Source organism: Zalophus californianus, chromosome 4 (genome assembly GCF_009762305.2).
Source record: "Zalophus californianus isolate mZalCal1 chromosome 4, mZalCal1.pri.v2, whole genome shotgun sequence".
In the NCBI taxonomy this organism is placed as follows: domain Eukaryota; kingdom Metazoa; phylum Chordata; class Mammalia; order Carnivora; family Otariidae; genus Zalophus; species Zalophus californianus.
Window position 1 is genome coordinate 47,200,325 of NC_045598.1, and position 144,179 is coordinate 47,344,503.

Here is a 144,179-nt window from a genome sequence, read left to right on the forward strand (position 1 = left end):
ACTAGAAACACAATAGATCAGATCAATGAAACTAGAAGCAGGTTCTTTGAAAGAATTAATAAAATCGATAAACCACTGGTCAGACTTATCCAAAAGAAAAGAGAAAGGGCCCAAATTAATAAAATTATGCATGAAAGGGGAGAGATCACGACTAACACCAAGGAAATAGAAACAATTACTAGAAATTATTATCAACAACTATATGCCAATAAATTAAGCAACCTGGAAGAAATGGATGCCTTCCTGGAAACCTATAAACTACCAAGATTGAAACAGGAAGAAATTGACAACCTCAATAGACCAATAACCAGTTAACGAGATTGAAGCAATGATCAAAAACCTCCTAAAAAACAAGAGTCCAGGACCCAATGGATACCCTGGGGAATTCTACCAAACATTCAAAGAAGAAATAATACCTATTCTGAAGCTGTTTCAAAAAATAGAAACAGAAGGAAAGCTTCCAGACTCATTCTTTGAGGCCAGCATTACCTTAATCCCCAAACGAGGCAAAGACCCCATCAAAAAGGAGAATTTCAGACCAATATCCCTGATGAATATGGATTCCAAAATTCTCAACAAAATCCTAGCTAATAGGATCCAACAGTACATTAAAAGGATCATCCACCACGACCAAGTGGAATTTATCCCCGGGATGCAAGGGTGCTTTGACATTCGCAAATCAATCAATGTGATAGAACACATTAATAAGAGGAGAGAAGAACCATATGGTCCTCTCAATTGATGCAAAAAAAGCATTTGACAAAATACAGCATCCTTTCCTGTTTAAAACTCCTCAGAATATAGGGATAGAGTGAACATTCCTCAAATTCATAAAATCCACCTATGAAAAACCCACAGCAAATATCATCCTCAATGGGGAAAAGCTGAGAGCATTTCCCTTAAGATCAGGAACACAACAAGGATGCTCACTCTCACCACTATTATTCAACATAGTACTAGAAGTCCTAGCAACAGCAATCAGACAACAAAAAGAAATAAAAGGTATTCAAATTGGCAAAGAAGAAGTAAAACTCTCTCTTTTCGCAGACGACATGATACTTTATGTGGAAACCCAAAAGACTCCACCCCCAAATTACTAGAACTCATATAGCCATTCAGTAATGTGGCAGGATACAAAATCAATGCACAGAAATCAGCTGCTTTCTTATACACTAACAACGCAACTGTAGAAAGAGAAATTAGAGAATCAACTCCATTTACAGTAGCACCAGAAAACCATAAGATACTTCAGAATAAACCTAACCAAAGAGGTAAAGGATCTATACTCTAGGAACTACAGAACACTCCTGAAAGAAATTGAAGAAGACACAAAAAGATGGAAAAACATTCCATGCTCATGGATTGGAAGAATAAACATTGTTAAAATGTCTATGCTATCCAGAGCAATCTATACCTTCAATGCCATCCCGATCAAAGTTCCAATGACATTTTTTAAAGTGCTGGAACAAACAATCCTAAAATTTGTATGGAATCAGAAAAGACCCCCGAATCGCCAAGGAAATGTTGAAAAAAATAAAAAAACAAAGCTGGGGACACCACGTTGCCAGATTTCAAGCTATATTACAAAGCAATGATCACCAAGACAGCTTGGTACTGGCACAAAAACAGACACATAGACCAACGGAACAGAATAGAGAGCCCAGATATAGACCCTCAACTCTATGGTCAAATAATCTTTGACAAACCAGGAAAAAATATGGAATGGAAAAAAGACAGTCTCTTCAATAAATGGTGCTGGGAAAATTGGACAGCTATATACAGAAGAATGAAACTCGACCATTCTCTAACACCATACACAAAGATAAACTCAAAATGGATGAAAGACCTCAATGTGAGACAGGAATTCATCAAAATTCTAGAGGAGAACATAGGCAGTAACCTCTTTGACATTGGCCACAGCAACTTCTTTCAAGATACATCTCCAAAGGCTAGTGAAACAAAAGCCAAAATGAACTTTTGGGACTTCATCAAAATAAAAATCTTCTGCACAGCAAAGGAAAATAGTCAACAAAACAAAGAGGCAACCCACGGAATGGGAGAAGATTTTTGCAAATGACACTACAGACAAAGCACTGATTTCCAAGATGTATAAAGAACTTCTCAAACTCAACACCCACAAAACAAATAATCAAGCCAAAAAATGGGCAGAAGACATGAACAGACACTTCTCCAGAGAAGACATACAAATGGCAAACAGACACATGAAAAAAGTTTCATCATCATTAGCCATCAGGGAAATTTAAATCAAAACCACATTTAGATACCACCTTACACCAGTTAGAATGGCAGAAATTGACAAGGCAAGAAACAACAAGTGTTGGAGAGGTTGTGGAGAAAGGGGAACCCTCTTACACTGTTGGTGGGAATGCAAGTTGGTACAGCCACTTTGGAAAACAGTGTGGAGGTTCCTCAAGAAATTAAAAATAGTGCTATCCTATGACCCAGCAATTGCACTACTGGGTATTTACCCCAAAGACATGGATGAAGTGAAAAGAAGGGCCATATCACCCCAATGTTCATAGCAGCAATGTCCGCAATAGCCAAATTGTGGAAAGAGCCGAGATGCCCTTCAACAGATGAATGGATATAGAAGATGTGGTCCATATATACAATGGAATATTACTCAGCCATCAGAAAGGATGAATACTTTTACATCAACACAGATGGGACTGGAGGAGATTATGCCAAGTGAAATAAGTCAAGCAGAGAGTCGACTATCATATGGTTTCACTCATTTGTGGAACATAAGGAATAGCATGGAGGACATTAGGAGAAGGAAGGGAAAAATGAAGGGGGGGAAATTGGAGGGAGAGATGAACCATGAGAGACTATGGACTCTGAGAAACAAACTGAGGGTCTTAGAGGGAGGGTGGTGGGGGGATGGGTTAGCCCGGTGATGGGTATTAAGGAGGGCATGTACTGCATGGAGCACTGGGTTTTATATGAAAACAAGGAATTATGGATCACTACATCAAAAACTGATGATGTATTATATAGTGACTAACATAAAATAAAATGAAATAAAATAAGAAAAATTTTAAAAAAGGAAAAAAAATAGAAGTTCTAGTTATATAAAAAAAAAAGACACAAAATCTACATACATAAACATCACTTTACCATCCAGGAGCTTGAGTCAGGTCTAGGAGGGTAGCAAAAGGCCTGACCTTATCAGATGAAGAAATTAGCACCAGTGGGAAATACCAGCAGTACATGTTTATGTGGGGCAGGGTAGGAAGGGCACATCATCTGTATTGTAATAGGATATGAACTTATTGTGCAGGCCTTTCTCCTAATTAGGGCATTGTGTTCATGGAAGAACCACCAGAAAGACCAACACAGAAACACTTCCAAAATTATACTGTTTTATTTCTGGCCAGAATTATCTTCTCTGAATCCATCTCCTTTCTTTCACTTGGCCTCAGGTTGAGTAGCAGAGAACCGGAAGGAAGGAATCAATATTCATTGAACATTTACCATACCATTTTATTTATTTCTCATAATTATTCTATCAGATAGGTGTCAAGGGTACATTATTAAAATATGGTGCCCTCCCACTTGAGTATGTAGCTGTCCATAGTCCTGAATCTCATTCTCTAGCACAGTGGTCTCCAAAATGAGGTTGACCTACCCAGACAGCATGCACAATGATTCATGGAAGCTTTGGGGGAAAAAATATATTAGCCCTCTATTTATATATTTAAATATAAAATAAGTAAAATATTAAGGTTTACTAAGGTGTAACATACAGATGGACACCGCTGCTGTGATATCCTATTTGTTACCTATTCTCTGTGAGGGATCCTGAGGAAACTGTAAGTGTCTTACAATGAAGAAGGGCTACCTATGGAGTCCTCATTCAATTCTTGGTTTTCAGTATTTCATGGTTTATTTTAGTTGGCATATGCACAGTTAAGTGGATTTACAGATTATGTTATCTGAATTACTAGAGCTAGGTGAAGATAATGAAAATCTTCTATACCAAATAGAGGTTCACTAGTTATCCCAAAGCTAAGTGGTTGAGGGAGTTGTCTAAAGTAAAGATGAGATATGCAATTGTTTTTCAAAAAGTCAAGAGTTTGCAACATTTTTGCAAACATTTTCTGTGATGATACCAGCTATCGGTAGTCTTTTACAGCTTAGACAATGATTAAATTCAACCTCTGGTATAAATTAAACATTGGACTAGATCTTTGAATAACTATCTCAGAAAGTGTTAAACCAAGATTTTCAAAAACATAATATTTTAGTGTGAACAAACATTTTTGTCTCATTAATAATTTTTAAATTATTGTTTATTTTTATCTCATGCTTTTTTAAAAAAGCCCCATCTTAGAAATCTCCATTTGTATATGTCTCATGCATAAAGTACTAGTAGAGAAGTAACAATATAATTTGTGAACAAAGCGATATGCATCCACTGGTACTAGATGCTCAAAATTTCCAAGGCCAATAGAGGCTCGTGATCAAAAAAGATTAACCTAGAAACCAGTTGTTTCTCCTAAAGTGGTTGAGACTTGCACTCATTCTCATAAAAGAATTCTAAATAAGAAAAAGACAAGGTGGGTGAGAAAGGAGAGACCAAGGATGGAGATACATCACAGATGGAGGCTTTGGAAGGCCATAGCTCCTCAGGGATTGGCAAAGAGAAAGCAAGATTTGTTCTTAAGTTGTTTTCACATAAGCACAATAACTAAGGACAAAACCACAACCAACTCTTGTTAAACTACTAAGTAGCTAAAAGAGTCCGAAGATGTACCTCCAGTGACACAGAGGCAGGCAAGCATCAAGATGAGCAATGGTGGTCCTGTGAGAGCCCCAATAGAGTGCCCATGAAGAGAATGAAGTCTCTCTGCAGCTGAGTTATTCCAAAGAGCTCCTGGTTTTTCTCTGTTCTTATTTTCTATCCTGATGAGAAATGTGCTGATTTCCACCCTGTCTCAGGGCAAATAGAACTTTGACGTACAGTTCACAATTTACGTAACTGATATCATATACTTCTGCCGGCTGTATCGTGTTTCTGACAATTATAAATACTGCTTTCCTCACTCGGAGGTGTTGTGGGGGATCTGTGATCACTCTCCTGTGCCTTGATGCTCCAGTTACAGGTGCTATGGTTTCCATCGGACACTGCAGGGAAGCGAACCAAGACTCAGACAGGTATGTTACTTGCCCAAGGACACAAAAGGGGTAAATGGCAGAGGCAGGATTTGAACCCAGGTCAATCTTAGGAAGTACCTTAACTAAATTCTCTTCCATATCTTAGGTGTCTCCAGCCTGGATCCCCTCGATCCCAAGGCATCTCAATCAGTAGCAATGTTTGGGAGGTCCAGGGTACCCCAAATTATTTTCAAAACTTCAAAAGTCTCATAGAAATGGCATAAGGCAAGCTATTTCTTTAAAAAAATATATTTATTTATTTACTTATTTGAGGGGGGGAGAGGCAGAGGGAGAGAGAAGCTCAAGCAGACTCCATGCTGAGCACAGAGACTGACACGGGGCTCAATCCCATGACCCTGAGATCATGACCTGAGCCACAGCCAAGAGTCAGAGGCTTAACCTACTGAGCCACCCAGGTGCCCCAAGATAAGCTATTTCTTAATGACTATAATGAATAAAATCTTTTAAGGGTGGAGTCAGCAATGTATGAAAATCCTATATGTGGTCATTGGTGGTCAGAGCATGGGGAGTCATTGCTTTAGATTTTTACCCAAAAGACAAATACCCTGTGCCAAGTCCCTTTAACTGCATACAGCACCTGACACAGCCAGACTGCTTACCAGGTAGGTGACCTCAATCTGTTCACATGATCTTACTGTGCTTCAGTTTCCTCCCTGTAAAATAGGAATGACGACAGACCTACCTCTTAGTAATACCATAAGAATTTTTTAAAAATTGAAACATGCAAATTACTTAGAACAAGGGCCTGACACACAGTAGAAAGTCAGTGACAGCTATTTTTGCTGTTTTGGCCTCGCTGTCCTCGTCTGTAGAATGGACTTAACACCACCTTTCCCATAGGCTTATTGTAAAACTCAGATAAAACGGTACTCAAATGCCTTACAAGTAGAGCAGGCTCTGAAGATGGGAGCGTGTGCTGTAATTTTTACTCTTATGACTCACACATGAAACAAGTCTAAGAACAGCATATTCCAGCCGGGAAATTAAAAGCTTTGTTCCTTCGGAGTCAGAGCGTGCCCCTGTATAGATCAATGTTGCTGAAGCAAAGAGAGAGATTTAATTACCTCAAGCCTTAGTGCCTTCCCTGCTGAGAGCAAAGAGTGCCTGGTGAGAGGAGTGGCTGAATGTGGAGGTGACAGGCCAGCATGTGGCACCTGGGGAACCCCGGACCACAAGTCTGGCTCTGTTCCTAGGGCCAGACAACCTGGAAAAGGCAGAGCTGGCCCCAAGGAGAAGGTGGGAGCCTGTGTCTTCCATGCTGTGACGGAATCTTCCTTGGGAGGAGTAGGTTACAGCTCCCTTCCTTGCCCTTCCACACATGCGTGTGTCTCCACGTAAGTGCATGTGGAGCTGGGTTTGCACACACTGGTATCCACATGTGGAGGGGGATGTGCACCACAGACCCAGTCTCAGTGGCACATGGTCACGTGAACATTTGAGAGTCTTGTGCGTACCCGTACCTGTGCATCTGGGCATGCCTGTTGTGTATAAAAACATGAGTGGGTTTGCACGTGGGCCCTTTGCCCCCAAGGGCACAAGTGCGTGTCTCTGTCTCTGCTCTTGGCCCACTGGACCCATCTGTGTAAGTCCCCAGCTTCACAGGTATAAATGAGTCTGTACCTGCACTTGACGTGTGTCTCAGGAGTGCCCAAGAATCTGAGACAGGGCAGACTGTGGAGCTGCCCATGGGACATCTGTGGAGCGGGCTCTGGAAGATTCTGGGTGGATGCCCTAAAGCTAGGAAGAGGCAAGTTTAGAAGAGAGAAACTGAGCTCACAGCTGGAGGGGTCAAGGAAGTGTGGATAGTAAGTGAGAGGAGATGCAGAGCCTGGGCTGTGGGGAGGAGAGAACAGGGAAGAACACAATGCAGAAATAGGGAAGCAAAGCATCTGGCTAACAAATCCATAGCCACTGGTGGCAAAGACAGGAGAGCTGGTTTTTGTTTTTTTAAACAGAGTTGTCTCCTTAAAAATGGTGTCATCCCAGCTGCACCAGGCACATGTATAGAAGGTATCAGCTTGAGTGATGTCATACACGCATGGAGTCTGTATTTGCACAGGGCTTTTCTAGAGCTTGACATATGATGGGATTGCATCTCAAGAATGTTGGCACTTAGTACCTACTGTGTACATGAGGTGTTTGGGAGGAATTAGAATGAAGTGGAATCATGTTCTTATATTCTAAATGGAGGAATGAAACATGCAATGCAAAGAAAAACTATAAGCAACATAAAAAAGATGGGTAGGAATTCTAATTTCTAGATTTGTGTTCCAGTCTGAACTCTGCCTTTTACTAGCTGTGTGGTCTTGGGAAAGTTATTTAACTTCTCCGAGTTTCATTTCCCTCATCAATAAGATGAGATGGTAACACCAACATCACTAGGTTGTTGTGAGAATTACAGGAAGTAATGTATATAAAGTCAACTAATGAACTATAAAGTACAAAGCAAATGTGGTAGATGTGGGCTTGGTCAGGCAGGCTCCCTGGAGGAGGAAGGAGCAAGGCTCACCCCTTCCACAAGAGAGGATGTGAGCAATCCTAAATTCCCACACCTTAGTAGGCTCCAAATACCTGCTCTCGCAAAACCTTAAATGTCAGGTCAGAAGAGTTTCCTTAGAACACAAATAGAACCCCTCATGTTACACAGGCAGAAACAGACTCAGGAGGGTTTATCCAGAAGTTTCTAGGAGAGCTAATATGCTGTGAGGCACTGTGCCATACTCTTGCACACGTTCTGAGCCCTGCTGATTGCCAGAGCTTCTGTTTGCTGACACAGCACCTTTTACAAATAAGAAAAGAGCCCTTCTCTGGGTAGGTGCAGCTCAATGATGCCCAGCTTAGCAAGCTGTCAGCAACTCTGTGTGAATGCAAATTAGAACAGTGTGCCTCCTTCAGGCAGACACAGTGACCCTGAGCACACTGCATGGCATCCAGAGCATGAGCAAGATGGCAGCCTCACTCCCCTCTCAGGTAGACGCCCTGTGAGACCATGCAGGATAACCCTGTGTCTGAGCCTTGCGAGGGTTGGGATGAGGCAGCATGCCAAGCTCTGAAGATGCATCAGTGAACAGGACACTGCTCCCACCACACAGGAACTCTCAGTTTAGTGGAGGAAATGACAGCAATGAGGAAATTGCAACCAGTCATTGTGAAAAGTTCCATGGGAGAGGAGACTGCAGGATCAAAGGACCCCAAACCAAGCCTCAGGGTCAGGAGAAGCTTTGCAGAGACATGGACAAAGGGTCAAGGACAGAGTGAAGCTCCAGTGAGTCTGGCATTTGTAGGGGTACATAAAGGGTTTTTACATTTTGATGCAGCCTTGTCAATCCAATGCATTGAAACAGCCTCTGAATCAAAATGGCTCCATTAAAATAATAATGGATAATGCTTATTAAGCATTCACCATGTATTTTAATTCATTCACTCCTACAACAATCCTACGAGATAGGAAATGCTATCATCCACATTTTCAGATGAGGAAACCGGGGGGTCAGGTACCCAGCCGGTAAGTGGCAGAGCTGGGGGGATGGCTCCAAGCTACCCTCCTTACTACCTTACACCACCTCTGCTCAGATGTGTTTCCCCTGTTGCAACTCAGGAATAGGGACCAAAGGAGAGCTGGACTTTGGGATGAAAGACCTAGGGCGGCATGGTGGCCTCAAGAACGTGCCTCTTGGATGTCCAACTTCAGACAGTATAACTGACCAATGGTGCCACCAACTGCTCTTGGAAACTAGGCACCGCCTTTGCACCATGCTTGCCCCTCACCTCTCCCTGCCAGTGGCCGAGCCAGGGAGGGACACTCATGCAGGGCCACTCCTGGAAGACTCAGCTCTCTCACAGGCAACTTTATCTCAAGGACTCGCAGGCAGACTTGCCAAACCTAGCACTGTCTAAGACATTTCCTCCCAACCTTCCTTCACCCTCTCCCTCACTCGGGGTCAGATCAGCATCACAGACTACAGCTCACCCGGCCTTCCCTGGCCTCCCCCTCATTTTCTCTCACAGGTGGTTACCCTTCTGGATGTCTGCACATGTGATCCTGTCTCAGTTTCTGCTCTCTGCCTTCTCAGAGGACCTGGCCTCACACAGCTAGGGGTGAGTAGGTCTAAGTAGAAGCAAAGTGGGTGCCCAGGAAAGGTCCCTGAAGCCTAGGATCCTGAACCTGGAGGGCAGATGAGAGGGATACTCCGGGAGGATGCCCAAATGGTTGTCATGTAAAGCCCTGACACTTTACTTTCCCATCTTCAGACTTCAGAGAGGCTATTCTTTCTTAAAGGAACCATTTCCCTCCCCTGCCACACACCCTCTCTTGCCTTCACCTGGGTTTACCTGGGTCTCATCTGGAGATCATTTTTTCTAGAAAGACTTGACACCTTCTCTGGGTGATGCGCCACGTCTTCGTTCTGCCACTGCCCCCTGACCGTCCCCTATTATGCAACTCACCCCACAGCACTGGCAACCTGCTTATGGCAACCTGGACAACCTCTGTCTGCCCTGGTAGGTGGGGAGCTCTTTGAGGGCTGAGTATGTGCTGTTTATCACTGTATTCTGGTGTTTGTCGCAGCAGCACCTGCAAGGTAGGAGTGTTGGATGGAAGAGTGGCCTCCCAGCAGATAGACACATCCTGCCTCCTGCAAAACAGACACCTGACCTGGATGCAGAGCCCCACGGTGGACAACTGAGACCACCAAGACTTTTGTGTGAACCTGGCCCTGCTCACTGGCCGCTGGGTGGTTCTGGTGGCTCTCCACTTTGCCAAGCTTCCCAGTGTCTTTCTCTGTAGAAAGGGGTGATGATGCCCAACTCTCTGAGTGGGGAAGACTGAGAGTAAAACACATGACGCTGTTGATAAAGTGGCTGGTAGAGTAACAGGAAGTCAAGTATGTCAGCCCCTCCAGCCTGGCCCCGGAGGCACGTCACTGCAGATCCCACGCACACGTGCAGTGGGGCTCAGACCAGGGCTCAGTGCCTTCCTGGCCACGTGGAAGCCCTTGGTTATGTGTGCTCTGCCGTCTCCTCCACCTGCCTGCCTTCTCTCTTGACAATCCCGTTTTCTCATCTCCTGATTATTAAACACACAATAATATATATACTGCTCCCCTGCTACTGTCATAGCCAATGTGGATTCTGAAATAAGGAGTTGAGCATCTTCCTTCTTAAAGCTCATGGTCCAGCAAGGGCTGGGAGAGGGAGAGAGTAGAATCAAGCACAAAAATAAGTAATTGCTGCTCAGGGCAGGACCAGCCACGAGAGACGAAGCCCCAGCTGCTGGCAGGTGACAACGCGGATCCCCGATTTTCCATGAAAGCCAGTTCCAAATCATTTTAATATTTTTTTTTCAAAAGAGGCCCTGGGTTGGGTGTGATTTAATATGTATTAATTTTTTATGGAATGCTTCAGGCATATAAAAGGTGTAAGTACAATGCACAACCATGTACCCATGATCCAGCTTAAAACAGGAAACCTGATTGCCTTCTCCTTTCTTTATCCCCAGTGGTCACCTCTCTCCTGAATTTGGTGCTTATCATTTCCTGGTGTGTCTTTTATACTTTTATTGCATGTGTGCGTATCTACAAACAAGGTATCACCTTGTTTTACACATTCACTTTTTTGCCTTCCAGGTATTTATTTCCATCCTTTTGCCTTTTTTCAAATGAAGTTCTCCTACACATTTTTAAAACTGTATATAAACGTTACATACTGCATGTATGACTCTGCACCATTTTTTTGGGTTTTGCTCAACATTATATTTTTGAGATGTTTCGGTGTTGATACCTATATCTCTAAGACCTTCATTTTCATTGCTCTATAGTATTCCATTCCATGACAATATCGCCCCATTGATCTGTTTTCCCGGCAGAAGACAGTGGGTTGAGGAAACAGAATCACTAAGTCTGTCCTCCCTTAGAGCTCTCCAAGGAGCAGACACTGAGATGGGATCAGATGTGCAAGAGAGTCATTGGGGAAACATGTGAGTGATGAGGGGTGGGGTAGGTGGGAGTAGGAAGGGAGAGCCTTCAGACCACAGTGCAGGGGAGCAGGGAGGAAGGAGGATGGAATCAGAAGAGCTTCTGACTGTAGCACAGTTCTAAGAGGCTCAGCAAGGCCAACAGGAAGTCCCTGAGCAAAAGTCTCCCATTCCAGGTACCTCACGGGAGGCAGGAGTGGCCCAGCTCAGCCCTGGCACCCCTGCTGTGCTCAGTCACCTGCTGGGGCAGTCCAGGTTAAGCATCAGTGGTGGATCTGGAGTAGTGGCAGCGGGAGCGTTGGTCTCCCGTGTTCCCCAGAATGGGTTCTCTTAAGGAGGGGAGGGGTCTGAGTGGTGTCACACCTTTCATGACTGCCATACTGTAAACGAGCAGAGAGGAGGTAGATTCTTACTCTGTCTGGCAGACTTTCATTCATTCATTCATTCATTCACTCATCCACTACCTTTGGAAAAAAAGTGAGATGTTCAAGAAGGCCATCATAGAAGGGTCATTAATGATGGGTCCTGAGGGACTGTTTCAAACATCACTGCTGGAACCAGCAATCTCAGTAAGCACTTCCATTGATTTCTTGGTGATTACACAGAGCTCGGCTGCCAGGGATCTACAGTTAAGGTTACAAGAGGCTCTGTGCTAAGGTTCTAGAGTCAAGCAGACCTACATTTCATTCTCTTCTCTGTCACCTGGTCATTTATACAAGTCATTTCACTGCTATAGATCTCACTCATCTCATCTGTAAAATGAGGATAACCAGACCTATCTCATAGAATTGTTATGGGGACTAAAAGAGATGCTATAAGCACAGTGTTTTGTACACATAGTAGGTGATTTCAAAAGCCTTAGTTCATTCTCCTGTCCCTCTAGGTCATTGTTAGAGATCATTTTTGGATGCAATATATTTTCTCAAATTGAGAAATATTAAAAAACTTAGAACCCTAGCTCTGCAAACTCCAGATATCTATAGCAATCGGGGTGAATCAAAATGATGTCCACGGAACCTTCTTATTCATACCCATCAGTCTTTCTAAAGCAGCATTTGTGATTAATCTCACTCTAGGGCTAAATCGGTCCCAAGCGTTTCCAAGGCACTTGATAAAGAAGCTCTCTGATTTATAGCAAACACCATTATTGAGCGGTGGCAGAGAGAGGCCATTGGGGGATTTATCTTGCTGGAAACTCTGTCTATTGGAGCCATTTCTTCTATTTTCCTGGATAAGAGCTCAATTTATTTCAAAATAGATGAATGGGATCCTTTTTTTGCTCCCTTGGTGGGGTAGGAAGGAGAGAGAAGTTGCACAAATTTTAAAAATAAAGAATAATACTTAATATTTTAAATTTGGAATGCTCTTTACAGCTTACACAGACATCAGGATTCAAAAGAAGGCTAGGCACATAGTAGGTCCTCAATAAATGTTTGTGGAAGTGTATCATCATCTTCTTTAATCCACACAGTGGCCCTGTGAAGTACACCAAGTCCATTCTTCCCATCTGGCAAAGGAGGAAGCTGAAGTTCCCAGCTAAGGAACAGCCAGCTAGGACTCTGACACAGACCAAGACCTGAGCTTTACCAGCCACCACACCACGACCCCCAGCAGTCCAGGAGCAGAGTTATTATGCCCATTCTCTGAGCACAAATGCCTGAGTCACTTGCTCAGAGTGAAAATCTGGTCAGCTAAGGCTGCAACTTCTTTTTCACCTGGTCTTTGGGTTCATTTGGTTCTACTCCAGAACATATTTATGGAACATTTGCCTCTTAGAGTCCATCTTCCTTACTTTGTCTGCTCAGAGACTGACTCTCTTCCCCAACAACGCTTATAGATAGTCACCTTCGCTTGAACATTTCCAGTGACAGAGAGCTCCCTACCCAGTGGAACTGTCCACTATTGAGAGCTCTTCTCACTTGATTGGGCTAGTATATTGCCCTGGAATGTAATTCCCTGGACGTTAGTTGGACTTGGCTCCGGCAGAATAGTAGCAGTGAAAAGCTTAGGCTCAGGCAGACCTGGCTTAAAGCATAGCCATTCCACTTACTAACTCTGTGACATTGTTATTTAACTGTAAAATGTATTATTTAACTCATAAAATGGAAAATGGAAAATGGAACCAGTAATATTTTATCAGCAGGAATTCGTTTGGGTGCAAGTAAGAAAATAATTAATAGTGGCATAAACAATAAAGACATTTAATTATCTCACTTCACAAAAAGTTTCAAGGGAGGCAGTGCCGGTGTTGGCTCAGCAACAAGGTGATATTAGGGTTCTTGGTTGGTATCTTCATGAGTCTCAGGTTTGTGAGAAGGCCACAGCAGCAACAAACATCATATCTTAACACAGTACTTGCAAAGCAGAAATGGAAGACACCAGTTACAAAAAAAAAAAAAAAAAAAAAGATAGCCTTCATGTGGCCTCTCTCTTATCAGGGAGGGAAATATTTGCCATCTCCAGAAAATATTACATGTTCCTTTATTCCTCATTGACCAGATCTGGTCACATGCCTAACTCCTAGAGCAATCACTGTCTCTGGGGGATAATGTTGCCTTGATTGACTTAAATAATCATGATTTATCCCCTTGGGCAGGGCACAGCCACCAAAACAGAACAAAGTTTTGCTAGAAAGGTAGAGGAAGAACAGCTGTTGGCCGGGCAGCAACAGTATTGGAGTTGAGGGTAAAAGGGAAGAACATATGCCAAGTGTTTAGTATAGTCTCTCACACGTTTTACTGTGTTAACTATAATTGCCTACTATTGTTATAAACGTTAATAAAAGTATCCAATTTCTCTCTGACCATCTCCTCTCCCAGCTAGAACTTGAGTTCACTGTAAATTATGTTCTACCTTGATGGTCATGCTCCCTGACAGAAAGGATAAAGGGGTCATAATAGATAGAGCTGCCTTGTTGCACAACTATACTGGGTGTTATCTACATTGTTCTGTGGGTGGATGGCGCCCCCTGGAGGTGTGCGGTTTATACCTTGTGTGCCCATTCGATTCAGTACTAATAGGAGTAAAATAATTACTTCTGTGTCATTTGTCTTCACATACCATCTTCTCCCAGAAGTGGTCCCCCTGTCCCTGGTATATTTGATCCCAACATAACCTTTAGTTTTAGGGTTTTTTTTTTTTTTTTTTAGTTTTAATTTTTAGCTTTTTTAGTTGCTTTGTTTTATTTTTATCATAATTACTTTTTCTAAGTCTCACTTCGAAAATTAGCCTGATTCAACATCTTGTCAACATCTTGGATAAAAGAGGAAGTTCCCTTCAAGGGAGAAAGTCAATGATCAGTCATAGTCATTTAACTTGACCCTGGGAGCTCTATCTGCCCTTCATATGTCAGTGGGGCCTAGGGTGAGGAGGGCTCTCTGACTCTACTAGGACATTTGAAATAGTTCAAGGAGAGAGATCTCGCCAGCAGAGGGCCAAGAAACCACAGCGGGTAATGCCTCATTAATACCTACTGTTACCTTGAGTAGAAAACAAATGACTTTGTTGAAAAATACTCATATATTTGACTCTTGACATTCTCTGCCTTACAAAAGAATCTCTTAATTTGAGGCCTGGCCTCAAAGAAATGAACTTCCTCTCAGATTTTGGTCCCAAACTTTCCTTTGTTTTTTTTTGGTTTTTTGTTTGTTTGTTTGTTTGTTTGTGTTTTTTTAAAGATTTTATTTATTTATTTGAGAGAGAGAATGAGAGAAAGAGAGAGAGAGAGCACATGAGAGGGGGGAGGGGCAGAGGGAGAAGCAGACTCCCTGCCGAGCAGGAAGCCCGATGCGGGACTCGATCCCGGGACTGCAGGATCATGACCTGAGCTGAAGGCAGTCGTTTAACAAACTGAGCCACCCAGGCGCCCCTCAAACTTTCCTTTGTAAACCATCTTCAGAAGTAAGTGGACCATAAGCCACAAAGTTGAGAGGGAAAGAGAAATAGCAAGGAGGGATAAGTTACCAAGTGCCAAGCACCTACATGCACAAACCCACTGCCTTCTCACACGTGTTCTGGGAGGCAAATACTACCAAATATTTGGTAGGAGTAAAATTAGTCCTAGGAGAGTGAAATAATTAATCTAAGGACTATCTGGTTCAACAGACATTTCTCTATATCACACTGTTTTTTTGTGCACTGTATACCAACCATCCAGCCAAAGGGCCAACATACTACCACCTAACACCTCCAGATGGCACCAGTCTGGGGCCCAAAAGCTTGGAAGGGCTAGGTAGTCCAAACCGCGATGTCTACGTGAGGTCACTGAGGCTCTCTGGGCTTTGATTTCTTCATTCCTATATACAGTGGGACAATCATAGCCACCTCACAGAATTGTTGCAGGAATCAAATATGTCAAGTGCTTTCGGGGCCTGGTTTGTATGAGGCTTCAGCAATGAATGGTCATTCTTATTATTGCTCTGGTTACTGATCTTATTGTCTGTAACTTGATATTGGTAAGCCCTAATGACCATGCTCCAGAACAATCCAACCCCAATGCCCTCTGCAGAATAAGTTTGAGTGCTGCTAAGTAGGCCTCCCCAAGACTGGCTTGTCTTTGCAGCCTGCCTTTCCTTCACATTTTCACTCCTGACAGATTTCTGTGCTCTGGACGAGGCCGTTGAGTGGTAACTCTGCAATCTGTTCCGGCTGTTAAATAAACTTCTCCTGCTCCCGGACAAGCTGTCACATGTGTGTAAATACCACTTTATGCCTGAACTATGATTTCCAAGTCAAAACTCCCACTGTATGGGTGGCTATTAGGGTCACTCCAGATCCAGAGCCCATGAATCACAGATAATAGGTTCAAACTGAGAGGCTGCTCTGGGAATTGACTGTGTGGCCTGAAGGAGGGATGATTAGCTATTGTACTTACGCATGTTTATGGCTACTCTGGGCATCTGAGGATCACTGTCCACATCACCATCATTAGAAGAGGTAACACTATGAAGGGACAATATGCAACTCATGCCCACTACGGTCGTTTACAGGGCCCATTTATAGCTGATAGTTGACTTAAGACTTTCTCAAAACGGGGGCGCCTGGGTGGCTCAGTCGTTAAGCGTCTGCCATCAGCTCAGGTCATGATCCCGGAGTCCTGGGATCGAGCCCCGCATCGGGCTCCCTGCTCGGCGGGAAGCCTGCTTCTCCCTCTCCCACTCCCCCTGCTTGTGTTCCCTCTCTCGATGTGTCTCTGTCAAACAAATACAATCTTAAAAAAAAAAAAAACTTTCTCAAAACGATCCCCAGAGATAGGGATTATTAGAATCATTTGTGAAGCAAACATGGGCCAGTTACTTTACCTCTCTGAACTTCAGTTTCTTCACCTGTTAAGCGGGGTTGTTATGGGGAGTCAATAATAACAAGTTTGACAGTGAACTTCACAGTTTGGTTTCCCCTCAAAGCAGGCCCTGAAGCAGACACTAAAGTAGGGTAGGTGGGCACCAGGTCATTTGGCAGCCATCTCGGGGAAGCACATGCAAAGAAGTGGGTGAAGAGAGAGGGAAGGGAGAGAAGCCTATAGAGTCTGCGTTAATGGGTGGTTTAAAGTTCTGGGCAATGCGGGAGCCCAGTCCCACCCGCTGACAAACTAGACCACACCCTAGAATCATCCCAAAAGAATGAGATATTTACTCACTGATGCTGATCCCCTGGATGTGGGACACCCTGAAGGAGTTAAACCCCCTGTTCTTCTGGGGTACCCCTGCTGGTGACGGAACAAAATCATGTGGTGCCACAGAAACCCCTCAGCAGATAAGGAAGCAGCCAGGTGAGAACGACGCTGGAAACTACCCCACCCCCGGCAGGTGAGCTTGGGTGGGCCGAGGGGTTGGGGGTGGGGCCTCCCAGGTGGTCCTGACACGCACTCTTGATACACATACCTCCTACATGGTGGTAAATGGCTGAGCCTCGGGCATATATTTGGACCTCCCACCCATCCCCTGTGAAGCCCCAACTGTTACTACCTCCATTTTCCAGAGGAAGAAAATTGAGCCTTAGAGAGTAAAGTGACTTACTCAGAATGAGCCGGCCCCAAATCCAGCTGTCTCACTGCAGATGCTGAGCTCTTAAGGGCAAGCCTAAGAAGAACATTAGCCTGCTCGATAGACCAGTAGACCGGAAGACTCGCACCGTGAGGAGTTTGCCCGACAACTTTGAGAGGCGATGCTAGTCACTATTCTATTCTTATACTGATCGAAGAGACCCATCTGGAGCAGTGCTTTGGATCAAGAGTAAGAAAGATTACTGCCACAGAGCTCCGGCCCCGGGTCCTTCCCGGGCCGAGGGCAGGCTTGCCATGCAATGCGGCTGGCGCATTATTTGTCTCCACAGCATTCCAGGGGCTTGTTCCATCATGCAGCCAGTGAGGAAGGCGGGATCTGAAGCCCACTCTTCAGACCTCAAATGGGGTTTCCTAAACTAGTTCCCCTGACAAGGAAGAGTTGGGTCTTTGTGATCAGCTCCGGTCAAAGCTAGTGACCCAAATGACTTTAGGTAGTCCTAGAGTCAAATAAGTCCACGATTTCTGATGGGGATAAGGGCTATGAAGATAAATAAAGCAGAGAATAGGGTCAGTGAGTGAGTGAAGGGTAAAGAACTGGCAGGACTTTTCTGTACCTGCCATGGAGTGTTTGTGGGTGGCGCTCAGGTTTATGGGACCCTGGGAACTGGGAGGAGCTGATATAAACATACCCCCAGTACATGAGGGAGGCTTTCCCTTCAATAACTCCTATTGCTCACTTGTTTGTATTCATTCATATGTATTCATTCATTCATTCTTTCAGTCTTTGGACTTGAAGTCAGTGAGTACTTACTTTGTGCTGATTTGTGTTCCTGAGGACTGCTGCGCCCTTGTTATGGACTCCTTTCATTTAGCTGGTTGGCTCACTGCAGGTGTTGAGAGATGGTGTTGAGCGGGGGAGACCATGGAAAGTGTCAGGGATCATGGAGCAGGAGAAAAGGTTTGGGCCCTAAAACAAAGGAAGACCCCAAATAAATGTTTCCCGCATTGCCCTGACAGTTGCTCTCATTTGCTATGTGCCAGACAAGGCAAGTGAAAGTCAGTAAAAGCTTGAGTATCACAAACCTAGTTGAATTCCTAGGCTATCTGTGTGACCTTGGCCAAGTTACACAGTCCTGTGAGCCTCCATTTCCCTGTCAATCGGGAAAATAACCCGTGCCTTGAGGAGGTGCTGTGAGAATTAAACAGAGAGACAGAGAGAGGATGTGGTGTCTTGCCTTTATCAGGGCTCACCAAACATGAATTTCCATTCTCTCAGTCCATAATCTGGAGGATGGGCTGGCCGGGAAGAGGCTGATGTAAGCATCAGAAAGTAGAAATTGATGGAAACCAGATACATTCTCTAGACCAAGGTCATTATAGGATTAATAGAATAACTGGGATAAATACACACACACACACACACACACACACACACACACACACACACACTCATAAACCAGACTAAAACAAAACATGGTACAAATAGGCTTCCCTTCATCTCACACATCTTCAATTCTGTGTTGTACTAGATCAGGCAAATGGCCATCCTTTTGGAAATGACCTCTCCTAACTAATAATCTTACAGCCCAGATTAAGACAATGCTAGAATATAAGATCAGCAGGGGTATAGCAGTTTGGGTGCTGTACAAAGCTTACACACATTACTATATTCAAAACCCATAATAATCCTGGGAAGAAATCAGGGCAGATGTTACTATCCCATGCCGCCCCCCTCAAAAATAAGACTAGTCATATTGCCCTTGATTCTCTCAAGACTACTATAACATTAGAGGAATAGTTGTAGAAAAAGCCAAATTCAACTTGTTTGTTTCTGTACAAAAACAATAATTACTTTAAAGAAATATATCCTTAAATATAGAACAACAGAACCTTTAAGTGGATAATCCATCATCCCTAACCCACAAAAATATGGTTCTACTTTGATATATTGGTCAAAATTAATACACGCCAATTTTACTTTCTTTTATAGTCTGAAGAGAAAAACAATCTGACTTTAGACCCACGTTGCTCAGGATGAGGTCCCAGGCTCCTCGTGGTCCGCAAAGATGGTATTGGGCATCTGCCAGCTATGCTTAGTATTTGAAAGAGCCTAACTAAAAATTTTATATTTTCTCTCACATAATTAGACCACCCTGACTAATTAAAATCACAAATTTTTCTTTTGGCTGGAATTTTGATAATAGCAGAGATCACATGATGATCAGAGGTCCTGATTGGTCTTTGATGATATCACAGAAATTCTGAGACATGGAAGCAGGACCACACTGTGACTTCCACCCCATGCCCAACGAACTCAACTTCTAAACAGCTAGCACAGCAAGAAGCTCTGGTCATGAGCCTGGACCCTCCACCCCTTCAAGACAGAACTCTGCTGTCAAAGTCCATGCACACAGTCAAGCCAGGTAAAAGGAGTCCTTGATGACTAAAAGGCTGGGAGTCACTGGCCTACCTTTGGAGGCTATTGGTTTTCTGATAGAAATTCGGGGGTTAACTGTGAAGGGGTATACACTGATAGGGCTCTTTCCAGTAATGAAGTGAGAGATATTTCTCACCACAGATTAAGGAATTCTTGAGGCTCTAATAAAACACAATATAAGATGATTAACAGGAATTTTATCCCTCATGTATATGAATATACTTAAAATATTTTTACCACCTGTCATAGAGTATTAAAATGAATGCTATTAAGAGAAAGGAGGGTATTGGCCCTGCTGTTCAGAAGTGAGGGGTGAAGGGAGATGAGTTTTCATCGCCACTTCCTTTATGAGATCTGCCAACTAAAGTGGCAGTAACTGGATGAAGAGCACAGACTTTGGAGTCAGAAGATGAGGGTTGGATTCTCATTTCTGCCATAATGAGCTGAGTAGTGCTGGGCACACAGTTGCTTAATTATCTCTGAGCTTCGGTTTCCAGATGAAAAATGTAGGTAATACCTCCCTCTCCAAAGAATGTGGTATTGCTGAAGGAGCACTGGGTTACAACTCAGGATTGCCTTCCTTCTCATCCCAGTTCAACCATTTACTTGAAGTGCATCCTTGGATAACTTGCCTAATCCCTCCAAGGCTTAGTCTTCTCTCATAGGCTGGTTTTGAGGATAAGAGATACTTCAGGTTGTAAATGATAAAGCCAATATAATAATGCAAATTCACTACCATATCAACATAGAACTTACGCTACATTGTTTTTGCTCAGGTTAAATATCATTTGGGACCAAATCTACAAAGAATTATCTTGTCTCTTTGCCTCCTGAAAGAGGGTAAATGTAATAGGTTTTTATTCCAGCTACTTAGTAGAGCCTGTGGCTCTATGCTAGCCGCTCTGTTTGAATGGCGTGGACTATAACCATCCTCAGCTCCAGCCAGTGAGGATTATCCCATCCCCTGTGCTGGTTACCAGTGCAGTTAGCACTGAGGTTCTGTTTCAATAGTTGTGAGGTGAGCCACTCTTCCCAACTGGATGTGAATGAAGCATATAGCTCTGGCAGCTACTGGCAGCCATCTTGACACCAGTAGGGAAGAGTGAAGCCAGAGCTGATAAAAATCACGGTGAAAAAGAAACACTGCTCTGATGATATCATGATCCTCTGGACTAAATCATGTCCAAAGCTAGTGTATTTCTGGGCTTTTTTGTTAGGGGAGGCAATAAATTTTCTTGAGTTTCAGGTTTGTTTTTTTCTGTTCTTGCAAGTAAAATAATCTTAGAAAATATATCACGTAACACTGAGTAAATTTCATTAACCCTCTAAACATCAGTTTCCTGGTCTATAATTGGGGGTGGGGTGGGGTGGGTAATAGAATACCTATCACATATGGGGCTGCAGTGAGGTTCAACAGTGCTTGAAAAATGCTTAGCACAGTGCTTGGTACAAAGTAAGCATTCAATAAATTGTGGCTATTTTCATTATGTTTGGAGCTCTACGCATTTTGCTAAATGCTTTCAGTACGTCATTTGCCTTAATCATCATGTCAGCCTATGAGGTAAGATCTCTTATCCTCATTTTACAAATGAATAAATGAGGGTAAGAGAGCTGAAGTGACTTAATTATCTTTGTAGCCAGGGTCCTATGGCTACAAAGAGGCAGAGATTTCATAAAGTATCTTTCTTATTTTTCATTATCCTTTGACTAGATGATGTTGAGTGTATGGTATTAGTAAAATACTAACTGAATACTCATAATGTGCCAAAAATTATTAGGTACTAGAGACATAGCAGTAAATATACATATTCTCTTTGAGTTTAGTTTTAGAGGGTGGTCCTACAACTACCCAGATTACAGGAGAGATTAGATTGAATTTGTGCCTTGTATTTATTGGCATCATGCTCCTAACCACTGAGCAACTAGCCAATGACACCGAAATCCTCTGGTGAAAAACCCTGACACTATGGTATGCAATTAAATGCATAAGTTAGAGAGGTCTTCTCTATATACAACTTAGAGCATACGTATACATATTACATTCCAACTGCTATTTAATTTCTCTTAAAACCCTGAGCTGAAATGTAACATTTCTTTTACATTTATTGATCTCATGGTTTAAAAAATCTTTTTCATATGCGCTATAAAGGTATTCTCTCTATATTTTCTCTGCTCTAACATGTCAACTTGTATATGTTTCCTAGGAAGTCTGAACAGTACAATTAGATGTGATAATGGGATGGAAGGAAAAGGAGACTAAGGCCTCCACTACACTATTTTTTTAGGAAATTTACAGGGAAATCTAACGGTGTGCTTTACTATTTACCCCTAGATGACATTCTCCAAATGTCTTTACATGTTAAGGAGTGTCTTTGACAGTACTGCAATCGCTAGGAGTGTGAACGACTAGGAGAACAGTTCATTTGAACCTCCTCCTTATGAGTGTTGTCTTGTGTGCAGATCAAGAAATTCCTCACCAGCAATCTCCAGGAAGCCTGAAAAATTTAAAGAGCCCCTGAAATTCTCTTAACAACTAGGTAAATATTGTGTCTAAGGAAATGTGTCAGGACACATCCCAAATGAGAAGTCACCGGCTTTCAAAGGCAGGGGGAGAGGTTGTACTCTCCTAACCTGCCTCACCCAAGCTTTTCATGTAGTTTGCGAGAGAAGGGTCTGAGAGGAGGAAAGCCATCCTGCAGGTAAGTGATCCTGATTTTATTAGATTTTTACCTGTACTGAAGCCATACATGAGGAAACTAACATGCACCTGAGGATGGCGTTGGTTCCCTCTGATAGCTCAGCCTTAGATACCTTCGAGTTGTGGAGATGGACGGACATGCAGTCAGACCTAGGTTTGCTCTTTCTAGCTGAGTGGCACTGGGTGTACTACGTAACCTCTCCAATCCAGGTTCTCACTGGGAAAGGAGACTGCTGCAACCTACTTCATGGGGTCTGGGAATAACGGGCCCAACTCCGAGTAGACACTCAATAAATGATCGTTTCTTTCCCCTTTAATTCTTAAGAAACTATGTAATATAATGTGTTTCAAGAAAAATGTCCCTCAACATCACTAGACTTCACCAGTTTGGGAGTACAAATAATTTTATACAAATAATACATTTTAGAAATTTATTTCCAGACTAATATAATACAGTAACGTCTGAGTACCACCAGGGATGTGTCTTGTGCTCCCTGACCCATCTTCTTCCAGCCTTTTGCTCATGTCGGCTGCCCAAGGGGATCCAGTTGGGGGCGACACCTTCCCTTGCCCCTCCTGGTGGTTCCCTCAATAAGAACAGGGTAGTTGCCTTCTCTGAGAACTCCGGAGATTCCCAAAGCATAGTATTGTGAAGGAGCCAAGATGACACAACTTTCTGTCAGGACTTCAGAACATCAGCGGCACACTGGGTCTGCAAGGAAATGACCCTCTCTTACCATTTTGTTTCTCACTTTGTCGCCCGGACCACGACGAGCACTACTTTTGCCTCCTATGAAAACAGCTTCTTTAGCTTCTGCCTACGTATCCCTTTTTCCCTCAGGGTCCATAAGCGAGGAGCAGGAAACTCTCCATCCCACGGTCCCCTGTTCCACATAATCCTATCCCAGGGCAAATCAATTTCTGCAAACAGATGCTTTAGATTGTTAGCTTCCCAGTTCATCATAACCACCCAGACTCTGAACCCCAGTTTAGGCTCGGCTGGAACTCTCTCCACATTAAGAATTACTGCACATTCCGATTTCTCATCCACTAGAGGTCTGCCTTCCAAATGAAAAGCAAGTATGAGACAGAGTAAAATGTGTAATATAAATTTATTCTGTGACATTTTCCTCATTGAAGATACTTTAAAATAGATTAAAATACATCAATATTTCATGAAAATACCTAGAAGAATTTAGATAATACTTGTAATATACATGATTTGACCCTGAATATACATTTTTTTATTTCAAACATCATTTTTAAAAAAATAACATAAAAATGGTAACGAATGCTACATTCTTCATATATCCCATGTCTCATAAATTTTAATTCAACTGCCAGTTCTTTTCTCAACTATATATGTTAAGGGTATTTGCTTCTGTTGTTGAATGGTGAGAGTTTCCATTTTCTGTTTCTCAGCAGTGATTTTTAGGTCTTCTTTCTCCGATTCTTCCAGGAAATGCTTCATGCTGAGTTTGAATAGTAATCGAGGGTCTGGTCCAGAAAGTGGTGGGCAATTACAGATCTCTCTAATTTTAAGAGCCTATAAATAAAGAATACAATATATATATTTATATATTTATAAACAAAATATATATATATAAAATATATTTAATGTATTTATACATTTAAATTTATTAAAATTATTCCAGTAATTCCTAATATGCTCTTTGTAAAACAATGAAATATAAGAATATATTCTCTATTTTTGGAATAAAAGGTATCTTAATTATAATACATGAAAGAGAACCATACAGAAATTCATGGTACATAGTTACATTTTCATTATTTGTTCACATAGTAAGATATTTGAAACAAACAAATCTGCAGTGACTGCCCGATGTCCTATTGGGGATAAACAAGCCTTCTTAGAGGTGTCTCTATGATTTCAGTCAAATAAGGCCTGTGAGAATACCCATCCAGATTTAAAAAGATTAAGACTCAGAAACAAAAACAATAGCATACAGAAATGTGAACATACTGAAAAAAGACACACATAACTAGGGCAGTCTGAGGAAGCACGGGTGCTAATAACCCAGAAAGGTAAGCAAATCAAAACCATAATTTTTAATTCCAGGAAAAATAAAATGCTATAGGAAAAGTAATCACAGTCTACAACATGGGTCAGCTGTGACTGGTGTTTACAGTTTTAAAAGCACTGAATCTTGATCTACCCCAAATCACAACTCAATACTGGGAAGAGGGAGGGTTGGATCATGTGTGTGCACAGAGTGTGCCAGTGATAAGGGGAACCTTAGTTTTCATCCTCTACAGGGGAAAGTAAATTGGTAATGCCTAAAACTGAAAAGTTAGGAAGTAGCAATAGAAGTATGTTTGTTATGTAGATACAGTGGGAAATGCCAAAAGAATCATTTAAGAGAGGTGAAGATGGTTACCCTTAAAAAACTGAGGGCAGGGTAGGGGGACTGCTGCTTTAAATAAGTAGACTTGGAGACCTAGATGATTCTTTAAAGTGGCTACATAAATGACTTTTAAGACACAAAAACTAATAGAAAATTTTTAAGGAAAAAACATTTTATATCTAAGGAGGGGTTAAAAGAAAGATATTTAGGGGAGGGACCTCGTTTAATTTTTTATGACTTCCCTTGACATGCATCACTATAAAAAAGTTAGAAGTAAAAAGCAGGGAAGGAGACAGTGTTTGTGGGGATAGTAAAATTTTGGAAAGATTAGCCCAGCGAGGTCTCACTGATAAAATAATGATGGTGGTGGGGAGGGGGTGCTGCTTGGAGGGGGGCTCAGGGAGGAGGGAAGGAGGCGGGGAGAGCTGAAGGACATGAAGGAAGAGGTCACATGGATACCTGGAAGAAGAGCGTTCCAAGAAGCACCACAAGGACCTGAGATGGAAGCACGCCTGGACTGTTCTGGAACAGTGAGGAAGCTAGTGCAGCTGGAGCCAGGCAGGGGAGGGGCAGGAGCAGATTATGGAGGATCTCATGTGCCATGGTAAGGATTTTAGGTTTTACCATGAGTGGGCCTCCCCTGATATTTGTGGGGTCCATGGCAAGAATGTAATTGGAGGCTCAGATACCAAGTGTTTAAATATCTAAAAGCGGTTAAGTCAAGCTAATAAACTACTATAGTGGCTCAGTCGGTTAAGCATCTGCCTTCGGCTCAGGTCATGATCCTGGGGTCCTGGGATCAAGCCCCACATTGGGCTCCATGCTCAGCGGGGAGCCTGCTTCTCCCTCTGCCTCTCCCCCTGCTTGTGCTCTCTCTCTCAAATGAATAAATAAAATCTTTAAAAAAAAATAAACTACTATAAAAAAAATGTTCTATTCCCCTACTTTGAGGAATACACATTCAAAATGACCCTGAAGGCTGGGTCCAAAATTAGAATTCTTGAATTCTGCAACGTGTAAGGTTGCAGGGAGCCTGCCCACCTCCTGCCACTGACCTACGGTCCACTCCCTTCTCCTCCCATCCCTGGCTTAGTGGGCACTGTGAGGGGCCTTGTGTGCATGTATCCAAGGGAAGCAATCCACACAGGCCCCAGAAGCAGGCTCAAAGGTGTTTGGGCAAGGAATTCCATTATCCCAAATACCCAGAGTGCACTGATAGGGGCACAGGTTCTTAGGAATATTCCTTCAAGTTCCACAGGAGAGGAAGGCATGCAGCCAGAGGCAAACCAGAAAAAGGTCTTCTAAATGGATGAGAGGCCATGGAAGAAGCTTGGATCTAGGAACACTTCTGATTCTGAAGGAGGTTATGAGTTACCAAAATAACTAATGAGGAAAAAGCATTAAAGTGAAATTCTGTGGTGACAGGGCCCTATCTGATTTTCTTTGTACCTCACAATCATCCACTGAGCATTAAAAGAAATTTCATTAAACTGAAAAATCAAGAAAATGTTTCACAACTATAGCACTGAAGTAAACAGGAAGTCAGAGCCTCAGCTAAATGGCACCCTACTGTCTGAACCCAGCTACCTTTGAGAGTAGAAGCTATCAAGCTTTACACTGAGACATCAAGCACAGACTGAGACTGCCCTGGGAAAATGGGGACACACAGGCTACTCTTGCTTTAACTCCTTTACAGCCATGGTGACGTCCTTTTCCAAGGAGAAGCTGCTATGTGATGCCTACTTTATCCATGCCTAAGACGTTCACTGGGGTCAGTAAAGGGGCAAGTGTGGAGTCCAGCAGGTAACAGCAGGTACGTCTGAGTGTAGCAAAGAGAAATGCAAAGCAGCAAACAAAGGGAAAAGCAGAATGCTATCAAATCTTTTATATTCAGCAAAAGCTCTTCTCTCTCCCCTAAGTTCTTTTTCAGTATTTTTACATTCAGCCAATATTTATAGAACACCACACTGAGTGAGGTGCTAAGCACACATCAGTCTGAATAAATACTCTTGATCCCTGCCCTCACACAATTTACTTTGCATTTCCCCATTATGGGGCATTTGAATTGTTTCCATCGTTTTGTTTTATTTTATTTGGCTTTAATAAATTACCCTATAGGGGAGCCTGGGTGAATCAGTCTGTTAAACGTCTGCCTTCGGCTCAGGTCATGATCTCAGGATCCTGAGATCCAGCCCCGTGTCAGCTCCCTGCTCAACGGAAGCCTGCTTCTCCCTCTCCCTCTGCCCCTCCCCACCACTCCCCCTTCTTCCCTCTCAAATGAATTTTTTTAAAGATTTTATTTTATTTATTTGACAGAGAGAGACACAGTGAGAGAGGGAACACAAGCAGGGGTAGTGGGAGAGGGAGAAGCAGGCCTCCCGTGGAGCAGGGAGCCCAATGCGGGGCTTGATCCCAGGATGCCGGGATCACGACCTGAGCCGAAGGCAGACGCTTAACAACTGAGTCACCCAGGCGCCTTCAAATAAATTAAAATTTTTTTTAAAATTACCCTATGAAAATCTTTGCTTAAAGAATAAATGTTATAACTTCCATTTGGGTTTACTTGAAGTACACCCCCCAAAACAGAATGACCTGAACAGAGTATAATTTTAGTTTATATAGGACCAGACTGCTTTCTATCAGAAAGGCTTTACCAGTTTATAATGTCTTCAGCATACAGGCCTACCTAAGTTATTCATAATCAGTACAACATAAGATTTAATGATTTTTATCTAGATAACCATATCATTTCAAACCTCAGAATCCTTATAAATCATCAGCTACAGTTTACAGATTGAGCAAATTGAACCCCAAAAAGGTTGTGACTGGCAAGGAACAAAAAATTGCTTGGCAAACATTTTTTTTGCAGCTTTATTCACAACTGCCAAAACTTGGAGCAACCAAATGTCCTTCAGTAGGTGAATGGATAAATAATCTGTGTTACATCTAGACAGTGGAATATTGAGTGCTAAGAAGAAATGATCTATCAAGCTATGAAAACACATGAAGGAAACTTAAATGCATATTTTAAGCAAAAAAAAAAATCTGTCTAGAAAAGCTATATAGCGTATGATTCCTACTATAAACATAACATTTTGGAAAAGGCAAACTATGGAGATACTAAAAAGATCCATGGTTGTCGGGGCTAAGCAGGGAGAGAGGGACAAATAGGTAGAGTATTTTTAGGGCAATGAAACTACTCTGTATGACACTGTAATGGTGAATACAAGTCATTATATTTGTCAAAACCCACAGAATATACACCAAGAGTGAAGCCTAATATAAACTAGGGACTTTGGGTCATAAAGATGGGTCAGTGTAGGTTCATCTTTTATAATAAATGCACCACTCTGGTGCAGGACTTTGACAGTGGGGGAAACTGAGCAGAGGCAAGGGGTATATATTTCTCCTGTACCTTCCAAGAAATTTTGCTGTGAACCTAAAATTGCTCTTAAAAATAGTCTAATTAAAAAAAAGTTAAGGGGGCATAGAAGTAAAAAGACTTAGAAAAAAAGGGATTAGAACCCACTTCTGTTGTTTTTGTTTTTGATGCTTTTACATTACAGTGCTTTTGTATTCATTTTTTTTGCACCATATTTTAAGTAAATCTTTTACTTAAAAAAATGTGCTCTTGAGATGTCTAAGCTATGCTTCATTGCTAGAGAAACTGTATGTTCTTCATAAAGGTTTTCTCTTAATATTTTTACATGTGTGAATTGTTTCTCTCAAACTATCTGTCAAAACAAAATTCTAGGGGCACCTGGGTGGCTCAGTCATTAAGCGTCTGCCTTCAGCTCAGGTCATGGTCCCCATGATCCCAGGTCCTGGGATTGAGTCTTGCATCGGGCTCCCTGCTCAGCAGGGAATCTGCTTCTCCCTCTGCCTGCTGCTCTCCCTGCTTGTGCTCGTGCGCACGCGCTCTCTCTGACAAATAAATAAATAAAATATCTAAAAAAATAAAACTATTTCTTTAAAAAAAAATCTATTACAGACCATACACATTTCTATCAAATCTTCATCTACTCTGCATAGTAAGATTTTATCACATACGTTGGTAAATTTTTATTTTTTACTTTCCTTTCCACATTTATTTTATTACATTTCATGGTGTCAACATCTTTTATTTTTATAAATTCAAATCTATCTTATTAAATGCAATTATTAGTGTATTATGCTAAGTGAAATAAGTCAACCAGAGAAAGACAATCATCATAAGGTTTCACTCATATGTGGAATATAAGATATAGGGCAGAGGATCATAGGGGAAGGGAGGGAAAACTGAATGGGAAGAAATCAGAGAGGGAGACAAACCATGAGACACTCTTGACTCCAGGAAACAAACTGAGGGTTGCTGGAGGGGAGGTGGGTGGAAGGATGGGGTAAACGGGTGATGGGCATTAAGGAGGGCATTTGATGTGATGAGCCCTGGGTGTTATACACAACTAATGAACCACTGAACCCTACATCAAAAACTAATGATGATACACAACCTAACCCTACACCTAAAGGAGCTAGAGACAAAACAGCAAATAAAGCCTAAACCCAGCAGGAGAAGAGAAATAATAAAGATCAGAGCAGAAATCAATGAAATAGAAATCAGAAGAACAGTAGAACAGATCAACGAAACTAGGAGCTGGTTCTTTGAAAGAATTAACAAGATTGATAAACCCCTGGCCAGACTTATCAAAAAGAAAAGAGAAATGACCCAAATCAACAAAATCATGAATGAAAGAGGAGAGATCACAACCAACACCAAAGAAATACAAACAATTATAAGAACATACTATGAGCAACTCTATGCCAGCAAATTAGATAACCTGGAAGAAATGGATGCATTCCTAGAGATGTTATCAACTACCAAAATTGAACCAGGAAGACACAGAAAACCTGAACAGACCTATAACCACTAAGGAAATTGAAGCAGTCATCAAAAATCTCCCAACAAACAAAAGCTCAGGGCCAGATGGCTTCCCAGGGAAACTCTACCAAACATTTAAAGAAGAATTAATACCTATTCTCCTGAAGCTGTTCCAAAAAATAGAAATGGAAGGAAAACTTCCACACTCATTTTATGAGGCCAGCATTACCTTGATCCCAAAACCAAAGACCCCATCAAAAAGGAGAATTACAGACCAATATCCTTAATGTACATGGATGCAAAAATTCTCACCAAAATACTAGCCAATAGGATCCAACAGTACATTAAAAGGATTATTCACCATGACCAAGTGGGATTTATCCCTGGGCTGCAAGGTTGGTTCAATATCCGCAATTCAATCAACGTGACACAATATATTAACAAAAGAAAGAACAAGAATCATATGATCCTCCCAATAGATGCAGAGAAAGCATTTGACAAAGTACAGCATCCTTTCTTGATCAAAACTCTTCAAAGTATAGGGATAGAGGGTACCTACCTCAATATCATAAAAGTCATTTATGAGAAACCTACAACGAATATCATTCTCAATGGGGAAAAACTGAGAGCTTTCCCCCTAAGGTCAGGAATGCAGCAGGGATGTCCACTCTCACCACTGCTATTCAACATAGTATTAGAAGTCCTAGCCACAGCAATCAGACAACAAAAAGAAATCAAAGGCATCCAAATCGGCAAGGAGGAAGTCAAACTCTCACTCTTTGCAGATGATATAATACTTTATGTGGAAAATCCAAAAGACTCCACCCCAAAACTGCTAGAACTCATACAGGAATTCAGTAAAGTGGCAGGATATAAAATAAATGCACAGAAATCAGTGGCATTCCTAGACACCAACAACAAGACAGAAGAGAGAACAATTAAGGAGTCGATCCCATTTACAATTGCACCCAAAACCGTAAGACACCTAGGAATAAATCTAACCAAAGAGGCACAGGATCTGTACTCAGAAAACTATAAAATATTCATGAAAGAAATTGAGGAAGACACAAAGAAATGGAAAAACGTTCCATGCTCATGGATTGGAAGAACAAACATTGTGAAGATGTCAATGATACCTAGAGCAATCTACACATTCAATGCAATCCCCATCAAAATACCATCCACTTTTTTCAAAGAAATGGAACAAATAATCCTAAAATCTGCATGGAACCAGAAAAGACCCCGAATAGCCAGAGGAATGTTGAAAAAGAAAACCAAAGCTGGCGGCATCACAATTCCGGACTTCCAGCTCTATTACAAAGCTGTCATCATCAAGACAGTATGGTACTGGCACAAAAACAGACACATCGATTGATGGAACAGAATCGAGAGCCCAGAAATGGACCCTCAACTCGATGGTCAACTCATCTTTGACAAAGCAGGAAAGAATGTCCAATGGAAAAAAGACAGTCTCTTCAACAAATGGTGTTGGGAAAATTGGACAGCCACCTGCAGAAGAATGAAACTGGACCATTTCCTTACACCACACACAAAAATAGACTCCAAATGGTTGAAAGACCTAGATGTGCGACAGGAGTCCATCAAAATCCTAAAGGAAAACACAGGTAGCAACCTCTTCGACCTCAGCCGCAGCAAATTCTTCCTAGAAACATTGCCAAAGGCAAGGGAAGCAAGGGCAAAAATGAACTTTTGGGATTTCATCAAGATAAAAAGCTTTTGCAAAGCAAATGAAACAGTCCACAAAACCAAAAGACAACCGACAGAATGGGAGAAAATATTTGCAAATGACATATCAGATAAAGGGCTAGTATCCAAAATCTATAAAGAACTTATCAAACTCAACACCCAAAGAACAAATAATCCAATCAAGAAATGGGCAGAAGACATGAGCAGACATTTTTCCAAAGAAGACATCCAAATGGCCAACAGACACATGAAAAAGTGCTCCACATAGCTTGGCATCAGGGAAATCCAAATCAAAACCTCAATGAGATACCACCTCACACGAGTTAGAATGGCTAAAATTAAGTCAGGAAACAGATGTTGGCGGGGATGTGGAGAAAGGGGAACCCTCCTACACTCTTGGTGGGAATGCAAGCTGGTGCAACCACTCTGGAAAACAGTAATGGAGGTTCCTCAAACAGTTGAAAATAGAGCTACCATACGATCCAGCAATTGCACTACCGGGTATTTACCACAAAGATACAAATGTAGGGATCCGAAGGGGTACGTGCACCCCAATGTTTATAGCAGCAATGTCCACAATAGCCAAACTGTGGAAAGAGCCAAGATGTCCATCGACAGATGAATGGATAAAGAAGATGTGGTATATATACACAATGGAATATTATGCAGCCATCAAAAGGTATGAGATCTTGCCATTTGCAACGACATGGATGGAACTGGAGGGTGTTATGCTGAGTGAAATAAGTCAATCAGAGAAAGACATGTATCATATGACCTCACTGATATGAGGAATTCTTAATCTCAGGAAACAAACTGAGGGTTTCTAGAGTGGTGGGGGGTGGCAGGGAGGGGGTGGCTGGGTGATAGACATTGGGGAGGGTATGTGCTGTGGTGAGCGCTGTGAATTGTGCAAGACTGTTGAATCACAGATCTGTACCTGAAACAAATAATGCAATATATGTTAAGAAAAAAAAAAAGAAGATAGCAGAAGGGGAAGAATGAAGGGGGGGAAATCAGAGGGGGAGACGAACTATGAGAGATGATGGACTCTGAAAAACAAACTGAGGGTTCTATAGGGGAGGGGGCTGGGGGGATGGGTTAGCCTGGTGATGGGTATTAAAGAGGGCACATTCTGCTTGGAGCACTGGGTATCATGAAGAAACAATGAAGCATGGAACACTACATTAAAAACTAATGATGTAATATATGGTGATTAACATAACAATAAAAAATTTTAAAAAAACTAATGATGTACTACATGTTGGTTATTGAATTTAAATTAAAAAAAGATGCTAACAAATAAATGATACTTTTTAACCAGGTGAAAAAAAATAAACGAACTTATTAAATATCTCCTTAAAAGTGAGCAACATTTTCCCACTACACAACTAAAATATGCCTTTTCGTTGCCTTTACTTTGTTTTCTGCATTTAACTTTATGCACTACACATAACAGGTACTTAATAAATGCATGCTGAATTTTAAAGAAACACCTATAGAACACAAGCTATGAATAAATCATTATGATAAATGTCATAGGGAAAACACTGAGTTGAGAGTCTAGGAGAAAGCAAGAATGTACTCTAATAGCAAAACCATACAGTTCCCAAAAGAGAATCCCAAGGAAGACCAGAGTTAAATATGGAATTGGCCAGCCTACAGATTCCCACTAGAAGTAAAAGAAACGAATGTATACTGTTCACTTTCTATGTCCCTTCAACTGTGCCAGGTATTTTATTTATGTTATCTCTGTTGGTGTTATGGTAGGAAGCAGTACTGAAATTTTTAACCCAGTATTATTTTACTTCTCTTGCCTATTATGACCTATCATGCAAATCATGTAACGAATATTCATTAAGCAAACTGTCACAGGCACTAGGGAGACAGCAGTGAACAAGGGCCTTACATTCTGCAAGGAGGAGACAGACAATAAACAAGCAGTAAACAAGATCAATTTAGTTAAGTACATGAAGAAACAAAACCGTGAACTTTGTTAGAGAACAACTGCACAGAAGAAGGGCTATTTGAGACTGGGGGAATCAAGGAAAGTCTCCGAAGGCAGATGGTGTTTGGGTAACAAGAGCTGAAGGAAGAATATTTCAGGCAGAGAAGTCAGCAAGTAGAGGAGCGGTGAGTAGGAAACAAGCTCAGTGTGAGACAACTGGACTCAAGGAAAACCTGGGGAAGACGGACATGTGAAAAAGTTGGAGAAGGAAGCAGTGGCCAAATTACCTGACTTAAAGACAGCAGGGAGTTTGGATTTTTATTCTGAATTCGAGAGATGCCACCAAAAGGTCTTACACAGGGAAACGACATTTAAAAGATCATTCCGGCTACTGTACTGCAAACAGGCTGTTGTTAGGGGATGAGGTGAAAAACAACAGGAATATTAAAATATGAGATGACTGCAGTTAATCCAGGCGAGGGATGATGGTGGTGGAGAAGGGGCAGTAGACAAGATCTTCTTGTGGGTAGGATATAGAGAAGGAATCAAAAATGAGTCCTGAGTTCCTTCCTCTGTGTTAACAGCACTGCCTTTATTCCGCTACCCATGTATCTGAGGATAATTTACTTGCTCCGAGTAAATAATTATTGTTACCTAGTACTGTACTGTTTGCTGGTTAATGACCCCAGTCTATAAATTCTTTTAAAAGTGGTATTCTTATCAATTTGTCAAAACAAAGTGTTCATAAAATGAATCAGATAATTAACAATGTCCCTTTCTTTATTTTGAAGCTAGAGTTGATTATTCATTGAATAACTGTTCTTTAAACTTCTGAAAAATTCTCCATCAGGGCTAGGTGCTCTTTTCTTTGCTAATTTGTTATGACTCTGGGTTTCTGATACAGTTGTTTTTATTTATTTGATTTAATTATACCTTACCTCTTCAAAAATTAATTTGAGGAGGTACATTCTAGTTACAATTTCTACTTCTAGCTTTACCACTTTGGCAATTCTCTCTCACACACACAACACAAACACAGGCACGCACACACTTTAATTACTTCTGATTTTGACCTGAGCCATTAATTAATATCATCTACCTAAAAATAATATTCTCAAGTATTTTGGTTTTCCTGCATGTTAATTATCATAGCTCTTCTCCTGACCCTATTTACCTTTTATTCTTTGTCTAAATAAATGACTTAATAATTTTCACTTTGACAAAATTTCTGAAACAACCAACTATTATAATTTTGTTTATTTCTGCTTAATTTTATTTTCCCTGTCTGGGGCACATTATGTGTATCAATTTCATTTCTCTTTTTCTAATATAGACATTTAAATTGGTAAAGTATTTTTTTTACATATAGGTTTGACAGCAATCCATGAAAATACAACTACAACCACTACAAATTTTTTTTATTCTATTAAGCTCTTATTGTTATGGATTTCTTGTCTTATACATATAAGAATTTTATTTTAATTTCCATGTGGCTGCCCATATTTTAATTTTTGTTATATTAATTTTAATATATTATGTTCTGATAGTTTGAACCATAACATTTTTATATTAAGTATACATATTTTTGTTCAAGTTAATTTTCTGAAAGATGTATGTACATTTGGAAAAAAAATACATCTTTTTCCTAGCATTTAGTTTTTTGTGTCAGTTGAATCTTATTTATCACACTTTGAACTCAATTCTTTATTAGTTCCTTATCTGTGGTTTTCTAAAAATAGCAGGGTGCAAGCTAGAATCACAATCATATATAAACAGAATAAACTACAAATTCTATCTAATTCTTGATCATCTGGATTCTGTAAGGAGAACTCTAGCTACTAAGTACTTTACTGATATATTGTTCTATGTGTTCCATGTGTTAAGGGATCTTCTATCTTCAAAGAAAGAAAAGTGGGTTTGGCTAGATAGCATCCCAAAGTGTATTACTTCCAGTGGTTTTTTGTTTATTTCTTTTACCCTGAATTCTTACACTTCTCCAAAATATAAAAGGTAAGATCTAAAGTCATTCTTACTCATATGCATCTTTATATTTTCTCTTTACACTTGGCAGCTTATAAAATCCTATCTTTGCAATGAAGATTAAACACTTGGCAAATTTAAATATCTAGGCATTGTCATTTCAGGGCATCTCAGGCATGATGCTCATTTCAGGGCATCTCAGGCATGATGTTCTAAAAACCCATCTTGAGAAATGTTATCTAAATCAAACATGTTATAGAAACCACAAAGAAATTAAGACATAAATGAAAGTACTGGTGTTTTCTACTGTTCTATGTAGCTTGATTTCATGTTTTCTCAGTGTTCTTCCATTTTTCAGACTTTTTTTTAGCTTTGGGTGTTTTAATTTGGCTGTGCTATGTTCCTTTATCTCCAGCATCAATGAGTCTTTGCTCTGGGGCATCAATTCTGTTCTTCACAGCCTCCAATGAAAGTTTTACAGCTTGTCTGCTGTATTCACAAGTTTAGCAATTTTCTGGAACGGATGTATCTTACATTTGTAAAGTCATTCTTTCTTCTTCTGTCACTTTCAATGTAGTTAAATCAGCCTTCTCATGCCAGCTTCAGGGGGCACCTAGGCTGTCCTCTCCAATGTAGGAAAGCTTTTAAATTATACCTGAGTTTGTTTTTTTTTTTAGATTTTTTTACTCTTTGAAGCTTATCTAACTGGAAGAAAATGGGCATTTCAGAGGCTTTTTGTTGTTGTTATTGTTAGATTTAGTTTGGATGAAGGTTTTTGTGGTGTTATTAGTTAAGGACGCTCATACACAAAATGTCTATTAAATACAATTACCTATGATCATCTTTCAACTCTTATTAAAATCATTCTGATTTTTTTTAAAAATCTCTCCCATCTACCTCTTACATCTACTCTTGCATAGGAGAAAAATGTGGCTGCAACATCGTTTCTTCCATTAGATTTAATTTGGCTGGTCTGAGTTCCTTCTTCACTGTTCTATATAGATTCCTCCTGAAGATGCACACACAGGTTAGCCTTTTGAGACAGAGGACAATGATAGTTCCCCTCAATCAAAGAAACTTCTCAGGTTGCTGAAAAACTGGATATTTATGGAGTGCTAAATCATTACCCTACAACCACTTGCTGGCCAGACGAGGGAAAACCATATTGACAAAGGAAGGGGGCAGGCCATCACCATTCAAACCCCTGATCAAATGTGGCATCACTAAATGTGAGCAGCCAGATCAACAGAATCCTGATGTAAAACAATATGAAGCATAGCTGCACAGCCTATAAAATATTCTTGCCAAAATTTAACTTCTGTTTACAGGTATACAGAGAAACAACTATTAAAAAAAAAAAGAGAGAGAGAGAGAGAGAGAGAAACAACAGGCCCAAAATAGACTCAATTGTGGTAAGCCCCACATCAGCAAACCAAGACTTAACAGCTAACCTAACTGCAGTTTCAACCTCTTCCAAAATGGAATCTTAAACCAGTAAATCTGGAATTTCCCAGTCAGCATTTACTGAGGTAATCTGCCAGATAGACCCCTTCCATCCCACAAAGAAAGATGAGGTAACTCCTCTTTCCTTGTCCCTGCCCCTTACTGCTTACAAAAGTCTCTCATTTTATTCAATTTTTTGGAGCTCCTTTCTATTGCTAGAAGGATGCTGCCCAATTCACAAACTGCTGAATAAAACCAATTTGGTCTTTAAATTTACTCAGTTGAATTTTGTTTTTTAACACAAGTTAGATGATATCACAAAAAAGCAATCACATAAATCTAGAATGCGAGGCTACATTTATTCAACAAGTCAACAGCATGTTTAAAAACAAACAAAAACAAAGGGAGGGGGCACTGTTCTGAAGTCAAAGAGACAAGGGACAAAATAATCAAATGCAACACATGGATTTGATGGATCAGAATTTGAATAAACCAACAGTAAAACTATATTTTGAGACAGAAAAATCTGCATATAGACAGGATATTTATTTTTAATAAGGAATTACTATAAATTTTCTTAGGAATAATAGTCTAACTGTGGATGAAAATGGTACTACTTTCTAAAATACATATTGGAGGAACTGGGGAGAAAGCCCTCATGTCTGGCATTTACATTAAAATTCTAATGGGAAAAAATAAGAGGAGATTCAAATGAAGCAAGTTACAAAACGGTTGATACTAATGAATGTGAGTGGAAAATGAGGATTTGTTAAATTATTCAAATTATTCTCTATCTTTACATGTGTTTTTAAGATTTATAATAAAAAATTCTTTTAAAGATGTTTTTCCTCTCTATCCTCCATTTTCCTGTCATTTCTGCATTTCTGTGACTTCATTCTTGATTTTATATCTATACCTTTAGTTCAAAATAATTCATGAAAGGTTTAAATGTTTTTCCTTGAAGGGGTGCAGAAAAAGTCTCCCTAAAATGTGCCATTTTGGCACATGGACTATTTTGAGTTGAAGGCAATAAACCCCTGTGGGCTCAAGAGAAGATTTTGCTCCTCTCTTAACTACCTAGAAGAATATAAATTGGGGGGTCTTTCCCAGAATAAGAGTTATTACCAGAAATAAATTTTATCTGAGTGACCCATCTGTATGAAAGAGCAAACATCTCATTACCAAACATCTGCTCTTCTTCTTACTGCCCTGGTGAATTGCTCTCCTCCCCTTTGAAGCCCCAGGGCCTTACCCCATTCCTTAGCGCAGAATGGCATATATACTTCATTTTACCTGTCTTTGAACCTCTCATGTATGTGGTGTTCCCATATGTACAAAATTAAAGTTTTCTCCTGTTAATCTATCTCATGTCAATTTAATTTAGACCAGCCAGAAGAACCTTTGAAGGGTAGATAAAAATGTTTTCTTCCCAACATCCTGAAAAAATGAAACCAATCCCTTTATACCCGACTTGAAGCTCTCTCCCTTAATTTCTATAGGCAAGCATACACTCTAAAAAAAAAAAAAAAAAAAAGCCTAGGATTTTAACTAACCTCAATCAAAAACTCATTAGAAACAAATTTAACAGGAATGAATGAGAACAGTAGTTTGTTACTTTAAGAGAAAGAAAAGAAATACAATAAGGATAATGGCTACGTGGCTAATTACAAATAACAAAACAAAAACTTCTATTTATATATTAGCCTTACAGGATGATTTTAGTGTCTTTACTTGAAAGGCAAATGGATGACAACAGAAAATAAAAACAAGAAACTGTGAAAGACTTTGAAATGGGCAAAAAAGAACACTGGATATCCTATCAAGTGCATCCTTGAGTGTCACCTCTGCCTTTCAAGGCCTTAGAGCTGTTTTACAACTCCATAATCTGCAGAAAACTAATAACAATGCAAATAATACAAGTCTGCAGAAATGTAAGCGAACTGTCTGGTGGAATGCAAATTGATCACTGCCTCATGAATAGATCAGTTTTCCATCTGTCTGTAAAGTCGGTTCAGCATTCCTGATTGTCTATATACCTATGGTTCTGAAATTCTCCCGTGAGCTAGCTGTAACACATTACTGGCTCTCTCAGTAATAATAAGTTAAAGAAAATCTCAGATATTGTTCATCTTATACTTGTGTAAGTCACGATTTTACCTTTAAAAATGTTTTCCCTCTAATTCATTTCATTCCCTTTTATAAACTGCAATGGAAATTGGAATCTGACTAGTTTTTGAAGTGGTCTAAAAAAGTTAATTATTTAAATAACTAAAAATTTTAATAAACACAAAAAATTTAAAAATTAAGTCCATCTTGACACATGTCAATTTTCCTCTAGAATGATAAATAAGAAAAAGTTTTCAAATAAATTTTATAATCAACCACTCCTGACACAGGAGAACAATATATTATGAAATGGCTGTTTTTATTCCCAATAACAACCGAAGTATTTATGAAACTGCTGGTACACATCAGGATTCTTCTAGGCACTCCCTATCAAGTAAAATAGCAATTACTTATTCATAAAAAATAAAACCACAGTAATTCGGTTTAAAAAAAGAAAAAAAAAACAGGAGAAAAAAATTAATGGCCAGAGAAGCTTCATAATTAGATTAAAAGCTTCCTTTGAAAGTAGAAACCAAGTCATTTCAAGAGAAAAAAAAAAATCAACTCCATTTTTTAACACATTTTTCTAAAAATATCATACTTTTCTTTCCCCCTAAAAGCAATTTATTCTAATAGCCCATTCACTTCAGCCTCAAGTAGATACACATCACATGCACCATAATATTTTTTTAAGGTTTTAGACAATGTTACTGTCAGGCTTCCTGGCTTTATATGATTCAGAGGCCAATTCAATTACAGTAGCTGCTATGATATTTGCCTTTTCCTCAACACTCTCCATGTCAGACAAAATGAAATTCTGTAAGGTGAACAGTGTACGTTTGTGTACACTGGCCAACGACATTTCACTTCAATGTGAAATACTCATATTTTCTACTCATGAGATGTATAATATTAATGATTTATGCATTTACTTTGTCCAATTATAAATGCATAAGAATGATTTACAAGATCTCAACCCCCAGATTCCTGAAAGTTTAAAGAATTCAAGATAAAATGAGATTAAAATGAATGCATTTACAGCCTGCCAGTATCTATAAAAACTGAATGCAGTAAATTTGAACACCAAGATTTAAAAAACAGTTTACAAATAAGGCTGGCGTTGAAAGTTCTAAGAGTCATTTAAAAATAAATCCGATTCAAGATTATTATTATAACATAACCCTAAACAACAGTAAGGCCAAATTAAATATTTTTCCTATACATTCTATCTTTCCCCATTTCCTTCCCCCAACCAAGAAAAGGATGGCAGAGAGTAAGTCAGTGAGAGAAACAGAAAATAAAAAATTCAGTCTAAATGCTTCCAGTTGTAAAATAAATCTTTCAAGTAAATTTCTGTCCTGGGTTATCATACCATTTCCTTTATTCACATCAGTTCATCCATATTTTATAACAATCTTTGTAGAAAGAAAGTTAAATAAGGGATCTCTTTCAAGGACAACTTATGTTATAAATAAATTTAAAATCTGAACAGTGTTAAGTATAATTTTAAAACTGTCATACAATTAAACATCAACAGGTTGATTTAACATCTGCTCTTCAATTTTTCACCCAAGTCGTTATGGTAACCAGAATGCGTGGAATATTTGTTTCCTAAATTTAACTGATTATTTCAAGTAAATAAAATTATAGCATATCATCTTATTAACTACAAATATTATTAATACTATAACCCTATATTTATCATTTTTAAATGCTGGTGGATTGCAGGATTATATTTAACGAGGTATTCATGCATGCTTTATCTCAGAATACACATTAAAAAATAGCAAAGGTAGAGTTTTTTCTACCTTGGGGGCATTTTCTTGATTTTAAAAGCAAAACAAAACAAGGAACTAACTAGTTTATTTTCTGAACAACATACTATATTAAAATACTTCAAAATTAGATGATTTTAGTGCTTTTTAGAGGAGCTATAGATCACATCCTCTCCAAACATAAGTCAATCCTGTTACTCCTCTAGTGCTCTGCTCCAAACTTTCCACTGGTGTCCCATCTGTGACCAAAAGCCAAAGTCCTTACCCTGGCTTCAAAACCCACACTCTCCACTTTCCGTTGCTTACCTCATCCAGCTACATTGGTCTCCTTGCTGTCAAATACACCAGGCTCACTCCGACCTCAAGGCCTGGTACTTACTATTTCTTCTGCCTGGAAGGGTGTTCGCCTAGGAAGTCACATGGCTCATTCTTTCATTTATTTCATTCTTCCTTCAAATACCATCTTCTCAATGAAACCTTCTCTGACTAACGCCATTTCAAACAGCTGTTCCAGGACCTTGACCACCTCTGCTCACACATTACCTACCCACTATGGACTGGACTGTTCCCCCCTACCCCAGATTCTTAGGTTGAAGCCTTAACCTCCAATGTGATGACAGTATTTGGAGATGGGGTTTTGGGAGGTAATTTAGGTTTAGAAGAGGTTATGAGGGTGGAGCCCTCATGAAAAGATTAACATGCCCTTATAAGAAAAGGCCAAGTGTAGTATCTGTTCTTATCAGTTTAGTAAGAAAAGGAAGAGACACCAACACACTCACTCTCTCCACCAGGTGAGGACACAATGTTTTAGAAGACAGCCATCTGCAAGCCAGAAAGACCTCACCAGAAACTGAATCTGCCAGAAAATTACTAGACTTCTAGCATTCAGAATTATGAAAAAATTAATTGCTACTGCTTAAGCCAGAACCTTGACCTTGGACTTCTACCCTTCAGAGCTCTGAAAAAATAAATTTCTGTTGCTTAAGCCACCCAGTCTCTGGTATTTTGCTATAGCACCCCAAGCTAACACATTATTCTTCCTTTATTTTCCTCATTAACACTCATTACTGACTAGTATACAATATATTAGTGATCTATTCTATACATTACTAATTAATGCTATTTACTGTCTGTCTCCCTTTACTGCATAAGCTTCATGAGGACAGGGATTTTTGTGTATTTTGTTCACAACACTTGTAACACCTACGGTCTGGCATAACACATGATCAATAAATATTTGTTGAATGCACCAAGTATAGATGTAAAATACCTTAAATCTTGATATGCTATGGTACGAAATAATACATTTCTTTGATGATATTCAGGGAATCCAGTAAGAAATAAAAAATACACAATCTTCAATAAGTTTTTTAAAAAAATCAAAATTATCAAGATTTATCATAGAACCAAAGAATCTTACTTTCCTGATTTTCTTGATCTTTTCTCCTCCTATAAATCTGATTTACTACAGGCTCAATCTTCTTCCTACTGATTAAATATGTAAAGAACATTATACTGTTACCTCTGTCCAGGATCTTTTTCTCTGTTTACTTCCTAAGTGAACTCATCTACTCTGCTTCAACTATCACCTTTTTCAGGTGACTCTGAAATCCTCATCTCTTGCCTAGATTTCTCTGTGTTCTGGTGCTATATTCTCAACAACCTTTGAGATGTACATCAATTCAGGCATACTGTCAAGAGCTTTAGGTAGAATATAACACTGTATTCACGTAAGTGGAGGGAAAAAAAACCTTAAATAAAATTTAACTACAACAACCAAAAAAGTAGTCCTTAGTAGTAGTCTATAGACTCACATAATTCTATATATTGCCTGAGGAATCACTTTGTTTCATTATAGAAATTAGAATGGTAGGGAATTCCAATCCCCCTCATGCTTATCACTACTTGACATTCTAATTAACAGTATACTCTTGCACTATCAGCTTCACTTCAACCACTGAATTATTCCCAATATTGTAGTAGAGTTTTATTGCTTTCAAATTGAATTTAATCACTTGGGGGGAAAATGTAAGAAATTATACGAGGTTTTCAAATTAAGTTTCTGAACTAGGATAGTTTATTTTTAGAAGAAAAAAAAAAATCTCCCAGTGTTTTTCATCATTGGTTCCCAAATAACATATTTGTTTTTCCAACCACTTTTCCTCATACTCACTAATCAATTCATTATTATTTTAAAGACTTCTCTAAAGCACATTTTTTACAGAATTTAGGACAAGCTTCAGATGAAAGGTGACTAGAATTCATTATCCAGCTTAAGCAAGTCACATATTTTTAGAATTTCACTGAGCAAAAATGCAAAGAAAGGAAATTCTAGAAGAAAACCATGTGATTATTAGGACTTACGAGATAGGCTAAACTTGCCAGGGCAGTAGAAGGCCCCTGGGTCGTAGGTATCACTGAGAAGACTCTCAGAGCCAGTGAGCTTCCATACACATCAATTACTAACACAATGTAATCCCAGTCCCATGTTGCCCTTTTAAGACGAATGATTACTATAAATTATATCAAGTAAATTTCATGGTTATTTCTTTCTCAAATATTTTTTTCTTCAAATTAGAGGAGTATAAATGAAATATATTTAGGGAAGGTCTGAAGAACCCACGTCTAGCTATCCCCAATGCTCATGAAAGGTACAAAGTATGCCGAAGCTGTCGACAAATTCTGTTATCATTCCTTTCAAAATATATCCAAAATCTGACCACTTCTCTCACTCTCTTCTGTCTCCATAATGTTTTACTAGGATTTTTGCAAGAGCCTCCTAAATAGTCTCCCTGATTCCACCCTTGCCCCACTACAGTCCACTCTCCACAGAGGAGCCCCAGTGCTCACTATAAAACACATGAGTCCGGTCAATTCACTCCTCTGCTGTTCACACCAGACTGAGTGATGACGGAACTAGCTTCCCTCATCACTTGAAATAAAAGACCTTACAATGGTTTAGAAGACCCTTCATGGTCTGGTCCCTCTACATCTCAACCATTCTCCCCTCCTCCCTTACTCCATTCCACCTCCATGTCTTCCTGGCTATTCTCTGGACACATCAAACATACTCTCACTCTAGGTCCTGTGCACTTGCTACTTCCTCAGCCTAAAAGACTCCCTCCATATATTCACAGGATTTGCTCCAGGGCTTTTCCAGATTCTATTCAGTGAGGCTCTCCTTGACACATTAACACAGTCTAGTAAACCTTCTCGGCTGCCCAGCCCTCTCTACTACTTTTAACCTGCTCTATATTTCCCCCTCATGCTTATCACTACTTGACATACTACATATATGTTTGTTTGTTTATTATTTGAATTATCTCATTAAAATGTTAGCTCCAAAAAAGCAAAAACTGTTTTGTTTTGTCCTTGCTCACCCGGCCACATGATACAGAATAGTAGATTAGAAATGAGTATAAACAAATACTGATCACATAAACAAATGAAGGAATCTTGCGATTGTTTCTCATTCCAAACTAGATGCCGGCTATTATTCCTTCAAATTGCATACGACTACATTTTTACTTTTCTTATAAGTCATATTCCCTGTTGTATTAAGAATCAATCTGTACTTATCTTAGCATGAAATTATCAAGAACCATGTCTTATTTCTCTTTGTACCCCTGTACTTACTAGCATCATTTCTTTCTTATAATAGGAACCCAGTGTATCTTAAGCTGAATTTGAAGTCATACTGAAAGATAACTTTTATAATACACCTGGATCCCTTTTTATCCATTAGCAAACAGACCAATACCAAATCTTAAATTCCTAAAGAATATTCTGCTTTTATAACCAATCAACTAATTTAATTCAAGTGAAATAAAGAGAGATGTAGCCTGGCTTAGACATGCCTGACATCCATCTTGTACTGATGTGATAACTACAGAAAACATTTTGAATGAAGTCAAAAGATTTTCAGAACATAGTAAAAACTACTTGAGAGAAAGCTGCTTTTTAACTTGATCCATTAAATTCTACCAAAAAAGAAAGAATGCCACACAGCACATGCTTTATAAATAAATAACCAAAAAGCAAAATAATACAAAGAGATTTTTTTCTAAGAAAACAAATTCCAGCATCATTATCGAAATTAATAATTGACCCAAAAATTTTGCACAGTTCATTAACTGATATTTTTTAATAATTTTTATTTTAATCACCATACATTACATCATTGGTTTTTGATGTAGTGTTCCATGATTCATTGTTTGTGCATAACACCCAGTGCTCCACGCAGAATGTGCCCTCTGTAATACCCATCACCAGGCTAACCCATCTCCCCATCCCCCTCCCCTATAGAACCCTCAGTTTGTTTTTCAGAGTCCATCGTCTCTCATGGTTCATCTCCCCCTCTGACTTACTCCCCTTCATTCTTCGCCTCCTGTTATCTTTTTTTTTCTTAACATATATTGCATTATTTGTTTCAGAAGTACAGATCCGTGATTCATCAGTCTTGTACAATTCACAGTGCCCACCATAGCACATACCCTCCCCAATGTCTATCACCCAGCCACCCAATCCTTCCCACCCCCCACCACTCCAACAACTCTCAGTTTGTTTCCTGAGATTAAGAATTCCTCATATCAGTGAGGTCATATGATACATGTCTTTCTCTGATTGACTTATTTCACTCAGCATAACACCCTCCAGTTCCATCCACGTCATTGCAAATGGCAAGATCTCATTCCTTTTGATGGCTGCATAATATTCCATTGTGTATATATACCACATCTTCTTTATCCATTCATCTGTCCATGGACATCTTGGCTCTTTCCACAGTTTGGCTATTGTGGACATTGCTGCTATAAACATTGGGGTGCACGTACCCCTTCGGATCCCTACATTTGTACCTTTGTGGTAAATACCCAGTAGTGCAATTGCTGGATCGTATGGTAGCTCTATTTTCAACTGTTTGAGGAACCTCCATACTGTTTTCCAGAGTGGCTGCACCAGCTTGCATTCCCACCAACAGTGTAGGAGGGTTCCCCTTTCTCTACATCCCCACCAACATCTGTCGTTTCCTGACTTGTTAATTTTAGCCATTCCGACTGGTGTGAGGTGGTATCTCATTGAGGTTTTGATTTGGATTTCCCTGATGCCCAGCGATGTGGAGCACTTTTTCATGTGTCTCTTGGCCATTTGGATGTCTTCTTTGGAAAAATGTCTGCTCATGTCTTCTGCCCGTTTCTTAATTGGATTATTTGTTCTTTGGGTGTTGAGTTTGATAAGTTCTTTATAGATTTTGGATACTAGCCCTTTATCTGATACGTCATTTGCAAATATTTTCTCCCATTCTGTCGGTTGTCTTTTGGTTTTGTGGACTGTTTCTTTTGCCGTGCAAAAAATTTTTATCTTGATGAAATCCCAATAGTTCATTTTTGCCCTGGCTTCCCTTGCCTTTGGCAATGTTTCTAGGAAGAAGTTGCTGTGGCTGAGGTCGAAGAGGTTGCTGCCTGTGTTCTCCTTTAGGATTTTGATGGACTCCTGTCTCACGTTTAGATCTTTCAAACATTTGGAGTCTATTTTTGTGTGTGATGTAAGGAAATGGCCCAGTTTCATTCTTCTGCAGGTGGCTGTCCAATTTTCCCAACACCATTTGTTGAAGAGACTGTCTTTTTTCCATTGGACATTCTTTCCTGCTTTGTCAAAGATGAGTTGACCATCGAGTTGAGGGTCCATTTCTGGGCTCTCGATTCTGTTCCATCAATCGATGTGTCTGTTTTTGTGCCAGTACCATACTGTCTTGATGATGACAGCTTTGTAATAGAGCTGGAAGTCCGGAATTGTGATGCCGCCAGCTTTGGTTTTCTTTTTCAATATTCCTCTGGCTATTCGAGGTCTCTTCTGGTTCCATACAAATTTTAGGATTATTTGTTCCATTTCCTTGAAAAAGGTGGATGGTATTTTGATGGGGATTGCATTGAATGTGTAGATTGCTCTAGGTAGTACTGACATCTTCACAATGTTTGTTCTTCCAATCCATGAGCATGGAACGTTTTTCCATTTCTTTGTGTCTTCTTCAATTTCTTTCATGAGTATTTTATAGTTTTCTGAGTACAGATCCTTTGCCTTTTTGGTTAAATTTATTCCTAGGTATCTTATGGTTTTGGGTGCAACTGTAAATGGGATCGACTCCTTGATTTGTCTCTCTTCTGTCTTGTTGTTGGTGCATAGGAATGCCACTGATTTCTGTGCATTTGTTTTATATCCTGCTACTTTACTGAATTCCTGTATGAGTTCTAGCAGTTTGGGGGTGGAGTCTTTTGGGTTTTCCACATACAGTATCATATCATCTGCAAAGAGTGAGAGTTTGACTTCCTCCTTGCCGATTTGGATGCCTTTGATTTCTTTTTGTTGTCTGATTGCTGTGGCTAGGACTTCTAATACTATGTTGAATAGCAGTGGTGATAGTGGACATCCCTGCCGCGTTCCTGACCTTAGGGGAAAAGCTCTCAGCTTTTCCCCATTGAGAATGATATTGGCTGTAGGTTTTTCATAGATGGCTCTTATGATATTGAGGTATGTACCCTCTATCCCTATACTCTGAAGAGTTTTGATCAAGAAGGGATGCTGTACTTTGTCAAATGCTTTTTCTGCAACTATTGAGAGGATCATATGATTCTTGTTCTTTCTTTTGTTAATGTATTGTATCACGTTGATTGATTTGCGGATGTTGAACCATCCTTGCAGCCCAGAGATAAATCCCATTTGGTGGTGGTGAATAATCCTTTTAATGTACTGTTGGATCCTATTGGCTAGAATTTTGGTGAGAATTTTTGCATCCATGTTCATCAAGGATATTAGTCTGTAATTCTCCTTTTTGATGGGGTCTTTGTCTGGTTTTGGGATCAAGGTAATGCTGGCCTCATAAAATGAGTTTGGAAGTTTTCCTTCCATTTCTATTTTTTGGAACAGTTTCAGGAGAATAGGTATTAATTCTTCTTTAAATGTCTCATAGAATTCCCCTGGGAAGCCATCTGGCCCTGGGCCTTTTGTTTGTTGGGAGATTTTTGATGACTGCTTCAATTTCCTTAGTGGTTATAGGTCTGTTCAGGTTTTCTATTTCTTCCCGGCTCAATTTTGGTAGTTGATACATCTCTAGGAATGCACCCATTTCTTCCAGGTTATCTAATTTGCTGGCATAGAGTTGCTCATAATATGTTCTTAGAATTGTTTGTATTTCTTTGGTGTTGGTTGTGATCTCTCCTCCTTCATTCATGATTTTGTTGATTTGGGTCCTTTCTCTTTTCTTTTTGAAAAGTCTGGCCAAAGATTTATCAATCTTGTTAATTCTTTCAAAGAACCAGCTCCTAGTTTTGTTGATCTGTTCTACTGTTCTTTTGGTTTCTATTTCATTGATTTCTGCTCTGATCTTTAGTATTTCTCTTCTCCTGCTGGGTTTAGGCTTTATTTCCTGTTCTTTCTCCAGCTCCTTTAGGTGTAGGCTTAGGTTGTGTATTTGAGACCTTTCTTGTTTCTTGAGAAAGGCTTGGATTGCTATATACTTTCCTCTCAGGACTGCCTTTGCTGTATCCCAAAGATTTGGAACACTTGTGTTTTCATTTTCATTGGTTTCCATGAGTTTTTTTAATTCTTCTCTAATTTCCTGGTTGACCCATTCATTCTTTAGTAGGATGCTCTTTAGCCTCCATGTATTTGAGTTCTTTCCGACTTTCCTCTTGTGATTGAGTTCTAGTTTCAAAGCATTGTGGTCTGAAAATATGCAGGGAATAATCCCAATCTTTTGGTACCGGTTGAGACCTGATTTGTGACCTAGGATGTGATCAATTCTGGAGAATGTTCCATGGGCACTAGAGAAGAATGTGTATTCCGTCGCTTTGGGATGGAATGTTCTGAATATGTCTGTGAAGTCCATTTGGTCCAGTGTGTCATTTAAAGTCTTTATTTCCTTGTTGATCTATTGCTTAGATGATCTGTCCATTTCAATTAGGGGGGTGTTAAAGTCCCCCACTATTATTGTATTGCTGTCAATGTGTTTCTTCGCTTTTGTTATTAATTGCCTTATATAATTGGCTGCTCCCACGTTAGGGGCATAGATATTTACAATTGTTAGATCTTCTTGTTGGATAGACCCTTTAAGTAGGATATAGTGTCCTTCTTCATCTCTTATTATAGTCTTTGTTTTAAAATCTAATTTGTCTGATATAAGGATTGCCACCCCAGCTTTCTTTTGGTGTCCATGAGCATGGTAAATGGTTTTCCACCCCTTCACTTTCAATGTGGGGGTGTCTTTGGGTCTAAAATGAGTCTCTTGCAGACAGCATATCGATGGGTCTTGTTTTTTAATCCAATCTGATAGCCTGTGTCTTTTGATTGGGGCATTGAGCCCATTTACATTCAGGGTAACTACTGAAAGGTATGAATTTAGTGCCATTGTATTGCCTGTAAGGTGACTGTTACTGTATATTATCTGTGTTCCTTTCTGATCTATGGTGCTTTTAGGCTCCCTTTTTGCTTAGAGGACCCCTTTCAATATATCTTGTAGGGCTGGTTTTGTGTTTGTAAATTCCTTTAGTTTTTTTTTGTCCTGGAAGCTTTTTATCTCTCCTTCTATTTTCAATGAGAGCCTAGCTAGATAAAGTATTCTTGGCTGCATATTTTTCTCGTTTAGTGCTCTGAAGATATCATGCCAGTCCTTTCTGGCCTGCCAGGTCTCTGTGGATAGGTCTGTTGCCAATCTAATGTTTCTACCATTGTAGGTTACATATCTCTTCTCCCGAGCTGCTTTCAGGATTTTCTCTTTGTCTCTGAGACTCGTAAGTTTTACTATTAGATGTCGGGGTGTTGACCTATTTTTATTGATTTTGAGAGGGGTTCTCTGTGCCTCCTGGATTTGGATGCCTGTTTCCTTCCCCAAATTAGGGAAGTTCTCTGCTATTATTTGCTCCAATATACCTTCTGCCCCTCTCTCTCTTTCTTCTTCTTCTGGGATCCCAATTATTCTAATGTTGTTTCGTCTTATCGCATGCTTATCTCTCGAATTCTGCCCTCGTGATCCTGTAGTTGTTTCTCTCTCTTCTCAACCTCTTTATTTTCCATCATTTGGTCTTCTATATCGCTGATTCTTTCTTCTGCCTTATTAATCCTAGCAGTTAGTGCCCCCATTTTTGATTGCACCTCATTAATAGCCTTTTTGATTTCGACTTGGTTAGATTTTAGTTCTTTTATTTCTCTAGAAAGGGTTTCTCTAATAACTTCCACACTTTTTTCAAGCCCAGCTAGCATCTTTAAAGTCATGATTTTGAACTCTAGGTCCGACATCGTACTAATGTGAGTATTGAGTAGGTCCCTGGCAGACGGTACTACCTCTTGTTCTTTTTGCTGAGGTGATTTTTTTCCTCTTGTCATTGTGTCCAGAGGAGAATAGATGAATGAGAGAACAGAATGCTAACAGGTTAACAACGTCTCTAGCAAATATACTCTATACAAATCAGAAAAGACGTGAAACCAGGGGACAAGAAAGGGAAAGAAAGAAGGGAAAAAAAAAAGGAAAAAGAAAAAGATAAAAACAAATAAAAACAGAACAAAACAAAAAAAAACAGTATATGATCAAATATGATCAGGCTAGTGCATAGATCAGTGCCACACACTAGCTTTTGGGCATATTTTGGTCTGTTAGAAGAAAGTGCCTGCTAAAATTTTAAGGGAAGAAAGACTTATATGTGTACAAAATAAGGGTTGATACAATGAAGGGATTGAAGATGACTGTAAAGATGAAAATTATAAAAGATTTTATAAAAGGAATTGATAAGATAGAAGTTGTTTTTAAAAAGAAAGAAGATTTAAAAAGAAAAAGAAAAACGAAAAAAAAGAAAAAAAAGGGAGAGAATGTGATCAGGCAGGAGAATAGAACAAAGCCATACACTAGTGATTTAGGGTATATTTTGATCTGTTAGAAGAAATTGTATCTCAAAATTTTAAAGAGAGAACAACTTATATATATATGCCAAAAATAAGGGTAACTACTATGAAGGGATAAAAATATGACTCTAAAAATGAAAAATAAAAAGTTTTTTTTAAAAAGGGATTAATAAGATGTTTGAAAAAGGGAAAAAGAAAAATTCAAAAAAAACAGTTAAAAAATTAACTTTGAAAAACTAATGAATTATGGTAAAAAAGCCATGAATTCTATGTGCAGTATTCCCCTAGCACTGGAGTTCTCCTTGATCGGTAAACTTGGTCTTGGCTTGCTAGCTGTTCCTGCTGATCTTCTGGGGGAGGGGCCTGTTGCTGTGGTTTCCAAATGTCTTTGCCGGAGGCGCAATTGCCCCGCCCTTGTGAGTCCGTGCTAAGCAAGCTGCTCCGGTTTGCTCTCAGGAGCTTTTGTTCCCTGCAAGCTCTCGGTACAGCTTTGGAGGACCAGGGTGAAAATGGTGGCCTCCCAATCTCTGCCCGGAGGAGCTGAGAACTCGGGGCCCCACTCCTCAGTGCGCCCCCAGAGAAAAGCAGTCACTCCCGTCTCCCTGGTCTCCGGCCGCACTCCGTGCTCACCCGGTCTGTGATGGGGCGTTTCTATGTCTGGCACCCGACCCCGTGTGGAGTCTCCAAACCCAGCAGATCTCTGCGGTGCGCTCCCGCGCCGCTCCTCCCGGGGGAGGAAGGGGAGTCTCCCCAGCCCTGCTGCTTGTTGGGTCCCTGCTGGAGGAGCAGTGGCCTGACTGGACCGCGGATCACAGTTTATGGCAACCCCGAGCTGAGAGCCTGCGCCTCGGCTCCGTCTCTGCAGCCAGCTTCCCCGCTCCGATACCTGGGAGCTCTGCCACACTCAGACACCCCCGGTCTTTCTGTGACCCAGAGGGTCCTGAGACCACACTGTCCCGCGAGGGTTCCACCCCCAGCTTAGCCACTGGAACGACATCCCTCAGTGGAGCCGACTTCTAAAAGTTCCAATTTTGTGCTCCGCGGCTCTATCACTTGCCAGAAGCGGCCGATGGAGGTCCCCTCCCCCGCCGTCTATCCTCCCGAATATCGCCTCGGATTCACTTCTCCGCACGTCCTACCTTCCAGAAAGTGGTCGCTTTTCTGTTCAGAGTGTTGTTACTATTCTTATCTTCAATCTCCTGTTGAGTTCGTAGGTGTTCAGAATGGTTTGATCTCTATTCAGGTGAATTCCTGAGACCAGACGAAATCCAGGTCTCCTACCCCTCCACCATCTTGCTCCGCCAACTGATATTTTTAACAAGCTTTTTAACAAAGGTTAAATCACCAAGAAAAGACTAAATTATGATCAATATGTATGAAAAATACATACTTTGAGTTTTAGACTTTTGCCAAATCAGTTAAAATTAAAAGGTATGATTCTAAAAAGGTTAAACTTTCACCATCAAGAAAAGTCAACGAAACAGCAATTTATTCCCCAAGACTTGTGGACAAGCAGGATTTTTACTTTTCAGTCAAATCCTTTAAAAACCAAGAATCCATAATTATAGTGATCAAAACATTTGATAGGCTAGACTAGAACTCTCTTTTTCCAAGCACAAGAAGCAACTACATTAAAAATAAATGTTGGTTAAGCGACTGCCTTCGGCTCGGGTCGTGATCCTGGAGTCCCAGGATCGAGTCCCACATCGGGCTCCCTGCTCAGCAGGGAGTCTGCTTCTCCCTCTGACCCTCCCCCCTCTCATGCTCTCTCTCTCTCATTCTCTCTCTCAAATAGATAAATAAAATCTTTAAAAATAAATAAATAAATAAATGATACAGTAAAAACAATGTCTTGCCTTATACAGCGTTAGCTAACCTGAGGTATGAGTCTATCCAAGTGCTCAGCTCGATTTCCATGAGAAGGGTGTGTGGATAACCATTCTGGCAACTTGGGATGGCCTTGTAGGCTATCTGCAAATTCCATCTGCTGCCAAAACACTGAACTGGCTCTGACATCCACACAAGCCTAAAACCAGAATTTAAAAAAAAAAAAGAGCTTAGTTATGAGAACATTTTTTAAAATTTAAATCATTACGTTTTAAAACTATTTTCTATCATTATTTGCAAATGACATATCTGATAAAAGGCTAGTATCCAAAATGTAAAAAGAACTTCTAAAATTCAACATCCAAAAAACAAATAATCCAATTAAAAATGGGCAGAAGACATGAACAGAGATTTATTTCTTCAAAGAATACATACAGACGGCCAACAGACACACGAAAAGATGCTCATCATCACAGCATTAGGGAAATGCAAATCAAACCTACAATGAGATACCACCTCACACCTGTCAGAATGGCTAAAATCAAAAACACAAGAAACATCATGTACTGACAAGGATGTGGAGAAAAAGGAACCCTCGTGCACCATTGGTGGGAATGCAAAGTGGTGTAGCCACTGTGGAAAACTGTATGGAGGTTCCTCAAATAGTTAAAAATAGAACTACCCTACAATCCTTCAATTGCACTACTGGATATTTACTCAAAAAGTACAAGAACACTAATTCAAAGGGATATATGCACCCCTATGTTTATAGCAGCATTATTTATAATAGCCAAGATATGGAAGCAGCCCAAGTGTCCACTGATCAATGAATGGATAAAGATGTGGTTTAATACACACACACAATGCAGTATTACTGAGTCATCAAAAAGAACGAAATCTTGCCATTTGCAGTGACATGGATGGAGCTAGACAGCATAATGCTAAGTGAAATAAGTCAGAGAAAGACACCATAGGATTTCACTCACATGCAATTTAAGAAACAAAACAAACAAGGAAAGGGAAAAAAAAATAAGAGAAAGACAAACCAAGAAACAGACTCTTAACTACAGAGAACAAACTAATGATTACCAGAGGTAAGGAGGGAGGGGGGAAGGGTGAAATAGGTGATGGGGTAAGGAGTGCACTTATCATGATGAGCACTGGGTGTTGTATGGAACTGCTGAATCACTAAATTGTACATCTGAAACCAGTAGAACTCTGTATGTTAACTAGAATAAAATAACAAAAAAAAAGCAACAAGAAACAAAAAATAAGTTATTGCAATGAAAAAAATATTTTCTTGCATTTTTATAAAAGTAGAATGTGCTCATTGCTTTAAAAAAAACTCATACGATATGGTATTAGAGAAGCCCAAAACTCTCCCTATACAGCACTCACAGATAATCCCACTCCCAAAGATAACCCACTATTTTCAGTATGACAGGTAATAAGAACATGTATTGAAGGCAAAAATCTTCCACACAAATTAATATTTTGTTTTCATAAAAATATGGATTTAAAATCTCATCTATTATTAAACTGCACTATAGAAATTTTATTCCTAATCTATACTAGAATAATTATAAGATTTCAAACAAAGAAATGAAATTATATTTTTGTTACATTTTTAATGTTCATATCAATTTATCTACTTTTCCTCAGTGTGTGTGCTAAAGAACATATTTAAGTCACTCAAAATACCTTATAAAAGTATATCTTTTTTTAACAAATAGGATACATACGTCTGGAAACGTGTGTATAATTCCATCAGTCATATACATATACTTATCTACACAAAGAATATTTCTGGAAGGCAATTTAAGAAACCGTTAATAGTAGTAGCTACCCTAAGAGTATAAGTGGGGTGTTTGATGATGGAGAAGGAGAACTTTTATTTCTGAATTATATAAACTATATTATTTTTATAATATAACTACTTCTAAATCCTATATAGGGTGATTAAGTAAATATTATAATCATGTTCAATTTATTGACATTTCTAATTTTTTCTATGAGAAGTGACTGGATAAAGTGATTATATTTCCCAACTAGTTTACTTTTGAGTAAGACAATTAAGAAAAACTTACACCGTACTGACTAAAATGTGCTATCAAAGAGCCTTAATGTGCTTTCAGCTTTAAAACCATGAGATTGTAACACACAAAAAGGCAAATACACAATATCATGCTGATCTAGTCAACATCCATGCCACTCTTTAACACACACCATTAAAATATTTTCAAATGCTGGGAAAATGAGAAGATAAAATAATTTGAAATCCAAGTAAATTTTACTCAATGTTTAAAACAATTATTTTTATTGTGGTAAAATGCATATAACATAAAATTTGCCATCTTAACCATTTTTAAGTGTACAGTTCACTGGTATTAAATACATTCCCATTGTTGTGCAGCCACTACCACCAAGCATCCCCATAGCTCATTTCGTAAAACTGAAACTCTGTATCTATTAAACAATTAATTCCCCATTCTCCTCTCACCCCTGTCCTGGGTGACCACCATTACAAATTCTGTCTTTATGATTCTAACTACTCTAAGTACCTCATACAAGTGAAATCATACAGTATTTGTCTTCTTGTGACCGGTTTACTTCACTTAGCATAACATCCTCAAGGTTCATCCAGTATTATAGCATATTGCAGAATTTCCTTCCTTTTTAAGACTGAACAAAATCTCTTATGTCTACACATTTTGCTTATCCATTCATTGGTCAATGGACACTTGGGTTGCTTTCACATTTTAGCTACTGTGAATAACGCTGCTATGAACATGGGTATACAAATACCTTTTTGAGGCCCTGCTTTCAATTCTTTTAGGAATATATCCAGAAAGGGAGCTGCTGGGTCATATGGTAACTGAATTTTATTTTTTGTGTGTGTGAAACTACCATACCATTTTCACAATGGCTTACCATTTACATTCCTACCAACTATGCACAAGAGTTCAAATTTCTTCACGTTTTCACCATTTGTTAATTTGTTATTTTGATAGTAGCCATCCTAATGAGTATGAGGTATTATTATAGTTTTTCTTTATTTTTTGTTATGTTAATCACCATATATTACATCATTAGTTTTTGATGTAGTGTTCCATGATTCATTGTTTGTGCATAACACCCAGTGCTTCATGCAGAATGTGCCCTCTTTAATACCCATCACCAGGCTAACCCATCCCCCTACCCTTCTCCCCTCTAGAACCCTCAGTTTGTTTTTCAGTCCATCGTCTCTCCTGGTTCGTCTCCCCCTCTGATTTACCCCCCTTCATTCTTCCCCTCCTGCTATCTTCTTTTCTTTTTTCTTAACATATGTTGCATTATTTCAGAAGTACAGATCTGTGATTCAACAGTCTTGCCCAATTCACAGCGCTCACCATAGCACATACCCTACCCAATGTCTATCACCCAGCCACCCCATCCCTCCCACCCCCTACCACTCCAGCAACACTCAGTTTGTTGCCTGAGATTAAGAATTCCTCATTTCAGTGAGGTCATATGATACATGTCTTTCTCTGATTGACTTATTTCACTTAGCATAACACCCTCCAGTTCCATCCACGTCGTTGCAAATGGCAAGATCCCATTCCTTTTGATGGCTGCATAATATTCCATTGTGTATATATACCACATCTTCTTTATCCATTCATCTGTCCATGGACATCTTGGCTCTTTCCACAGTTTAGCTATTGTGGACATTGCTGCTATAAACATTGGGGTGCACGTACCCCTTCGGATCCCTACATTTGTACCTTTGTGGTAAATACCCAGTAGTGCAATTGCTGGATCGTATGGTAGCTCTATTTTTCAACTGTTTGAGGAACCTCCATACTGTTTTCCAGAGTGGTTGCACCAGCTTGCATTCCCACCAACAGTGTAGGAAGGTTCCCCTTTCTCCACATCCTCACCAACATCTGTCGTTTCCTGACTTGTTAATTAACAAGTCTGGTCTATATGTCTTTTATGCTAATACCACAGTTTTGATTACTGTAGCTGTGTAGCAAGTTTTGAAATCTGAAGTGTGAGTCCTCCAGTTTTATTCTTTTTCAAGATTGTTTTGGCTACTCTGGTCCTTTAAGACTGCATATGAATTTTAGGTTTAGTTTTTCTATTTCTACCAAAAAAAACAAACAAAAAAAGTCACCGGGATTTTCATAGGGATTGTATGGAATCTATAGATCACTTTGGGTACTACTGACATTTTTAAAATATTAAGTTTTCCAGTCAGTGAACATAGGATCTTTCTATTTCTTTATGTCTTGTTTCAGCAATGAATTTTTAGTTATCACTGTGTAAGTCCTTCACCTCCTTGGTTAATTCCCAAATCTTTTATTCTTCAAGTTATTGTAAATGGAATTGTTTTTATAATTTCCTTTTCAAATTGTTCATTGTGTATAGAAATGAATTTTTGAGTGTTGACACTGTACCCTGATACTTCGCTGAATTAATTAAGTTCAAACAGCCATTTTTCAAGTCTTTAGGGTTTCCTACACATAAGATCGTATCATCTGCAAACAAAGATAATTTTACTTCTACCTCTCTAATGTGGATAACTATTACTTCTTTTTCTTGCTCTGACTACAAACTTCCAGTACTATGTTGAACAGAAGTGAAAGTGGGAATCCTTGCCTTGTCCCTGAACTTACAGAAAAAGCTTTTGGTCTTTTACCACTGAGTATGATGTTTGTTGTGGGTTTTTCATATATGGCTTTTATGATGTTGATGTAGCTTCCTTCCATTCCTATTTCATTATTTTAATCATGAAAGGGTGTTAAATACTCTCAAAAAAATTTTCACATCAATTGAAATGATCATGTGGGTTTTTTTCTCCCCTTCCTTTTGTTAGGTATGGCATATTACACTGATTAAGTTTTATATGCTGAACCATTCTGGCATTCCAGGAATAAATCTCCCTTGGTTATGGTGCATATCCTTTTAAAATGCTACTGAACTCTGTTTGCTAGTATTTAGCTGGGGATTTCTGCATCTATGTTTTTAAGGGATATTGGTCTATAGTTTGCTTGGAGTGTCTCTGTCTTTCTATCAGGGTTATGCTGACTTCAAAGAATGAGTTAGAAAATATTCAATCTTCTGGGAAAGTTTGAGAATTGATATTAATTCATCTTTACATGGTTGGTAGAATCTACCAGGGATGCTGTCAGACTTTATTCTTAGTTAGATATTGATTACTGATTCAATCTCGTTACTAGTTATAGGTCTATTCAAATTTTCCATTTCTTCATGATTTAGTACTGGTTAAGGTTTTGTGTTTCTGGGAATTTGTCCATTTCATCTAGATTATCCAATGTTTGGCATGCAATTGTTCATAGTACTTTCTTATACTCCTTTTATTCCTATAGAATCATTAGTAATCTCTGCACTTTCATTTCTGATTTCAGTAATTTGAGTCTTCTTTACTTTTTTCTTAGTTCAGCTAGCTCAAGTTTTGGCAATTTTGTTGATCTTTTAAAAGAACAAATCTTGATTTTAATGATTCTCCTCTAATTGTTTATCTAGTCTCTATTTCATTTATCTCTGCTCTAATCTTTACTATTTCCTTCATTTTACTAGTTTTGGGTGTAGTACTTTTTCTAATCCATTAATTTGTAAGTTAAGCTGTTCATCTGAAATCTTTGTTTTTTAATGTAAGCATTTATAGCTATAAATTTCATACTCAGCACTGCTTTCACTGCATCTCCTAACTTTCTGTATGTTGTTTTTGTTTTCATCCATTTCTAGTTTTTATTAAATTCCTGTAATTTCTTCTTCAATCCATTAGCTATTTAAAAGTATACCATTTGGGGGCACCTGGCTGGCTTAGTCAGAAGAGCATGACACTCTTGATCTCGGGGCTATAGGTTTGAGCCCCACATTAGGTGCAGAGATTACTTAAAAAAATAAAAATCTTAAAAAAATAAAAAATAAAGTATACTGTTTAATTTCCACTATTTTGTGAACTTTCCACTTTTACTTCTCTTATTTATTTCTAACTTCATTCCACTGTGGTCAGAGAATATACACTGAATGATATATACCTTAATATACAAGAATTTGTGGCCTAACATATCCTGGAAAATGTCCCATATGCCCTTGAGAAGAATGTGTACATTCTGTTGTTTTGGAATAGAGAATTCTGTAATATTCTCTTAGATCTAGTTGGTTTACTGCATTAAGTCCTTTATTTCTTTATCTTCTATCTGGTTGTTCTATCCATTACTCTGGGTAAAGCTACTAAAGTCTCCAACTATTATTACAGAACTGTCTATTTCTTCCTTCAGTCCTGTTAGTTTTTGCTTCATATATTTTGATAGTATGCAATTAGGTACATGAATCTTTATAAATGTTATGTCTTCTTGTTGTTTGAAACCTTTATTACTATATAATGCCATTTTTTGTCTCTTGTAATCTTTCTTAATAAAGGTCTATTTTGTCTGTTATTAGTATAGCCATTCCTACTCTCTATTGGTTACTATTTACACGGAATACCTTTTTTCATCCTATCACTCTCAACCTGCTTAAGTCCTTGGGTCACAAATTAGTCTACTATAGACAGCATATAGTTGGGTCATGTATTTGGATCCATTCTAGCAATCTCTGTCTTTTGACTGGAAAGTTAATCCATTTATATTTAAAGTGATTAATGATAAAGAGGGACTTACTTCTATGACTATGCTAATCGTTTTCTATATGCCCTCTACCTTTTTTGCCCTCATTTCCTACATTACTGTCTTCTTTGTTGACTTTTTGTAGTGAAATGTTTAAATTCTTTTCTCATTTCCTTGTGTGTGTATTCTATATCTATTTTCTCTGTAGTTACTATGGGGATTACATTTAAAAACCTAAGTTTATAACACTCTACTTTGAATTTATACCAGCTCACCTTCAGTAACATATAAAAACTCTCCTCCTTCACAGCTCTGTCCCCATTCTCTTCAGTCTCTAATATAACAAAATTACATTACATATAACAAAATTATAACCAAAAAATAATTAAAAAAATAATTCTTTTAAATGCATTAGTCTCCTAAATTACATAGAAAACAAGATTTGGAGTTACAACCTAACCTTACAGTAATACTAGCTTGTATACTAATAGTTTTTTTCTTTAAAGGTATTTCTTAAACTGTGCAGAAACAAAAAAGTATAGTTACAAACAACTGTTACAAAAATACTAGCTTTTGAAATTGTCCATATATTTACCTTTACTAAGATCTTTATTTCTCCATAAAGCTTTGAGTTACTATCTCATATCCATTCATTTCACCTGTGGGACTCCCTTGAGCATCTTTTGCAGAGCAGTTCTGGTGGTCATGAACTCCTTCAACTTTTGTTAAACTGAGAATGTCTTCATTTCTTCCTCACTTTTGAAAAAGTTTTGCTGGACATAGGATTCTTGGTGACAGTTTTATTATTTTATAGCACTCTCAATGTAACAAACACTGTCTTCTGGACCAATGTTTCTGATGAGAAATCTGCTCATAATCTTAGTGCAGATCCCTTGAATGTGATGATTCACTTCTCTCTCGCTACTTCCAGGATTTGCTCTATGTCTTTGGCTTTTTAAAGTTTGATTATAACATATTTCAGTGTGGGTCTCCCTGGTTCATCTTTCTTGAAGTTCACTGAGCTTCTTGGACATTTATATTTATGTATTTCAACAAATTTGGGAAGTTTTCACCCACTATTTCTTGAAATGTTCTCTCTGCCCCTTTCTCTCTTCTCCTTCTGGGACTCCCACGTTGCATATGTTGGTCCTCTTGATCATGTCCCCCAGGTCTCTTAAATCCATCTTTTTCTTCTGTTCCTCAACTTTGGTAATTTCCATTGTCCTAACTTCAGGTTCACTGATTATTTCTTCTGCCTGTGAAATCTCCCTTTGAATCTGTCTAGACTTTTGTTGTATTTTTCAGTTCTAAAATTTCTTGTTAGTTTTTTGGGGGGGTTCTATTGTTATACTGATATTTTCATTTTGTTCATAATCACCTTCTTGACTTACACTTTCCCTTAGTTCTTTAAGCATCTTTAAGACAGTTCTTTTAAAGTCATTGTCTAGTATGTCTGCCATTAGATATTCTTAAGGAACAGTTTCTACTAATTTTTTTCCTATGAATAGGCCATACTTTCCAGTTTCTTACATGCCTGTCCTTTTTACTGAACAATGGGCATCTGAATCTAGTAATGTAACTCTGGATATCAGATTCTACCCCTTCTACAGAGTTTGCTATTTTTGTTATTGTTTTGTTACTGGTTTTTTGTTTTTTTGTTTTTTACTTTTAATGCTTTCTCTGTACCTAAGGTAAGCCTGAGACATAAATATAATGTCTCCTCAGGATTTTTCTGGGCATGTGCAGTCACTTTCTAATTCTCCCCAAATATGCAGTTTCAAAAGTCCTAGTCTTTAGTACCTAGCTTCCCTCACCAAAAAGTGAAGTGGGGAGGTGGTGGGAGAGGAATATTACCAGATATTTAAGTCCCCTGGAAGTCACTTCAGCCAGAGGAGCAGGGTTTGCTATAATAGGGAGAGGTACAAAACAATGGCTGACCACCTGTATGCACCTAATGATCAAAAGCAGTATTCAGTGACCAGAGCACAGATCACTGATATTTGGAGGACAGGGACCTTTTTGCTTACCCTGTAGTCTATCTGGGGAGACAAATCCCTGGTGCTTCCTACTCCATTATCAGAATTGCAACATAATTCTTTAAGACCTCTGAGTACTCTAAATTAAAAAGAAACCAAGGTATTTTGCCCTATTGTACATATATAGACAGACATGTATACATGTTTATAAATATGAATATATGACAAACATAAATATGTGACCCATGTCTATACGTGTATATCTATATATGTGTAAGATACATATATAACGTATGAGTGAGCTTGTGTGTGTGTATATCCACACATAAATAATTATTTGATACAAACACAGAAGTATGTCCTTCAATAGCAGGTCAACATATTCATAATAATATAAATACAAGCTGAGACAAGCAAGATATTCTTCTAAGATAATTCATAAAAATATGAGTTGAAAGAATTTTAACTGAAATAATAAGTTACTACTTTAAAAAGCACAGCCCATATAACAGCTCAAAAAAAACCTCTGAAAACTGTAAGATAAACATTTCAATAGATATTACAAATTCAGGAATTACCTACTATGAAGGATTCTGCTACACATACCAAAACAATATCCAGTATTTTTTCACATTAAAAATGTTATCAAGGGCATCTGGGTGGCTCAGTCCATTAACCGTCCACCTCTTGATTGTGGCTCAGGTCATAATCTCAGTCATGAGATCGAGCCCCACCTTGGGCTCCACACTGAGCATGGAGCCCACTTAAGATTCTCTCTCTCCCTCTCCCTTTGCCCCCTCCTCTCCACTTGCATGCTCTCTCACTCTCTAAAATAAAATAAAAAATGTTAATTAAAAGTGAAATAAAGTACTTCCCTCTTCAATCTCTTAAAAAACACAGAAGGCAATCTTTAAAGCAATATTTGATATGCAGAAATAGAAGAAAATTATCCCAGAGTGAAAAATATTCCAAACTTAAAAATATTCTAAAAGGACTGAATGTATCTGCTTTAATAGTAAGATAAAGGTATTGAAGTGTGTCTATACTTCCAAAACCCAATTCAAAGAACCACTTTGTTTTCAAAAGGGGTATTTTATTTCTATTTTTCTAATTTATGAAAAATAAATGACAGGGTACCAGTAAAATACTGGAATAAGAAGTACTGGACGCTTCTTTCACCATAAACACACTGATTTAAAAATACACAAATTCCCTTTCTGAGAAATCCAGAAACTAGCTCAGAGACTTCTGCACCTTGGGCAACTATGAAACCAGACACATCAAAGCCAGTAGGAAAATTAGGGACATCCCCTTGCCATAATCCCTCCCCTCAACACAGTACCATACAACTGGAAGGAAACCTCAGTTCCCAGCTTCTCCCTAGTGAGGGAAAGAAATGGACCATGTATCCAACATTCCAACTTTTCCGGGGCTGCCCAAGGAACTGGCTTCTGTCTTATCTCAGAGCACTGACAATATGCAGCACATGCTAGGCCTGGAGGCCAGTGAGAATAGGATAGCCCTCTGAACTAGCACACAAACAACTGCAAAAGCCCCACCCTTAGCTCAACACAGAGTGAGTGGCAAAATTCCCCAGATCCGAGATTCTCCTACCTGGGGAGGAAAGAAAGTGAACCATATGTTTAACATTCCAACATTCTGGGAGATGCCTGAGAAACTGCCTACTATCTCACCTATCTCAGAGCAATGATGGGACCTGGTATACATTATTTAATTTGCGGGGGGGGGGGGGGAACAGAGAGAGAGAGAGAGAATCCTTTCTTTTCTTTTCCTTTTTTTTTTTTTTGGTAGTGTTCCATGATTCACTGTTTGTGTATAACACCCAGTACTCCATGCAATACATGCCCTCCTTAATATCCATGACTGGGCTAACCCATCCCCCCAGCCCACCCCCTCTAAAACCCTCAGTTTGTTTCTCAGAGTCCATAGTCTCTCAAGGGTTGTCTCCCCTTCCAATTTCCCCCTTCATTTTTCCCTTCCTTCTCCTAATGTCCTCCATGCTATTCCTTATGGTTCCACAGATAAGTGAAACCATATGATAGTTGACTCTCTGCTTGACTTATTTCACTTAGCATAATCTCCTCCAGTCCCATCCATGTTGATGCAGAAGTTAGATATTCATCCTTGCTGATGGCTGAGTAATTTTCCATTGTATATATGGACCACATCTTCTTTATCCATTCATCTGTTGAAGGGCATCTCAGCTCTTTCCACAGTTTGGCTACTGCGGACATTGCTGCTATGAACACTGGGGTGCATATGGCCCTTCTTTTCACTACATCTGTGTCTTTGGGGTAAATACCCAGTAGTGCAATTGCTGGGTCATAGGATAGCCCTATTTTTAATTTCTTGAAGAACCTCCACACTGTTTTCCAAAGTGGCTGTACCAACTTGCATTCCCACCGACACTATAAGAGGGTTCCCCTTTCTCCACAACCTCTCCAACATTTCTTTCTTGCCTTGTCAATTTTTGCCATTCTAACTGGTGTAAGGTGGTATCTCAGTGTGGTTCTGATTTGAATTTCCCTGATGGCTAATGATGATGAACATTTTTCATGTGTCTGTTTGCCATTTGTATGTCTTCTTTGGAGAAGTGTCTGTTCACGTCTTCTGCCCATTTTTTTTACTTGTTTGTGGGTGTTGAGTTTGAGAAGTTCTTTATGGATCTTGGAAATCAGCGCTTTGTCTGTAGTGTCATTTGCAAAAAGCTTCTCCCATTTCATGGGTTGCCTCTTTGTTTTGTTGACTGTTTCCTTTCTGTGCAGAAGCTTGTTATCTTGATGAAGTCTCAAAAATTCATTTTCGCTTTTGTTTCCCTTGCCTCTGGAGACATGCCTTGAAAGACGTTGCTGTGGCCAATGTCGAAGAGGTTACTGCCTATGTTCTCCTCTAGGATTTTGATGAATTCCTGTCTCACATTGAGGTCTTTCATCCATTTTGAGTTTATCTTTGTGTATGGTGTTAGAGAATGGTCGAGTTTCATTCTTCCGTATATAGCTGTCCAATTTTCCCAGCACCATTTATTGAAGAGACTGTCTTTTTCTCCATTGGGTATTTTTTCCTGATTTGTCGAAGATTAGTTGACCATAGAGTTGAGGGTCCATATTTGGACTCTCTATTCTGTTCCATTGGTCTATGTGTCTGTTTTTGTGCCAGTGACATGCTTTCTTGGTGATCACAGCTTTGTAATATAGCTTGAAATCAGGCAATATGATGCCCCCAGCTTTTTTTGTTTTTTTCCCACATTTCCTCGGTGATTCGGGTTTTTTTCTGATTCCATACAAATTTTAGGATTGTTTGTTCCAGCACTTTGAAAAATGCCATTGGTATTTTGATTGGGATGGCGTTGAAGGTACAGATTGCTCTGGGTAGCATAGACATCTTAACAATGATTATTCTCCTGATCCATGAGCATGGAATGTTTTTCCATCTTTTTGTGTCTTCTTCAATTTCATTCGTAAGTGTTCTCTAGTTCCTATAGATCCTTTTCCTCTTTGGTTAGGTTTATTCCAAGGTATCTTATGGATTTTGGTGCTATTGTAAATGGAGTCGATTCTCTAATTTCTCTTTCTACAGTTACACTGTTAGTGCTTAAGAAAGCAACTCATTTCTGTGCATTGATTTTTGTATCCTGCCACATTACTGAATTGCTGTATGAGTTCTAGTAATTCGGGGGTGGAGTCTTTTGGGTTTCCACATAAAGTATCATGTCATCTGTGAATAGAGAGAGTTTTACTTCTTCTTTGCCAATTTGAATACCTTTTATTTTTTTGTTGTCTGATTGCTGTTGCCAGGACTCCTCGTACTAGAATAATAGTGGCGAGAGTGGGCATCCTTGTCATGTTCCTGATCTTAAGGGAAAGGCTCTCAGCTTTTCCTCATTGAGGATGATATTTGCTGTGGGTTTTTCATAGGTGGATTTTATGAAATTGAGGAATATTCCCTCTATCCCTATAATCTGAGGAGTTTTAATCAGGAAAGGATGCTGTATTTTATCAAATGCTTTTTTTGCATCAATTGAGAGGACCATATGGTTCTTCTCTCTCCTCTTATTAATGTGTTCTATCACATTGATTGATTTGTGAATGCTGAACCACCCTTGCATCCTGGGGATAAATCCCATTTGGTCGTGGTGGATGATCCTTTTAATGTATTGTTGGATCCTATTAGCTAGGATTTTGTTGAGAATTTTGGAATCCATATTCATCAGGGATATTGGTCTGAAATTCTCCTTTTTGATGGGGTCTTTGCCTCGTTTGGGGATTAAGGTAATGCTGGCCTCAAAGAATGAGTCTGGAAGCTTTCCTTCTGTTTCTATTTTTTGAAACAGCTTCAGAATAGGTATTATTTCTTCTTTGAATGTTTGGTAGAATTCCCCAGGGTATCCATTGGGTCCTGGACTCTTGTTTTTTAGGAGGTTTTTGATCATTGCTTCAATCTCGTTACTGGTTATTGGTCTATTGAGGTTGTCAATTTCTTCCTGTTTCAATCTTGGTAGTTTATAGGTTTCCAGGAAGGCAACCATTTCTTCCAGGTTGCTTAATTTATTGGCATAATTGCTGATAATAATTTCTGATAATTTTTCTATTTCCTTGGTGTTAGTCATGATCTCTCCTCTTTCATTCAAAATTTTATTAATTTGGGTCCTTTCTCTTTTCTTTTGGATAAGTCTGACCAGTGGTTTATCGATCTTATTAATTCTTTCAAGGAACCAGCTTCTAGTTTCGTTGATCTGCTCTACTGTATTCCTGGTTTCTAATTCATTGATCTCTGCTCTAATCTTATTTCTCTTCTAATGCATGGCTTAGGCATCGTTTGTTGCTTTTTCTCTAGTTCTTTAAGGTGTAAAGTTAGTTGGTGAATTCGGGATTTTTCTGTTTTGTTGAGCGAGGCTTGGATGGCTATGTATTTCCCCCTTAGGATCGCCTTTGCCATATTCCAGAGGTTGTGGACCGATGTGTTTTTGTTCTCATTGGTTTCCATGAATTGTTTTAAGTTCTTCTTTGATTTCCTGGTTGACACAAACATCTTGAACAGAGTGGTCTTTAGTTTCCAAGTGTTTGAATTTCTTCCAAATTTTTTCTTGTAATTGAGTTCCAGTTTTAAAGCACTATGGTCTGATAATATGAGGGAATAATCTCAATCTTTTGGTATCGGTTGAGACCTGATTTGTGATCCAGTATGCGGTCTATTCTGGAGAAAGTTCCGAGTGCGCTAGCAAAGAATGAGTATTCTGTTGTTTTAGGGTGGAATATTCTGTATATATCTATGAGGTCTATCTGGTCCAGTGTGTCATTCAAATCTCGTTTCATCATTGATTTTCTGCTTAGATGATCCGTCTATTGCTGAGAGTGGAGTATTGAGGTCTCTTACAATTAACGTATTATTATTAATATGACTATTTTTGTTAACAGTTGGCTTATATAGTTGGCTGCTCCCATGTTGGGGGGCATAAATATTTACAATTGTTAGATCTTGTCGGATAGACTCTTTAAGAATGATATAGTGTCCTTCTGTGTCTCTATCAACAGTCTTTAGCTTAAAATCTAATTTGTCTGATACAAGAATTGCTATCCCAGCTTTCTTGTGAGGTCTGTTGGCATGGAAGATGGATCTCCATCCCTTCACCCTCAGTCTGGATGTATCTTTAGGTTCAGAATGAGTCTCTTGTAGACAGCATATGGATGGGTCCTGTCTTTTTATCCAATCTTCAACCTTGTGCCGTTTTATGGGAGAGCATTTAGGCTGTCCACGTTGAGAGTGATTATTAAAAGATATGAATTTATTATCATCAGGTTGCCAGTGAAGTCCTTGTTTCTATAGACTGACTCTGTAATTTCTGTTCTATATCACTCTTGGGGTCTTTCTCCTTTTATAGAACCCCCTTAATATTTCTTGCAGGGTCGGCTTAGTGGTCACATATTCTTTCAGTTTCTGCTAGTCCTGGAAGCTCTGTATCTCTCCGTCCATTCTAAATGACAGCCTTGCCATATAAAGTATTCTTGGCTGCATGCTCTTCTCGTTTAGTACCCTGAATATGTCTTGCCAGCCCTCTCTGGCTTGCCAGGTCTCTGTGGATAGTTCTGACGTTATTCTGATATTCCTCCCTCTGTACGTAAGGAATCTCTTCCCCTTAACTGCCCTTAAGATGGTTTCCTTGGTTCTAAGCTTTGTGAGTTTTACTATTACATGCCGGGGCATTGGTCTGTTCTCCTTGATCTTGGGAGGGGTCCTCTCTGCCTCTAGGACACGAATGTTTGTTTCATTCCCCAGATTAGGGAAGTTCTCAGACGATTTGCTCAAATATATCTTCTAGTCCTCTCTCTCTCTCCGCCCCCTCAGGGATCCCAATAATTCTGACACTGGAATGTTTCATGGCATCATTTATTTTTCTAATTCTGTTTTCATGGATTTTAAGCTGTTTCTTCCAGGCCTCCTCGTGTTCCCTCTTTTCTAAGAGATAGAGAATCTTAAGCAGACTCCATGCCCAGCGCAGAGCCCAACACAGGGCTCAATCTCACTACCATGAGATCATGACCTGAGCCAAAATCAAGTTGGACGCCTAACCGAGTGAGCCACCCAGGATCCCCAAGGACCTGGAATACTTTAGATGTCTGGGTTCCACTAAGAACAAAGACAGGGGGTTGGACTGGCACAAAGGTTTGAGAGGTCCACAAAATCTCTGGCTGGGCTAATTGGTAAGGATCCTCTTCTGTACAAGGCCAGTCCACAAGGACTGGAAAAGTTGGTTGTTTTTCAGTGTAAAGATACAAACTCAGAGTCAAGAAAAATGAATAGCCAGGGAAACTGGTCCCAAAGGAGAAAGAAGATTGAATCAGGAATAAAACATCTACCAAAAAAAAGAAGTCCAGAACCAGATGGCTTCACAAATGAATTCTACCAGACATTTAAAGAAGAATTAACACCAATTCTTGTCAAATTCACACAAAAAAGTTGACAGAGGGAACACTTCCAAAATCATTTTGCGAAGTCAGCATTATCCTGATATCAAAGCCAGACAAAGACACTAAGAAAACTACACACCCAATATACTGAAAAACACAGATTCAAAATCCCTCAACAAAATACTAGCAAACCAAACCCAACAGCACACTGAGAGAATTGTACAACAGGGAGAGCAGGGGGAAAAATGGCAGAGTAGGAAGATCCTAAAATTATCTCCCGCCATGGATATATCAAAGCAACAACTACTGCCAACTCACTGTGAAAATGACCTGAAGACTGGCAGAACAAATCTTCCACAGCTAATGGCATAAAGAGAAGGCCACAACAAGAAATGAAGGAGGGACTTAGACACCACAAGGAAGCAAATCTCTGGCACAGCAACCAGTCAGGAGGAGAAATAATAACAAGTATGGAAGAGGAAGGGGATTAGGCCTAATACAGGGCACTTCCAGGCCTAAGGACCTGAACCAAGAAGACAAATCCCCATAATATCTAGCTTTGAAAATCAATGGGGCTTAACTCCAAGGGAGCCAGAAGGCTACAGGAAACCAAGTCTCTGTGCTTAAAAGGCCAATCCACTATGTTGCTCAGTCAGAGACCGAGCACAGAAGCACCAATTTGAAAAGTCTTTGTTAAACATTAAGGAGATTTATTGTCTAACTTTAGGATGTATGCAAGAGAGGCAGGAATCTGCAGATTTCTCTGGGAACAGAAGTGATGATAGGCTCCATTCTTCTTGCCCTCCTTTAGCCTAGCTAGCAGGATGCTTGCAGAAGCCAGTTCTGACACTCCCCATCACCTTGCTAGCACCATTTTCCCCATTGCAGCATTTCCCTATAGACCCATCCCAGCAGGCACCACTCCGAAGCAGCACAAGCCCTGCCACATGGTAAATAGCCAGGCCAGGAGCAGTGCACCGCTAAAGTGACTCCTGACTAGAGGAGGGTAGAAGCAAATGCCACCCTCCAGCATGCCTACAGTATCTAGAGCTAGGTTTACGCCCTCCCACCAATGCACCCACAACAATCACAGCAGAGAGCTAGGTTGAGGGCTGGCCTTATCCACCAGCATACCCACAGTGACTAGAGCCAATCCTCAGCCAGCTGCACCAGCGGCAAGCCATGTCTACCAGTGTGTCCACAGTAGTTTCAGCCAGTCATTGCTGACAGGCAGGCAAAAGGCCAGCTCCAGACACCAAGACATCCTCAGTACTCACAACCAAGCCACAACAGGAGAGTGCATACAGCTCACACAGGTGATACCCATGGAGCACCTGTTTCTGGCGACCAGGAGGGATTGAGCTACTGGGAACTACATGACACCTTTCACATAACACTACTACTTTCAAGACCAAGAGACATATCTGACCTAGTTAATACACAGAAACAAACACAGAGAGTCAGACAAAATGAGAAAACTGAGGAATATGTTCCAAACAAAAGAACAAAATAAAAAGAGCTATATGAATGGAGATAAGTAATCTATCTTATATGATACAGTTCAAAGTAATGGTCATAAAGATATTCACCACGCTTAAGAGAAAAATGGATAAATTCACTGAGAACTTCAATGAAAATAGAAAATATAAAAAAGAGCCAATCAGAGTTGAAGCATACAATAACTGAAATGAAAAAAACACTAGAAGGAATCAAAAGCAGATCAGAGGATGCAGAAGAACAGATCAGAGATCTGGAAGACTGGATAATGGAAAGCAACCAAGCTGAACAGGAAAATGAAAAAATAATTTAAAAATGAAGATATGGCACAAAAAAAGACATGTAGATCAATGGAAAATAAAGGAAAGCCCAGAAGTAAACCTGTGTTTATATGGTCAATTAATCTATGACAAAGGAGGAAAAAATATACAATGGAGAAAAGATAGTCTCTTCAATAAATGGTGCTGAGAAAACTGGACAGCAAGATGCAAAAGAATGAAACTGTACCACTTTCTAATACCATACACAAAAGTAAACTCAAAATGGATTAAAGACCTAAATGTGAGACCTGAAAACATAAAAATCCTGTAAGAGAACACAGGCAGTGATTTAATATTGGCCACAGCAATATTTTTCTAGGTATGTCTCCTAAGGCAAGGGAAACAAAAGCAAAAACAAACTACTGGGACTACATTAACACAGAAAGCTTTTGTATAGAGGAGGATACCATTAACAAACCAAAAACTCAACCTACTGAATGGGAGAAGATATTTACAAATGATATACCTGATAAGGGGTAAATATCCAAAATATATAAAGAACTTATACAACTCAACACTGAAAAACCCCCAAACAATCCAATTAAAAAACGGGCAGAGGACGTGAACAGACCTTTATCCAAAGAAGACATATAAATGGTCAACAAACACATGCAAAACTGTTCAACATCACTAATCATCAGTGAAATACAAAAAGAAAGCACAACGACATACCACCACATACCTTTAAGAAAGGCTAAAATAAATCAAGAAATAACAAGTGTTGGTGAGGATGTGGAGTAAAAGGAACCCTCATGCACTGCTGGTGGGAATACAAATTGGTGCAGCCACTGTGGAAAACAGTATAAAGGTTTCTCAAAAAATTAAAAATAGAAATACCATATTATCTAATAATTCTACTAGGTATTTATGCAAAGAAAACAAAAATGCTAATTTGAAAAGATATATGCACCCTATGTTTGCAGCCCAAGTGTCCATCAATAGATAAATGGATAAAGAAAATGTGATATATATACACAACGGAATATTACACAGACTTAAGAAAGGATGAGACCTTGCTATTTGTGACAACCCAGAAAGGCCTAGAGGGTACCACGCTAAGTGAAAAAAGTCAGATTGAGAGAGACAAATACCATATAATTTCACTTAATGTGGAATCTAAAACAAATGAATAAATAAACAAAAAGCAGAATCAGATCTGCAAATACAGATAACAACCTGATGGTTGCTGGAGGAAAGTAGGTAGAGGAATAAACAACATGGACGAAGGAGAATGAGGGATATAAGCTTCCAATTATGGAATGAATAAGTCACAGGAATAAAAGGCACAGCACATGAAATACAGTCAGGGCTACTGTAAGAGCACTGTACAATGACAGATTGTAGCTACATTTGTGGTGGGCACGGCATAACACATAGATATTGAATCACTATGTTGTACACCTAAAACTAATACAACATTGTGCATCAACTGTACTCAAATTAAAAAATTAAAAATTAAAAAGTTTTAAAATGAGGGTAAGTTAAGGCACTTCTGGAACAACATTAAGCATACTAATATTTGCATTATAGGGGTCCCAGAAGGAGAAGAGAGAGAGAAAGGGACAGAAAACTTGCTTGAAGAAATAATAGCTAAAAACTTCCCGAAGCTAGGTAAGGAAACAGACATTCATGTACAGGAAGCCAAGGGAGCCCCAAACAAGATGAACTCAAGGAGGTCCACCAAGACAAATAATAATTAAAATTAAAAGATAAAGAGAGAATCTTAGAAGCTTCAAAAGAAAAGCAAACAGTTACATACAAGGACTAGGCCAGAAGAAAGTAGTATTATATATTCAAAACGCTAAAAAGAAAATACCTACAACCGGGAATATTCTACTTGGCAAGGTTATCATTCAGAAATGGAGTGATAAAGAATTTCCCAGACAAACAGAAGCTCATCACCACTAAAGAGGCCTTGCAAAAAATATTGAATAGTCTTCTTTAAGTGGAAAACAAAAGGCCACAACTAGAAGAAAGTTATGGAAGAAAAAAATTTTACTGGTAAAAATAAACATATACTTAATAAGCATACATCTATATGTTGCTTATAAAAGACTCACTTCAGGCCTAAAGACACATAAAGACTGACAGTAAAGGGATAGAAAAGATACTCCATGCAAAAGTAAGCAAAAAAAAAAAAAAAAAAAAAAAAAAATTGGTTACCAATACTTATGTTAGACAAAACAGACTCTAAACCAGAGAGTGTAATAAGAGACAAAGGAGGGCATTACATAATGATAAAGAGGTAAGTCCAATAAGAGGATGTAACAGTTGTAAATATCTATGCACTCAACATAGGACATATAGAATGGGGAAAAGGTAGTCTCTTCAACAAATGATGCTGGACGGCTACATGCAAAAGAATGAGACTGGACCACTTTCTTATGGCATATACAAAAATAAACTCAAAATGGATTAAAGACCTAAATACAAGACTTGAAACCATAAAACTCCTTCAAGAAAACATAGGCAGCAATCTCCTTTATATCAGCCTTAGCAATATTGTTCTGGATATGTCTCCTCCAAGGAAATCAAAGGCAAAAATACACTACTGAGATGGCATCAAACTGAGACGCTTTTTCACAGTATAGGAAACCATCAGCAAAATGAAAAGGTAACCTACTAAATGGAGAAGATAATTCCAAATGATATAACTGATAAGGGGTTAATATCCAAAGTCTATGAAGAACTCATACAATGCAACACCAAAAAAAATCCAATTAACAAAAATGCAGAGGATGTGAAAATATATTTTTCCATAGAAGACATACAAATGGTCAACAGACACATGAAAAGATGCTCAACATCACTAATCATCAAGGAAATGCAAATTAAAACCACTATAAGATATCACCTCACACCAGTTAGAAGGGTAGTATCACAAAGACAAGAAATAACACATGTTGGCAAAGGTGTGAAGAAGAGGAAACCCTCGTGCACTGTTGGTGGCAATGTAAGCTGGTGCAACTACTATGAAAAACAGTATAAAGGTTCCTAAAAAAATAAAAATAGAGATACCATATGACTCAGTAATTTCACTTCTGGGGATTTACTCAAAAAAAAAAATGAAAACACTAATTCACAATAGACAAGATAGAGAAGCAACTTAAATGTCCATCAACAGATGAATAAAGACGATATCGTATATATACACAGTGGAATATTACTCAACCATAAAAAGAATTAAATCTTGCCATTCATGGCAACATGGATGGACTTAGAGGATGTTATGCTAAGCGAACTAAGTCAGACAGAGAAACACAAATACCGTGATTTCACTTAATACAGAATCTATAAAACAAAACAAATGAACAAATAACAACAACAAAAAACAGAAACAGACTCATAAATACACAGAACTGATGGTTGCCAGTGGGGAAGGATTGGAGGAATAGGAAAAATAGATGAATAGGTACAAAATTCCAGTTATAAATAAGTCACGAAGATGAAAAGTACAGTATAGGGAATAATATATATATATTATATATATATATAATATAATAATAATAGTCAATAATATTGTAATAACTTTGAATGGTGACAGATTATAATTACACTTATCACGATGAGCACTGTGTAATGTATACAATCGTTGAATCACTATGTTGTATGCCTGAAATTAACGTCGACTATACTTCAGTTAAATTTTTTTAATTTTAAAAATTATACTCTGCCTGAAAAAACAAATCATACACTATGACTAAGATTTACTTCTAGGATGCAAGGCTGATTCACCATACAAAAATAAAGTAATGCAATACACTATGTTAAAACAAAATGAAGGATAAAACTTACATGATCACCTCAATAGATACAGAAAAAGCATCTGATAAACTTCAACACCTTTTCATTTAAAAAACAAAAGTCAACAAACTAGGAATAGAAGGCAATTACTTTAACATAATAAAAGCCATATATGAAAAAAAACCCTAGCAAACAACATACTCAATGGTGAAAAACAAAATTTTTCCTCTAAGATCAAGAACACTCTTGTCACTTCTATTCAACACGGTACCAGAACTAGCAACAGCAATTACGCAAAAAGAAGAAAAAGTACACAAATCAGGAAAAAAAGAAGTAAAATTATCTCAGTTTGCAGATGGCATGATCTTATATGTAGAAAACACATCTAAAGATGCCACAGAAGAAAACTGCTGGAATAAATGAATTCACCAAAGTTGCAGGTTACAAAATCAACATATAAAACATATAAAATTCAGTTGTGTTTCTATACACTTAATAACAAACTATCTGAAAATAATCAAACTTAGCATCAACACAATAAAATACTTAGGAATAAACTAAAAGGATCAAAGACTTACATACTACAAACTATAAAACAATGATCAAAGAAATGAAAGAACATACAAATAAATTCAAAGATACCCTGTGCTCATGGATTGGAAGACTTAATGTTGTTAAAATCCCCATGGTATTCAAAGCAATACAATACAATTTCTACCAATAGCCCAACGGCAATTTTTACAGGAACAGAAAAAACAATCCTAGGGGCGCCTGGGTGGCTCAGTTGGTTAAGTGGCTGCCTTTGGCTTGGGTCATGATCCCGGGGTCCTGGGATCGAGCCCCACATGTCAAGCTCCCTGTTCAACGGGGAACCTGTTTCTCCCTCTCCCTCTGCCCCCCTCTCGTGCTCTCTCACTATCTCAAATATATAAAATCTTTCTTTAAAAAAATCCTAAAATTCACAAAGAACCACAAAAGATCCCCAAAAGGCAAAATAATCTTAAGAAAGAAGAAGATAGGTAGAGGCATCATACTTCCTGATTTTAAAATATATTACAAAGCTACAATAATTAAAACAGAATGATACTGGCACAAAGACAGACATACAGACCATCTGAACAGAATAGAGCCCAGAAATAAACTTAAGCATATCCAGTCAAGTGATCTTTGACAAAAGTGCCAAAAAATATACAATGGGCAAAGGCTAGTCGCTTCATTAAACAGTGTTGGGAAAACTGGGTATCAACATGTAAAACAATGAAAGTGGACCCTCACTTTACACCACAGACAAAAATCAAATCAAAATGAATTAAAACCTTAAACATAGAACCTGAAACATGTGAAACTCCTCAAAGAAAACAGGGGAAAAAACTTCATGACACTGGTCTTGGCAATGATTTCTTGGAAATGACACCCAAAGCACAAGCAACAAAAGCAAAACCTGACACATGGGACTACATCAAACTGAAAAGCTTCTGCACAATAAAGCAAATAATTAACAGAGTGAAAAGGCAACCTACAGGATGGGAGAAAATATTTGCATATCATACAACTAATAAGGGGTTAATATTTAATACATAGAACCCTTACAACTCAATAACAAAAAATAAAAAACAAATAAAACGATTGAAATTGGGCAAAAAACTTAGACAGTCCTCCAAAAACAATATACAAATGACCAATAGGTATATTTAGAAATCTCATCACTAATCATCAGGGTAAAGGAAATCAAAACTACAATGAGAGATCACCACACATCTGTCAGAAAGGCTAGGATTTAATAAGTAAGTAAGTGTTAGTGAGAACACAGAGAAAAGTGGAACCCTAGTACACTATCAGTGGGAATGTAAAACAGTACAGCCACTACAGAATACACTATGTAGGTTTCTCAAAAAGCTAAAAATAGAACTATTATATGATCCAGCATTCCCACTCATGGGTACTTATATAAAGGAACTGAAAGCAGGATCTCAAAGAGATATCAGCACTCTTATGGTCACTGCAGCATTATTCATAACAACCAAGATGTGGGAACAATCTAAACGTCCATCAGTGGAAAAATGGATAAAGAAAAGTAGTATATACATACAGTGAAATATTATTCAGTTTCTAATCCTGCCATATGCACAATATGGATGAACTTTGAGGACACTATGCTAAGTGAAATAAACCTAGTCACAAAAGGACAAATACAGCATGATTCCACTTATGTGAGGCATTTAAAATAGTCAAACTCATATAAGCAGAGGGTAGATGGTGGTTGCCAGGAGCTGGGAATAGGGAGATACGAAGTTGCTGTTCAAAAGGTAGAAAGTTTCAGTTGTACAAGATGAATAAATTCTAAAGATCTGCTGTACCACACCATGCCTATAGTTAACAGTACTGTATTATACACTTACAAATATGTTAAGATGGTAGATCTCATGTTAAATATTCTTGCTACAATAAAAAAAGATAAAATGATAATTATAGATCAAAACAGAAATATTTAGAAAATAAATATTCAGCCCATCACAAGCCTAACTCACTTGCCTCAATACAAACTATGGCAGGGGTGCCTGTGTGGCTCAGTTGGTTGAGTGTCCAACTCTTGATTCTGGCTCAGGTCATGACCTCAGGGTCCTAGGACTTAGCCCTGTGTCAGGCTCTGCATTTGGCATGGAGTCTGCTTGAGATTCTCTCCCTCTCCCTCTGCCCCTCCCCCTACTTGCGTGCTCTCTTCTCCCTCTCTAAAATAAATAAAATCTTTAAAAAATAATTATGGCAAAGTAAGGAACTTGTGTTTACCAAGTGTCTGCAAGTACATTGAGAAAAGGTGGGATAATTTCTAGACAAGGTTTTCTTCTTAAAATAGAACTAGTAACGGTCAGAGTTGACCAGTGAAAAATAAGAAAATATGTCTCAGTGAAATACATTGGTCCTGGAATACTTTTTGAGGCATTAATACTGGGACAATGGGAAGAGCAAAAACAGAAAGACTGGGTTCAAAATACCACTTATTTTATTTAACCTAATAATCACTTACATGGAACTAAATGCCAGGTATTATTCTAAGCGTAAGACAAATATCAACTCACTGAGTCATCATAACAAACTTCTGAGGTAAGTACTATTATTACACTCATTTTACAGATCAGAGGAAGAAACCAAGGCCCACAGAAGTCAAGTAATTTGTTGAAAGTAACATAACTAGTATGTGACAGAGTCAGGATTTAAACACAAGTAGAATGATTGAAATGTTTGTGACTTTGGGCCAATAACTTAGTCTCCAGGAGTCTCAAATTCATCTGTAAAAATGAAATGAAAGCAGGGGATCATTAGGATTAAATGTGATAACTCTTGTAAAGTAGTCAGTCTAGATCCAGAACACAGTGTATACTATTTCTACTCTTACCTTCCGCTGGTGAGCAGCCAATATTGCAGGATGTTAGGTTTGGTGGTAAGTGATGATATCACAAATTTACAACTATAGAAGGATTTAGTTTAATTCAGCCTATAGTATCAACATGCATGAATATGCATTAAGGGACATATTAATCGAAAAACAATTTGCTACTATTCAATTAGAAACTCAGTGGGATATGATAGTCATAAGAGTACAATAGAAGAGCTATATTCTTATATCTGAACATTTTCCAACGCCAAAACAATGCCAGAAAAAAAAAATGTACAAATAAATCCAGACCGAGTATATCCTACCTATAGCCAAAATTTTCATTAAAAATGTAACAAAAGCATCTCTGAATTTTGCTTTCTATCCACATAGACTCTCCAACAAAACTCCTGCCAGCCATAACCTAAGAGGTAAAGTCTGACATTAACAGTTCTGAGTCATTTTTCGGAATGCCATTAACAGCTTACGCTTGTCTCAGTCCTTGTGACATCCTCTCCTATAGTTCCCAAAGACAAGTGGTAGGGAAAATAGTCGTCAGAGATAATACTAGGACTATAGCAGAAGGGTAGTTGGACTCCTAGAGGTAGAAGAATACACTGAGGCTATTTTAAGATATGATTTAAAGGGACCAAACAGATTCTTAAAAATGGTGATCTTAGGGGCAGTGTGGCAGAAAACCAAAATTGTTCTGGTGCATTAAGATATTACAGAAAGTTCCACTTCAGAAACAAATGCACTTTTATCATAGGAGGGAAAAGTCTTACTATCTGTGAGACCTTTGGCAGGTTACTTAGTTTCTCTATCCCTGAGTTTCATCTATAAGATGAGGATAATAACACCTATACTTCACAGGGTTGTTATGAAAACTACAGAGTTAACCCATGCAAACAGACCAGTGCCCTGCACACAGATGTTAGTTAACATTACTGCCAGTGTTGTCAATGTCATCACCACTGTCACCATCATCTGCCAGGAAACTGGTTCTCCCAGTCTCTCACTTCAATACATTCATTTTCCCAATACCTCTGATGGCATCACTCACTAAAGCTCACTTTACAGTGGAACCAACATTTTCCGTCAATACTTAAAAATTGCTCTTTTCCAACTGAACGTGACATAGTCTTGAGATGGTTTCAGCTAAACCAATTTCATTATCTGCCATTCCCTCCCATTAAAAACAAAACAAAACCAAAAACCCTTGACTTACCAAAACTATTTTATATGCCCTAACAAGGAAAAACAGGAAGACTTGCTTCATTTTGTAAATTCATTTCATTTTAAAGTTTTTTGCATCTTTTGACTGATGTCAATCTTTTGATTGATGTCAATCATGTCAGTTCATCAATCAATAAAGTTTTAATAAACTTTCATGTACAAATTTTTCCCTATCCTAAAGTTTTATCATAGAGTCAACATTTAGAGCTAAAAATCATTGCAACTAAAAAATGAACTGAATACACGACATTCCGTCTCATTTGTCTAGGTGATACAATGAGGCTCAAATAAGATGTAATACATGATATATGCTTTATGAAAATTTACATAACACACCTAGTAAATGAGATGTTCTCCCCATTTACTGATTTTTATCCTTAAATCACTAAGCAAAGCACCTAAGGTATTAACCTAAATAGAACACAAAAACAGTCAGTTTGCTATGACAAGGGCTGAGATTACCAACCTGGGAAACTCTGAGACCTGGACATGGGCTCTTCCTAACTAGGTGCATTTTATGGGACAAATCACTTCACCTCTTTGGACCCTAATTTCCTTACCTGTAAAAGGAGAATGTAGATTAGATTATCTCCAACTTTCCTTCCTGCTCCAAAAGTCTATGATTTTAACCTATTACTTACAGAAATTTTAGAATTTTGATTTTATTTCTGTGATGAAAGTAGATTCTGTTTATTACCTATTTCTGTCACTAGATGGTGCTATCTGCATAGTTATTCAGGCTACTTGAAGAAACCTGGCAGCATCTCTCAACAGGAACACTTAACAAACTTTGGGACTCTCCAGGCCATTATAGGGTATTTAAGATCTCTGTCCCCATCCCCCACCACCGCATGACCATTAAAACACCAGCAATCTCTTCTACCCTAATCACTGTGACAATCACAATCATATACAGTGCCCTACTAAAAGGCTGCTCCTGCGTTAAAACCACTGAAACAAAATTAGTTTCCTTTTTCATATTTAAGAAACAGATACTAAAAAATAAAAATGATTTGGCTGTTAGTGAAACCAGTCATCTATATAAATGGCCGTAAAGTGTCAAGTTATCTTTACAGTGACAAATGAATACACACACACACACACAAAATCAAATAATTTGATTGTCAGCTGGTAACTGGACATCTAGTTATTATTCTGTGGGTAAATCACACCTTAGTCCAACCAGTTTTTACCAACCCTATATTAGTCTTTCTGATAATTTATATAATGATAAACTAAATGTCTTATAAATGAAAAATTAAAACTATAAAAATATACAAAATAAACTCACACCCAATAACAAAGCACAACGAGAGAGCACTCTAAGGGAGGCAAGCTGCCTATTTTCAAAGAGGCCTCCTGAGTAACTTGATTTTAATGAATTTTCCATATCCTGTTTAGTCGTGGCCTTAAAATCTCATAACTCTAAGGGGACAGCACATGACCAATAGATCCATCTCACAGGAACAGTTCCCATTAACCAAGGTCACAAGATTGATATAAAAGCAGAATATCAACTTATTAATGTGTGGCCATAACTATAACTGCCCAAACTACCAAGGGCACAGGGCATCTGCATCCTCAAGTCATCATGTTCTTTCTCTTTTAGCATGATACAAAGGAAGCCAAGTTATAATGAGAAGGTTGCCTAATAAGGACAGAATTAGGAATAAGATAATTGCATTCTGTGATTTGAATATTAAATGTCAAGAAGTCAAGAAAGTCTGATCCATCAATGTCTAAAAAGAGGATATAAGCCACAATTAAGAATCAAGTATAGGACATGCAAAATCACCCTTTGAGGTAGGTACTCTCATTATTCCCATTTTTCAGACTAGAAAAGAGACTTAGAAAGGTTAAGTAATTTGCTTACAATCGCGGGAAAGAGACAAGAGGTCAAACACAGGTCAGCCTGACTATGGAGTCCAAGATCCCAACCACTATGCTGGATAAGATAATAAAATCCTCACAATTGCTAACAAGTCTCTACCTTTCAGTTTTATCTCTTGACATTGGTGCCCTTGAACTCTACATTTTAGCACACTGAATTTTTAACTCTTGGACCAAGCAATCATTAGTTTTGCCTTTGAACACGCTGTCCGCCATGTCAAAAACATCCCCCATCAACATCTTCACCAGGATAATTACTACTTAGCTTTCAGATGTCTGCTGTAAATATCTTTTTCTCAGTCTAATCCAAGTTCTCATCCCTGGCTAATGTCACATTTCTGCTCTCCTTTTTCAGGGGATCCTGTGTATCTCTATCACAATGCTTTAAACTACAAAAATTGTTTATTGAATGTCTCTGCTTTTTAAATTCTGACCTCCATATATTGTGTATCCCTACATCCTGGAAGATGGTACATACACATTAAATATACATTGAATTAATAAATGGAAATCAACATAATAGGTCAGAGAAGGGCTATGTATATCAATTTAAAAGATCTAGGTCTCAAAGATGTCTTCTAATAGCATGTATTAACAAATATGAAAAAGAATATGCCAATCAAAAGCAGAATCTGAAAAATCATGGCAAATGCTGGCCAGTGTCCACTTAAGTCTTACCTTGAGAAAGTGAATATCCTAGCTGACTGGACCTCATTATTATTTATGACAAAGTGGAGGGAAATATGATTGGACCCAATGAAAACTGTAATGAGGCTGACACAGAAGTTCAGGTAAAATGCTAATGGTATAGATAGAAACATATTGAGATATATTTTATAGATATAACTACTGACACTTGGTGAAAGATTCCATGTGAATGATTAAGAAGGAAGTTCTAAGGACTCCAGATTTTTTCCAAAAGCAACTGAATAGAAAGTGGTGTATTTATTGGGGAAAGGAAGACTAGAAGTAGTCTGAGGGAAAAATCAAGGATATACTGAATATATTAGGCTTGAGATACTTGTGAAATAGAGGAAATAACAGGCAGATATTTGTTTTTTTGTTTTGTTTTTAATTTTTTGACTGTAGCTGAAACACAGGCATACATTTAAATATAAGTGATTTAGAAGATTAGTGCTCCTAGGACTTTAACTGTATTAATTCTACAATATAGGTCCAATTACTATTCCTATCCTATAGATGAGGAGAACTGAGGTATAGAAAGGATAAAAACTCACCCAGGATCACAGAGCTAGTACTCTAGAGCTGGCAAAGCAGATTCTCAAACTTAGGCAGCCAAGTTCCTGAGCTTGCTCATTATCACTAAACTACACTGCTTCTTTGGCAGCTGACTGATACCCCCACACCATGGGGACTCCAGAAAGGTTCTGTATTTGATACTCAAGGTAAAAGGGCTGAGGTGTAAGATTCAAATAGAATTAAAGAAGAGTCTCCACAATGAATGGGATAACCCCATCTCCCTCTCCCTTTCTAACCCTTAAATAATAGCCAGTTTTACAGGATTCTTCTGCAAAGACACTTGAACAGCCACAGAGAAAGGGCCTATATATATTCCATGTAGAAGTTCCCAAAGAGAGAGCTAGCTCCCTGCCCTATCATCTTACAGTGGAGTCCACTATCCCAACCTAGGTATACAGAGCTTCTGAAAAGTATCTTAGTGCCTTCTTATAAAATATGGACAATCATGAGTTATAAATTTGGGGATGTATATACTTCCATCCATGAGACTAACTGGTACTGGATTTGTCCTCCCACCACAAATAACCATGAAACTGGACAGACTACATGAGGCAAACATTTTCAGGTACTGGACAAAAGGAAAAATAAGACAGTGATTCTTGAGAGGAAGAGAAACACTGTGTAGTACTAGCGATCCCCAGATTTGCCCCTCCTCTCTGCCTGGAGGTAGTTTCCTGACCATAATGTAAATGGGTAGAACCCAAGCAGAACATGGTAAGTTTGGCTAAGCTAAGGAGTTAGAAGATAAGACTTTAGGGCTGCAAGGAGTAGTTGGAATTTGTGGGTTAAGGTATTAGAAAGAAGCTCACCCCAGAAATTGGCAGTTTCCTCAGGGGTACCTTAAACTAGATTTCATTAAAATTAAAAATGTTTGCTCTACAAAAACAAAACAAAAAAACGAAACACACATACACACAACTTTGTTAAGAAAAGATGAGCCACGGATAAGGAATAAGCATTTTCAAATCACATATCCAACAAATGACTGTATCCAGAATACGTAAAAAACACTCCAAAGTCAATAGTAAGAAAACAAACAATTCTATTAGAGTGTGGAGGGAAAAAAAAAACTGAACAATACTTAACCAAGAAGGAGTATAAATAGCAAATAAGCACATAAAAACATTAGTCGGGTTATAAAAGATTAAATCTTCCATAACAAGAAATCAATCGTCTAAACCTAATGAGTCAAGAAATTACAAAATAAACAGATTATGTGGAAATACAGAGGTAAACAGCTAAAGAAGTTAAGGTGACTTTCACTTCTGGGGTATAAGGCAAAGGGGCAGTAAGGGCTGATATTTCCCAGTATGAGTTTACAATACTAAACAACAATGAAATATGTATCTAATCACACAATATATACATATTTTTAAAGGGGAGTATGGTTAATAGTGTCAAATGCTACTAAGAGAAAGAACAAGATAAAGGTAGAAAAGCATGCATGGGATATGACAACATGGAGACAACAAGTTGATCTTGAGAAATGTAACTGTGGTAGAGGGATAAGACCAGAAACAAAACTGGAGCAACAGACTTTGAAATCATACACACTTGGGTTTGAATCATGGTTTTACCATTTTGTACCTGTAAGAAGGTAACTTAACCTATAAGGGCTTCAGTTCCTTTATCAATAATGATACTAATCACTACTTCACAGAGTTACTAAAGGATTAGATCAGACAACACATATATCATACTAAGCACAGTATTAGAATATATTGTTAAATGACAGATAATGGCGTTATCATCTAAACAGGTGATATCACAGAATAAATGGTAGTATCAATATAATATCTGAGGTTCTAATAGTGTTCCTCCCTTTTGATAGGAAATAAATACCTGTACTCAGACACGGCATTTTTATATTCTAAGTGTTCCAGAGGTGCCTGGGTGACTCAGTCGGTTAAGTGTCTGCCTTTGCTCAGGTCATTATTTCAGGGTCCTGGGCTGGAGTCCTGCATCAGGCTCCCTGCTCAGCAGGGAGTCTGCTTCTCCCTCTGCCTCCCCCTACTTGTGCTCATGCTCTATCTCTCTCAGATAAATAAATAAAATCTTAAAAAAAAAAAGAACTATATATCCTAAGTGCTCCATAGCAAAGATATTACCCTGATCACTATGCATTCAAGACTTAACATCTGCAGCAGTATCGTTTTCTCCTTTGAACCAAGTATGATATCACAACTGGCAAAAGGTCACCTCGTCCACAACACAATAGTTAGATGTGCTTTAGAAAATGAAATGATAGTTATATCTATCCAGATATACTCTCTTAAAAAATAGATGGCTTGCAATATCAATATTTACTAATCTAATTTCTTTCTTTCTTAAATAAAACAGAAAATTTAATTTACCAAGCCACCCAAAAACATAAAACTAGCATTTGATCACTCAAAGTAATAATTCCCAAACCTGCCTAGATAGCAGAATCACTTGGAAGTTCCTAAACATATTCAGATCCAGGGTTTCGTCATCTAGCTACTGATTCAGAATTTCCAAGAGTGGGGCCTAGAATATGTATTTTTAAACTCTACCCAGGAAAATATTTAAAAAAAGGCAATCTGCAAAAGAAGAAATAAAATAGTCAATAAAAATGAGTAATATTCTCAACTTTACTACTAGGCAAAAAAAATGCATTTTTAAAAGCAATGAGATTCCATTTTTTGTCCAAATTAACAAAAACTAAAGATACTGAAAACAGTGCTGATGTAGGTATTTAAAAAAGGGTATTCTGATATGTCATTGGTTAAGATTTGCCATAACATTCTGTAATAACTGGGAGTATCTTTTAAAAATAAACATAGCAATGCCAGCAATCCCACCCTACTGCTATAAAAGTGCAAGGAACATAAGGATAGGTGTATATGGATGCCAACTACAGAATTATTTGCAATTTAAACAATGACAAAAAACCCTGGAAATAACCCAAAAGTATGCAGATACATAATTAAATGAATTATTGACATTACAGAATATTAGGTAGCTATTAAAAAGACTAAGTTAGAGACTTCCTCTTCTAGCAGTGACAGAGTAAATAATTACAGCAGAACAATGTTCCTATCAAACACAATTAGAAAATCTAATAGGTGAAGAGGATTAAGAGGTAAAAACTTTCAGTTATACAATAAATAAGTCATGGGGATATAATGTACAGCAGAGGGAATATAGCCAATAATATTGTAATAACTTTGGTGACAGATGGTAAGCACACTTACCATGGGGATTATTTTGTAATGTATAAAAATATTGACTCAATATGATGTATACCTGAAACTAAAAGGATATTGTATGCCAATTATACTTCAATAAAAAAAATTAGAAAATCTGGATAAAATATAAATAGTATTTGTTCAAAGGTATTGGAGAGTTACCAAGTCAGCCAAGAGTAGAAAAGCCAAAATCCCAGGAAGAAGGAAAGCTAAAGGAGGTGAGTCTGATCTGTGTGTTGCTCTTGCTTTCAGTGAAATCTGTTGAATTCTAAGCACTGAAGAGCCAGAGGCTGAGAATATAAGCAGAACTCAAAAGAAATCCAAGCAGAAAGAGGTGACTAAGTAGAGTTTTCAGCTGTTTAGCAGGACTAGAGAGCCAAACTTACAAGTCAGGCTTGATAAGGCAGCCAAACTTGAGAAGCTAAGATTTGAAAGATAGGAGGGCAAAGACACCACCGGATGCCAGTTCACCAAGGCGTCTTATCGATTCTTAAGCTGCACAGGGCACTTTTTTAAACAAAAAGTGGATGAAAACTGAACAGAGATTTCAACAGTCTCATGGTGCTGGCAGGTCAAAAACTGAAGTTCAAAAACCACTACAGAGAAGGAACTTAGTAAATACTCCATACCTTCAGCAGACTTCCCTGAACAGCAATACTCATGAATGAAGGTGAAGTAGAGGTAAATTAGAACTTATGAAGACCCAACTCAGGCTCTGACTGACTGAAATAATCTGCTCTCTTCTAGTTGTCTTCTAGACTAAAGGGAGAATCCCCTATAATGGAAGAAACTATCAGAGCCAATAGTACTGTTTATATGAAATGTCCAGAATTCAATAAAAAATGAGCAAGCATACCAAGAAACAAGACCAAAGGCAAAAAAACAGAAAATAGAAACAGACCCAGAGATAACGAAATTAGAGTTAAAAAACATGGATGTTTAAAAAACAATTATGATTAACATAATCAAGAATATATGAATTATAACAAAACAGAGAATTTCACCAGAGAACTGAAATTTTTAAGAGAATCAAATGGAAATTCTAGAATGGAAAAATACAATAACTAAAATTTAAAAGTCAAAGATAAGTTTAATGGCAGAATGGACACAGTTGAAAGTAAGATTAGTGAGCTACAAGACAGTGACAGAAAATACACATGCTGAAATGTGTGTTATCTGTGGGAAAGAACCACAAGACAGATCTGCTAAAACCAAGAACTAATAGTTAAATTATTTTAATCTTAGGTATTGGCATATCCCAATAATCTGTACTATTCTAGGGTGTGACAGTTTAGGAGTGAACACAGTTTGAACTTATTCGTGTTTAGAGGGTATCTGAAATTGAGAACTAGGCAGATCCATCTACTCAGACCCTAAACATGGCCCTAAATAAACTGCTTAAAGAAACTGGATCCCAAATATTACAGCTGGTGAATTTCTGAAGCATGTCCATATTCAAGTGGAATCAAAGAAGCCAAACTAAAAGAACTGTGGACTGAGCAAAACATCTTTTTAAAGATTCATTTATTTATTTTGAGAGAGAGAGAGTGCATGAGCAGGGGGGAAAAGGTCGGGAGGGGAAGGGCAGAGGGAGAGGGAGCGAGAATCTCAAGCAGACTCCCCACTGAGCCCTGTATGGGGCTTGATCCCACAACCCTGAGATCATGACCTGAGCTGAAGTCAAGACAAAACTTTTTTAAAAAAGGGCTACCTTGAAGATTATCACTTAAACTTTAGAAGAACTAAGGTGATTGCCAGTAGAAGGAATCACAACATGTGAAACTCCTTAAATAAAACTGTATTAACTTTTCAATAAATAAACAAAATATAGCTGTAGAATGCAGTGTCTCACATTAAAAATATAGTAAAGGTAACAAACTGATGGTTGCCAGCAGAGATGGGCATGAAGGGGCAGCAAAATAGGTGAAGGAGCAGGAAATATAGGCTTCCAGTTATGGAATGAATAAGCCACAGGATGAAAGGTACAGCATACGGAACACAATCAATGTCACAGCATTGCATGGTGACAGACGGTAGCTACACTTAACGGTGAGCATAACATATGGAGTTGTCAAATCCCTGTTTTGTACACATGGAACTAATGTAATATTGTGTGTCAACTATACTTCAGTAAAAAAAACACAAAATGTAAATATAGATATATATGTAAATTAAAAAACTTTATACCAGTAATGTTGAGAATTTAAACAAAACATACATTTCTAGATGTTCTAACTTATATAAACTGATACAAAACTGGGGCGCCTGGGTGGCTCAGTTGGTTAAGCCTCCAACTTTCAATTTCAGGTCAGGTCATGATCTCAGGGTCAGAAGATCCAGCCCCACATCAGGCTCTACGCTCAGCACGGAGCCTGCTTCTTTCCCTCTCTCCCTCTGCCTCTCCCCTCATTCATTCACTCTCTATTAAAAAACAAACAAAAAACCTGACACAAAACAAAAATGTGAATAGTTCTGTATCTGTTAAAAAAGACTGAATCCATAATTAAAGACCATCCCACAAAAAAATCTGTAGGCCCATATAGCTTTACCCATGAAATCTCCAAACATTTAAAAAATAAGTATCACTAATATTACACAAACTCTTCCAAAGGAAAAAAAAAAAAACAAAAAACACTTCTCAACTCATTTTATGAGGCCAGCATAATCTTAATACCAAAACATGACAGGATATCACAAGAAAAGAAAATTCCAAGCTGGTATCTCTTATGAAGCTAAGCTAAACGTTAGCAAACCAACTTCAGTAATATATTGAAAGGATAATATAATTGATAAAATTGGTTTATTTCAAAAATAACAAGTTGTCCGAATGTGTAAAATAAAAATCAATGTAGTTTGCCACATTAGCAGATTAAAGGAGAAAAATTATATAGTCATCAATACAAAAAAATGAATTTGATAAAATTTAACAGTTACTCATAATTTTAAAGAAATCTCTTGGCATATTAGAAATAGAAGAGCAACTCTTCTAAAAAGTCAGATTTAAAAAAAAAAAAACCTTAGACCCCAGAATGGTGAAATACTGAATGCTCTCCCCCTAACATCATGAAGAAACAAAAGTGCTCTCCACTCACCCTCAACATTGTACTGAAGTTTCTGCCCATTGCAATAAGGTAAAAAAAAGAAAGTACATAGATTGGAAAGGAAGAACTAAAGCTGTCATTATTCACAGGCAACACAAATGTGTATAAATAAAATCTAAAAGAATCTACATAATATTAGAATAAGTGACTTTAGCAAGGTTGTTGGATACAAGTTCATTTATAAAAAACAAACTGCACTTTTATATATGATCAAGTTTATTTTTTGTTTTTTTTGTTTTGTTTTGTTTTGTTTAAGATTTTATTTGTTTATTTGAGAGAGAGAGAATGAGAGACAGAGAGCAGGAGAGGGAAGAGAGTGAGAGGGAGAAGCAGACTCCCTGCTGAGCAGGGAGCCCGATGCGGGACTCGATCCCGGGAGTCCAGGATCATGACCTGAGCCGAAGGCAGTCACTTAACCAACTGAGCCACCCAGGCGCCCCAAGTTTATTTTTTGAATGACACTTCACGGTAACATCAAAAAAGTCAAACACTTAGCAGTACATTTAACAAAAGATGTGTAAATCCTATACACACACAATATTTGAAAATAACACTGAAATTATATCTAAATAAATGGACAAATAAATCACTCATGGGCTGGAAGACTCAATATTATTGACAGTAGTCAATTGTTCCCAAATTCACACAATTCCAATCAAAATCCCAAGCATGTTTTTGTACAGGCGTGTAATTTGATAAACTGATTCTGACATTTATATGGAAAGGAAAGGGACTAAGAATAGCCAAGTCAATCTTGCACAACCACACTGGGGGACAGAAGTTATCAGATATCACAGCTTACTACAAAGATATAGTGACAATGTGGTATTGGCTCAAAGACAGATAACAGGCCAATAGAATACAATAGGGAGTCCAGAAATAGACTTCTCTATAGCCTCCCATATTTATGACAAAAAGACACTGAAGTATAGTGGAGAAAAGATAACTCTTCAATAAACAGGGCTGAGGCTATTAGATACCCACATGGGAAAGAAATTATCTTAACCTCTTCTGTGTAGTATATTTTTAAAAGGTAATAAAATAATAAGCTTTTTGAAAATAAAACAGTAACAATTTATTGAAAATAGGCAAAGATTTCTTAACCAGAACACAAAACACACATATTAAAAGGATAATTTCATAGACTATAGTACAGGAAATTAGGAAACTGTGCCAATCTGTGGCCCACTATTTGGGAACCTCTTAATCTACAGTCAGATAATTCACTCAATTCTCATTATACAACATTCACATAACTACTTTTGTTTTTGTGAATGAGTAATATCTTCATTTATGAAATTAAATCTATAAAACTCATAATAACTTCAAATAATAGTGATTTCTAATAGCTAGGACTTTTAATAACTACTGGAAACTCAATAAAGAACCAAGTACAATTTGAATTTAATGTACAAAGTGGCATTGTTTTTACTCATTTTTAAAAATGCAGTTTTACTTCTAATATTAAATTCTACTAATAATGCTCAGTTATCACAGATGATAAAAACAGCAGTCAGGCATGCAGTGCCCTGTAAAGGAGACATGAGCAAAAGCCAACTTAAATCATGGTGAAGGCTCAGAGCTGCCCTCTGTGGCTAGCAAAGGTCAGTCATTTGCTGCAACAAAAATAATCTCAAAGACACAAAGTAATAAGCCTGTTCTTCTGTTTACTTAAATTGTAAAAATTCAGGTGGTTCATCTAGGATCATAGCTACAATAGAACAAACCTTTCTCTGAGTGGGGAAAAACAATTATACATTATTTTACTAAAAAAAGCCCCCTTAGATCAACAAAAAAAGGAGAGGAGTAAAATAAAGATAGTATATCAGCTTCTAGAGTACACAAATTTAAAAAGGTATTAATGAAAAATTTCATACAGTCCAACTCTCATTCTCTGCTCATGCCACAGCTCATTAAGACAACGTACATTTATCTTTCACTGTGTGAAGGGCACTGTTTTCTCAACTACCAAGCATTTTACCTTTGCAGCAAGCTGTAATCCAATTTTGTCAGCTTCAGCCTCCAATGTTCTACTGTACGGTCTATCAAACATATACTAAGAAGAAATAAGAAAGAGAAGCTCCATTAGCATATTTATTTCACAGTAAAAGGAGTAACAAAGTGCAATTTTTAAAATTAATTTCATGGAGCATCTAGGATAAAGTTTTTATGCTTTCCATGATTAACATTTAAAGAACACCATGACATAAAACACAAATTGCAGCCTTTATTTCCTCCATCACAGATTAATATTTTAAAAACATGAAAAGAATATTAAAAAAATTATGCCTACAGACTTCTGGACAGTCTATAGTATCACATGAAGTACAGCAATCCCCCTTATCCATGGTTTCACTTTCCATGGTTTGAGTTACCCGCAGATGGTCCTTCTAACACATGGTCAGGTCTATAGTAGCCTAATGCTACACCACAACGCCTACGTCATTTACCTATCTTCATCCCATCACATAGGTATTTTAGCATCTCACATCATCACAAGAAGGTGAGTACATACAATAAGACTTTGAGAGAGGCCACACGTAACTTTTTTTACAGTATGTTGTTATAATTGTTCTATTTTATTATTAGTTATTATTGTTAATCTCTTATTGTGCTTAACTTATAAACTTCATCACAGATATGTATGTACAGGAAAAAACATGGTATATATAGGATTTGATACTATCTGAGGCTTGAGGCCTATCCACTAGGGGTCTTAAATATATCCCACCCTCCCCCCCACCCCATGGATAATGGGGGAGGAGTACTACTGTTCAAGTATCCCCCACTTTCCAAAAGTTTGCCTCACACTACTTTGCTTTTAGAAAAGACTTACATTAGTACCTGTTTTCACTAACCAGAAGAAATCCAAAGAGTATGTTTGCTTTTATGAAAAAAGCCTAAAAGCCAAGTGACATAACACAAACTTTCAGAAAGCAGGGGATATCTGCACTTCTATTTTCCCAATTACAATCTCTACCTACCGTGTAGAGGATCCCCTAAGAAAGCTCATTAAAGCAAGTTTTTAATATGGCCAAGGAACATTTTGATCTTGCAGTTTTAAAAGACAATTGAAAAAATATAGCTAGATAATAACCACTGACACTACTAGAGAATTTATTTCAGTTAGAAAATTAACCATAGAGCAGAATTTTCTTTCTTTGATAAATTATCTTAATTCCACCTTTCCTAAGTATTGATTAGTTAGGGAAATGAAATTTTCTTCCAACCTCAATAAAAAAAATACAAATAGATATCGTAATTTTAACTTTCTTAATTACTTGTATTTATGTGAATGCTTTCCAGTTAAATTCTAATTTTCAGTAAGTACTAAAATTTATAGATGGCTCAATAGGCAGGACTTTTGAGAACAGAGTTATTAATAGAGGAAACACTTTTTCAGAGGTAGCTACATGTCAGTGATGTCTAGAAATAATATAATCAATCTGATCCGCAGCACATGACTACTAGATATGACTTTCCTCCTTCTCGATCATGTCTTTTCTAGGTTGCTGAACATACCATATCATGTCTTCACTCTTAATGAGCAATCTGCCAGGGTCCCTCAAGTCTACTGATAGCATAACTGGTTAAAAACATTGGCTTTAAAAGGACAGAAATTTACACTCAAGTCCAAATGCTGACACTTACTAACTGTGAACTCTTGGCTAATTGTTTAACCCCTCTAAGCCCAGTAGCATCATATGTAAAATGGAGTAGCAATAGCACCAACCTCCTAGGGTTATAGACAGGATAAAATGAGCAAATAATAATAGCTCCTATTTAATGAGTCCTTACTTTGCACTAGGTACTGTGCTAAATGCTTTATAATCACTGGTTCTCAACTGGATATGATTTTGTCTCCCAGGGACATTTGGAAATGTTTGGAGACTTTTTTTTTTTTTTTTTTGGAGAGAGAGAGAGTGCATGCAGGTGGTGTAGGGGCAGAGGGAGAGAGAGAATCTTAAGCAGGCTTCACACCCAGCACAGAGCCTGATGTGGGGCTCAATCTCACGACACTGAGATCATGACTGGTGGTGAGATCATGCCCGAACCGATCGGGATCAAGAGTTGAACACTTAACCAACTGAGCCACCAGGCACCCCTGGAGACATTTCTGATTGTCACAACTGTGGGGGAGGGAGGAGGGGGGTGAAAATGCTACTGGCATCTAGTGGGTATAGGTCAGATGTTTAGAGTAGATGTTTAGAGCTAAATATCCTGCAATACACGTGACAATTTCCCACAAGAATTATCTAGTCCAAAATGTCAATAGTGCTTAGATTGAGGGATCCTACTTTAAAATGCATCATTAAACCCATAATAGTTCTTTTGAGTTAGCCAGTATTATGCCAATTTACAGATGAAGAAACAGACCTATAATTGGTGAAGTAATCTACCCAAGTTCTGTAGAATTTAGGTCTAACAGAGCCTAAATTCAAATATAGGTCCATCTATTCACAGCTGTATTCTTAACCCCTATACATAATTAAACTACAGTGTTCATCCTAGCGCCTAAAATATGGTGAGTACTCAATAAATCTTAGCTACTATAATTATTACAAATAGCTTTCAAAAACCATACCTAGTAGCACTCTATGAGGGCTGCTATATTATACCCCAATCTTTTAAGATTAAAAAATAGGATTCCCTGATAGTTACGTGAAGGCCTGTTTCTTCTTTTCTCTGGCAAATGAATGTCAGCAATTCCCACTCCTTTATGACTTCACTATCAATATCCCCTCCTGCTCTCCAATCATAAGAAGCAAGGCTTTCTAGAGAAACATTTCCTTGTCACCAAAATTACTGGGGAAGCCTTGATTTAGGGAAAAAGGGTTCAAAGAGAAGTAATCCCTACTTTATTTTTAGTTTAATTTTTAAAGAATTATATGAAGTAGCAGGATTCATCAAGTATTTCAAGGGAGAAACAGCCACAAGTTATCTTTCTTATGACAAAATCTTCAGATTACAGAAAAAAGCTATATACTGATAAATGGGTAAAAAACTACATTAACTCCTTTGACTTCCCAGAATATCAGTAACAGAAATAAAATTCAAAATATGAGATCCTGTAACCTAAGTAATAACCATTCTTTTTTTTTCCTTTTAAGAACCTTTATTTCAATATAAATGCAGCCAGACAATATGGTAACACCAAATAAAAGACTTAGTTATCCAATTTCAAAAGCAATTTGTCTCAAAGAATTTTACACATTAGATTTAAACAGCACCCAGATGGCCCAATGATGGGTACTCCACAAATCATTAAATAAACAAATAAGATTGTTCCTGAATCACCACACCTCCCAGGACAAGAGGAAATATGTGAAGATGTAAAATAAAATAATTAATCATAGTTAACAAAGCAATTATCAAGATTGCAAGACCTACTTTCAGTAGTTCAATGTTTTGAACAAAATGAGGACCTCAATAAATTTTACAACGATTATCATTATACATAAGTACTAAAATGAAAGTTAACAAACACCTAATAAGATTATCCTTTCGTTATTTTCCAGGTAGTTTTATTTTAACTGGGAGTAAGGAGATGAGGGTGGTGAAGCAGTTTCAGCAACACGGTGCCCATAAAAGTTCACAGGTTTTAAGAGTTCCCCATCAGAATGCAAATATTTGGGGAAAGGGAGAGTCATAATAAGTACACCAGTCACTATGAGAGACAAAACTGAAAAGTCTGAAGGTAAAGTGACAAAAGGAAAGAAAGGATTTGTGACCATGTTTTCTCTCCTTAAGACCAATGATTATGTCCCCCCTTCACAATATTATGTTAGCCAAAAGTTGCCAAGCCCTGATAACACATCTACCCTCCATCATTTAAAAGATGTAGTATTTTCTAATTTGAATGCTCGTTATTAAGAATATCCCCTAAAGGAATGCCTGGGTGGTTCAACTGGTTAAGCCGCTGACTCTTGGTCTCAGCTCAGGTCATGGTCTCATGGGTAAGGTTGAACCCCGAGGGCTCCACACTCAGTAGGGAATCTGCTTCTCTCTCTCCCTCTCCTTCTGCCCCCTCACCCTGCTGATGCCTGTGCGTGTGTGTATGTGTGCTCTCTATGGAATAAATAAATCTTTAAAAAAAAAAAAAAAAAGAATATCCCCTAAAAATGAGAAAACATAAGACACTAAAATTTAGTAGCTGTATTTCATGGTATGTGAAAACATCCCTGGTATCTGTTACTTTATAGTAATATTTAAAATATCCTCATCACAGGCCATTACAAATTCTACTTACTGTCTCACACTTACCTCCTGCAGTTTAGACTGTATCCACTGGCCCAAAAGTGCCAAACTATCTCGAGGGCAAATGGCCCAAATCATTGTGAGAAAAATCAGACCTAGGAAATCCAATAAATGAACCAAGCTAGCCTTTTCTGCCTGAGAATAATCAAAATAATGAAAATTACATTTAATAAAGAGTATATACCAAAAAAATTAAAAGACAGTATACACCTATATTTTCTAGTTCATCATGTGTAATCACATTAAATAATTTACATGTTTAACTGACCTTCACCAACTAAAATCATATTCTTTTTCTTCTGTGTGCTTTAATTCATTCCATCCCTTACTTACATATTTGCTTACGTGTATATACATTCACTCATTCATTTACTGAGCCACCTAACATCATTTAGACACAGTGACAAGTTCATAGATAGGAATGTATATTCTTACATGAATATATAACAATGTATGCTTTTTATATTAGCAAGCATAATAATCTTGTGAAATAGGTACAATTATCCCCATTTTATAAAGAAACTAAGATGAGGAGAAGCTAAGAGGTGCCAAATTTCACAGAGCTATTAGTAAAAGGACAAGGAATCAAACCCAGGAAGTTTTAGTTTCTAATGTAGTCATTAATTTTTAAAGCAAACAAATGTGCTTATTATGCTTATACCTTTGAACAGACTAAATACTACCGAACATATGAAAGAGTTAAAACATGAAAAATTCAGAAAAAGATTAGAAATTTATTTGAAATAAAAGTCTTTTGGACTTTATGACCTAACATATAAAGTATGATTCATTTATGTAAGTTTGCAATTTTATCACTCTGGTATTTCTCACTAGGAAATCAAGTCCTATGAAGTTTTTATATTTATTTATAGCAGTAACCAATTTTACTTAAAATAGTTGTTTTGAGTGGTAATTTCTAAATACAAGTTTAACACACTGGATTGTTCATTGTTCCCTACTAAAGCTGATTAATAAATGTTAATGTAATGCTGACACTGACAGTGTAGGAATCATTACCTGAACGTATGAAACTTGGCTGACAACTAAAAATAATCACATAGAACACTTCTCTTAACGGTATAATCCGCCCTCACAAAGCATTGCTTTATTATACGAACTGTGTGTCATGAAAAACAATTATGGAATTATTTTAGCACAAAAGAATATAACTACAAATGAAAAAGTCATTACTGAAGAGAAAAACCTTATTATTTATTAAGGAATAAAATTGCTATTACAGAGTTTTAGAAAACTAAAAAAATTTTTTAAATATGTATTTGTGGAACAAAGAAAACAACATTAAAAGCTACATCAAATCAAAATGGAGACTGCTAAAAGAGAAAATACAGTACTGATAATGTATAAGACCTCTACAAAAAATATTAATAACTATTTTCAACTTTTAAGACTATTTTCTTTTTATATCTTATCTAATTAGCATTCCTGTGCTGACAGAGATGACAACAATATGCTGAATGAGGCACTGAACTAAAGGCCAGAAAAGTAAAGGCACAGAATATGAACCTCTTAAATGCTAAAAATGACCAAAATTGATTGATTTTGCAGTTATGAAGCCCTCTCTTGAAAGACAATCTATTTCGGTTGCTTAGATTTATTTTTGTATATATCTGTTCAAGGAAAATGTTTTTTATATTTTTCTGTAACTCAGAAGAAATGAAGGAGATAATTACTATTTGTGCTTCAGAAAAGCACAACTGTGGCCCACCTCAATTTATTAATACTTTAAGGAATAGACAGAATTTGAGATGACTTTTAGAGAGATTAATAACATTATCATTTCCATTTAAAATTAGTATTACTTGCATTTCCAACATAGCATTTCACGATCCTTTCACTATTTACCTTCATTTTTTCAATTAGGAAATATACATCTCTCTAATGTGGACAAAACAGACATACTTATTTTTAATGAATAAAAATAAATATATGAGTAAACAAATACATTAGTTTTTTGGATTCATACCAAGTCAAACAGATGTGTATTCACAGGAATATAAATCAACCTGAATTCTATGATCCATTATAAAAAAGTGCTGCCAATAATCAGGTAACTGTGGTAAAAGGAAGCAGTGTTGGATTTGCAAACACAAGAACTTTGTTAAAGTCCCAATTTGCCAGTTGGCCACATTACTCATGTTACTTAAGAGTAATTACTTAATGAGGACGGTATTAAAAATATGATTGAGAAGCTATGTATTTAAAAGCTTAGCAAACTGTAAAATGGCAAACTATCATTATTATTACTCTGCATTAATTATATATGGCATATCATTCCACAGATTTTCAGAGATGCTCCAAGCCATCCTCTGAGAATGAATAAAAAAGCAAGAAAACTGATTTACTTACTTAAATAGTAATATCACTTTCATATAGTTAATTTTCTGAACAGATTACAAGCGTGTTAATAATTATGGAAAGTTTAAAATCTAATTTGAAATAATTAGAGGTTGAGAATAATTACTTTTTAGCAAAAGAGACAGGTGATAACAACAGTATTTAAGAGAAATACTAATTATTCAGGTATCAAATACTAAAGACCATAAAAATTCTCACAACCAATCATATTTTTTCAAGCAATAGAATAAGTCAATTATTAAATCTAAAATTCCATCTTTTAAGGAAAAAGAAAACTGAAAAGATTCGGTTTTAAAAGATTTAACTTGCTAACTTCAAAGCCGTATTCCAAGAACTGAACATTCATTCTAGGTACTTACAGCATGCCCAAGTACTGCGTGTGCTATTTCATGGCCCAGAAGGAAGGAAAGTTGATGGCTATCAGTTACACTATTTAAAAGCCCAGTGAAGATAAACACTTGTCCATTCTGCACCATAAAGAAAATAATGTAAGTGGAACACCTTAAAAAAACAAGGACATTAAATTGAACAATTAAACATAGGTGTGAGAACTTCCACTTACTGGAAGCACGAAGGCATTTACATCTGGAGAATCAACCACATGAATAATCCAATTGATCTCAGAGATCCCTGGGATATCTTTATTGCATTCAATCAAATGATTAACCACCTCTTTAACCATTAGGTATCGGCCATCCTTCTCAGTGAGCATATCATTTTTAAATTCCTCCATCCACTGAAAGATTAAAAAGTCATCTTTATTTTTTTTTAAGTCATCTTTATTTTAAAAGAGTTGTAGCTCTACAAAATGTTTATATTGCTTCATGAAAAATTATATGACTACTTACTGTGGAACATTTTAATTTTTAATTATGTAAAAATCTACATATACTAAACACTCAAATCCTTAAATTTGAATTATTCATGCAAAGGCAATGTGGTTTCTCACAAATGGAATGAATTCTAATAACTAAGATTTTTCATATAAATTGGTTGAAATAAAACTTTCATCTTTTCTATTAGCCTATAAACAAATAAAACACTTAAATATGATTTCTACTTTCCTAAATATTTTGGAAAACAAAACATTGCCTAGGGAACAAAGATTTCACATACAGAAATACAATACAAAATTACTCTAACACACTGAAAAAAACACCCTATACTTAATAAAAAAAAAACTTCTACCAAAAAAGGATACTTCATTAATTTTAAAGTTTTATTCACACAGAATCAAAGGAAATTACTGAAATTTTAGGACTAGTGGGCATGTCAGTTTCTCTACACTATGTTGAGTAAGACTAGCCACCATATGAAGACACTTTTCTGGAGCTATGTTCATGAGAAACCCTTCCAAATGTAGGAAAATTAAAAATGTTCTGAAAATATTACTTTAATTTCCATAAAAGGTATAACTCCTTTCACATATGGATCAAGAAGTTTATAACCTTCCCTGAGATGTTTTTATAGAATTGGAATCTGAAATAGTCTTTAAAATCAACAGCATTTTTAAAAAGCACAAGTCACCAATGTAAACTGAAACAACAAAAAACATTATTATATTAACCCTTCTGAAGTAGACAAAACAAGCAAAATTATATATAATAATAGCACTTTATAATATCTCTATAAGACCATGTGCTTGAAATTTTGTATCAAGCAGGTTATTACATTTGTAGGTTAAAAAATAAAAATATATACAAAGATATATATAATCTTTCAAAGCTTCTAAATGATATGAACGGTAAAAGCAATAATAATTTAACCCTAGGCCTGCCTCAATCTTTCCAGAACATTTTCCTCAAACTTGCTTCAGACAAGACTATCCTAAAAAATACCTCCAATCTCTGTATAAATTCTACTAGAAGAGATGTATCTTATCTTTACTAGGAACAACATTTTTAGTGAAAAAACATTGTTATTTCTTTTTTAATGGTAACTTTCCACCAACAAACTCAGAATCTTAACTGAACTAAAAAGATATAAAGATTTAGCCATGCCAAAACTGTCAAGTGAGACTATGAGACTTTAAATCAACAAATACTAACAGCATATACTATGTGTGTGCTAAGAACTGGAAAAAGAGAATCTGTCAAGAAACATGCTAGTGGGATAAAAGGCTTAACTTACCTTGTACTTGCTAAGGAGTTAAGGTTTCTGAACTCCAACTTTATTTTGCATTCAAAAAATATAATAAATTGTCAAAAATGATGTTTTAGAAAAAAAATCCTATTCTACATTACTTTCAAGGTACAAAATTCTATTACATACCTACTTATCCAAAAAAATATATACTAAGCACCACTTTGTACATTGTGCTAGTACTTAAGATAAAATGATAAAACAGGGTCTGTGTTCCCATAGAGCTTAGGCTAACAAAGGAGACAGATCAGCAAATAAATAATTACGCAAATAATTATGTTACCCTCATGATAAGTGATTTGAAGAAAGAAAACAGTATGCAAAGACAAAATAAAAGTAGGAGACCTGACCCCAGTAGAGCCAAGCACTGTACACAAATACAAATGAGCTCATTCATAATTTAGTTTGTATGAAGGATACCCCCTAGAGCCTAATGTAGCCAACCTACCTAACCCAGCCTGGATAATCAAGGAAGGCTTTCCTGAGAAAGTAACATTTAAGGTGACATGTGATGAGCAGGAGTTAGCTGGGTGAATGAGAAGAAAAGCAAGGTAGGCAGGAGGAATACTATGTATGAAAAGTTTGAGGCCTTTTGGGAAATGTTAATTTTCTATCAAAGACTAACATAAAAAAGTAGTGCATCTTTCATACTTAAGAAACTCTCCTGCTTTGAGTATTATATTAAGCAATCTAATTATAAACAATTCTTACTACTTACTGCTTCATATTCCAGTTCTGATAAAAGTCTGAAATGTTCTTTCCCCAATAATAGTAGCTTGCTCCTTCCTGTGACAGGACTCACTTCCAGGTGAGTAAAATAAAATACTACAAAGAGCAATCCAAAACTACTGAAACAAAGGAGTAACTTCCATTTATTCTTTCTTACACTTTCTTTAAATAGTTCCTTCTTGTTAGGAGGAAGTGCCTGCCACCATTTCCTTATGCCCCTAGAGCAAAAAGAAAATTCAAAGTTCTGACAATAGTATCAGCACATATCACCAAAACTTAATCTCATGCTAGGATTTTATGTCATCAAACACTGCAATTTTTGTGATATATTTCTCTGTATAGATGAATTTTTTCAATTATAAAATTCTTAGCTAAAATGAAAAAGTAATCAATTATATAGAACTATAGTTAAAAATTCTAATGTTCATTTAAATTTTCTTCAGTTATTTTAAAGGTGAACACTAAATGAGTAGCTATTTTACACAACTTCCATTAATTAACATTTATTGACTGTTTACCACATGCAAACTGCTATTCAAATTGTTATACATGTCATCTCATTTAACCTTCACAATAACCCCATTACAGAAGAGAAAACTGAGACAAAGAGAAGTGAAGCAACTTGCCCAAGGTTGCAGAAGTGATAAGGGAAAACCAGGCAAGGAAGAAAGTGTGATCCCAGAGTCTGAGCACTCAACCACTTAGTAGGGATAAACTGGCCCAGTAAACATCTGAGGGGATTACAGTACAACAATCTATACCTTTAACCACGATCCTCCCCACTGCTCATCAGACTTCTGGCACAATCTGCCAGGACTTTAGCAAGGTACAAAGGTAACTACCTCAGCGTTGATTTTAGAAGTAAATTTTGCTCACCAGCAAAAAGTCCACTACCCCCTCAAGAACATGACAAAGGAGAGGTAATAAGAACATAAACACTGTAAATAAGGAAATGAGAGACTGTATGGTTAACAAATGAGGAGGTCTACTTTCTACCAGGCAACAATACTCTGCTGGTTATTGGGGTTCACAGACATTTTGAGAAGCAATGTTTCAACACTGGGACAAAATTTTTCCTCCTAAGTTCATCTGTGAAATCACAACAAAAATTTAAGATATATACATCATTCTCTTGACACAATTCACCTTATAAAATAACTTCAATTTATCTTAATTTTATTAAGTGACACACCTAAAATGCCTCAAAGTGTTTCAACCTGAAGAAACTTAGGCCAGACTTATTTCCTATTTAAAACTTTATCTGACTTATTATTCTTTGCTTAAAAGTATGAAAACATGAAAGAAAATGTTGTTAAAATAGTAACAAAAACAAAAAGGTAAAAATAATTATTAAAAAGTATGAAAAAGAGCCGTTGGCCTAAGAACTTGGGCTGAGCTGTGACAAAGATTCTCTCTCTTCCACCAGACTCTGCTCAGGCTTTTTTCAACTAGGCCTCACCTTTAGACTTCTGTATTTCTCTTTGTTGTCCAGTTTCAGCAAGAATCCTGCTAAATCAGTTTACCCAAAATTCCCCATCCTCCATATCTGATCACCCTCAGTATCTGATCAGATTCCTCATCATTCACCAGCCCCCAAGTGATATCTGACCACCCTCACCTGCCTTCAGCAAGAAGCCTAGTAGGGTCAGGTTAGGGAGAATCCCCCCCTTACTCCTAATGTTTCCTCTTAGTAATTTTCCATCCACCAAACCTCACCCTCCTCCTTGGCTATAAATTCCCACTTGCCCATGCTGTATTCAAAATTAACTCTGGTTCTATACTTAGGTCTCTCTTCCCCTACTGCAAAAGTCCAGCATAAAATCTGTATTTACTGCTTTAACTGTTGTCTAGCTCTGGTTTTCTCTGACAGCCATTTCTTACATCAAGAGTTAACACAGCTGTATTTTTTCCTGGGTGCCAATGTCAAGTCATAAGGAACACAATACATTAGAAAGTACAAGTTCTCAACTTCTGATAGAAAGAAAATCGGTTTGGTTAGTATGGGAGTCGGAGGGCTAGAAGGGCCTTCACAGTCATCAAAGGTAAGAAAGCTTTATGAGGAGACAATGCCTAACTTTACCTTTCTTCAATAAATGGAGCAAATAAGAGAAAACAAGATTATTTATGGGGAGAGGTTTAAATTAAATATAAGGTACTATTTAGCTATAAAAACATATTATGATGGACTACCCAAGAGAAAATAACAAAGATGTGTTGGAAATAGAATAATTAATAAATACTAGTTAAGCATTAACTTGGCTAGGAATGAGCCCATTCTTAAATAAGTAAAGTTCTTCAGTTTCATGACCCATTGCCTCAGATTCCGTAACTAAACACATATGTTTGTAAGTACTGCTCTTACACACAAACTATGACCAACATTTCTCATTCTTGCAATCATAAACATAAGATCTTTTAAAAAAGTATCTATATAATTTTTTAAAGATCATATTTTTATACTATAATATGCAGTAAATTGGGGCACCTGAGTGGCTCAGTCGGTTAATGATTCAACTCTTGATTTCGGCTCAGGTCATGATCTCAGGATTGTGAGGCTCACATATCTCAGGCTCCGTGCTCAGTATGGAGTGTACTTAGGATTCTCTTCCTTTCCCTCTGCCCCTCCCCCTGCACTAGTTGTGTGTGTGTGTGTGTGTGTGTGTGTGTCTCTCTCAATAAGTAAATAAATAAAATCTTAAAAAATATGCAGTAAATCATCTCAAGATTACTAAATCATTAACAAAACTGGGTAGACCCAACTGTTTAGAAACTTAATTTTGAGCTAAATATGGGTGGGAAATCTAACAAGTTTTCATTAAAAGTATAATTTTATAAATACCTTTGAATATAAAAGTTTATTTTTTTTTTAAAGCTTTTTACCTGCCTACAATGATTGCGAATAGTTTCTGCACTGGTTTAAGAATTATCAACAAGAGAGGAACCGGAGCAGCTTGAAACCGAGGAGAAGTGTGGAAACTCCTGATGTCTCTTTCATGAAGACAGTTTAGAGGATGCAATAGTGAAAGGGCAGGAACTCCTGTAACTTCTTTTATCAGTAGCTGTCTTGAAAAAGAGTCATTCCACACAGAACATTTTGGGGTAACCATCCCAATTTCCTTATATCTCGTGCTCAAGAGGCATCCTGGTCTTTTTTTACTAAAAGTCTTACAGAAATAAAAATTTTCAGGAAGAAAAGTCAACCTATCACACTGATTTACTCCCAGACCCTGATACTTATTAACTATATGATTAATTTGTACTTGATGACAGTCTGGTGAGGTGACAGCTAGTGTGTTACATTTTCTCCAGTTGGCCAACACATGAAATCGGAAGAAAACACAGTTTCTAGTAGCAGACTGCAGTCCATAGATGAAATTCATCTTTCTTCTCCTTATCTGGAACACAAAAAAAAATAAGTTATAAATATCTCTGGAAAATACTTATTTACAAAACTGGGAACATAACACTTAAGAAAGAGGTGTGTCAATCGTTCTTCCCTTGATATATCTCAGACTGAATTACCTTAGGTTTCTACCACCACCCCCACAGCAACACCCCTCAACAATACAAACCAAACAGCTTTTCCTTTTTTTTTTTTTTAACTCTACAACACATACTTTAGAAGCTTGGATTTTTTCTTCGTTTTTTAGTTTTAGTTGGGGGAAATCTTTTTATTTTAACAGCTAAATTATTGGGAAATAAGAAATGGGTTAAGCAAAAATAACAGTAGGTTTTAGCAACTGGCAGTAAGTAAGGGGAAAAGCATGTAATGGAACAGTAAAATCTAAGTTTCAAAATGTATTTTTTAAAATACAAATCTGATCCGTTCAAATATAATCCTCGTACTACTGATTGGGGTCAAGATGGAATAAGAGGAACCAGACTTATCCTCTCACTGAAAACTGAAAAAAAAAAAAAAAAAACAGAATAAATGAAACAATGGTTCCAACACATTGGACATTAGGCAATGAAGACCAGTGACCCATGAGAAATGGAAAACAAATGTGATGAGCCCTACAATTGCCCCAGCTTCCTGCCTGGACAGTTTCTAGGCCACTATGTAGAAAGGGGAAACCTAGCACAGCCCAACAATGTTCCTAAATTGGAGAGATGAAGCCGGGAGCTCAAGTAGGCCACAGTAACTAGACCCCACAGAGCAGAGTACAAGAGAAGACAGAACTGTACAGAGAAAGAACTCCAGAAGGTGTTACACAAGGAAATCTGTCTGGTGTACTCAGATGAGTTCTAAACAGGGCACTCACATGAGGGAAGTCCCTAGAGATGGGAAAGAATCACCTGACAGTATTAGAGGAGCAATATTCAGGGCTCATGGAGGGCAGAGTAGAGTGTCTATATCTACCCTTCAAAGTGGAAAACCTTTGAATTCATGGGACATTGGGTAGAGTACTCAGAAGGTTTTGCCTCATTAGAGAAAAATTAGTCCTAGACTAAAAGCTACTTTGGCCCTACCCAACAAAGATTAAAAGCAAGACTCAAAAAAAAAAAAAAAAAAAGATCAAACTGTTTCTAAGGAACTTAACCACATTCTACAAAAAAGCTCAAAAACAGTTAAAAGAATATAAAAATATCCACCACTCAGCAAGGTATAATTTATAATTAAAAATTACCAGGCAGCAAAAAGGCAGGATATGTGAACCATAATTAGGAAAAATATTAATAAAAACTCACTCCTAAATAACATGAATGACAGCATTGATAGATATTAAAATAGTTATTACAACTATATTCCATGTGTAAGAACTTAAAATCTGAGAATGTTATGTAGAGACGTAGAATATGTTTTTTTAAAAAGACCTATACTGAACATCTAAACAAGAAAAGTACAAAGTCTTCGATGAAAATTACACTGGATGACAGCAGATTAGATATTGTAACAATGAAATAAAGACCTGTAAACCTGACATATCAATAGAAACCAAGAAAACCAAAATAAAAAACCAAGGGAAAAAAAAAGGCACAGAGCATCAAAGAGGTGTAGGATAACTCAAATGGCCTAAAATATGTATAAGTGGAGTCCCCGAAAAGAGGGGAGGGCTGGTAGAACAAAAAAAAAAAAAAAACTTGAAAAAATAATGGCCATTTTCCAAATTTCGTGAAAACTGTAATCCCACAAATCCAAGAAATTTAAAAAGCCACACACACAGTAAACACAAAGGAAACTTATTTCAGGACATATCCTAATCAAATTTCCTAAAACTAGTGGAAGAGAAAATCTTAAATTTGACATCTTTGATGAAATGGACCAATTCCTTGAAAAACACAAACTACCAAAGCTACCTCAGAAAGAGATGGATATATCTGAAGAGCCCTATATCTATTTTTTTAATTGAACTTGCAGTTAAAAACCTTCCCGCAAAGAAAGCTCCCAGCTCAAATAGCTTCACTGGGCAAGTCTATCAAACATTTAAGGAAGAATTAATAATAATTCTATTCAAATTCTCCAGGAAACTGAAAAGAAATTAACAGTTTGCATTTTATTCCATAAGATCTGCATTACTGTGATACTAAAGCCAGAAAAAAAAATAACAAGACTATAGAGTAATATCTCTCATGAACATAGATACAAAACAATATTTTAGAAAATCGAATTCAACAATATATAAAAAGACTACATCATGACCAGCTGAGATGTGTCCCAGGAATGTAAGGTTGAGTAAAAATTCATGAATCAATGTAATCCACCCTATTTATTGAAAAAGAAACACCACATGATCATCCTGATACAGAAAAAGCATTTGATAAAATCCCACATCCAACCCTGATAAAAAAAAAACCCTCAGTAGGGCGCCTGGGTGGCTCAGTGGTTAAGTATCTGCCTTCGGCTCAGGTCATGATCCCAGGGTCCTGGGATCGAGTCCCACATCAGGCTCCCTCCTCGGCAGGAAGCCTGCTCTCCCTCTCCCACTCCCCCTGCCTGTGTTCCTGCTCTCACTGTCTCTGTCTCTGCCAAATAAATAAATAAAATCTTTAAAAAAAAAAACTCAGTAAACTAGGACATCTATAGAAAACTATAACCAACAGCATATTTATAGGTGAAAGACTATACTTTCCTCCTAAGATCAGGACTGAGGCAAGGATGCTCGCTCTCACCACTTAAATTCAATACTGTACTGGAGATCCTAGTCAACACAATAGAATGAATAAATGCCTAACTAAATAAATGGCATCCAGACAAGAAACATAGAAGCTAAATGGTCTTTATGCCTACATAACATGATCATCTATTTAAAAAACCCAAACATATCAGTTAGTTAGGGGGCAGGATACAAAAGCAATATACAAAAGCAATTTTATCTCTAATTACTATCAAGTGATAGAAGCCAGACCCTACTCCCTCCCAAAAAGTTCATACTCTAGGATTCCAGCTCTATAATATAAACTGTAGAAAATGCAAAATAATTTATAGTTACAGAGAGATCAATGGTTGCCTGAGGATGGGAAGGTAAAGATCAGGAAAGGGATTATAAAGTTTTGGAGGTAATGAATACGTTCACTATTTTGATTGTGGTGTTAGTTTCATAGATGTACACATGTCAAAACATAATAATTCTAAGCTGTATACTATACAGCTTAAATAGGTACAATTTATATCAATTAAGCTATTTTTCAAAAGATACTAAAAAGAGACAACAATAAAATGCAATGTGTGAACTCTGATTAGATCTTAAGTTTGAAAAAAAAAACAGCTTCAGAAGACAACTGGGACTCTTGGGGGAATCTGCATATGGATTTGCTTTCAGGTTATTTTAGGTATGTACTGCTTATTAGATGACAATGATGTGGTTATGTAGGGGAATATCTCATACCTGAGTACTTGCTCAAGTATCTCTTTATGATGAATAAAACTCACTTTCAAGTTGAATACACACACACACACACACACACACACACACACACACAAAGCCAATGCAGTAAAACACTAACCATCATATCTAAGTCACAGTTACATATGTGTTCATTAAAATTTTTTTTCAATTTTTCTGCTTCAAAATCTTCATAATAAAAGTTGGAGGAAAATATATAAATCTAACTCAAACTAGACTAATACAATACTATCTAGAAAGATGCTTCAGAACATCAGTTTTAAAAATAAAATTTAAAAAATTAAATTTAAAAAAGAACATCAGTTTTAATGAACCGTATTACCAAACTATTTGAAAGTCACTCAAAATTTTTATATACTTTATATATTCTATCCTTGCATCATTAACATATATTAATATATGTTAACCTTATATATAATGTTATAAATAAAGGGCATGCTAAGTAAACATTTACTCCAAGTTAACCTTTTGGAATTACTATCCATTTTAAATCAGAGTCCAGACTTGATACATAATAATCTGATGTTATTAACAAGATACTTTTAGGTTTTGGGGGGCTTTTTTGAACCAAGCTGAAAGTAGTAAAATAACTGAAGCCTAGAAATCATTTCAAATTAGTACCTGAGTAGCTAGTAAGGTTCTTCATTGGTTAGGTGGCTTGAGAGTTACAGATGCAGCATAAAATCCAGTCCCTGCCCTCATGGATATTACCAAGTTAAGGGGGGAAATGTATCTAAGTAAGACTATTAAGGGATAATAGAATACAGTTCCTCATTAAGTATTATGCACTATATGATTTTTTTCACTTTAAATTTTTTATTGTTATGTTAATCACCATACATCATTAGTTTTTGATGTAGTGTTCCATGATTCATTGTTTGTGCATAATATCCAGTGCTCCACGCAGAAAGTGCCCTCTTTAATACCCATCACCAGGCTAAACCATCCCCCCACCCCCTCCCCTCTAGAACCCTGTTTGTTTTTCAGAGTCCATCACCTCTCATGGTTTGTCTCCCCCTCCGATTTCCCCCCCTTCATTCTTCCATCTTTTTTTTTTTTAACATATATTGCATTATTTGTTTCAGAGGTACAGATCTGTGATTCAACAGTCTTGCACAATTCACAGCACTCACCATAGCACATACCCTCCCCCATGTCTATCACCCAGCCACCCCCTCCCTCCCACCCCCCCACCACTCCAGCAACCCTCAGTTTGTTTCCTGAGCTTAAGAATTCCTCATATCAGTGAGGTCATATGATACATGTCTTTCTCTGATTGACTTATTTCACACAGCATAACACCCTCCAGTTCCATCCACGTCGTTGCAAATGGCAAGATCTCATTCCTTTTGATGGCTGCATAATATGCACTATATGAATTTTTAAAAAAGAAAGGAAATCCATGAGTAGCAGAAGAGTTCAAGGCAACTATTATTTTTTATGCCATTGGGGCAGATGCAGAAAATAATTGTTTCGAATGAGAAAGTACACTTAAGGTTTAAAAATAGAAAGTCATTTGCTAGAAGTCAAACTGCAAAAACAACACAAACCTACATTCTTAGATCCTTTACTATAAGAGATAAGCTTCAGACACTCAGCCCGATCACACTCCCTTTATAAGGGCATCCTACAGCCTCAACTTAAGGGACAGGCCCAGACTTTCAATCTTTCCCAGTGACCCCTGTCACTGGCCACAGAGCTAGCAGTGGGAATCTGACACAGAAAAGACTTTTGGTGAGGCAGTATCAGGCAAAAGAATAAGGGCATGTATAAATTGGAGTTATAGTTGGTGCTATGGCAACACAAAGCAATATGCAAGCAAGTACTACAAAAACCTTTGCAAAAGAAGTGGATCAACAGAAAGGACAATGGAATCAATGTGTGGAAAGTAAAAGATCATGAAGCCTCAGGGAGAGAAAAAGAGAGAGGGGGCAAGATTCATACCCTCCTGGTTCCCAAGAGTCTACTGTCCTTCCTAAATGTAACTGAGCTTCATGAGCTTTACTTTCTTCCTGTAACAATTCCCTCTCTTCAGAGGGTTTCTGCATCTTGTAAATAAATGATCTCTGACTTAAGTTACATGGTATAAAACAGTTACACCTTTCATATACAAGCTGATAACATTTTAATATTACACGTGATGCTTATCACGTGATGCTTATTAGAATTAGCTAAGGGTTCCTTCTAGACTTTGCAAACCAAATTCCCAATTCTCAACACTGAATCAGTTCCAGATAATCAGTTCTGGATAATCTCTGCAGTGACTTTACACGTCAATTCTGCCTCCTTAATATCTCAATCTAGCCTTTCCTGGGCTCCGTGGCCTTAGGTTGTTGATTACTATATACCCTCCAATCTCTCCGCCTATTAAACCACCAACTCCTACCCCTACAGTTCATTCCCACCCCCAACAAACTAAACTAAAGCAATCTTTCTAAAATGCAGATCAGACAACAGAATCCTACTACAACTCTCATAAAGTCCTACATCACTAAATACTATGCAGCCATTTTAAAAAACGGAGATTTGTGTAATGACAAAGAGACACACAAATCTTAAAAATAACAAATGCTACCTGCAAAAATTCAGTAGATCAGGAATGGCAAACTCAGATGTGTAAACCAGCGCTGCAAAACAGAAATTTCTGTGATGATGGAAATGTGTCTGCGTTGTCCAATATGCTAGCTCCTACCTATGGCTACTAAGCACCTGAAATGTGGCTGGTGTGACTGAGGAATAGAATTCTTAATGAACTTAATTTTAGTTAATTTGAAACAAAATGGCCATAGGTGACTAGTGGCTACTGTATTCAACAGTGCAAGTTGGTAGGGTCCAGGCAAAGCCATACTGGTGTAAATGCAGATTCATGTCCATCTAAAGAAGGTGCAACAAGTGTAATGGAACCTGAGCTTAGTGTTACCACAGTTCAATATTTTCAAGAAAAGACAGAATTCAAACTTTACCTGAAAGTTATCAGTTTTAAAATGCTGGCCACAAATTAAAAAAAAAAAAAAAAAACACAAAAAACTTTTTAACCACCTTGGCCAAACAAACCTACACAAAACCCCATTCAGTTTCTTATCTCTGAATGATGTTATTCATTCATTAAATACTTAATAAGTGCCTCCTACATGCCATACCACATACCACTCTGGATTCTGGAGATACCACAGAAAATAAAGCAGACAAAAATCTCTGCCCAATTTGCAAAAATAGTAATGCTGAAATATGCTAGCATATATAAATATAAATTAATCTAAACCAAAACGTAGCAAACTATTCATTATGGTTATTTTGAGTGGCAGAATGGTGGATGTAAAGGATTTAGTATTTTCATCTCATGTATTTTTGTGCTGTTTAAATTTTTACAGGATGTATTATAACTCTTGTAAGCCCCAAAACCTATAAAGGCAACTATTTTTGTAATTTCCAATGGTTTCCATGGGCTTCCATAAACTTCTCCATATAGACCAGGCCTCTCACAATGCCACCTCCCACTATTTCTCCAGGCACCTTCCCCCAGCTCTCCTTCACCCATTCCCAAGCTCCAGACCCACTGACTTTCTGATAACCTTCAGAAAAGCTCTCACCTCTATTTCCATGCATATCTATTACACTGCTTAGCTCTGTGATTATGGCAAGCAAACTCTTGCTCATTTCTCATGACTTACGTGAAATCTTTAAAAAATATTCTGACACAGAAGATATAAGCAAAAGCCCCAAACATTACATGAACATAACTAAAAACGTTATTTGTGCCACTGCCAATCAAGTGTCATTTAGAACAGAAACAGTGCCTGAAATTTTACAACCCCTGGTTTATCCTTAAGAAAGGGTAAAGAACTGGTGAAGAAATCTATTTATACATTTCCAAAGAGCCAACACTAGACTACACAGAGCCTAAGAAAGAATCAGGACACAGCCTCTTCGAAGAACTGTAGCAGGTCAACAAACAGCTGGCAAACTTCTAAGATTACTAAACTAATGATGTGAGAAAATTAAACAATTTGGATTGTTAGCCTCTAAGAATATTTCAGATCCTTAATTCTTTAAGTACCATCTCAGAATGAGCAAGTACAGCACTCACTGGCACTCAGGGCTGAAGCCTGGAAGACAGTTTTAACAACTCTGCTGAAAATGACTATTTCTTCTCTAGTTTCTATGGAAACAGCTGTCAGATTGGCAAAAATAGAACATGTACTTTAAAATAATCATTCAAGCAAAGTACATCCATGATGGAAGACTTAAAAAATAAAATAAAATAAATTGGAAGGCAACAGACTTGGTTCTTAAGCTTCCAAATGTCAGCCTGCACCTCTTCGCCACGGCTGAGATGATGGATATAAACCTACATCATTTTCGTGAGGGTTACACAAGCACTGGTTGGAGTCACGATAGTTGATCAATCCCTGAATTCCAAATGAGCTATTTTCATCGCCCCGGACTAAAATTTTTCATTGAGGACTGCACGGCACAATAAAACTGTTGCTCCGCTTTACACAGGCAAGTGACATTATTTAAAGAGTATAAAAAGTGCTATTTGTAGACAAGTTTATGAAGAAATTATCACAACTCCCGAGCACTGTTTAGAAAGGAAATGTTCAGTTCTTCATGGCAGGGTTTAGGTAGAAAACTTTTATGTTCTCTACTTTGAGAGTGAGGAGGTAAGAGAGGGACTGCCTCTCGAGTTGCTTTAAGCGGCAAGAGGCGGTTTTTCACAGGTGAAGGTGTCGATGTGAGGCACACCATGCTGCGTTAATTACACTACTTAAAAAAAAGGAGCCGCTAAAGAGAAGGAAAGGCTGAGGGGAGAGGCAGGGAACCAGGGAACCCGGAAACCACATCCACATGCCAACTAGCACCTCCCCGGGGGGGCAGGGGCCCCTGGGGTCCCTGCACTTCGCGCCGGGAGGGGAGGGAGGGCTGAGGCTTGACTCTCCCGTACCCCTTTTCCACTCGCCCCTCTCCCCAGACCGCAGACGCCGGCCCTCCCCACTCCCGCCCGGACGCCCCTTCGTCCCTGCCCCCCCAGGCTCCGCCACCCCCACCTGCCCCGCAGTGCTCGCGAGCCCCGCCCCGCATCCCGGCGCCCCGCGAAGTCCTCTCACCCCAACTCCCGCACTCTGCCCCCGCCCCTGGGCCCGGCCCAACTCGTAAAAGAAGAGCAAAGGCGTCCCCAAAAGGACAGACCCTAGCAGTGGCGAAAACGTCGACCACTCCTCCGGCCGGACTTTTGCGCAAGCGCACACCCCATCGCAGAAGCCCCGCCTCCTCACTTCCTGCCCTGTGTCCGGGCCCGGGCGCCTTTCGCTCCGCCCACAGCGGGCAGTCGCCACACCCGCCCAGAATCGTCCTCCCCGCGGGCAGCTGACCGGGAGAGCACGGTGGCGCTCTTACGCCCCCGCGTGGCCGGAGGAGGGACGTGGCTCCGGGCTGGACTCTGCCTGGCCCGTCTTCACTTACGTCCTTGGAACCTGATTTGGGGCCTCTGAAGAATGATCCAGGCAAGGCTGTGACGGCTCAAGAGTCTAAGGCAGTGCTGGTCAAAGGGAAAGAGATTCGAGGGCTGCCAAAGGACTAACGTTTCTTGCTTTTGAAGTTGCACTGATAGAAGTAGTCTTTGGAGTGAGAGAATTCTCTGCTTTCACATGACTTCTGGAATGGCACATTTTAAGAAAAATGAAGTAAAACCCGAAGCATCTGGAAGTTAGTTGAAAATAGCTACAAAGCAATGTATCTAGTACGTATCGTTTATGGCACCAAAAAATACTTATCCAAAACCAAGTGCATCTAGGTGCCAGGGATACAGCAGTCAATAAGATAAAGACATGACTTTCATGGGGGCGCCCGGGTGGCTCAGTCGGTTAGGCGTCTGCCTTCAGCTCAGGTCATGACCCCAGGGTCCTGGGATCCAGCCCCACATCGGGCTCCCTGCTCGGCGGGAAGCCTGCTTCTCCCTCTCTCACTCTCCCTGCTTGTGCTTTCTCTCTCGCTGTGTCTCTCTCTGTCAAATAAATAAATAAAATGTTAAAAAAAAAAAAAAAGACATGGCTTTCACAGAGCTTGTATCACAGTGAGGAAATCTAGGCACTAAGCAAGCAAACAAGTAAATAAACACGGTCTCAAGATAGTGGTATGATTCTATATTAGCTTGTTAGATTTATATTCTACGCACGATGAAAAACATCTTAAAAGATGTAAACGCTAGAAACAATTTTAGAGGATTATAAGCTTTTACAAGATTATAAGCAATAGTTTCTTTTGCCTTGCTTATTTGTGTTTTCTAATTTGCCTTTTACTTTGAAGGAACTATCCTGGCAGATCCCTGACCACTGGTTCCCTAAAAACTGAAGTGGCTGGTCCCTGAATCTTCATGGGCTTATCTGAAGTGCATGTGTCTTACCAAGTGTTGGAATGTACTAGCTATCTCCTGCTCAGCATGCCTGATGAGCATGCTGCTATCATTATAACAGATAGGGTGGGGTTCTCTGGGATGTCCAGGTGATCCAGATCCTTCTGGACTGTGTTATGACAGATCACCAAGATGGTACAATGACTATCATCAGGCCCACTACATGGTTAAATCCACAGTCTATAAACTGTTCTCCTGGTTTCTGAAGCAGCCAGACTGGCAAATTAAAGGGAGAAATGACAGGGACAACTACTCTGTATCATTTAAGTCTTTAATGGTGGCATTAATCTCTACCATCATCATCCTATCCCCTTGGATGAAATATTGGTTTTGATTTATTATCTCACCTTGGTAGGGAAGGGACATTTTTAGTGGCTTTCAGTTGGTCTTCCCCACCATGAGAACTCAAGGCCAAGGACATAATGTGGAGCTTGTTCTCAATAAACAGTCCCAATGATGCACTCAGGGACTGAGGAAAGACCAGTGGATAAGGTCTATGCTCCCATGGACTCATTGTAAGCTGGATATTATCCAGGACTCTGCTTACCACCATTAAGTCCCCACTCTTACAGAGGGACCATGATAACACTTTGGGTTTCTGGGTAACAAGATCTTTTCAGACCCTGCTAAATTTCTGGGTGTTTCTCTTTCCCCAACATAGAGTTAGCTGTGAAAAGGGTCACAGGCCATAGAGTAATCATTGTGGTAAATATTTGTTTCAGGGTTGCAGGGTCCCTCCTAAGGACCCACCCACCTCTTCAGTCGATGGGTTCTGTTGTCTTGGTCTGAAGATTGACTCAGAATCTGAGAATTGAGCAAGAAGCATGACTTTTTTATTAGGGCAACCACCCTCAGACTCCTGCTCCCCAATTCTTGCCTTCTTCTGTTTCTAGATATTAAGCAGCACCCTGCTGGCTGCCCATCTATTTTTCCCCTAGGGACACCTTGTACTATTAAATACCTTTACAGCCCCTGAGGATCAGGTTCCCTGTGCAGACTCTCTTAACTTGCCAGCTATTCTAGTAATTATAGCCCCCAGGCTTCTGGTGGTTAAAGCCACCACCTGGCTTCTATGGCTCCAGGATGCTGTCATTACCAACTGGTATTATTACCAACCCCAGCCCTGTGATTGCTTCTCTTCCCATCATCTCTGGTCTGCAGAAGAGAGCCCCCTCTGAACTTCTCAGTGATGCTGGTACTTCTCTCACTAGTGCATTTCCCATTGCCATTGTGTATGGTCTGTCCCTTGGGCCTCCTGTGGAGCATAACCCTCTGTCTGGTCTTCTGGCTCCACAAGAAATCCTTCCAGCAAACCCACTTCTCTCAGGACCTTATTTTCTTCTTCAACAGTCTGCTAGGTCAATTCAGCTGCCTTCCTCCCTGGAGACTTCCCTTGGCTGAGACTGATATAACCTGCCTCATCCAAGAATATGCCTTCTCCCCAGGAACAGCATGCATCCAGTGACTGATTAATTTAGGAGACACAAAGGCCTGGTTTCTGTGCCTAAATTGAGGACAACCCTGCAAGGCCACCCCAGCTCTGGAGCTCCCCATAAGATTGGCTGAGAAGCACCACTTCTCCCTCTGCCCAATCCTCTGTCCCTTACTTATGGGTGTTGTCCCTGAGGACCCCTTCACCGCACCCCAACAACCCTGCACAGAGACTTATCTCAAAGTCTGTTTCCAGGGAATCCCATCCAAGGTAACTCAGTTTTCTCCAGAGGTAGAAGCTGCCTAGATACAGAAAGACTTTCGATCACACCTCCCAGAGGAAGTACCAGAAACTGAATCCTAAGTTAAAAGGGAGGGTAACTCTGAAGAATTGTGAGGTTCAGCTTGTTTTAAAACCAGGTGCAGACAGTAACTCAACAGACAACTCTGCTGATCTCGATTCAGGTTGAGAGCCAGGCAAGGTGGCCACGGGATTTGAAAAGGGTCACACATTTGGTAGGCTGCAATGAACGGGTGGTACCTTGACTGAAGGGAACTTTCATTTTCCTTGAACATGTGCCAGGCCTGATTGTTCCAAATCTTGGAACAGACCAGTTCTGAATCTGAAATGACCCCAGTACAGACAACTGCAGCATCTTCTACTTCAACAAAAACTAGCTCAGCATTTTCTTCATCCACAGGCTTGACTGACTTTACTTCTTCTGGCAACCCAGCCTTTCTTCCCACAGAACATGAACAGGCATGCCTTTAATTTTTTTCCTTTTTTTTTGGCTTGAAGAGAGTAGTCACACCAAGTTCTAGTGTGTTATTTTCATCAATTGCCACCTGGATTTTTAGACTCTAGCTTGCTGAGTGGTCTCCCAGCCTTGGTCTCATGCCTCTTGTCTAAAAAGCAGCCACCTGGCCCCACGTCCTGAAGTTGGGGGCCAAGATGATGCAATATGGGTCTGCGACTGCAAGCCAGGCCTGAGAGGAAGCCTATCACTTTGACACATCCTTTGCTCTTTCCCCAGAGAGGAATTCTCCAGGAATTTCAGTTGAGCGCTTTTCTAAGAGTCAGCACAAACTATTATTCCTTTATTGCCAAAGTAAACTATTAATGCCAAGAAAAATAAAACAAAAAAGAGAAAAATACCCTTAACCCACTACCCACAGATAATTAATCACTGTCAACACTCTGATAAGCAACCCTCTTGAAATGCAAGATTAAAATGACTTTAAATATTTTAAACTTTGATAGGATGAAAGATTTCTCACTGTCCTTTTAATGTGCATTCCTTTGATTCCTCAACGACGTAAACATTTTTCCATGCTTATATGCTGTTTGGATTTCTTCTTTGGCAAATATCCTGTCCATGCCCTTAACCCATTTCTCTATCAAATACTCCTTTGCATTTTATTGTCTTGTGAAAGCAATTTATATATTTAAGAATTTTCTGTCATTTATGTAATAAACATTTCCCCTGCTTGGCATTTGTCTTTCAACTTCGTTAATTTATGTATGCTGATACACAAACTTTAAAAAATTTTGATAGAAACAAATCTATCCATCTTTTCATCATGGTTTCTGCCTTTAAGATTGTGTTTATAGTCTATCTCAAGCCCAACATTATATATTTACCAATATTTTCTTCTGGTATTTAATGACTTTGTTCTTTGTTCTTTCTTTATCAGGAATTTATTTCAGTACAAGGTCAGACAGAAAAAATATAACCTAAAATATTTTCTGAATGATCAGGCTAGTGGACACGTGCTGGTGTCGTGCCCATGGGAAGGACCACCAAGGCAACTGCTGTCCCAACAGTTTATTGAATTACCCATCTTTTCCTGACTGACTTGAAGCGTCACTTTGGTATAAACTAAATTCTCTGCTTCTGGAGTTTTCTCTTTTGTTCCTTTGTCTGTTCTAGCACTAGTACATGATGCTAACGTTCTAATTTTACAATATAGATTTCATTTTCAAATACTTTCTGGCTCTTCTTAATATGTTTGACCTTCAGGATGACTTTTAGAAGACTTTTTCAAGTCCTCCCCACCCAAAAATGCACAGGGATATTAATTTTGTTATTGCTGTTTTTAAACTTAAATTAATTTTGAAGACTGTTATACTTCTACAAGGTTAACTCTATCAATCCAAGAAACTTGACATGTGTCTCCATTTAGCCAGGTCTTCTTTTATGTCCCTCCATAAAGTTTTACAGTTTTCTTATATGGGTCAAAGCAGTATATTTTTTAAAGGAACTATAAACTTTGACTTCATAGGATTACAGAATCTCAGAACTGGATGGGACTGAAAAACCATCTTGTCACCCCACCCAGTCTGTTGCTGAGCCCACCTCTCAAACAACCAAAGATATAGGGGTATTTTTGTGTTTGCTTTAACATGATGACATCATACTATATGTATTTTCTGTGACTACCAGTTTATCACTTAAACAACAGGTCTTGTAAAAAGTTCTGTGTCAGTGCATATAAATCAACTTAATCCATTTTGATCACTGCATGGTGTTCTATGAAGATGATATTGCATCATTTAATTTATCATGCCCCTGTCCCTGGACATTTAAGCTATTTCTGTCATTTTGCTGTTACAAATAACTCAGCTTCCAACCTTGAACCCCAAGTAAAATCGAAGTCCCCAAAATTCTAGAGCACAAGACCAGTGCCTGCAAAGCACCCCCTCCTCAAAAATCACCACTAGGTGGCACAATGCCTGTTCAAAAAGAGTCTGACTTTCCAGGGTCCTTCAATTCTGTTCAATAAACATTGAACATGCATTATATAGTAGGCACTGGAATTTTTTATACACTAATTTCAATAAAATAAACAAGTTCATTAATTCGAAAACACTTGTGGAGTGCACACTACGTGCCTGGCACAGTGTAGGTCTGAGGAGTCCAGGGAAAATTAACAATCCCCTGCTGTTCTAAACTCCAACAATTCCCAAAATGAAACAGGAGTCATTACAACATGGTACCCACTGATTTCTAAGCCCTAGATGAGTCCACATGGTAGACCAAGAGACCAGGATAGTAGATTCTCAAATAATGTGGATAATCACTTAAATGTGTCATGAGATCTCCATGCTTATGTTCCCAGGCTCTCGTACAAGCCATTTTCTCTGTATGAGATGTTGTCTAATTTGGTGTTCCTTCAGAGGGATACCCTGAGACAAGGATTCAAATGCAAGTCATTCACTGGGAGATGATCCCAGGAAGCACCAGTTGGGAAGTAGGGAAGTGAGACAGGGAAGGAAAGGAAGCCAATAAATGATGCATTAACAAACTAGTTACAAATGGGGGCAGATGGAGTGGAGCCCCTCTGATGAATGTGGGACCATGTAACACACACCTCAGAGTTTCCAAACTGAAGGCTGAAGTTGCTGGTCTATTTATCCACTAATTGCGGCTAGTCATTGGTTGAGGGCTGTCCCGGAGATGATTAATTCTCTAGCACTTCCAGCCTCCTTCATGTGCTCCTGGGAGCCCAGAAAAAGCCTCAAGCAAAGGGATTCAGATGCTGGCAGTTGCCAGTTGGACCCGCATGTGCAGAAACATGAGCCAGACACCAACATGCCGGGAGATATGAGTGAGCACTGGTGGCATCTGCTAAGAATGCCTTTTCTACTGTCACCTGGCTGATTTATTTTTCAAAACACAGGGCAGGAATCACCCACGTGGGCAAGTCTTGCTTCTAGAACTTCCTGAAGCGGAACTTCCCTAAGCTGATACCCACCTCCACCTCAGATTTCATCAGTTCTCCCTGATGGATGTTGTCAGAGCCCAGTACTCCCTCACTAGAATGATGTGGAAATGGGGTTTGGAGCTCACGGCCACGAAAGAATCCTTGAGATGTCTTTGGTGCAAAAGGGTGGTTTTTTTAAAGCACCGGGACAGGACCTGTGGGTAGAAAGAGCTGCACTGGGGTCATGAATGGCCAATTATATACAAGTTGGGAGAGGGTTGGGGACAGCGTACGTCTCTAAGAAAATTTGGAAGCAAGGTTTCCATACAAGGACCAAGCAAGGACCCATATGAGCCCCTTCCCCTCGAAGGGGCTAGCTATTATTGGGAAAGGTCATTTATTACCGTCTAATAAAACTTTAGTCGTGAGACCCTTCGGATGTGTATCAGTGGGCAATGTGCTTGGGGGATGATTGCTAACATATATCCTGGGGGAGGTAGAGATAAAGGAAATTTCCAAAGGAATTTTTATATGTGAAACTAGACTCACAGGGTCCTAGGGTGGGGAGGGTGATCAGGATAATGTTAAGCTATGATTGCCTTTTGCCCTTAGCAAAGTGTCAACATTGAGACAGCTGAGCTCTGGGACGAAGGTCACTCTACCTGTTTCAAAGGTTTGTCAATGGGCTGTAGGCAGGAAGGAAATGTAATTTTTTATTTTGCCTCTGTTTCCCACATCAGTAACACTTGCCCCACACTATTGCAACTACCTTTTTAATTGATCATCCAATCCCAACACCACTGATGCATTGACATGTAAGATCTTTGAGGGCAGAAATTGTTTCTTGCTCTATTCCTGTTTCTAGCACAGTGATGCAACATAGCAAATGGCTAATGTCTATTCACTCACAATTTTGCATCTTCATTTGGTTTTCAAAAGTATAGTAAAATAAACGATGACCAAGTGTGTTTTTGTGTAGCTACTAGACAGTTGTAATATGTGCTGATTAATTTTTAGTATAAAAGCTAGTAATTGCTTTTACTTAGGATTTCTTAATGAAATAATAATAATTTTTTAAACTCCCCACGCTGATCAAAGAGAATAATTTGAAGAGGATAGTTATACTCACGAAGGATGAAAATTATTACTTTAATAGTATTTAGGAGTCTGATTAGACTAAATAAAGGAAGAACTCAGTTTGCCAGGTCTTTAAGCATTTTCTGAAGATCTGGATTAAAGTCTAAATAATATATCACCATGAACTGTTCTTCCTTTAAATATTTTCTGGGATTTTTTCCTGATTATTAAAATAAATTATAATCATTATGGAAAATTTGGGAAATACATAAAAGCATAGACGGAGACAACAGAAAGCCTTATTCTCCCCATCAATAAATCTTTGCATTTTATTTCTGTGTGCATCCATAAGCAGATACCAGCTCAGATCCCGGCTCCTCCCACAGGGATGCTCCTGCTCTTTCTTACCTTACGCTCCTATGGGGTTTCTGATTTCACTTTTCATGGTTGTTCCCTTTTTATCTCACAGAAACAAAGATATGCCTTTTCCTTGATTTCTACACAAACAACACTGCCCATATGCACACTAGCATAGCCAACTTATACCGAAAATTTGGGGGTCAAGGCAAGGAGGAAATTCACATCACAGGTCCATATACATCATTCATTCATTCAGCAGAAAGAGCCTTTTTAAAAATGCAATATTAGGGGGAGCCTGGGTGGCTCAGTCAGTTAAGCATCCAACTCTTGATTTTGGCTCACGTCATGATCTCAGGGTTGTAAGATCGAGCCCGCATAAGGCTCGGTGCTGAGTGTGGAACCTGCTTAAGATTATCCCTCTCTCTCTCCCTCTGCACCCCCTTCTCCTTCTCTTCAAAAAAAAAAAAATGGAATATTAGAATTCCTTTCTCAGTCAAGTCCCACAGAACAGTACCCTCCCCCCAAATCCATGTCCACCTGGAACCTGTAAATGTGACCATATTTGGAAATAAGGTCTTTGCAGATATAGTCAAGTTAAGACGAGGCTTTACTAGATTAACATGGGTCCTAATCCAATGACTCTTGCCTTCTAAGAAGAGGGAAATTTGGACACAGACACACACTGAGGAAGGACCACCTTCGGAAGGAAGCCGAGATTGAAATTACGCTGCCATGGGCCAGGGAAGACCAAGGATTGCTTCACAACCACCACAAGCTAGAGGATGCAAAGGATGCTTCCCCAGAGCCTTCGCGGAAAACGTGGCCCTGCTGACACCTTGATTCTCAACAGCTAACCTCCAGAACTGTGAGAAATTGCTTTCTGTTATTTTCAGCCACCAAATTTGTGGTGCTTGATCATGGCAGCTCCAGGAAACTAATAGAGGCTCCAACCCCTGCTAAGTGATCTTTCCTTTCCCCCACCCCCCCAGCTTCCACCCAAAAAATTCCTTCTCAAAGCAATTTAGGTTCTTTTACCCTCCCCCAAGCAAGGGGCCCTTCCTCTACATATGCAAAGGCTCATTCTCAGCTTCACCAAACAGGGAGGCAGGAGGTGGCCTAGGAGGGCTTCCCTTTCTGCTGCCTTGGCAGGCTGCTCAGAGAAAGCTGAGTAGGACAAAGATGATTCCTATCCTGATAAAAATTATACCTTTCTGCTTGAAGATTTAAAAAAAAAAAAAAAAGGAAGAAGAGAGAAAGAGGGGGAAAAAAGCAGATATGGTCAGCTTAGATGTAAGACAGCAAATGGTGCATTTAAAGTAACAAATGTGTTCCCATTTTTCTTTTTTAAAATGGAGTGGGATCATTCTATAGTTTGGTTATTCTCCCCCTGCCCCATATTAGAAAGTCCTCAAAAATTATACTATAACATATACAGATCCACAATCCCTTATTTACAAGTCCAAATTGTTCCAAAAACCAAAAGCTGGTTTGAAAGTTTGGTGCCAGCTCATTTGGCAGCAAAGCTGACCTGAAGTGGCCTAGGGCTATTTTTGGTCTATTTATACCAATTAGTGTGACTATAAATAAGTTTCATGGCAGAAACCTGGACGTGTGGACCGTGCTGCCACAGACCCTCCTGAGGGGGCTAACTAACAGGCACCAAATTATCCTTCTAGAATTCCAAAATTCTGATTTTTGAAACACTCCCTCAAGGAGTTGTGGACCTGTATTTAGGTTCCTTTCAGCCTTCTGCTATTATAAAATTGCTGCAGGGAACACATCTTATACAAGAAACTTTGTGTGCATCACAGTTTTATTTCCTTAACATAAATTCTTTGACATGGAATTAGGAAAGCAAAGAAAATAAACACTTCTAAGGTCCTTGGTGGATGTTGTCAATTTGTTTTCCAGGAAGGTTATACCAATGAACCACCCCCTCATCAGCACTGAATAATACCAGTTGTACTAATTTCACAGAGGAGAATTTTTGCCCCACTTTGCTTTGAATGGCTGTAATTACTGGTGATGTTAGATATATTTTTGAAAAATGGTTATTATCAGGGCGTCTGGCTGGCCCAGTCAGAGGAGCATGCAACTCTTGATCTCGGGGTCGTGAGTTCAAGCCCCCTTTGGGTACGGAGATTTACATAAATAAAATTTTAAAAAAGATATTTGTTATCATTTCTAGGTCCTCTTCTGGAGTCATCTATTTGTAACCTTTGTCCATTTTCGACTGACCTCAGGACCACCTCGTAAAGTTGTTCTGTGTATGAACTGCACCAAGATCAAGGGTGTACAGTGGCCAAAATCAAGTCTGACTCCAATCATCTACCTGTTCACCCTCAACAGAGGAGGGGCACATTTTTCTTCTCACAAAGCTATCTCATGCCTGTGAACTTGGCAAGCCTGCACTGCAAGACTGGGTCCAACTACGTGGGGTGCCTTTTTCTAATTTATCTGCCCAGAGGGGGGGCGCCCTTTCTAATTTGCACCAAGGTACCTAACTAAGGCCTTGATTAGAGCATTGTTTTTCTAATCAATTTGTCTGTTCTTTATATAGTAAAGCTATTAACTTTTTGCATATCATTTCCTGATGTATTTTCCTTGCTTATTTTTTTGTGTTTGTTCCACTCATAAATTATTTAAATGCGTTCCACATTGCTTTTCATTAACAAAACCTTCATGGAGTTCTAAGTGGCTTTCTTTCTCTTCCTTTTGCTTCTGAATATTATTTTGAGTGGAGAGATATGAGTAGAAGCATATGAGATTTACCTCCTTAAATGGTTAACCCCAGTTGTCAAAGGGACACATTTGGCTCAGTTTAAACTCCCAGGCCAGAGCTAGCTGTGTGGGGAGACATCTATATCCACCTCATCTACCAGCCATTTAATCAGCATTAATTATTGAGCACCTGCTATGTTCCAGGAACTATGCTAGACTTTGAAAATGCAGAGGTGAATAAAAAGGAACAGCCCCGGGCGCCTGGGTGGCTCAGTGGGTTGAGCGACTGCCTTTGCTCGGGTCATGATCCTGGAGTCCCGGGATCGACTCCCACATCAGGCTCCCTGTTCAGCAGGGAGTCGGCTTCTCCCTCTGACCCTCTTCCCTCTCGTGCTCTCTATCTCTCATTCTCTCTCTCTCAAATAAATAAATAAAATCTTTAAAAAAAAAATGTTGCTGTGCACTTAAGAAAAACAAAAAGAAAAAAGAAACAGCCCCTTCCTTCATGAGCTTGCACTGGACACTTTGTATTCAAGTTTAATGTAGCTATTAACAATAGCTGACATTTATGAGCCCTCACAGTGCACCAGGCCCTAGTCTAAGCGCACACCTGGACTAGCACATTTACTTACCTCACCAACCCTTTGAGGAGGTAGGTATACTATTGTCCCTACTTTATAAGTAAGGAAACTGAGGCATGAGAAGTTTAAATAACTGGGTCCAAGATCACACACTGACAAGTAGCTTTGCCAGACAGCCACCTGCCTTCCCACAGCACTCACAGATTAGTCACTTGAGCTGCCTATGCCAACCCTCTCCTTGTTCCCAGACGGTTGCCCCCAAACAACAGGCAGTGGGTGGACAGTAATCACAAATGGCAGACACTCGAGTCTCTCTTAGTCTGAGGCTTTGCTCCTACCAACACTCTCCTCTCCATCTGGTCAGTGGCTCCCAACTTCTGACTTGGTCTTGTCTCCTGGTACCAATCTGGGCTTGTCCTTTTGTCTCCATCCCTAGGTTTGACCCTTCCTGGTTTCCTTCTACAATTCCTTCTCCTCTTTCTGCCCCTGGAGTGCTGGAGCCTTCTGAGGAACAGTGCTAGTTCTCTTTTCAGTCTTTTACCTTTTCCTAGGCAATCGCATCCCTGTTCGTGGTTTTGAAGTACTACCTATATTCCAGTGCCTTTCAAAACCCGTGTGCCGGTGCCTCCCAAATTCCCAGATCCAGCCCATAAAACACCAGACATCTATATCCAACTCCTAGCTAAATCCTACATGTTTGAAAACCGTACTCATTATTTCACTCTTACCAAAGATGTTCTCAACTTCTGTGTTCTCTGCCACAGGGAATGAATGGTACCACCAACAGGTTATGAAAGCCAAACACCTAGGAACCATTCTTGACACCTCCCTCCTCCTTACCACCCCCATGTTGAATTCATCCCCAAGTCCTATTGATTTTGTATCCTAAGTATCCCTCCAATACACCCGCTTCTCTCCATCACCACCACTCTCCTATACACCTGCTCTCAGCCCAAACTACCTTTATCTCTCATCTGAGGTTCTTCTTCTTCTGGTCTTCTACTGTTTCCTTACCTCTACTCTTGCTCCTTTTTAGTCTGTTCTCCATACTCCAGCCAGTGATCTTTTTAGAACACAATATGATTATGTCATTCCCTGAAAAATATGATATCTTTTCAATGATTTCCCTATGCTCTTGTCTGGTGTGGGGTTGAAGCCGTGTTATCAGGGAGGAGGGGGTCCCTTGTTCTTCACACAAAGGTCCTCACCAGCCCCTATCCCATTCCCTGCATGGTGGGGTTAAGTCCAACTAGAAAGGATGCCTCCTTATGCTTGTCTGCACAGAGGACATGCCCTTTGCAAATTTGCATCAGGACCTTTGCACATGCCATTCTCCCTCACCAAAATGCTTCTCTTCAAATAACATCTAGTCATACCTTGCATCTCAGATTTAGTGTCAATTCCTTAAGGATGTGACTCCTGTTAAGATTAGGTCAGAATTCTATATATGCTCGCCTGGGGCTAACAAGGGAATTGAGAGTTAGTAGTCTCCTACTAAGGAGACCAAGTCACATCCAGTGTGGGAGCCCTGAGTGCATAAGGCTTCTGAGGGTTAGAATGAATTAGCTAAGGAATTCCTGCCCCTGTCCTTCCAAGGAGACACGATACGATATGTGGGCAAGCTGAGCTGCCTGCTCTGAAGCCACTGGTTAGCGTGTTCCAACCGTCACTCTGGATCATTGCCATTTCCCTTTTCACCCACCTTGGTTTGTCCTCCTGGCACACAGTGGGCTTGAGAATTTCCCCTGAAACTGAGGACATAGGGCTGTGGTACCTGGAGATGCAGCTCTCCCCAATTCAGTGTACCCTGGCCCCTTCCCCACTCTCACCCTCCCGACAATTCCTTCCTGAAGTCTGTCATAAAAAAAAGCAACCAAGAAGCCTCTGGTGGTATTTAGCAATGAGAGAGAATGGTTTCAGGAGGGAAATGATGGCTGAACGAGGCCCACCAGGATTCTCTAACGGTTGTAAAAGAAATCCATTAAGTTCCCAAACAGTCCTTTGAGGGATTCTATCTAGGTCCAGAGAATCAGCCTCCCCACTTGTGTCTTCACTACTTGGCGTGGAACATGGGTCTTTACTCTGCAGTGTCATAGAGTGTAGGGGTAAAAGCACAGACTCTGAGGGGGGGTGGCCCTGGGTTTAATTTCAGCTGTCCTCCTTACTAGCCATGGGATTTCTGGCAGGTCATTTATTTTTGCTTCAGTTTCCTCATCAGTAAAACTAGAACAGCAAAACATATTTCATGTTATGGGGTTGTTGTGAAATAAATGAGACAATGAGGATAAAGCTCGTAGGACAGTGCTTGGCATGTCCCATGTCAGAGGGCTGGCTGAGGACAAAGAGCAGGCTGACACCCTGCAACCTCCCCCCACCTCCCACTCCTGGGTGGGATGTGTGATATTCTTCTAGGAAGCTCCCAACTGTCTTAATGGCAACGCCTTCCTAGAAGGAAAAACCACATGAACTTGACAATGGCAAGGCCTCTGGCATCTTGTAGGTCCTCTTTGACATACGAAAATCTTTTCGAAAACCTCCCTTTTCCTTCCCTCCCCCAACCCCATAGTATATAACCAGCCACCCCTCACGACCCCAACCCCGGTGCAGCAGCTCTTTCTGCCCACGGGTCCTGTCCCCACGCTTTAATAAAACATCCATTTTGCACCAAAGACGTCTCAAGAATTCTTTCTTGGTCATCGGCTCCAGACTCCACCCCACCGAACCTCACCTATATTCCAAAACCCCATCAATTGGTATCCTTTCAAGTCAACACACTTTCCTGAGAGCTTATTAGTTGCCAGGCACCCTGGATGACCCAGTGTGGGTTACAGGATTGATTTCCCCAAGAACCCGTTTCTCCCCCTTGGAAGGGCTTTGTTCAAAAAGGGACAGAGGAGAGGGCCATGAGAGAAAGAGCTCCTCTGTAACTAAACATGAAAATGCACCCTGCCTTACAATTCTCCAGAGGCAGGATGGTATGTCGGTTGACAGCATGGATTGGGTAGACAGAATAATGCCCCGCACCACCAAAGAGGCCCACTCCTAATCTCCAGAATTTGTGAATATGTTACATTATATGGCAAAAAGGGCTTTGCAGATGGGGTTAAGGTTAGAGACCTAGAGATGGGATAATCTTGTCGGGCATTCTGTGGGTGGATTCAGCCTGATCACGAGTCCTCGTGAGGGGGAAACCTTGCCCAGCTGCGGACAGAAAGAGATGAGACAGTGGAAAGATGGTCAGAAGGATGCCTTGTGAGGACTCAGCAGGCCACTGCTGGCTACAAAGATGAAGGATGGGACTAGGAGCTAAGGAAAGCGCTAAAACCCGGGACAGTGCTGAGTGTACACCCAGTAAGAAAGCAGAGATCTTGGATCCGCAACAGAAAAGGAAGTGAATTCTGCCAACAACCTGAATAAAAAGGAAATAAAATTTCCCCTGGCACCCTCAGACAGGAACGCAGTCCTGCAGGCTTCTTGATTTCAGGCCTAGTGAGATTTGTATTGGACTTCTGACCTAGAGAATAGTAAGATAATGAATGTGGGTCATTATAATAAATGAATAAAAACTAATATAGTCTGGCTTGCAAATTTACAAATTATAGGAAGCAATACAGTACAGTGATTATGAATATGGATTTGAGGGCCAATTTGCCAGATGCACCACGTATTAGATCTGTGGCCAGAGGCAAGTAAGTTAACTGTTAGTGTCTTAATTTTTTCATCAGTTACAAGAATAATAATATAGACACTCAAACTGGTTAGACTAAAAAAGTATGCTAACATAAAGTAAAAGACTATTACACAGACCTAATAATAACGCAATTTCAAAAGAAAGACATCTATTTCTCACACCATAATGAAGGTGTCCCACTTGGTATGGGCAGCTATCTTATACAAACCAGGTGGGCCATGCCTCTGCCTTTGAAATAGGTGGCTTGCAAGGTTGCTCTAGTCCCCTTAATAACAGAAATCTAGGGACAGAGATGTCCCCTTAAGAAAGTTCAGTGGAAGTGCTATTCACATTGCTGGAGAGAGCTTAAAAATTATTAGTTATTTTTCCCCTGATTCGTGGGGGCTTTGCTGTCATTCTAACAAGAGTGATCATTTACAAAATATTCAGTTTTGTTTTCATATCTTCCATAGTAATTTTTTTAAAAGATTTTATTTAGTCATTTGTCAAAGAGAGAGAGAGAGAGAGAGAGCACAAGTAGGGGGAAGGGCAAAGGGAGGGTGAGAAGCAGGCTCCCCGCCAAGCAAGGAGCCTGATGTGGGGCTCAATCCCAGGACCCTGGGATCATGACCCGAGCTGAAGGCAGACACTTAACTGACTGAGCCACCCAGTCCTTTTTTTTTTTTTAAGTAAACTCTACCCCCAACATGGGGCTCGAACTCACGACCCCAAGATCAAGAGCTGTGTGTTCCAGCGACTGAGCCTGCCAGGCTCCCCTCTTCTAATGCAATCTTTAAAATCAAGCATTTTAGATAAGACTCTACCTATTTTACAAATAAGAAAACAGGAGTTGGAAAGACCAGGTAGCTTCAAAGCCCATACATTTTACATTTAAACAAAGTATCTCTCCCTTAAATTTAAGCGATATTAAAAAGCTAAGGACAACACAACACAATTTAAGAGTAGAAACGATCAAGGAAATAAATAAAAACAAGCAGGAGACTAACTAGGGAGACAAGCAGAACAAACATGAGACACGATAGGAATCAGGGTATTAGCTCTCTAGAGTAATGCAGCCACTCTCTGCCTGACTCGGGTAAATCCATTCTCCTCTCTGGGCCTCCATTTCTTCATGGGCAAAATGAAGTCACGGACTCCATGATCCTTTTTCCACCTCTGACATTCTGTGATTCTATTTGGAAAACAGTGAAGCCAAAAATATGTAAGCAGGGGAAAATGATGTGATTTTTTTTTTTTAATTGCTCCACTTAAGGAAATAGCAAGAGTGGAAGAAAGCCCCAGTGACCGAAACAAGGAAATCAGATGAGCCTCCCACGGGGCTCAGAAGACAAGCTGTGACCTGCCTGGTGAGCCACACCAGCTCCTCACATTCCTTCCAAGGGCAGTCCCAGGCCTGTGCACAAGGCAGTGAACGGGCGTTCTAGGGGAAATCCTGGAGGTAGAGGCTAAGGCCCTGGAGAGCTAGGTCTGGATAATCCTGCCCTCAGCCCATACAAGCTTCGTTTCAAAACACAAGTGTGAAGGGTTCTTCCTTGGAGGAAGTGACTAAGAAAGGTGGAAAGGTGTTTCAACCTGCTTGATGCATGGAAGAGCGACCTGGGCTAGGAAGCCAAAGACAAAGATTCTAAACCCTGGCTTTGGCACATGGAGGTTGTGTGATGCTAAGTTACCCCATCTCTTTGGCCCTCAGTTTTCTGACATGTGAAATGGACACGATTTCTAAGAGAGGAGGAAATTTAAGATACCCTGACCTCTAAGTGCCCAGATCATTTCAGGTACTTTTATCAGTTACCTCATTTAACCTTTGCACTGATGAAATAGATTTTTAAGTTTCACTCAACAGATGGGGAAACTGCACAGAGGTAGGCGACTTACTTGCCTAGTGGAGCAGGTTTGTCATCACTTGGGTTATTTCCAGTAAGCCAATGTCTCAAAGATGATAGGTGTAAAAACTGCTTTTGGGAATTATTAAGTGTAATAAAGTGCAAAGACTCTTAGTCCCGAATTAATGCAGGAATTTAGAAATTATCCAGAAGTGATACTCTATGAAGAAACAGGCTTTTTCAGGGCTTTTCCCATTGCTCAGCTGCCGACTCAATCCTTAATCTGTTTATTTTGTAGGCAGTCAAGTGACAGTTTTTTGAAGTGACTCTTGAAACAATGGCAGCCTGTGGTCGTGAAAAGAATCCTAGACTAGGGAATGTGAGGCTGTCTAGTTCCAGCTGTGCCACAGGAACGTTTGTCTTGAGAAATCACTCGCCTGTGCCTTCTATAAAATGAGGGGCTGGGTTAGAGGTGATGGCCAAGGTCCCTTTAGCTAAGGTACTTCAGGGACTCAGGAGAGCTGACTGAGAGAGTAGAGTCTCACACTTTTACAGCTCCCATTCTGGCCTTGGGCACTTGTACTTTGGGAAAGCCAGCTTACATCCACCCTCTCCCCTCCTTAAGCCCCATCTGAACCAGAGAGGACTCTGGGGGATGGGGGAGTGGCTAAAGGGAGTGTCACCCTAGCAGGAGTGCTTATATACTTAGGGATCCACCCTAAGTGGGGAAGGCCAGCTGAAAGCCACCTCCCTGGTTCTTAACTGGTGTTTCAGCCTTTGAGGGGTAGGCATAGACCACAGACCAGGAGTGGAAGGAGGAACAAGAGATGGATTCCAGGGGAGGAAACTGAAGTCCTGCATTTAGCTATTTACCGACAGGTGTACCAACCACTCCCTCCTTTGTGCACACCCATTGTTGCACCAATTTCCCAGTAATTGCTGAAACTTGTTTACCTGTAGGCTACTCAACAGTGACCTTCTAACACACTCCACATAAATGAATGAGAAGAAGTGAAAATGAGGAAAGAAGGGTGAAGGAGACAGGTTGCCGGTTTTACACTTGATCTTAGCCAAGAGGCTGGGAAGTGACAGGTTGCCAGTTTTTACAGCTAATAGCAAGTAGAAGTTTTTAAAGCATATTACCTGTGAAATTTTTGGAAAACATCTTGGGTGGGTGCTGTCCTCCCAACACACGCCAGGGCGTAGGGCCCACTACAGACTAGCTGTGACTACATGAGAAAATCCTTTAACCTGTCTGGGGAGCCATGATGCTTTGACAGGAAGTAAATCTCCAGGGGACACATGGGCATAATACCACCACTTCCAAGTAGGGCTGGGAGTCAAAGGAGATACACCTCCTCAAACAAAGGTAGTGCTTTTTTTCTCCTCCGGAGATTCTTTAGAGAACCTAAAACTGGTCCCCGATCCCTACAACAGCCGCTAGTTCTAGCCTCCTCCCCCCAGACCCACCCTCCTGCACTCTGGGGAAAGTTTTCAAACAATCTTATTTAGAAAGACCAGTACTTTTACCAGCCTGTATAAGGCATCTCAGGAAACACCGGAGTGGCAAAATGAAATGCCTGCTCCTGCAAGGAAAAAAAAAAAGTGTTAGAATTTGGAATAAGAAATCGGAATCATGGGAAATGAGAGGAAACCCAAGTGATACAAATCTGGAGCGAGTTTTCACAAACTCCATCTTTTGGTCGGTGCCTTCTCCATATTTTATTAAATTCGTGTTTTTTAAAAAAAAATCACAGCAGCATTATCAAAGACAAAATATGTACAAACATTTTACAAAAGAAACATTACTAATATCAGCTATAATAAGGGCAGGCTGAAGAACAGACGCTGAGTTTCTGGGGCACAGTCCGCCAGCAAACAAAGACACCTCCAATGTGTTCAGGCAGCTGAAACAGGCTTCTTTCCCGGTGACAAGCATATGCGGTTGGTAATACAGCAAATGAGGAGAGTACGCGGGCTGAGGTGGCGAACTCCTCTTCTCACCAGCAAGGCCAGGATATATGTGGAGCTAATCAAATATCTTAACCCAAGACGTTAAAAGCGCTGTCTCCCCTCCCCCCCCCCCCCAAGCGCACGTAAGCCTTCAACACCGACGATGGCCGTGGCAAACGATGCCGGACTGTAATACAGACAGGTGATTCTTATATTCGTAACCCTGCGCCGAACTTTCCTGAACTCTTCGAGTCAGGTTTCTTGTTGGACCGAAAGGGAAGGAATTTTAGCAATGCTTCCTCTGAAAGCCAGAAGTCAGAAAGAGAGGTGACCCTGAGCCCAGGATCTATTAAACTCGATGGGGGTGGGGAGAGGCAGGAATTTGGAAAGAGCAGGGTCTCCTCTGGGCCAAGAGTCAGGGAGCGCGGCTCACTTCGGTCTGGGGCCCGGCCGAAATCCGGTGCCCCGCCCCACCCCCTGCCCCGCCAGTACCTACAAGCTCGGTTCCTTTCTCAACTCCCCCAGTTCCTTGACCTCCACCTTCCTGTACTTGCCCGACTTCCTCCGGTTAGTGATCACCAGGACGGCCACGCCGGCGACGAGGGCCACCACGACCACCACGATGACAGCGACGAGGCCGGCCGTGAGGCGCTTCATGGAGAACTGGGGGGGCTTCTCATCCAGGTAGTAGATTAGCGTCCGCTCCACCAGCAGGGGCTCGCCGCGCACGCGCACGTCGAGGCCGCCAGGGCCCGGGAACAGCGACTCGCCCTTGACGTCCCTCTCGAAGTAGTAGGCGGCGTCCGCGATGTCCACGTCGCCGGGGGCCTTCTCGGACGCGTTCTGCCGCAGCTCGATCTGGATGGTGGGCCGCTCGTAGTGCACGGCCGCCACGAACCTGGGGTGCAGCCGGTAGCGCTCGCGGAAGAGCCGCCGCAGCTCGGCGTCCAAGTCCGAGTGGTTGAAGGCGCGGGCGGCCGGGCTGTGGCGCAGGTCGATGAGGATGTGGTGGGTGCGCACCAGCTCGTCGCAGCGCAGGCTCAGGTCGCCCTTGTCGGTGCGGCGCACGCCCACCGAGTTCACGCACCAGCACACCGACGTCTGGTTGCACTGGCGGGCCTTGAAGCGGCCCTCGTGGTCACAGTCGGGGTCATACAGGCCGTCGTTGTCCAAGAGCGCGTGCTCGCTGGGCCGCACGAGCGCGCGGCCGCCCTTGGGGGCTCTCATGCGCGCCTTGAGCAGCAGGCACTTGGAGGTCAGCGTGGAGCAGTCCACCGGGAAGTCCAAGCCGAGCACGCGACACTGGCAGCGGCCGCCCTGGCCGTCCGCGCGGCACAGGGTCATCTTATTGGTGGGGCACGTGCAGTTGTCCTTTGCGGCCGCGGGGCCGATCGCCGCCGCCAGGAGCAACAGCAACAGTGGCAGCGGGGGCGAAGGCAGCGCGAGGCCCGGACCCCGGGCCATGGTGGGGACGCGGAACGCAGACGGGACTCGGGCGGACCAGGCGCTGGGGACTCTGCGGGGCTCCGGCTCCGCGCTGGGACGGTCTCGGGCGTCTGCAGCTGGCCGCTCCCTTCCGCTCTTATACTCCGCCGGACCTGCCGGGCTGGTTGGGCGGACTCACCCTCCGGTATTTGGGTGACACATCCCGCGACCCTCCCCCCCCCGCCCCGTCACCGTCCCACGGAAGGCACAGCCCGCCCTGCGCCGCCCTCGATAGGATCAGGGGAGCGAAGGCTGCTCCCGCCTCCTCCAGACCGAAAGCCCGGGAGAAGAAAACCGATACTCACCTGCGGGCCTCGGGGAGGGGGGGGCGGAGGGGGAGCGGCTCACCTGGGGAGGAGCCTGCGGACCGTGGGTGGCCTGGCGGCTCTCCTGGACTGGAATTTTTAAGAATTTCATTGAAAAGTAAGGCGCGCGAGTTCGCCAGGCTTTTGTCTCCTACCCCCTCCCTTTCAAGTTCCCTTTCCAAACCTTATCCCAACCCTACCCCCCAGTTTTCCTAGTAGCAATCAGTCACATAGTTTACAGTTCACAAGCATTATCTCATCCTCACCTCAGTCCTGACAGGTATGGACAATCTTTCAGACCCATTTTATAGGCGATGCAGTTGAGGCTGAGACTTTATTAAAGTCACCCAGCCATCAATAGCCTCAGATTTTTCGGAGGAGTCTTTGGTATTCTGCCTGGTGGTTGTGAAACCTTAAATCAATGTTTATGGAAACAGAGTGGTGAAGAATCCGAAGAAAGGGAGCAGTGTTTGTTACCATATCATGAGTAAAACCCAGGTGTCCCCATGTCCAATGTGTCAGATGTTCTGTTAAACACCTTTTTCCTCTATACACACAGACATACAGACACACACACAGAGAAACATAATTTTCACACATGTACTCAGTGTAGGGAGACATAAAGGAACTTGTTCTTAAAAAGAACAAGCAAGGGGCGCCTGGGTGGCTCAGTCGGTTAAGCGGCTGCCTTCGACTCAGGTCATGATCCCAGGGTCTTGGGATCCTGCTCAGCCGGGGGCCTGCTTCTCCCTCTCCCTCTGCTGTTCCCTCTGCTTGTGTTCTCCCTGTCAAATAAATAAATAAATAAATCTTAAAAAAAAAAAAGCAAGATTATAAGGGGTTCGTTCTATAACTTGATTCTAAAAGAGTAAATCATTGCTTTTCTTTTTCTGTATCACATATAAGTAGCTGAACCACAGCAAATAGGAAAAGAATGGAGCCTGTGGGAAATTGCTTGTCTGCCTCTGTGTGGCTACTTTAATGAGATGGAGGGGTTGCAATCTCTTTTTTGAATCATTGAGAAAGTCCAGGGTTTCAAAGCTGTGGTAAAATTAACAATAATTAGCAAGCTATAATTATTCCCGGCTCCTCCGTTCAAAGCACATTTTATATGTTCAGCATTTAATGAACACCAGCAGTCATACAGGGGTGTTGTTTAACACATGAAAGCCAGCGAGGCCTCTATCCCATTAATTTTCAAGCAATTCCTGAGGCGGGGTAGGTGGAAATACATCATTCTGCCTTTACAGGTAGAGAAAGCAGAGTCATGTGAGGGCAATTGCTTACCCACAAGCACCAGACATTGTGGGAATGCTCCTCTGCTCTCTACCCCACTCTGTTCAGCTTCTTGAACCAAAAGCCTATTCAGATTCCAGTTTCCTTCCCCCTCTCCAACACCCAGTCCATCCTGTGTCAGAGAAGGCTTTCGAAATCACAAATCTGTGTCCATCTCTGCTGAGAGCCGAGTGAGAGGTGCTCTTGGCTCTTGGAGTAGAATTCACACTTTTTAAGTTAGCAAACAAGATCATGTATGGCCTTGAGCAAGGTACTTTTCTGTGCCTTAATTTCCTCATCTGTTAAATGGGGATAATAAAAATACCTACTAACAAGGTAGGTGTGAGAATTAATGTAGATAAATAGCTGAGAACACTATCTGTTCTAACAGTATCTGCACTTAGTAAGCATGGATAGGTGTTAGCTGCTGTCATGGGCCCCACCACCACCATCATCATCTTCATCTTGCTCCTGCCAGTGTCTCCAGTCTTCTCCACACTTTCAAGCCTTTGTGAAATCATATACCGGGAGTTTCCCCCCTCATTTATTTAGTGCATTATTGTGCTTTTTCTACTGAGCTCCTGGATTGCCTCCAGGAAGCCTTCCCGGATAGGCCCTGTCTACTGCACTCAGGGCAGTTCTCCTTCTCTGTGATTTCCTGAATCCTGTAACACACCAGAACAGCAACACTAACTTTTCTGGGCTTCTGTCCTCCCATCTGTAAAATGGAGATGATAGCATCTCTCTATTTCACAAGGCATTCTGACAATCAAATCTAAAATAGATGAGATGGTAGATACTGAAGTTTTGTAAACTGTAAGACAGTGTAAAAATGTCAGGGTGCATTTTTAAATACCTACCCTATCTTTTTTACTTTCCCAGCTACTGACTAAATAGCCATAATCCTCTGTAAATGGCTGAGCTACCTGTTTGATAGTCCAGTGCGTCCCAGGCTGTTGGGATTTCCTCCCAAGGGTTCTCAGGGCTGGGGAAGAGTGTACAATGGTGTCTTTGACTGCTTAGCTATTCAGGCTAGTGCTCTGAGGTTTCCAAACCTTGGCCTTTTTCAGCCATGGTAAGTGTTTGGGGGATTGGGGATAAAGGGAGCCTATTCTCAATGTCCTCTGTAGAAGACAGAGTGACCCCCCCCCCCCTTTCTTAATTTCTGTGGTCGGCCTGGCTTTCCCCAACAGACACACAAACATGATGATGAGCTTGTTTGTTTTGTTTTAATTTTTGTACAGATTCTTTTGGGAGTTAGTTGGGAAATAATTATTTTTTCTAAGTAGGCTCTATGCCCAATGTGGGGTCTGAACTGCCAACCCCAAGATCAAGAGTCACATGTTCTACTGACTGAGCCAGCCAGGAGCCCTCATGATGAGTTTATTAACTAAGCACAGCCTCAGCTCTGATTCTCCCTTCTTCCTTCATCCCTTTCCTGCCTAGGTCTGCAAAATATCATGTGTTAGCTTTAGCTCTTTGTATTTTTTTAATTTTAACTTTCAAGTATTTATTTATTTATTTATTTTTTAAAGATTTATTTATTTATTTGAGAGAGCGAGAATGAGAGAGAGAGAGAGCACATGAGAGGGGGGGGAGGGTCAGAGGGAGAAGCAGGCTCCTCCCTGAGCAGGGAGCCCGAAGCGGGACTCGATCCCGGGACTCCGGGATCATGACCTGAGCCGAAGGCAGTCGCCCAACCAACTGAGCCACCCAGGCGCCCAACTTTCAAGTATTTAACAAAAGCATTCCGTGAACTCAGGTTTGTCAAATGTATATGGGGGACAGGGAACCGTATCTGAGCCCTATAGCCCCAGCACCAGCATATATTAGGGGCTCAGTAATGTTTATTGGGTTAATTAACAGCGAGTTATGCCCAGAATGTCGGAGTATCAATATACATTCCCAGGAGTGTTCATGGTGACCATCTCAATTCTCTGCAAGTCCAATTCTCATCACTAACCCCAGCCACGAACCTCTATCCCCACCCTAACTCAACCTCCAAACACCCAGTTTCAGGGAAGACTGAGTAATGACAAACTGTTACTTTTGCTTTTATGCATGATCCCAAACTTTTACCAGCCTGTGGCTATAGGGAATCGGGATACAGTCTGATCAGTCTGTGAGCAGACAGGGATTCTGAGGCACTCAGTATAGTGTAGCCAGAGGTAAAATAGACTTTGGATCTAGTGAGACTTAGGCTCCAATCCTGGCTTCACATCACTCACTGGCTGTGTGATTTTGAACAAGTTACTTCACCCCTCAATTTCCTGAATTATAAAATGGGGGTAATATCTACATTTCCCCAACATCCGTGAAAAGGATGACTTCCTACCTTGTTATTATGAACGTGCTTTTCCCCAACTGAACTTCATATTTCATCTGTTCTCGGGCCCTGTTTTTTAAACTGGTGTTGATGATCTGACTTTCCTTGGTATAAGACCAATACTACCTTATCAGTTTTATATTTCAGGGTGTGATTTATAAAACCAAAACTGTATCTGATTAATTAAAAAAATACTTGGCATCTGTAATTATTTTAATGATTCAAGATAAAGAATATAAAATACCCAACACAGTGTTTGGCATACACTAAGGAGAATTCATCTCAGCTCTTATTATCAGCCATCTCAGGAGCATGAGGATGCTTGGAGATCATTATAGGTTCCTGCACAAAGCTGGTGATTGTGGGGATTGCTGAAGAGCTGGCCCCAGGAGCTGTGTGCAAGGGAGGGGAGCTGCCCCCAAGCCCTTGTCATCCTGACCCCCCCAGACGCAGGAATATAGAGACAATCTAGATGCAGATTGTGCTAGAGAAGGACTGGCTCATGGTCACATGCTTGTAAGTGGTGAGGCCAAGCTTAGACTTCGATCTCCTGACACCACTTGCACATACAAATTAACAAAGGTGGAAGAAGAGCATTGAAGGGGTCCAGAGGTTAGAGTCTCATCTGAGTTTCTTCCGATTTTCTTTTTCTTTCCTTCTCTTAGTTATACAAATATGTTTTAAGAAAGTTCTGGTTTTGTGAAAAGCAAAACCTAGCTACTTGTGTAGGGCACGACAGTGATCCCACACCCGAAACCCTAAGACTCAGGCCATGAACCACCAGTTCCTCCCACATTGGAGTGGATGTGTTCCTTGCCGTCCGCATTGCTGGGATGAGGCAGCCTGCGTTTGAATTCCGCCCTGCCAGGCCATGGGCTGCTCCTTCCGCTTGGTTTGCTTTTTTGTAGAACAGAGATGATGTTGCCTGTGAGTGACACAGAGGGGATTCCGTGGTGTAACGTCTGTGAAGCTGCCTGGGCCAGGTTGGGAAGGCCCCTCCATCCCCTTTTTGGCCTGACCACGGTCAGCTCTGGCCTCTGTCAGCAGCAGCCACTGAGGCAATGGGCAGGGCTGGAAGGCCGGCCAGTGTTTCCCCTCCTCCTGAGAGACAGCTTGAAGTGCTGGAGGAAGCAGGCGATCCTTCAGCCAGAATGCAGAAAATGCAGACAGAGAAGTGGGCTGTGGTGATCTTTAGCGCAGGATGGAGGAGGGAGGCTCCAAGACACCACAGAAAGAATGGGAAGTCAGCGCAGGGGCTAGGGAGCAGGGGTGCAGACCACGGAATAGATAAGGAGTACCTGATTCTAGCTTTAATGTTTCATTTCTTTAAAAATGTAAAAAAAAAAAAAAAAAAGGCATTGCAAAGTATTAGAATTCGAAAAAGCGAGGGGATAGGTATACCCTCTATATTTTCTCATTTATTGTTATTAAAATGTTTATAATAAAAATTTTTTTTAAATAAGTGAATCCCTCAAATTAAGTTTTAGGAGAAGTATGTGGAGTAAAATTTCTGTTTTTGCTTCTAATTGTCTTTTTCTTCCCATTTCCACAGTTTCTGTTATTAATAGGAACTGCCATTTATTGATCACCAAACTTGTGCCAGGCACTTTACAAACAAATTCCCTATAATCCTTTCAGCATCTCTACAAAATAATCACTCTTGTTCCCATTTGCTTGATGGGGAAGCTGAGGTTTAAGGTCACGCCGAGAGGACTCAGTGGAGAAGGGCCTTGAGTGAAGCCAGGTCTGGAGACGGGGGCATCTACACTTTTCCGTGACACAGTTTAGTGCCTTGCTGAAGAGTCTTGAAGGAGCCTGCGTAAGAAGGAAGAGGTAAGAACGGTAAACTGGGCGTGGTTTGGGCGTGGTTTGGGTCGCGGCTGCCTCAGGAGTGGAATGTCTGATCTTTTCACTTTTCTGGAAAGACAATAGTTTCTCTGTTGTGTGCTCACTTGGGTGTGGCCTTACTCCGTTTATTAGGAGAGGTCTGCTGTGACATCTGTGACCTGCGTGGCTTTTGCAGTCCATCAGGATCTGAAAAGTGACTGCAGTGTCACCTGAAAAGTATGTGTCGCTGTTTCATTTCAGTATCTCCTACCTATGAGCTTCTCCTCATGATCCCGTTCCTGGTCTTCTTGTCAGGAATTGCCAACCATAACCGGCCCCCTCCCGTCATGGCTGGTCTCTCTGCCCTGGGGGAGTTGACTTCTTTTCTAAGGGTTTTACACTCAGGGTAAAAGCCGATAAAACACCCAACAACCCTGTACTTATTTTGTAGTTAATCACTGGCTCTTGGGCCCATTGTTTCTGGAGCGATTTGGCAGCAAAGGAGGAGAGATTGGGAAATCTTGTCACAACATTCCCGAGGCAGCCACGTTTCTCCAACCCCACGTTTGTGAGTCACGGCGCTTCCTCTCCCAGAGCCGGCCGGCTGGGGTGGGAGGCTCCCGGGAGGGGGTGTGGAGGTTGTTGCTGTTTCTGAGTGCTTCCAGCTGGTCCAAGGGGAGGGCAGTGGTGACAGGTCTCAAAGGTGCTGCTGCCTCTTCCAAACTAGCCTGCCTGTCTTGGGTCGTCCTCGTCCGAGGGATGCTCCTTAGGGTTATTGAGAAGGATGTCGGGGGTCATTTATCTCAGTCTCCCACCCAGAGTGTGGAGTCCTGTCTCCGAGTCCTGACCAGGTGCTTACGTACCGCTTTGGTGTTGAAACAACCGTCCTCCCTACAAGACAGCCTGGCCCAATCCCAACCAGCTCCACGAGAAGGCTCATCATGATATTCAGGGCAACGCTGGGCCTCTGTAATCTTCACACACTCTGAATTTCCATTCTTGGAGCAACACCAAGTAAGCCATTTTCACGTTCCACTCGGTGGCTCTTCAGGTACTGACTTGAAGCCAGCGCTCCGGTCCCCCAGCTCGCTTCCTCAATCCTTCCTGCCTCTCTCCTTGCCTTTCTCTAGTGCAACCTCCCTTTGTCCACGTCCTTACTCCTCTGCCAATGTCACACTCGGGGTTGTGGCCTTCTTTCCACCAGCGACCCCGTTGCACCCATGATGTTATGAAATGAGGCGGTCTGGGGAGATCCCAGCTGAGGACCCTCCGGAAGCTGTGAAGGAGGGTTTGTTTCTGGTGTCCCGCCTCTCTCTGCCTGGGAGGGTAGGTGTAACCTAAACTGTCCCTTACCTGTCTACTCATTCCCTCTTTTCTTGGAGCAGATGGTGTCTGAGCAATATTTATAATTTCTACACTTTACTGAGAGCCTATTATGGGCCAGCTGCTCAGCATGTCTTATCTTTAACCTCCCATCATTTAAATGAGGCAGGTTCTGGTATTCCTGCCCTACAAGTAAGAAGCCCATGGAGAAGGACAATTGCCCAAGAAGATAGAGACGGTAAATGGCAGAGCTGGAATTCACACTCATTTCTGTCTGGCTCTGAGAGTCTGCTCTTTGTGACACCATGCTGCTACAGACCATGTTTATCTCCCTGGCCCGAATGTTTTAACCTCCACCACACCTTTGTACAAGTTCACTCCTCTACAAGTTCAAACTACACCACAACTTCTTTTTCTTCTGCAGCTGCTGAGTCAGAGCATCAAGATAATCACTCAACTGAAGCTTCGATTTTATAGGACAACTTACAGTTTTGCTCCCTGATGTGTTGGTTGAACTCACCCTTTTGGGGAAGCAGACGAGGCATGATATACACCGTGCGGACGAAGAAAACCCAGCTGAGGGCGGGTTAGTGGCTCGTCCAGCTTGAGAGCCGTCAGAACCTTCCAGACTTCCTAGCAGCAGATGCTTTCCTTAGCTCCTGTGTTGCCCTTCCACGGGCACGAGCACCCCAGCCCTCTCCTGGGCTGTGGTGTGCCCTCTGCTCTTCCCTGCCTCTGTAGCTGTTTATCTCTAGATGTTTCCAGACCCATCAGCCCAAGGAGCCGGCTGTGCGGAGGGGCTTGCACTTCTACCCTCAGCAACTGTGAGTCACTAGATGGAAGTAGAGGCGAGGAGGAGTGGGAGAGAGGAAAAGTTTAGAAGTTTGGGGAGAATGAGAAGGAGGGAGAGAGGAGACCTCATTGTTCTCCAGTGCGGGGATGTCTGTCTGGGTCCAAGACAAAGGGCCAGGAAGCCCTCATTGTTCCTCTGGCCTCTGTGGGATGCAAGAGATTGGACTCATTTCTTTGGATTCATGTGGGAAGTCCTGGCTCTGTCAGCTAAACATCAGCTATAACCTTTCAAACCATGGCTGACGGGAAAATGAAGACTGCCCTCCAGAACTTCTCCAAGAACACAGGAGGCTGCCAATTGGAAAGCAATGGGGAGCCAGCAGGACTAATCTGCTCACCACATGCACCTCCTCCCCCCACCCACCCGACTGGTTTCTCTTACACCCCTCCACCATCGAATTATCCAGCCAGCCAGGCATTGCTGGTTCATTTCAAACGCTTACAGAGTGCCTACGATGTGCCAGGCCTGGACCTGGCCATGGGGCTAAAGGCCCATAGCACCTGACCCCTGACCCTGAGCAGCTCACTGTCCACACATAGTGACGACTGTTGAACAGATAACATAGAAACACAAATAATTACAATGAAGGGAATAGAGTACAGTTCCCGCCCTCCCCACTCACAGGCTTATTCACCTCGTTACAGAATACATCAGTAGAAAAACCTCCCTTGCTCTTAAGTGTGTCTGGTTTTTTTTCTTCTTTTTCTCAGTGATGAGTATGAAGAGCTTTGGGGCCGGGGTGGGGGGAACCCAACCCAATAGGTAACATGTACAGAAAAGATGACTGAAATAAAGAACATTTGGACGGGAAAAGACAGCCTAAAAAGATACCACTTGAGGGACAAAACTCATAGCCCAAAGGGTAACATCAAACCACGTTAAAGCTGGAAATGACTTTCCAAGAAAGCTAGCCCAGTAGTTCTACTCTGTTTGAGTCACGGAATCCATTCCTGAGGGGTCGGGGAGTGACTTGGATTCTCTACTCAAATAAAGGCAACTGTGCACACACACGAACCTCTACACTAAACTCATGAACCTTGATTGGGTTTCCAGGGGAGGCATCTGGGATTCCCTGGAGTTTATTTCTCTCACGGACCCTCCCACCCCCAATTTAGAATCTCTGATGGAGTTCAGGGCCTTCACCTCATTTAGCAGAGACTGCAATGACTTCTTCGAGGTCACTCAGTCAGTTCATGAAAACATCTGTTTGGTTTTAAGAAGGAACTCAGAAACCAGCTGCTTGGGTTCCATTTCTTACCATTTGCCAGCTATTGATTTTCAGTAAACCACTTAACTTCTCTAGGCCTCTTGTTTTCTCATCTGTAAAATGGAGGTAATAGCAACCTACTTCATAAGGTTATTGTGAGGATTAGGAGTTCAGCCATGTGAAGAAATTTGAGCAGAGGTCAGCAAGCTTTTTGTAAGATGCTAGATAATAAATATTTTAAGCTTTGTTGGCTAAGGAGCAAAATTCATGGCTATTATGGCATCATTAGAGAATTCTTTAAAAACGTAAAATACATTCTCAGCTCATGGACCATATAAAAATAGGTGGTCATACAAAAACGGGACTTGGCCCACGGTTTGTACTTTGCTGACCCTTAGCCTAGAGCAGCATGTGGGCCGCCATAAGCTTTCAGTAAGTGTTAGTTTCTGCTTTCCCAAACCAGGATTTTTTCAAATGCCAGGATTACCTCCATGGAGCTTATATCACAACAGGAAAGAAGGTGCTGGCCGCCCAACTCAGCCAACCTGTTTGTTACAAATAAGTTGACCTTGCCAAGGTGTGTGGAGCCTCCCTCTCCTCCCTGTTGCACAGGCCCTCCCATCCACGTCCGGCCTGAGTGGGCGAAGTGGCAAAAGCTCTAATTATGTTCAGGGAAACCTCAAATCCGATGCCAGCAAGCAACATAGGGCAGAGACCGCTGGGAGGGACTGGAATGGGGACCATAGGCCTTGGTTTCTGGGTAGGGGCAGAAGTACAAGAAGGAGACCGGGCCTGTCTCAGAGCTCCCCCTGTTCTGGGCTCTGGGACACGCTGCCATCTTCCCGCCCCAGGATCTTGGGAAAGCCCTGACTCTTGTCCCTAGAGGAGGCCAGTTCTGCCAGCTCAGCCACCTTCTGCCCATACCTACCCTACTTTAGAGCATCCCTGATGGGGGAAACTCCAGACACAAACGCAACCACAGGTATGAGTTAGAGAAGACCCCATCATCTGTTCGCCACTGCTTCATTTTACTGATAGGCCAACAACGGCCCAGGGTGGGGAAGTGACTTGCCGGAGATCAGATGGCAAGCAGAGCTGCATGGAGATTAGACACCTGGGCTCCTGCCCTCCTGCCTTCCGGCTCAGTGTTTTTGCTCTGCCTGCATTAGTGCAGGTTTCTGTCTTTGGCACATCATGGAAACTAGACGAGGAGTTGTCCAGTCTTTTTTTTTTTTTTTTTTTTTTTGTGGTGATGCTCATTGAGGTGTGGCTGGATTTGATCTGAAAACAGCTCTTTGCAGCGTGCACTCACTTGTGTAGCTCACTCTGAGCACCTCCTATGGCCAGGCTCTGTGCTGGGTGCAAAAGGAAACAATTCCAATTTTTGCTTTGGAGGACCTTAACTTACAATCTGGTGTGATTACTGTTACTCGATAGTAAACACAGGGTCAGAGATGGAGGTAGCCAGCCATCAGTCTTTTTTGCCAGCCCAACAGGGACATCCACTTGCGGTGTTTATAGTAGCCCACTACTCCGGGGAGTAAGTGTGTTCCCTCCAGAATCCTGATGCCCTGGGGTGCCTCTTCCTGGCATGTCCCCACGTTCTCCCTCTCTCCATTCAAACCCTGCTCTCAACCAGGGGTCCCTTTGGGAATGAAGAAATTCACATACACCAAACATCATTTGGCTAAGCATTTTTACCTAGCACTAGCTCATTCATTCCACAGAGCAAGCCTATCACATAGAAACTGCCACAACTGGTGGAGAATCAAGGCCCAGAGAGGGGGAGGGCCTTATCCAGGCTCACATGGCAAGTGCACTCCAGAGCCTGCATTCCAACTGTTTGTCTACTCTACAATCTGCATGCCTTCCACTGGAAAATGGGACTAATGTTAGACACAGCAACAGGGTTGTTGTGTGGTGTGGGGGAGATAACTCTTGCAGACATGCCAGCCCAGTGCCTGGTACATCGTAAGTGCTCAATACATGCCACCTCCCCTTCCCTTTCTCTCTCTTCAACCCTGCTCCATCCCAGAGAAATTCATGACTTGAGTCGTCCTTGAGCAGAAAAATAATAAGCAACATTTATTGAGCTTTCTGTGGTGTAGGCTTATGGAGTATCTAATTTAATCCTCACAAATATGCTCTGAATTAGGCACTATTATTAGCTCCACTTTATAGATGATGAAATCAAGGCAGCAACTTGCCCAGGACCACACAGCTAGTAAGTGGTGGGTTCAGGATCCAAAATCTGGTCTCTGAGTCTGAAGCCCATGCTCTTAAACAGTCAGGGTTGTCTCAGTCCCTGAATTGGCACTCCTATGCCAAGTGCATGCCTGGCAGGCTGCCTGATGGAGCAGGACTGGGCAGGCCACTTAATGAGGGGACTGACCTGGGTAAGGAATGAGGTCACATTCCAGGAGGCTGAGGCAACGCAGTCCACGCATCACTTCAAAAGACTTGCTCTCTTGGAAAAAAACTAGCAGGGTCAGATACCTGTGCCAAATAAGAAAACTGGATACGCAAAAGGGATATCAGGACTGAGCAAAGGATTCAAACTTCCAGGGCCAGAGGCCTAAAGGGGACCAGTCACTCAGACTCCCGTGAGCTTGGGCCCCCAAGCAGAAGCCATTGGCATCAGTCTTCAAGGACTCATTCCTGCCCTGTCCCCTTCCAAACTCCAGAGAATCAACTGGCCTTTCTTTCAGGCTTTCACCCCCTCTGTGTGTGTGCCTTAAGCACTTACCACATTATTAATTAATTCACTTATTTTAGGAATGTTTTCAAGCACTGACTTTGTTCCGAACACTGTGCTAGGAGTAGTGCACATGGTGTGTCTATTACCCCCATGGACCTTACCATCCACGAGGAAGCCAGACATTAAGCTAAAAGTATTACGGTAGGTGAAGCACAGGGTGCTACAGGAACTAACTTCCTGCTTTTCTTCCTTTCTTCCACTGTCCTTCTCACGTCCTCCCTTCTTCCCTTCCTTCCACGAGTATTTATGAAGTGCCTACTAGATGTCAGGCCTGGCCTTGGAGCCAGTGATAAAGCAATGAATAAGAAAGATAAGATGGCTGCCCTCTTGGAGCTTACATTCCACTGATAACTGGGAGATTTGACCCGGGAGAGGAAAATCTTGTGAGCCACACTGAAGAGTTTGAATTTGATCCGGTTGTTGAATGAAAACCAAATACTGACTTTAGGCCAGAGTATGGTCTGAGCAGATTTATGTTTCAGAGAAACCACACTGGAAAACAATACAGAGATTGAGTGGACCTCTCAAGGATGAAACTGGTGGCAGGAAGTTCTGATTGGAGGCTCCTGGGATATCCTGGAGATGTGGGTGATGGAGCGCTAGACCAAGCAGGGCTGATGAGAAGGAAAGACAGCCCCACAACTCACCCAGGACTGGGATAGCCAGTGACACTGGCACCCTGGGCCGTATGACAAAGCAGCACCTCTTCAAATCGATATTTTAAAAATGGACACCTCCCAGCATGATACCCTCCAGTTCCATCCATGTCATTATGCTCAGCGAAATAAGTCAGTCAGAGAAAGACATGTATCATATGACCTCACTGATACGAGGAATTCTTCATCTCAGGAAACAAACTGAGGGTTGCTGGAGTGGTGGGGGGTGGGAGGGATGGGGTGGCTGGGTGACAGACATTGGGGAGGGTAGGTGCTATGGTGAGCGCTGTGAATTGTGTAAGACTGACGAATCACAGACCTGTACCTCTGAAACAAATAATACATTATATGTTAAAAAAAAAAGAAGATAGTAGGAAGGGAAAAATGAAGGGGGGAAAGTCAGAGGGGGAGACGAACCATGAGAGACGATGGACTCTGAGAAACAAACTGAGGGTTCTAGAGGGGAGGGGGGTGGGGGGAATGGGTTAGTCCGGTGATGGGTATTAAAGAAGGCACGTATTGAATGGAGCACTGGGTGTTAGGTGCAAACAATAAATCATGGAACACTACATCAAAAACTAATGATGCAGTGTATGGTGATTAATACAACATAATAAAATAAAATTTAAAAAAGAATTGTATTTTAGAAAATAATTTTTGAATAGGAAGGACTATTTTATAGATTCAACAATATAATAAAACTAATTTTG

General features: G+C 39.7%; 2 protein-coding genes and 1 long non-coding RNA gene across 5 annotated transcripts; 1 reads left to right on the plus strand and 2 right to left on the minus strand.

Moving 5' to 3' along the window:
* Positions 1 to 23,399: 23,399 nt before the first annotated feature.
* OMA1 (OMA1 zinc metallopeptidase) lies at positions 23,400 to 111,071 on the minus strand. 3 transcript variants are annotated; one of them, XM_027613134.1, is made up of 9 exons: positions 110,891 to 111,071; positions 101,736 to 102,250; positions 98,845 to 99,073; positions 96,547 to 96,720; positions 96,344 to 96,451; positions 93,615 to 93,743; positions 89,332 to 89,406; positions 52,251 to 52,400; positions 23,400 to 23,852 (listed from the first exon to the last, which is right to left on the minus strand). In XM_027613134.1, exons 2-9 carry the CDS (start codon positions 102,233 to 102,235, stop codon positions 23,640 to 23,642), a joined length of 1,578 nt encoding a protein of 525 aa, XP_027468935.1. In that variant the 5' UTR covers positions 102,236 to 102,250; positions 110,891 to 111,071; the 3' UTR covers positions 23,400 to 23,639. The 3 variants fall into 3 exon arrangements, with proteins under 3 accessions (XP_027468935.1, XP_027468945.1, XP_027468927.1); XM_027613144.1 differs by having other exon boundaries at positions 110,809 to 110,925; XM_027613126.1 differs by having other exon boundaries at positions 23,731 to 23,852; positions 52,231 to 52,400; positions 110,891 to 110,953.
* Positions 111,072 to 129,172: 18,101 nt separating this feature from the next.
* Positions 129,173 to 131,060, minus strand: TACSTD2 (tumor associated calcium signal transducer 2). Its single transcript, XM_027616680.2, has one exon. The coding sequence runs from the start codon at positions 130,916 to 130,918 to the stop codon at positions 129,947 to 129,949; it is 972 nt and encodes a 323-aa protein (XP_027472481.1). The 5' UTR covers positions 130,919 to 131,060; the 3' UTR covers positions 129,173 to 129,946.
* A 6,064-nt stretch (positions 131,061 to 137,124) lies between these two features.
* Positions 137,125 to 139,347, plus strand: LOC113911295. Its single transcript, XR_003516434.2, has 4 exons — positions 137,125 to 137,240; positions 137,492 to 137,686; positions 137,803 to 137,998; positions 138,420 to 139,347. It is a non-coding gene; the product is annotated as an uncharacterized LOC113911295 (long non-coding RNA).
* Positions 139,348 to 144,179: the final 4,832 nt, after the last annotated feature.

Coding starts and splice junctions, on each gene's coding strand:
- TACSTD2 (XM_027616680.2), bottom strand. CDS start 130,918: ATGGCCCGGGGTCCGGGCCTCGCGCTGCCTTCGCCCCCGCTGCCACTG.
- OMA1 (XM_027613134.1), bottom strand. CDS start 102,235: ATGAATTTCATCTATGGACTGCAGTCTGCTACTAGAAACTGTGTTTTC. Junction 93,744..96,343: donor ACGCAGTACTTGGGCATGCT/GTAAGTACCTAG, acceptor GATTATTCTCAG/GCAGAAAAGGCTAGCTTGGT. Junction 89,407..93,614: donor TACAGTCTAAACTGCAGGAG/GTAAGTGTGAGA, acceptor ATTTCTTCTTAG/TATATGTTTGATAGACCGTA.